We start from the raw sequence: 121,896 nt of genomic DNA, 5'->3' as shown, positions 1-121,896 counted from the left end.
TGGGACATTTCATAGCAAAAGGTACTTTTAAATAGAGATGAAAATGAGCCAATCAATTCTTGGCCTTAGAAACTTAGTTTGAAAAAAGTTCCAGTGCACCATTTGCTTGAAATACTGTGTAACTGCCAGGCTTTTTCCTGTGCAGGGGAAGGAACAGACGAAGATGGGGAAGACAGGGGCAGTTGTTCAGCAGGCAGGGTGCTGCTGCTGCTTTTCCCATGCTGGGCTGACGCTCCAGGTTTATAGGACGCTGTTGATGACGGCTGCATGTCTGAGCAGCTCTCAACATCCAGCTCAAAGAAACAGGCCTTCATGGCAGAGGTCCCAGGGAATCAGACTATCCTCCCTCCACAAAATATTAAGGCAGCACAGAGGAGCTGGCTTACAAATGACAAAACAGAGGCAATAAACAGGCCACTGAAGCCAGGAGCACCTTACTGGCCACACCCTTTCTTCAGGCCCTGAACACTATCTCATTCTCCTTCAGTCCCCCATTCTCCATCGCTAATTGACAAGATAGCCAAGATACAAACTATATTTCCCGGACTACATTCGCTTTCCAAGCCCCCCTGCCGCCCCCGCTCCCCTGCGGCATGCCTCTATTCTCTTTGGCTGTGGTGTAACTAAACTCTAGGAAATATACACCAGTGGCATGTTTTTGTCCAAGGACTCTCTCAGACCCCTGGTTCGAGTCTCTGGAATGCCTCCAGACCTCTCCATTATCTGCAACACAAATCTCAGTTCCTCCCACTGAGCCCAGGATGCCCGGCGGGAGCCTCCGTTTCGTGTAGGGCAGCACGCTCATTCCAGTATTCCTCCAGCTCTGAGTCTTCTTGGCACCTTGGTCAACCCCGCCCTGCTTCCATCCTGTTAATATTCTGAGAGCAAGTACAGTCTAGATCTACCCATGCCAAACAAGACTGCCAGAGAAAGAAGAGAGCCACGGGTGTCAGAAGACAAATCCAGGTTTGGAAAGGAAAGAGGTTTCCAATGCGTTTGAAGCCTGCGGTGTGAATTGGCTGAGAAGCAGGAGAAGGGGGAAGAAGAGAAATCAGAGAAAAACATACACTCTTTCAATTGAAGAAGAGAACTGGGAGCTAGAAAGGAAATAAGCCAGGGATGAGGGGGTGTTGTGTTTCTGGTTTCTTTGGCCCAGAGAAGATTCGCGTAAATTCAGCTATGTCCCCATTTGGCCCTGCAGTCAACTGCCTCCTTGGCAGAAAGAAAAAAAAAAAAATCATGAGACTAATTGAATGATGCCCAGAGACAGCCAGAAACGAACCCCCTTGAACAGCTGCAGTCAGCATTTCCAGGGTGCTTTTCATTTCTGCAAAGGGCATGCAGTTACTCATCTATCTCCAGTGCTGCTGGGTCTATCTCTATGTAATCACAGGACTCTACCTCTGTCTCTTCCAAATGAGACACAATGCGGCCAAGCTTAGGGATCCTACAAGGCCACTGCTCCAGAGAGGGTCAAAGCTAAAGTTAGGGGCTGCCTCCTATAATCACGACTCAGACCACGGAGCTGAGCTGCTTCTAATACCTCTATAAATGCCACGAAGTCCTCATATCATGGCATTTGGGATGTTTGGACCACACCTCCCACATGTGGATAACAGGGTACCCATCTTCCAAGAAGCACTACAATTTTGTTCTTTCATCCCCCCTGAAAAGTGAAAGGAAACCAGACCAGGAGGTCAAAAGAGACACATTAACATAATTTATTAAATTCGCCACACAAAGAATATGCCACAGACAACAATATCAGAATGGGAAGAAACATGGAGATCACCTGCTCTGACCCCCTCAGTTTACAAATGAGGGAACTCCCTGAAGTCCCAGGGCATTGTTATGGGCAAAGCCAGAATGTGAGCCCAGTCTTGGGACACAGAAACACACAGACTTAAGGCTTCTGGTTGTGAGCCACGTAGAGCCTAAACACTTAATCCACATTTGTTTTGAATTTTTCTGATTCCTATAGTAGCATACTCTGATGCCTATCTACTTCTCAAGGCTGTAGGAAGAGCCCTAAAGAAAAACACCATGGGCCGGGCGCAGTGGCTCAAGCCTGTAATCCCAGCACTTTGGGAGGCCGAGGCGGGTGGATCACCTGAGGTCAGGAGTTCAAGACCAGCCTGGCCAACATGGTGAAACCCCACCTCTACTAAAAATACAAAAATCAGCCAGGCGTGGTGGCATGCCTATAGTCCCAGCTACTCGGGAGGCTGAGGCAGGAGAATCGCTTAAATCCGGGAGGCGGAGGTTGCAGTGAGCTGAGATCGTGCCACTGCACTTCAGCCTGGGTGACAGAGTGAGACCCCGTCTCAAAAAAAAAAAAAAAGACAAGAAAAAAAGAAAAACAATAAAAAAAGAAAACCATGATGACCTGCAGGGTCATTCAGAGCCAGAATAAAAGACTAATTATGGAGCAAGGAGTTCGGAAGGGCTAGTGAAGAACTCATCTGGGCCCCAGAAGAGTCCTGATTGCCCTTTTTCTCCAAACAACATATACTCTGACCCCAAAGCCTCAGGGAAAGTATACTCACCTTCCTGAGCTGCAGATCAAGTTTGAAAGAGAAAGGGAGAAGAAACAGGCAGAGGAAAGAGAAAGATTTATAATAGTGTCACTCTGACAGCTTTCCCAGTTTCAAGCAAATCCAAACATTGCAAGAGAAGGCTATAGAACTCTGGTATTATATCAATCATGAGATGTAAGCAAAACCACCAATAACTTAGCAAAATAAATACAAAGAGGATTTTGCTGGGACTGGTGGAACCCAGTGGAAACAGTTTTTAGGCTCTGGGTCAAGAAGACTGAGGTGTGCCTGGTGGTGTGCACCTTAGGGAAAATCCCTAAAGAGACTCTGGGAGTTTTCACAGTAGAGAGAAGTCACACATAACTGTCTGTAGCCCTAGAGATTTTTTCTGCAAAAGGCTACTCCCTGAATGTACATTCCCTACTCCCCAGAAAGACACCACCACCCAAAGCTTAGGTTCACTGGCTCTCACCAGGCCTCGCCAGGTAACTCCACTATCTGTCTGCAGGAGGCCAGGTCAGCGTAGGCTGCAGGTGGAGCAAGTAGAAAAACAAACAGTTTGTTGCTAAGAACTGAGCTGTGTTTGTGGAAGGAACTTCATTCCCCCAGGACACTCTCCAATCACTCTGGACATCTGTGTCTCCAGCTTTTAGGGCTGAGGCAAATCTTGTCAACTCTCCCAATCTGACGAAGGCCTGGCTTATGGGGCAGCCAGAGTCCAGTCTACAACAGAAGGGAGGCTCTCTACAGAGAAAAATAGTCGCTGTAGGAATATAGATACTGCCCTGTCCTGCTCGCAGGACAATGTCTTCCAAAGGGCTGCAGTTGCCTTGAATAGGTGCTCATGCTCTGTCTGCCCAGCATAGAGTGGCCAGGAGCTTGGGAATGGTGAGACACAGGAGCCCTAAGTCCTGGGTGCAGCCAGGGGACAGTCAGAAAGTCAAAGTCAGCGCTAACAGCCAACAGGGGCAGTGGGCTTCTCCGAGGCAGAGGCAGCAGCAATGGCAGCATCCATCTCCAGGCAGCTCAGGTTTCCACCACTCGGATGACAGGCATGGGCTTCGGGCTGGGGGGCTTGGATATCCTAATACTGAAAAGAAGGTTGGAAACACTGAGCTGTGCTGGGAACAGCTGTGTTGTGGCCCACCCTTCACAGAGCCTGTGGAATCTTCACATTTGCCTCTGGAATCTTACACTGCAGTGCCGGCTGATCACTTGGGTTCCAAGTGCTTTAAAATGGTAATTATTCAGTGACATCTAAGAGAAGATTTGGGGCATGATACATGTGTCTTGTAGCAAGGGTGAAGAAAAGAGAGGGGCAGTTAAACAACTGAGAAGTGGATATAGCTGTGATTCTCGATTTTGTCAAGATCACGGGTCCTTTTCTGAATCTATTAGAGGCAAAATACCCTCTCCCTAGAAATATGCAAACATTATAAATAAATTTTGTATACCATTTCAGGTGGTTCATACACCTCTAGAAGCCATTCATGGACCTCCTTGGGCTTGTGGTAACAGGTTCTACCCTAATTGGGTTAGAAAATGGTTCTGGCAAACAATGGGTCAGATAGAGACTGAGGGAGGAAAGTTGGATCTAAAGGGGCCTTGTTCTTGCCCGAGCACTAAATGTTCCACATAGCTCTGTCCCTCCTTCCCCCCTCCTCCCTGGCCCCATTCTATCTACATGCGCTCACTCACCTGCCCGGGTTGTCTGTCTTGGCCCGGGCCTGGGTGCTGAAGTTGCCATGACTGATTTGTTTTTCTATCAGGTGTTCCATCCGGTCGTGCATCTCTAAATTCTGTAACACAATCTTAGGGGTTAGAGTTGGCCTTTTTTCTGGTTTCCCAGGTGTCACATTCACCTAGTGCATTCTGGTCTCTCCGCCTGTGTTTGTGCTGCTGTTGCCTCTACCCCCACCATGTGCGCCACCACCTGGATACCGTCTTGCCTCATCTTCGTGACCATAGATTGCGCTTGTCCTCCAATACCTGCTCCTCTGTAACTCTGTACAACACTGACAGACTGATGGTTTCCTATATATCCTCTACATACAGTTCTTTTTTTTTTTTTAGAGATAGAGTCCCACGCTGTTGCCCAGGCTGGAGTGCAGTGGCGTGATTATAGCTCACTGCAGCCTTGACATCCTGGGTTCAAGTGATCCTCTCCCTTAAATCTCCCAAGTAACTGGGCTACAGATGCATGCCACCACATCTGGCTAATTTAAAAAAATTTGTTTTTCAGAGACAAAGTCTCACTATGTTGGCCTAGGTCTTGAACTCCTGGCCTCGAGCAATCCTCCCGCCTCAACCTCCCTAAGTGCTGGCATTACAGGCATGAGCCACTGCACCTGGCCCCTATATATAATTTTTTGTCCTCAGTTGAGATACTCACTTGCCTTTGTTGATATGCTATTCTATAAAGCATTCTTTGGTCTTTTTAAAAATATATATTTTATCTCTGACTATAGACTGCAAACTCCCTAAAGATAACCCTTTCTCCCATTTATCTCCCTCACTACAAGGGATCTTCACAGAGTGTTTGCAAAGTGATCTTCGGGTAGTCAACAGATAGGTAGGGCCCTGTGGCAAAGTGGAAATTAGACTAGGAAGGCAACTCGTTAGATAATCTAGCCCTGGAAAAGACTCCATCTATATGAATGCCTCCTCCTCCTTCACAGCCCAGCACCACTGCCAGCTCCTTTGCAAAGCCTGGAGGGTCAGAATTAGCCTGCGTGCAGCCATGGCATGTGGCTTGCACCAGGATGACATGTCAATTGAAGGTGGGGTGGAGGGGGTCATCTCATCATTGTTAGCAGCTTCCTGAAGGTTCTCAGAAAATGTTTACTCAACTGAACTGAAAGTCAACCAACCACCCTGGGTATTCACTTCAGAGCAGCAGCGAGACATGACAAAGACCCCTCCATAACCTCTGTCTCCCTTGTGACCACCTTCTCTTCAAGAGCCCCGTTCCCCTGCTGGGCTGCCCAGCACACACACCTCTGCCTCCAGATAGGCGATTTTCTCCTTGAGCTCCTGGATGGTGGCGTCCTTTGACTGGATCACAGCTTTTGAATTCTGGAGCTGCAAAGGTGTGGGAGACACTGGAGCTCATTTTGCAATGACTCATTACACACGCACCAGACTTTTCACCCCAGCTGCTGGGGAAGCCAGCAGAGCCCTGCAACTCCATATGACTTCATTAGCTTTTCTACAAAGGCTTCCTTTCAGTCAATATTAAACTCTTGATTATCCCAGGGGTGGGAGTGAGGAGTGTGTGAGGGGAATACCACCCTGAGAATCCAAAATAATGAATGACTCAAAACCCATTCCATTTGGTTTTGGAAAATACAAATTATTTTTTCATTTGAGACATATTTATTGAGTACTTACTACATGACAGACTCTGTTCTAGATAATGGAAAACAGCAGTAAATAAAACAGACACTAATGAGCTGACATGAAGCACATATGACCTCCCAACCTCCCAGTTACGGGGCGTTAGGCTCCCAAAACAATTCTGCAAATCGACAAATCCTTAGTATGCTACCCTCAAGCTCAGGTGGGGTAAGGCAGAAAAGCAGCCATGAGGCTCAAAGACTGATAATCTGCACAGATAACAGAGTTTATTATGACTCAACTACTCATTTACCCACACTCTTCACAGAGTATATGAGAAATTAACCTTTTCCTTCCTTTCCTATTGGAAAGCAGGGGCCAAATGGCAAACAAACAAAACAGCAGGGGAAAGATAGGAGAAAAGCAAATCCTAATAACCCGAACTCTGGTAATTGGTAGCTATAAATGTTTGACATGGGAAATGTATGAATATAAGTCAAGCTCCCTAGGAAACAAATAAGAGCATAGACTTGGGGTGACCCCCCGAGGGCAGGTTATAAACCAACCCAGCTTACCTGCTCTATCATTTGCCGGACTTTCCGCTGCTGGCTCTTGAGCATGTCATCCAAGTGGTGGATCTTCTCCCGCAACCCAGCCACTTCCTTCTCCAGGGCAGCAGCCCTGGGGATAAAGACCAGAAGGCTGAAGCAAGGGAACAAGATGACTTCTTTACCCAGTCACAGGAAGAGCCTTGAGCTTGGGAGCTTCCCATTAATATGATTCCCTTTGCCTGATTCCCCAGGAGGCTGCCCTGAAAAGTAGGTGGTGGGTACCTTAGAACATCACATTGGAAGCACTGAGGTCAGGAGTTCAAGATCAGCCTGGCCAACATGGTGAAACCCCATCTCTACTAAAAATACTAAAAGCAGCCAAGTGTGGTGGCGTGTGCCTGTAGTCCCAGCTACTCAGGAGGCTGAGGCACGAGAATTGCTTGAACTCAGGAGGCAGAGGTTGCAGTGAGCCAAGATGGTGCCACTGCACTCCAGCCTGGCCACAGAACAAGACTCTGTCCCACAAAAAAAAAGAACATCACATTGGAAGCATCATCAGGGATCACCTACTCCAAGTGAGGAAACTGAGGCTCGGAAAGGTTAGAAGGGATAAGTCATTCTGGAAAACTCTGGAGGGTAAATCTAGAAGCAACAGGTAGATGGTTCCAGGAAGCCATTTTTGTATTAACACAGGAAAGACTTTCTCAGTATTAAAGCTGTCAGAAAGTGGGCAGTCTCATGTGTAATAAACTCTTCATTACTGGAAAGATTCAAGTAGAAGCTAGTCTCTTCCCCACCCCACCTTTCTTTTTTTTTTTTTTTTTTGGAGACAGGGTTTCACTCTGTAGCCCAGGCTGGAGTGCAGTAATGCAAACATGGCTCACTGCCGGGTTGACCTCCTGGGCTCAAGCAATCCTCCTACCTCAGTCTCCCATGTAGCTGGGACTACAGGCACATGCCACCACACCTGGCTAATTAAGAAAATTTTTTTTGGTAGCGACAGAGCTTCACCATGTTGGCCAGGCTGATCTCGAACTTTTTTTTTTTTCTTTTTTTTTGAGACGGAGTCTCGCTGTGTCACCCAGGCTGGAGTGCAGTGGCGTGATCTAGGCTCACTGCAACCTCCACCTACCGGGTTCACGCCATTATCCTGCCTCAGCCTCCTGAGTAGCTGGGACTACAGGCGCCAGCCACCACACCTGGCTAATTTTTTTTGTTTTGTTTTTTGGATTTTTAGTAGAGACAGGGTTTCACTATGTTAGCCAGGATGGTCTTGATCTCCTGACCTTGTGATCCACCCACCTCGGCCTCCCAAAGTGCTGTGATTATAGGTGTGAGCCCGGCCTCGAACTCTTAAACTCAAGCAATCCTCCTGTCCCTGCCTCCCAATGTGCTAGGATTACAGGTATGAGCCACCATGCCCAGTTGGAGCTGGGATTATTATACTCAACACCATCAAGCTGTTGGCAGGGATTTGGAGGAGGGAGACAGGATTGCTCCTTGTTTTTTTGGACGGAGTCTCGCTCTGTCGCCCAGCCTGGAATGCAGTGGCCGGATCTCGGCTCACTGCAAGCTCCGCCTCCCAGGTTTACACCATTCTCCTGCCTCAGCCTCCCGAGTAGCTGGGACTACAGACGCTCGCCACCTCGCCTGGCTATTTTTTTTTGTATTTTTTACTAGAGACGGGGTTTCACCAGGTTAGCCAGGATGGTCTTGATCTCCTGACCTCGTGATCCGCCCGTCTCGGCCTCCCAAAGTGCTGGGATTACAGGCTTGAGCCACCGCGCCCGGCCAGGATTGCTCCTTAAAGCCCCTTTACACAATTTTGTTTCTAGGTCTCCTGATTCCCAAACCACTGTTGCTTCCTTTGCATCTTCTAAGCAGACTGAGCCAAGATCCCCTAAAAGGCAGTGTAAAATAATGAGAAATATATAATGGGTCTCTGTCCCGGTTCCTGCCATACAGTTCCTATGTTTTGTTATAATATTTGGTCACATTCCCTGGTTCCTGAGCCTTGGAATCTCCAAGACTGACGAGTGTCTTTCTGTATGCTAATGATGACTGGTGGCTGGGGTCCCTAGACAGCTTCAGGACAGGGCTAGTCAAAAGACCAAGGCATGATTAAAGGGTTGAAACTTTCAGCCCCATAATTCCCGCTAACGTCTGGGAAAGGGACAGGGATAGGAGCTAGAGACTAGACTAATCACCAGTGGCCAATAATTTAATCAATCATGCCTATGTGATGAACCTCCCCGTAAGAACCCAAAACAAAGGGGTTCAGAGCTTCCAGCTTGGTTAATGCATCCACATGCTGACCTTGCCCTATGTACCTCATCTGTCTGTTCATTTGAATCCTTTATCATAACCCGTAATAATAAGTGAAATGTTGGCCAGGTGCAGTGGCTCACGAATATAATCCCAGCACTCTGGGAAGGTGAGGTGGGAGGACTGCTTGAGCCCAGGAGTTCGAGACCAGCCTAGGCAACATGGCAAGACCCTGTCTCAATGAAAAATTTTTTAAATTAAAAACTAAGTAGGCCAGGCATGGTGGCTCACGCTTGTAATCCCAGGACTTTGGGAAGCCAAGGCGGGCAGACTGCCTGAGGTCAGGAGTTCAACACCAGCCTGGCCAACATGGTGAAACTCCATCTCTACTAAAAATACAAAAAATTATCCAGGCGTGGTGGCACATGCCTGTAGTCCTAGCTACTCAGGAGGCTGAGGCCGGAGAATTGCCTGAACCCGGGAGGCGGAGGTTGCAGTGAGCTGAGATTGCACCACTGCATTCCAGCCTGGGCAACAGAGTGAGACTTGGTCTCAAAAAAATAAATAAATAAATAAGGAAAATGTTTCCCTGAGTTCTATGACAGCAAACCCATTACAGCAAGTTATCAAACCTGAAAAGAGGATATGGGAACCCCTAATTTATAGCCAAGTTGGACAGAAGTGTAGGTACCCTAGACCCCACCACTTGTGACTGGCATCTGAAGTAGGGGCAGTCTTGCGGGACTGGCCCTTAACCTGTGGCTGTGCACTAACTCTGGGTTATCTCAGAATTGAATTAAAGTATAGGGTACCCAGCTGGTATCAACTGAGAGTTGGAGAAGTGCTTGGTATGGAAAACCCATATATTTGGTGTAAGAAGCGTTATGAGTAGAGGAACAGTCTTCTTTTAGTCAGGTTACTTGGGAGAGTATCAGGGTTTGGGCCCCTGAAGAATCCATCACTCCCCAGTTCTGCCTGAGGAAGCTGACAAATGCATGCTGCTTGGGGTACCATGCAACCTGAGCTACCCCTTATCCTTCCTAAACTCCAAGCATTCTAAATTTCCACTTTCAGCTCTCCAATGCCCTACTTCTTAGTCTCCTTTTATGTAGAAATCAGCACGTACTTGACACAACTGTCACTGCCATTCCCAAGCCCTGGCTTCTGATTATCTAGCCCTTTTGTCTCTCTTGCTCTGCCCATGCGCACCTACCCACCGAGGAAGGAGTGCTGATTAATTCTGACATTAATTCTGATACAAAGTCCAGTCAGAAAGGAGGCTACAATATGACGTGTGTATGACATGCCAGGAAGGTCATATCTAGGTTATTCTAAAGGAGAGAAAATGCTTCCAGAAGACTGAGGGGCCCTAAAGGGCAAGAATTGTGTCTGTTCTTCTTGGAATTCCTTAAAAGGCCCTTCAGATAATGTCTTGTTGAACTAAAAAAGGTCCACCTTATACAATGAAGATCAAACCAAATATGCTGATGTTAAATGTGATTTACCATTTGAGGTCTTATCTATTAATTGCCAACAGCATAATTTTCAAATTCCTGAAGATCTAGAAGGCACAATCTTTGCTCTGTAGGTTTCATTGGTTGTCCGGGGCCTCTGATTTCCTCTGATCAGAGAGAATTTGCAAAACCCTCTCACCTTGGAAGTAGAAAGGATCTCAGTGATCACCTATGGGACTCTGCTGACAGGTGGTTCTCAGTTTCTATCTGCATTGCTTCAAGTAACAGGAAGTTCAGTATCTCCTCATGAAGCTGCTCATTCCATTTTTCTTTTTTCTTTTTTTTTTTTTTTTTTTTTTATGGGGGGGTTCCCTCTTTTTCCCCGCTGGAGTGCAGTGGCCGGATCTCAGCTCACTGCAAGCTCCGCCTCCCGGGTTCACGCCATTCTCCTGCCTCAGCCTCCCGAGTAGCTGGGACTACAGGCACCCGCCACCTCGCCCGGCTAGTTTTTTGTATTTTTTAGTAGAGACGGGGTTTCACCGTGTTCGCCAGGATGGTCTCGATCTCCTGACCTTGTGAGCCGCCCGTCTCGGCCTCCTAAAGTGCTGGGATTACAGGCTTGAGCCACCGCGCCCGGCAGCTCATTCCATTTTTCATCAGCATGACTGTTAATCAATTCTACCCTCAAACAGTTTACAGTCAGTTTTTGTTTCAGCGGGGAGGAAACGAAGGCATAACATATCCACCGCACTAATCTGTGGAATGACACACAGCAACAGCAGATGCTCCACCAGCTCTTGCTTGCCCTTGGCTCTAAAACTGTGAAAGCCTTTTCTTTAGGTTATTACCCCATGGAAAATGAACTCCCTGGAGATGGCGGCCTCCCAAATGGTATCTCTTGGGTGGGGCTCCACCCTGAGCAAGCTCATGGTGAGTCAGAGCTGGAAGATCTGACATCAGCACCAGCTTCCTCCCCAGACCAGGCCACCACAGGAGCGACAGGCTGCATGGCCCGCCCTCCCCTCCCTGCAACCCAACTTCACCGTGCACAAGAGCCAAGCCCTTACTTTTCTCGTTCTGCTTGGCAGTCAGCATTGTTGCTCCGAAGTTCCTCTAGGGCCACCTCCCCTTCCCTGACTTTCGCCAGTAAGGCCTGATGCTCCTGGGTGGGCCACAAAAGAAAATCTAGGATGAGAAGATGGCAACAGTCTCTGTGTTTGGGGTGAGATGGGTGCCAGGCTGGGACTTAGCCCCTGCTGGGCCTGGACAGCTGCCAAAGAGCAGCAAGATGAGCTGGTTTGATGGGGCGCCCTCCCTTGACGAGGAGAACCCTTCCCACTCTCACTCAGCCTCACCCAGCTGCCCTGAGGCAGAACCCAGCCCTGCATCATGCAGGCCCACTCGCCAACTATGGTTGCCAGTCCCTGAGAAACCAGGACTTCAAAAGGGGCATCTGTACAGGAAACTAATGTGGAAATAGGATCAACGCTAGTTACGGGGAGGTTAATTCCTTGAAGGCTAAAAGATATTTGAAGGGATCTGCCAAAGGAAGCTGTGAAGTGTGCTTTTCTGGAGACGCTTGGAAAAGAAGGGTCTTGGCAACCGTTTCAATCCACCCACAGGCCCCTTCCAGCCCAGGAGTCCAGGCAATGACAACCAAGATCCCCCAATTACCGTCTCCATCCCTAGTAAGCGCCTCTGCAGCTCTCCAACTTCTGCCTCTTTCTGCTCCAGTCTGTCCTCCTGTCTCTGAAGGGCCACATTACTCTGTTCTGCTTCTCTCTGGTACCGGCTGAGTGTGACCTAAAACACGGGACAGAAATATGTTAAATGGTGTGTAAAAAAGAACAAACATGGAAAAAAACCTTAGAAAAGAACCCAGGAACCTGGGTGGCTCTGGAGCCATGACAGGAGAAAGCTGGTGACACTGATGGGCACACCACCACCTCCCCTTCGCTGTGCAGGACCACCTCAGCACTCCAGCAGTATAAGTCTATTTCCAGGGTTAACTGGCTCACAATTGATTGAGGTCCACTTTAAAGTGACACCTGGAACCCACAAGCACCACTTTTCAGATAGGTGACTCCTTCAACATCCCCATGAACCCTCCACCACCACCCAAGCTTAACCCAATGTTGTGGCTTTCCTACAAATCCAAAAGCAAATAATCCCAGGGAGGATACCTCCAGCTCCTTCCTTCTGTCTCCTCAACACCTCCCAACCTCACTTCCAGCAATAGAGCCCACACACGACAGCCAAAATGGCACCTGGAAGGGCTACTAAGCATCAGGAAGAATTCGTCTTTTTTTTTTTTTTTTTTTTTGAGACAGAGTCTTTGCTCTGTCGCCCAGGCTGGAGTGCAGTGGTGCGATCTAGGCTCACTACAAGCTCCGCCTCCTGGGTTCACGCCATTCTCCTGCCTCAGCCTCCCGAGTAGCTGGGACTACAGGCGCCCGCTACCACGCCCGGCTAATTTTTTTGTATTTTTAGTAGAGACGGGGTTTCACCGTGTTAGCCAGGATGGTCTTGATCTCCTGACCTTGTGATCCGCCCGTCTCGGCCTCCCAAAGTGCTGGGATTACAGGCTTGAGCCACCGCGCCCGGCCGAATTCGTCTTATTTATTTATTTATTTGTTTATTGAGACAGAGTTTCACTCTTGTTGCCCAGGCTGGGGTACAATGGCGCGATCTCGGCTCACTACAACCTCTGCCTCCCGGGTTCAAGTGATTCTCCTGCCTCAGCCTCCCAAGTAGCTGGGATTACAGGCATGCACCACCACACCCAGCTAATTTTGTATTTTTAGTAGAGACGAGGTTTCTCCATGTTGGTCAGGCTGGTCTCGAATTCCTGACCTCAGGTGATCCGCCCGTTTTGGCCTCCCAAAGTGATGGGATTACAGGCGTGAGCCACCGCGACCAGACAAATCTGTCTTTTATCAGAGATGAGAAACCAATTGAGAGAGGACAGAAGCAGAATGTTAGAATGAAAAAGCAAAGAACTTGCCTCCTTTCTTCCACCTTACGTCTTTCCAACTCCTACTCATCTTCCAGGTCTCACTTAGATGACCCTTCTTCCAGAGAGCCTGGGGGAGGAGCCTCTCCTTCGTGTGCCCAGGGAGAGGACACACAAGGAACACACGGCCTTCCCTCTCATAGCAGTGAACAGATTTTGCCCAGTCACTGTGTGCACCCTGAAGTAGACTCTCAGTGTCCTGATGGCACAGACTGAGCACCATTACACTTCTAGAGCCCCCACAGTACCTCGTATGCAGTAACTACTCAATAAAATCATGAGTGGAACTGATGTTCATCTAATCCAACCCTCTCCTTTAACAAGTAAAGGTCAACTGACCTATTCAAGGTTACCCAGCTAGTGAATGACAGCCAGTGCTAGGACCCAGATACTTCACCATCCATTTCAGTGCTTCCCAGGTACCTCACACTGACTGCTCATCATTTATTAAAAAAGAATCCAGGTAACTTCTGGAAAGCCTAGCTTAGCCAGCCCTGGGAAAACAGAACATCAGCAGCCAGTTTGTCCGGCCCTTCCCAAGGTCAGAACTGGGGAGGAGAAAGTACAGCACAGGGTGATGTGTGATGGGATGTGTCTATGCTACACACCAGCCCTGTCCAGAGCAAACTCACTCTCACTGCAAATCCTTCTTGACAGCAAGCAGCCAGTAGAACAGGAAACCCGTGCTTAATGGCAAGTTATTTTCATGGTAATTGATCATCTTGCCCTTCCTACCCCGAGGTTCAGAAAACTAGACCAGGGAGTCCAATTCACTAGGAGAGACTGAGACAAGCCTTCAAATGACCCATATTAACCTGAAACAGGCCATCCCCATAGGCAGGAACTTAAAAGTAAGGCCTTTCATTTCTGTATGTAAATAAACACTGCACCGAGGTTGATGTGAGCTCAAGCACAGTGTTAACAAGGCCATGGTCCGATTCTTGCACCCCACTGTCGGAGCAAAAGGTTAAAAAAAAAATACGGACTCCCCTTCCACATTTGACTCCGTAGCTCCAGCCAACCCTGCCCCCAAGGGAACCTCTTAATTATAAAAAGGTTGCCAACCTAGCCCAACAGTGGGAATGACCGAAGGAGCATCTCCTTTTTCAAAAAAAAATTACTCATGTATTATATTATTTTTTAGACAAGGTCTCAATCTGTTGCCCAGGCGAGAGTGCAGTGGCGTAATCATAGCTCACCACAGCCTCCACCTCCTGGGCTCCAAAGATCCTCCCACCTCAGCCTTCCAAGTAGCTGGAGCCACAGGCTTGCTCCACCACACCGGGCTAATTTTTTTATTTTTGTAGAGATGAGATCTATGTTGGCCAGGCTGGTCTCAAACTCCTGGGCTCAAGGATCCTCCTGCCTCAGCCTCCTGAGGGATTACAGGTGTGAGCCACAGCGCCCAGCAAGAAGCATCTCCTACTGCAGGTGGTGCTGCATACTATGGGGTTAAGAAAAATAAACCCTTCTAAATTCTGGACAGTGGGCTACAGCTGTCAGGGTACTTTTGCTCAGGCTCTGAAATCCAGAGCAGCAGACTCCTCCATGTGTGATTAAAACCAGAAAGTATTTCTGTTAATTTCCACAACTTCATAATACCTCTCAATGCAGAATTTTTTTTTTCCAAAATTCACAACCTGGTCAGTGCTACAGCCTCAACCTTACTTTCCTCCCGTTTTGTTTGGAAAGGGTAGGAAACAGCTGGTCACCAACTGATATATCACCAACTAAATTATACAAATTGTGGAATCTGAAATAGATGCAACATACCCCTTCACCACACAGCTCCTTTGTTCTGAGATGACAAACTAATTTTAATATTACCCTAAGTCCAAGCTATTTACAATAGGAAAATCTCCTTGTTAAACTGATTGCCAAGAAAAATATAGACAATTTTATATTTCTAAAACCCTTCAGAATAATCAAGTGCCCTCACATATATTACCTCACTCGATCTACACAACAAACTTGTAAGGTGTATTTCATTAACCCTTTTTCCAAAAGTTGAAACAGATGCTCAGAGAGGTTAAACTACTTGTTCTAATAAGACTTCGGCTAACACAGTTTATCATCCTTGGTGCCCTTCCTCCTCACCCCCAAGCCTCCTCTCAAAAATTCTCCTCCTCAGTTCCATGAAAATGAAGAGTTCAGGCTGGCGTTTCTCTTTTTACCAGCTCCCAGCATGCCTACGCAGGATATAACCCTATCATAACATATTTATGACACAAAGAATATGTTACTTGTGGAAGAACAAAAGCAGGTAACAAATGGTTAACCTCACACAGAGCAGTTGGAAAACTGCCCATGGGCCAGGTGTGGTGGCTCATGCCTGTAATCCCCACACTTTGGGAGGCCGAGGCACGCAGACTGCTTGAGCCTAGGAGTTTGAGACCAGCCTGGACAACATGACAAGACCCTGTCTCTACAAAAGACACAAAAATTAGACAAGCATGGTGGTGTGCACCTGTTGTCCCAACTACTCAGGAGGCTGAGGTGGGAGATGGCTTGAGTCTGGGAGGTGGAGGTTGCATTGAGCCAAGATTGTGCCACTGCACTCAAGCCTGGCAACAGAGTGGGGCCGGGAAGGGAAGGGAAGGGAAGGGAAGGGAAGGGAAGGGAGGAAGGAAACTGCCCATGTACCTTGTTTTATACTCAAAGAATTTTCTAGAAAACATGGAAGACCTCACATATAGTAGGGGGCTTTACTCTCCATTTATAGACTTCTGTACTATAACAGTAATTAATATACTCATTCCAGGCCGGGCGCGGTGGCTCACGCCTGTAATCCCAGCACTTTGGGAGGCTGAGGCAGGTGGATCACAAGGTCAGGAGATCGAGACCAGCCTGCCCAACATGGTGAAACCCCGTCTCTAATAAAAACACAAAAATTAGCTGGGCATGGTGGCACGTGCCTGTAATCCCAGCTACTTGGGAGGCTGAGGCAGGAGAATCGCTTGAACCTGGGAGGCGAAACTTGCAGTGAGCCAAGATTGTGCCACCGCACTCCAGCTTAGTGGCAGAGTGAAAAAAAGATACTCATTCTAGACCACAAAGCTCTGCAAAGCTGAGTCTAGAGCCCAAATCCTCCAACTCGATGGGTGCAGTTCTTTCTACAACAACACAGATTTAGTCACTCATCCAGTCCACGTTTATGAAGCACCTATCTAATACCAGGTATTGCGCCAGACACTAGGGACGCGGGGGTGACATGCCAACAGCAGTCCTTGCCTGCACAGAGTCTCAAGAGCCCAGGGATTCTTACCACGACACAGACAGAAATGACTTCTGAATCACTGGCTGCCCCAGATGGGCACCACCCTCAAATTCATCAGAACAGAGAATCCCAAGCTGACCTTTGAACTATGGGCCGGCCTTGGACAGTAAACAGTATAAACGTCCAGGAGAGGGAGAAGCAGACAAGCGTTCCAGGCTTCACAGTCTTGTTTTCCAGTTTGTGGCACTCAGCCAGAGAGACAGGAGGTCCAAGCTGAGACATCACTGGCACCTGTGTTCAGTAGCCCATCCCTTAGGGTACCTTCTCCCCAAATCCCAAATCTCACCTCAAAAGCCACACGGTCTGACTGGTGTTGCCGCTCGGCCTCCTGAAGCTTGGCCAGTAAGTCCTGCACAGTCTTCCTCAAGCTCTCAACATCCTCATTTATACAGGTGTCCACCTACAGCCAGAGCAAGGAAGGGAAGAGGAAGCCATCAAGTTTCTGACTCAGTAATAAAAGTCCCCTCCCAGGCACACACTGGTTTGGACCATCTCGTCCAGACCACCCTCACAAAAGAACTGTCGTCACACAAGGGGAGAGTTACCTTAGGCAGCCAGGAATTCTGAGTTATTCAATGTAACATTGTCCTTTCATACCCTAAAGAACCCTGCTAGCCTCAAAACACCCAATTATTTTAGGACATGCTCAGCAGTATTTCACTTATGTATCCACTGATTGATTTCTTGGCGACTATGTGGCTGCTGTCTCTAGGTGTGTGTCCTATTTCCCTCTATCCGCCTACAACTCTCTGAGAGCAGAGACCATGTTCCCCTTCGGACTACAGTTCCCACAGGACAGGGACTATGTCGCACCCATCACAAAGGGAGTGGTCCAAAAGCACATCCTTTACCATTCTCAGCTTTTGGCATGGAGAGCAGCATATAAAGGGTTACTGATGGATGGACAGGTTTATGGCAAAAGCATGCAATGAGTCCAGGAATCTGATTCGATGTGGAAAACGGTGTCTCATCGAGGTAACTGCTCAGTCTCTCCCAGACACACCCAACCGTGGGCTGGTGGTTAGGGATGAGCTAACACGTAGGGTCTCGCCCCCGTCTCTGCTGCACAGGCACCAGACACTTCGATTACGAACTCCCTGTGAGTTTGACAGAAAAATCTCTCCCAATCTTGCACAGTGGGAAGCAGCAACGCCTTCAAACCAGAGCTCAGAGCTCTCGGCTGGGAGGAGGGAGACAGGGTCCCAGTCTCTGCATTATCATCCTGTGGGTGACAATGAAGAAATGAAGTCCTGTGGGCCTTCATTTCTTTATCTGTGAGGCAGTAAGTACACTCCATACCACACCCTGCCTTACAGGCTGCCTCAAAACTAGGTAAGATAACATCCGGTACAGCTTTGAGCTTGTGAGAAGAAAGAGGCCAAACAGATATTACCAGGTGTTATTGTAATTTGTTGCCAACAATGTATTTGCCAAATATGGTGATTCAAAAGAAGGAGAAAGTCCAAGCTTCACATCTAAAGCAAGTGGTTAAGAATCACAGCATTCCAAATCTAGATGTCATAAGTTATCCAGTCAATTTCCCTAAATCCTCACCTGAGCCAATGGGCAGGTGAAAATGTTTTAAAAGGCTCCTGGAACACAACTATTATGCACTTATTTCAAAGAGTGTTCTCATAAGGCTGTTTAATGGCATGGAAAACTTTCATGAAAATATTATTTCATCATGTGATATAATATGAAGCAAAAAAGTAAGTTATAAAACTACATGTAGAGGCAGAAGCAATGAACTAGATTTTAATACAGCAATTTAGATAGATCCTAAAAAACATGGTACCAGGGAAAATAAGAACAAGCTACTGGGTAGGCTGAGGTGGGAGGACTGCTTGAAGAAGATATAGCACAAGTTCATCACGTATATTGAAACTTTTTACAGACATATTTAAAGCCATATATTGAATTCATTAGAGTGAGTGCCTCTTGCAGGAGGTGGAGAGGCAAAAAAACCAAAAAACTAAAACTAAAACCAGTGAGAGGACTTGACAGGACCCACGAGGACGATGTGCCATGAACTAATGGGTGGGTCTGATTCAACCTATACCTGAGGGCCAAAAACACCGAATGCCAAAACATACCCAACTAAAGAAACAAACAAAAAAAACAATTATAAAGACATGCCACATACTGTACAATGTGAATATTATAAATATATATTTGCATTCAGGGAAAGATGAAATTTCACTGTGGTTTTTCTCTGAGTAGATTACAAGTGACATTTTTTTCTTCTTTCACTTTTCTGTGTTTCTGAATTTTCCAAATTTTCTACAGTATGAATGTTTTGTATTATATAATCACAAAAAACCATAATAACACACTTTTTAAAAATACAGTCATGGTGGCCGGGTGCAGTGGTTCATGCCTGTAATCCTAACACTTTGGGAGGCCGAGGTGGGTGGATCACCTGAGGTCAGGAGTTCGAGACCAGCTTGGCCAACATGGTGAAACCCCATCTCTACTAAAAATACAAACATTAGCCAGGCGTGGTGGCTCATGCCTGTAGTCCCAGCTACTCAGGAGGCTGAGGCACGAGAATTGCTTGAACCCAGGAGGCGGAGGTTGCAGTGAGCCAAGATCACACCACTGCACTGCATCCTGGGTGACAGAGTAAGACTCTGTCAGTCAATCAGTCAATCGATCAAGTACAGCCATGGAAGGAAATACTATGTAGTTATTCAAAAGAATGAGGTAGATCTATTATGTACTGACATGGAAAGAAGGTTATAATATACTCTTTAGTTAAAAAAAAAAAAGCAAGCAAAGAAAAATGTATTTACCATCCTATAGTTGAGAAAAGCACATATATATTATATACATATATTTATCATGTATATATGGTATGTATATAACATACACATGATATTTAAATATGGTTGTCTATGTATATAAAAATATTCTAGAATACTGGCACTCAACTTTAGCTAAACATTAGTATCACCTGAAGAGCTCTTAAAAGTCCTGATGCCCAGGCCACCTATTGGAACAATGAAATGACAAGCTCTAGGGATGGGACCCAGGCATCATATCCTTTAAAGCTTGCAAGGCCATTCCAATGAGCAGCTGAGGCTGACAAGCACTGCCCTAGAAAGATCCACCCACTTCAATCTGTTAACAGTGGATACTTGTAAGGAGTGAGATTGGGGAAGGAGAATTTCCACTCTTTATATTTCTCTGTTGTTTGAATTTTTATGTCAACTACTACTCTTGTATTTAATGAGAGAGAGAGAGAGAAAGCAATAAACAAAAGGATGGGGAGGAGGCAATCCTGCCCCTGGCTAAGCAGAGCCACTGATGTGTCCTCTGTTACCCACCTCAGGTGGGCTGCTGTACAGGGCCGTGGGACTCTGACTAAAGCCATTTGGCTTTTCTAGCACCACCTGTTCAAAGAAAAATAAAATTGGGAGTTAAAACAGATGAAAGCAACCAATTTTGAACATTATTCTCCTAACACTCAAATCTTAGAGAAAGGGAGAGAGAGAGGAAGGTGAAAGGGAGGCAGGGAGAGAGAAAAAGACAGGGAGGGAGAAAAAGGAAGGAATTAAGAAAAGAAAAGAGGAAAAGGGAAGGAAGGGAAAGAAAAAAAGATTCCTAGTGTTCCCAGAGAAAACAGAAACAAGAGGGGGTGGAGAAATGTGTGTGGCCTTGAAAGGGAACACCCTAGCCTTGTAGGGAGGATGAAAAAAACCTCAGGCTAAAACCTTTCAGCAGATAGAAAAGTATGTGTAGTCCATTCTTCTTAGCCAGGGAATAAGTGCAGCTGCCTGCCACAAACAAAGAGTTTCCCTTGCCCCCAGGGATCCTGGCAAAGTTTGACAAAGCAAAAATTACAAAGGGAAGCCTTTTTAAATTATTTCTGACCCAAAGCCTGATTATTCATCATATGACAGCTGGTTTGTGCAAACAAGGGGGCTGGACTTTGGGCCAGTCTCTGTGCACATTAGGTTCTTCTGCCACCTGACAAAGGAGCTCCCACCAGCCAGATGTGAGCTCAGGCACTGAAAGGCCTGCCTTCAGCCAAAGCAAAAATTAGGAAATGTTCCACCACACAAGTGCATGTCCAAGACAAAGAACTTTCCTTGCACCAGCTGCTGGGCCGCTGTTCCCCTCAAGGGAAGGAAGGCAGGGGCTGCTGCTGGAGCAAGACACCCTGCCCGAACCAAAATGCAAATCAAAGATACAACTCAGAATCTAAAGGATGAGGGCGAAGTCACAAAGAGACAGCTCTGTTCTCCCGAGGGCATTTCTATCCTTGAGTTTTGGAAAAACTGAAAAGCAGGATCCCAGGATTATCCATCCCAGGAAAGACTTATCCAATCTGTTCAGTCTAACAAACATTTACTGATGCCTTCTACATCCCAGACCTGGGGAGAGAGGGAGGGTGAGGATACAGACACGGGATGGGGGTGGGGTGAACTCCTAACCTTGAGGAGCTTCCCATCCCAGGTTAGACATAACTATATAGAAGATTAATAACAGGCTAGGGCACGGACTTCAATTCACACTACAGGTGCCACCCAAACTAAGCAAGATCAGCTTATGAGAAGTGTGGATTTACAGGTGATTGTCTGCTTTATAAAATTCCATTATTACAGGAAGCTTCATCACAGAATCCTTATAGATAAGAGGCTTTGCTAACAACTGATGATATTTAATTTGTGTAAGTTCAATTTCTGTACAGTGTTTCAGGAGCAGGTGTACTTATGCTTAAGCTGACATGTGTAAATGTAAGGGCTCATCGGCTGGAGAGTCCTAACCAGATTGTGAGTGCTCCAGAGAAGCCAGCATCACCTCTATTTTCTCCATTCCTGGCAGAGATGCTAGACTGAGCACACACTGGGTAATTGGTAAATGAGACTGCCTGGCACAACCCCACCTCCTCGGTGGGGACCCAACCATGGACCGTTTCCTGTTACCTGTATCTCCTGTCGATGGAGAGAATCTCCTAGGTCCCTGTCAAGCTTGCTACTTATATCCTCCCGGAGCTTCTGTAGGCAGTTCCTGGCCTGGGAGGGGAGGGGAAGAAACTTGAGGTTTAGGGTAGAGAAAGAGAGCACGCCAACTCACCCAACTCTGTGCACCATCCCCGGCCTGGACTACGAGTCAGGCACTGTCCTAACTACTGGCCGTAGGATGGAGAGAGGTACCCTGGTCAAGTGGGGCTACAGCTGACATTCTTGCTGGGGAGACACACACAACACAAAAGACAAATAAGTAAAATGTGTAATATGTTATATGGGCATAAGTGCCCATGAGAAACATGAGCCAGGAAGGGAGTGAAGAAATGCTGTGAAAAGTTGGCTGGTAATTTTCGATAGGTGGCTGGGGACAGTGCTAGGCACATAGTACTTAAGTATCCATGGATTAATGGATCACGTATGAAGGGTCAAAAGTTATATATCTGACACACGGGAGGGGATGGCGGCATTTCAGAGGCATAAAGGAAAAAGAAGCGGAAAAACCAGAATCCACAAAAGAAGACAGCCAAAAAAAATGTGAGATTTAGAGAAATGACCTAGGCACTGCGTGAGAGGGAAGGGGTGCCCACCTCCTGGATGTACTGGACCTCACTCTTCAGCTGGTTAATATTCTTCTCATGAATCATCTTGTCTCCAGACCTCCCCTTCAAGTACACCTGAAATAAGAACACTATTTAGTTAAGAAACCTCAAATTAAATTAACTATACAAAAATAGGCAGCTTCATATAGTGCTGGTGGGAGGATAAATTGTTACCGCCAATTTACTGGGTGGAATGTGGTGATTCGGATCAGAAGACCTAAAAATATATTTACCTTTTGGTCTATCAATTCTACTTCTGGAAATTTACCCTCATGCAGTAAATTTAGCTAAATGCTCCATAGCTATATTGGCATAAACACTCACATATACACAGTCATGCATCACTTAATCATAGCAACACATTCTGAGGGATGCATCATTAGGCGATTTCATCCTTGTACAAACATCACAGAGTGTACACACACAAACCTAGACGGCATGGCCTCCTACACCCCTAGGTTGTACGGTGTACCCGATTGCTCCCAGGCTACAGACAAACCTGTACAGCATGTTAGTGTACTGAATACTGTAGGTGATTATCACACAATGGTAATGTATCAAACCTAGAAAAAATACAGTGAAAATGGAGTATAATAATCTTATGGGACCACTGTTGTCTACGCAGTCCATCACAGACCGAAATGTTGTTATGTAGCACATAACTGTACTGTAACTGAGTCAATCATATGGTATGGGATTTATATCTCGAAAAGCTGTCTTATTAAAAAAAAGAGAGAGAGAAATAACAAAAATCATTTTATTTTTAAAAAAATAAGTTCCAGCTGGGCGCGGTGGCTCAAGCCTGTAATCCCAGCACTTTGGGAGGCCGAGACGGGCGGATCACGAGGTCAGGAGATCGAGACCATCCTGGCGAACACGGTGAAACCCCGTCTCTACTAAAAAATACAAAAAAACTAGCCGGGCGAGGTGGCGGGCGCCTGTAGTCCCAGCTACTCCGGAGGCTGAGGCAGGAGAATGGCGGGAACCCGGGAGGCGGAGCTTGCAGTGAGCTGAGATCCGGCCACAGCACTCCAGCCTGGGTGACAGAGCAAGACTCCGTCTCGAAAAGCTGTCTTATTAAAAAAAAGAGAGAGAGAAATAACAAAAATCATTTTATTTTTAAAAAAATAAGTTCCAGCTGGGCGCGGTGGCTCAAGCCTGTAATCCTAGCACTTTGGGAGGCCGAGACGGGTGGATCACGAGGTCAGGAGATCGAGACCATCCTGGCTAACCCGGTGAAACCTCGTCTCTACTAAAAATACAAAAAACTAGCCGGGCGATGTGGCGGGCGCCTATAGTCCCAGCTACTTGGGAGGCTGAGGCAGGAGAATGGCGTAAACCCAGGAGGCGGAGCTTGCAGTGAGCTGAGATCCGGCCACTGCACTCCAGCCCGGGCAACACAGCAAGACTCCGTCTCAAAAAAAAAAAAAAAAAAAGTTCCATCAGCCAGGTGGGGTGGTGCGCACCTATAATACCAGCATTTTGGGAGGCTGAGGCAGGACGATTGCTTGAACCCAGGAGTTGGAGACCAGCTCAGGCAACAAGGTGAGATTGTCTCTACAAAACTAAAAACATATAAATAAATAAATAAGTTCCATCAGGATGAGCCCACTATAGGAAAATAATAAGTTCCATAAACACACCTCCTACCTGTCTCCACAACCTCCAGCAGCAAAACATGGTCAGTGGATAGGCCCCTAGTAAGGTCATCCAGTACGGCCCCTTGCCTGGGGCCAGGCCGCACCAAAGTTGCTAACAGGCAGACTGTAGTCTCCTGGTATTAATTAAGATGTTTCTAGGAGATTGCCAGGAACTAGCAGCTCAGGTCTGGTTCCTTCCATCAAACCACAAGCTCCCTTTGGCAACAACATCAACTGCTCCCTCTCACATACGTGCAGGGAGGAAGAGGACAGGGAGAAAAGTTGGAGGTGAACTAAGCTTACCTTAATGATCTCCTCATGTCCATCATGGGACTCCACCAGTTCTGAAGCCAGAGAATGACCAGTGGAGTGGCCGGACACCATGGCATAGGTCTTCCTTCCCGCCTGGCCGAAGAGAGACAAGACAGAGAGAGAGAGATGGCTCAGAAATCACATGGCAAGCCCAGAACTCCTGCCCCTCAACTAATGCAGAAGACCTGTTTCTCAAAAGACTTGAAGGGTTAGTCTGACTTTCCTCTCCAAAAACTCATTTCAGAACCTCTAACACAAGCCACACAGCAGCAAGAACACCGGCCAGGGAAAATTGGCAGAAATAGCAGCTTAGTGGGGGACTTTTAATTTTAGTGGGGGACTCCTCCTGCCCCAAAGCAGTGCACAAGGCTGAGGCAAGCTGGATGTTGCTGAAAGGAGGGACTCCCACGCTCGCGTCACCAGAGTCAGCTCCAGGCAGTACTAGGGTAAGAGGCCAGCAGCAAGGAAGCACTGGTGTGGGGAGGGGGCCTTGCCCACCAGAATTCTGCAGTACCTTCTGGGCTATGTGTTCAAGTTCATCTCCTGTCAGTTCACCCTGGAGAGTCAGCCTGAGAATGTCCACGCTGCCCTAATAATGACAATGACAGCAACAATAACCCCTCACCTTTACAGTCTACAGGTACAAAGTGCTACCAGTACGCGTGCTTCTGCCAGCCCTGTGGAGCGGGCCTTGTCATCACCACTTCACAGACTAGGAAAACAAGTCCAGGGAGGCAGCATTACCTTGCCCAAAATCAGGTGTTTGGGGCAGTGACTCTGGGACCATCTGACAGTCCTTTCTTTCACAACAAGGACTACATGGCACACTGCTCTGTACGGCCCCAGCAGGGCTACCCTGGTTCTTGGACAACAGGCAACACATTGCATGCACTCTTCTTTCTCTGGTTGTGGAGAGGTCATTCCTGGACTGCTCATCCTCAATCCAGAATTTCTGCTCCTGACAACCAGCCAGCAAGTTATTGATGCACTTTACAAGACTAGCATATTCTTCCTGAACTAAACTGTAAGAAAATACCTGAATTCAAACTCCCATTTCTATGAGCCACACAGAAATTATCCAAGTGAAAGCAGGCAAGATAACAGGTATTCATCTAGAGATCAGCCTAATTTCAAAGAATAAAGCAGGTTTTCTTTCATAAGTCAAATAAGTATATGTGTGTGTGTGTGTGTGTGTGTGTATGTGTGTGACTGCAGCTTCGACCTCCCAGGCTTAAGTGATCCACCCTCCCAAGTAGCTGGGACTATAGGTGCACCAATATGCCCATCTAATTTTTGTATTTTTTGTACAGATGAGGTTTTGCCATGTTGCCCGGGCTTCAAAGAAGGTTTTTTTAAAAAAAGGCTGGGCACGGTGGCTCGTGCCTATAATCCCAGCACTTTGGGAGGCCGAGGCAGGTGGATCACGAGGTCAAGAGATCGAGACCATCCTGGCTAACACAGAGAAATCCGTCTCTTCTAAAAAATACAAAAACAAAATTAGCCGGGCTTGGTGGCGGGCGCCTGTAGTCCCAGCTACTCAGGAGGCTGAGGCAGGAGAGTGGCATGAACCCGGGAGGCAGAGCTTGCAGTGAGCTGAGATTGCGCCACTGCACTCCAGCCTGGGCGACACAGTAAGACTCCGCCTCAAAAACAAAACAAAACAAAAACAAACAAACAAACAAACACAACACTTTGTGGGGAAAATTTAAAACCTGAAAGGAAAAAACGTGGTAGGAGGGAAAACTAGGGGCCTGTAGATTGGGAAGATGATAACGTTGAGAGAAAACTAACAAGGCAGAGTAGATCACCTGTACTATGCATGGAAGTGAATGAGGGGCTTAGCCACTATGGATCTCCGGTTCACACTGGAAAAATAAGGAGTTGGACCAAGTATATCTCAGGCTCCTTCTGGATTCCATTCTGTGACAGCATGAGGATGGAGTATATGCCTCTCCCAGACAATGAAGAGAAATAGGTGCTGGGCTACCCAAGAATGAAAGTGATCTTAAGGTCATTTGGTCATCAAAACATCTTACCGGTAACAGACAGGTTTTAAGGAACCCTCTTAACCTTCCAAATGTCTGGAGAAGATAACCTTCCAACTTGGCGGAGAAGAAATCAGTCTTTGGTGAGATACTTAACTCTTGGTGTTTTGTTTTGTTTTGTTTTTTTTTTTTTTTGAGGCGGAGTCTCGCTCTGTCGCCCAGGCTGGAGTGCAGTGGCGCGATCTCGGCTCACTGCAAGCTCCGCCTCCCGGGTTCCCGCCATTCTCCTGCCTCAGCCTCCCAAGTAGCTGGGACTACAGGCGCCGCCACCACGCCCGGCTAATTTTTTTGTATTTTTAGTAGAGACGGGGTTTCATTGTGTTAGCCAGGATGGTCTCGATCTCCTGACCTCGTGATCCGCCCGTCTCGGCCTCCCAAAGTGCTGGGATTACAGGCTTGAGCCACCGCGCCCGGCCTAGCTCTTGGTGTTTTTATCTGTAAAATGGGTATATTACCATCCAACTGAGGGTTGTTTATTTGTTTGTTTGTTTGAGATGGAGTCTTGCTCTTGTCTCCCAGGCTGGAGTGCAGTGACACGATCTCAGCTCACTGCAGCCTCCGCCTCCTGGGCTCAAGCAATTCTCCTGCCTCAGCCTCCCAAGTAGCTGGGATTACAGGCACACAATACCACACCTGGCTAATTTTTGTATTTTTAGTAGACACGGGGTTTCACCACGTTGGCCAGGCTGGTCTTGACCTCCTGATTTTGTGATCCTCCTGCCTTGGCCTCCCAAAGTGCTGGGATTACAGGCATGAGCCACTGTGCCCGGCCCCCAGCTGAGGGTTTTTTTGTTGAATATTACTTGAAAATGTTGCCAGGTGTGGTGGCTCATGCCTATAATCCCAGCATTTTGGGAGGCTGAGGTGGAAGGATCACCTGAGGTCAGGAGTTCGAGACCAGCCTGGCCAACATGATGAAACCCCATCTCTACTAAAAATACAAAAAAATTAGCCAGGCATGGTGGTGGGCACCTGTAATCCCAGCTGCTCAGGAGGCTGAGGCAGGAGAATACCTTGAACCAGGGAGGGGGAGGCTGCAGTGAACTGAGATCGCACTACTGCACTCCAGCCTGGACAACAGAGCGAGATGCCATCTCAAAAAAAATAATAAAGAAAGAAAGAAAATGAGAAAATGTATGGAGGTTACTCTCTGTCAAACAGGAGGGTAGCACTGAAACATCAACATCCTCCCACTTCTTGAAGTGAATCCAAAAGTAGGAAAGACAGAAGACACTGTCACAATGGCCCTTAAACCTTCCCAACCCTAACAAAGTAGCTGGTTTTATGAAAACACTTAATTCCTATGAGATAAAAGCCACATCCTTAGAGTGGCATGCAAGGCCCTCCACAGTCTGGGTAAACTCACACCTCTTGCTACCATCTCTCAGTGCCCTATCCAATACATTCAATGGTTTCCAACTTCAGTGTCTTTGCTCCCATCATTTCCTGTGCCTTAAATATCCATTCTTCCCATTTTCACCTAGGGCATCTGCAAGTTCCTCAAGTTCATGTTCAAATGCCTCATCTTCCAAGATGCTACCCTGTATCCTGTGGGAAACACGTCTTCCCCTCCTGGAGCTCCCACAGCGTCACAAGGCCTCCCATGGCATCTGCCTCTCAGTTATTTGTGTTCTGTGAAGAATTACCCCTTCTGTTAACTCCTTGAGAGCTGTTGTATGCCACAGCGCTTCGCAAAGGTATTTTCTGAATGCACAGAGAATGCTCTACGACATCTAGGTCAAGAAAATATTATAAAAGAAAGAAGAGGAAATGATTTCAAAATAGCCAGAATGGCTGACAATTCTTTCTTCCCAGGATACACCCGCACTTTTATTAAAACGCTCTTTCAGCCGGGTGGGGTGGTTCATGCCAGTAAACCTAGCACTTTGGGAGGCCAAGGTGGGTGGATCACCTGAGGTCAGGAGTTTGAGACTAGCCTGGCCAACATGGTGAAACCCCATCTCTATTAAAAATATAAAACTCAGCCGGGTGTGGTGGCAGGCACCTGTAATCCCAGCTACTAGGGAGGCTGATGCAGGAGAATCCCTTGAACCTGGGAGGTGGAGGTTCCAGGGAGCCAAGATCACACCACTGCACTCTAGCCTGGGCAACAGAGCAAGACTCCATCTCAAAGAGGGGAAAAAAAAAAAAAAAAAAAGAACACTATCTCCCCATACCTGGAGGCAGGCTGGGAAAAGGCAGGGCATCCTTCAGTCAGAACAAAGGGGTTATTAGCTAACAAAGGTCCAGTCTGGTCTGTTTCGTAAACCCAGGCAATTCCAATTGGAAGAGCATAGACAACTAGGCTGGGTTGGGGCACTGAGAGATGATTCCATCCAGCCATCAGAATTCCAGGTAGAGAGAAGAAAGAGGGTGAGTTAAAAATGTTCTCAAAGAAATAATGACCAAAACCTTTCAAAATTTGGCAAAACACACAAACCTGTAGATTCAAGAAGCCAAGCAAACTTCAAACACAGCAAACATGAAATTCATGCCATGACAGATCATAATTAAATTTCTGATAACTAAAGACAAAGAAAAAATCTTGAAACCAGAGAAAAATAACCTTTGAGGGGAAAACAATGTGAATAATGGCAGATTTCTCATCGGAAATGTCAGAGGGTAGAAGGAAGTGGCATACTATTTTTCAAATGCTGAAAGAAAAGAACTTTCAATTCAGAATCCTATAACAAAGAAAAATATCCTTCAGCAATGAAGGGGAAATCAAGACATTCTCAGATGAAGGAAAACTAGGAGAATTTCCCACCAGCAGACCTACACTAAAAGAATGGCTGAAAAAGTTCTCTAAACAGAAAGAAAATGATTTAAAAAAAAAAAACGGAAACTTGAAATATTGAGAAGAAAGAAACATGAGTAGAAAAAAGATGAGTAAATACAACAAGATTTCCTTCCCCTCTCAGGTTTTCTTTTTCTTTTCTTTTCTTTTTTTTTTAATTTTTTTTGGCTATAAGTTTATTCAATGCAAAATAATCCTCTCCAATTTTACTGAGGTGGCTGACCACGTCCACAACCAAATCCACCTTTAAACTGGAATTCCGTTGCTGACCCAGCCCCAGCCTCAGCCTTCTTGTCGGCACCAGGGGGCACAGCACTCCGCCTGTAGGTATCTCCGTCGGCTTCCCCTCTTGTGAGTTTTGCAGGTCGCTCACCCTCCAGACCTTTAGGCTGAGGACTTCCAGTCTCTGGTGGCTGCAGCGTAGGGTGGCAGGCACCATCTCCGGGGCAGATGAAGGTAATCACAGAGATACTGGATGCCCTCATCGGTAAGGTACCAGTAGAAATGTCTCCAGGTAAACTGTTCCTTCACGTAGCCTCGGGACTTGGGAGACTGCATGGCCTTCAGGACATGAAGGTTGGGCACATCCTTGTCTGCCAGCTCCAGGTGCTTAGGCATGTGGACATCCTTCTTGGCCAGCATGACTCCCTCCTTAAAAAGGAGTTCATAAATGGGAATCCAATTCTTCTTAGGCATCAACATCTTGGTGGCTGTAGGGGCTGGGGCCGGGGCTGGAAAGCCCCTCTTAGGTTTTCTAAGTTACATTTGATGATTAAAGCAAAAAGTATAACAATGTCTGATGTGGTTCTAAATGTATGCAGAGAAAATATTTAAATATGATAATATTATACTATTAAATATCTAGTATCATAAATGGGAGACGGTAAAGGGATATAAAGGAAGGAAAGGTTTCTCTTCTTCACTCAAACTAGTAAAATGCCAACACCAGTAGACTGTGATAACCTATATATACATAATGTATAATACCTAGAGCAACCACTAAAAAGTCTATACAAACATATAACACTCAAAAACATTACAAATGAATAAAAATGGAATCTTAAAAAGTGCTCAATTAATCCACAGGAAGGCAGGAAAAAGAAAACAGATAAATGAAAAACAGAACCAGGCATCATAGCTCACATCTGTAATCTCAGCATTTTGTTTTGTTTTTGAGACGAATTCTCTTTCTGTCGCCCAGGCTGGAGTGCAGTGACGCAATCTCGGCTCACTGCAACCTCTGCCTCCCGGGTTCAAGCAATTCTCCTATCTCAGCCTCCCCAGTAACTGGGATTACAAGCTCCCATCACAACACCTGGCTAATTTCCATACGTTAGTATAGAGGGGGTTTCATCATGTTGGTCAGGCTGGTCTCGAACTCCTGACCTCAAGTAATCCACCTTCCTTTGCCTCCCAAAGTGCTGGGATTACAGGCGTGAATCACTGTGCCCAGCCAGTAATCTCAGCATTTTGGGAGGCCAAGGTGAGAGGATTGCTTGAGGCCAGGAGCTTGAGACTAGACTGGGCAAGAAAGTTGCCCCCTCTCTTCAAAAAAACATGTTTTTTTTTCTTATCTAGGCATGGAGTTGTGTGCCTGTTGTCCCAGAAACTCAGGAGGCTGAGGTGGGAGGATTACTTGAGCTGGCAAGGTTGAGGCTGTAGTAAGCTGTGATCACACCACAGCACTCCAGCCTGGGCTACAGAGTAGGACCATGAGGACAGGAGTCGGGGGGGTGGGAAGGGAGGAGACGGGGAGGGAGAGGGGAAAGGAAGGGAAGGGAACGGAGGGAGGGAAAGGGAAAAGGGAAAGGGAAACGGAAGGGAAGGGGAAAGGTAAAAGGAAAGGGAAAAAGCAGCTTTATTTGTAACAGCCAAAAACTAGAAACGACCCAGATGCCTTCAGTAGAGAAATGGTTAAACAAACTGTGGTACATCCGTTATTGTGGAATAGCACTCAGCAACAAAAAGGATCAAACTACTGACATATGCAACAACACTCTGCAGCGAATTTGTTGAGTGAAAAAAGCCAATCACAAAAGTTTACATGCTGTATAATTTCACTTGTGTAACATTTTTTAAATAACAAAGTTATAGAAATGGGAAAAAGATTGGTGGTTACTAGGAGTTAAGAAGAAAGTAGGGGCAGGAGGGAAGTGGGTGTGGCTCTCAAAGCGCAACATGAGGGGTCCTTATGGTGATGGAAATGTTCCATAGCTTGACTGTATCAATGCCAATATCCTGGTTGTGATAGAGTACCATAGTTTTGCAAGATGTTACCACTGGAAAAAATGGAATAAAGGATACATGGGAATTCTATTATTTCTTATAACTGCATGTGAATCTACAATTATCTTTTTTCTTTTTTTTTTTTTTTTTTTTTTGAGACGGAGTCTCACCCTGTCACCCAGGCTAGAGTGCAATGGCACCATCTCGGCTCACTGCAACCTCTGCCTCCCGGGTTCAAACGATTCTCCTGCCTCAGCTTCCCGAGTAGCGGGGATTACAGGCACCTGCCACCACGCCCGGCTAATTTTTGTATTTTCAGTAGAGACAGGTTTCACCATGTTGGCCAGGCTGGTCTCAAACTCCCAACCTCATGATCTGCCTGCCTTGGCCTCCCAAAGTGCTGGGATTACAGGTGTGAGCCACCATGCCCGACCTATAATTATATTTTTCTTTAAAAAAAATAAAAAATAAAAAGGAATGCATATTCCTTCAAGTATTTTCAGGGACAAAAACAATATAATGAAGAAAATAAGCATTTATAATCCTGCCACCCAGAAACAGCCACTATTAAAATGTTAGTGTATGCCTTATAATTTTTTCTTTTTTGAGAGGGAGTCTCATTCTGTTACCCAGGCTGGAATGCAATGGCACGATCTTGGCTCACCACACCCTCTGACTCCCCAGTTCAAGTGATCCTCCTACCTCAGCCTCCTGAGTAGCTGGGATTACAGGCATGCACCACCATATCTGGCTAAGTTTTTGTATTTTTGATAGAGACGAGACACAGCTTCGCCATGTTGGCCAGGCTGGTCTGGAACTCCTGACCTCATGTGATCCACCCGCCTTGGCCTCCCAAAGTGCTGGGATTACAGGTGTGAGCCACCATGCCCGGCCTTAATATTTAGAACTTTTTTTTTTTTTTTTTTTTTTTTTTTTGAGAGGGAGTCTCGCTCTGTCGCCCAGGCTGGAGTGCAGTGGCCGGATCTCAGCTCACTGCAAGCTCCGCCTCCCGGGTTCCCGCCATTCTCCTGCCTCAGCCTCCCGAGTAGCTGGGACTACAGGCGCCCACAACCGCGCCCGGCTAATTTTTTTGTATTTTTAGTAGAGACGAGGTTTCACCGTGGTCTTGATCTCCTGACCTTGTGATCCGCCCGCCTCGGCCTCCCAAAGTGCTGGGATTACAGGCGTGAGCCACCGCGCCCGGCCAATATTTAGAACTTTTATTCATCAAAATACACTGCTGAGAGGGCTCGTGTGGTGGTTCACACCTGTAATCCCAGCACTTTGGGAGGCCAAGGTGGGTGGATCACCTGAGGTCAGGAGTTTGAGACCAGCCTGGCCAACATGCTGAAATCCCATCTTTACCAAAAATACAAAAATTACCCTGGAGTGGTGGCACACGCCTGTAGTCCCAGCTACTCAGGAGGCTGAGGTAGGAGGATCGCTTGAACTCTGGAGGCAGAGGTTGCAGTGAGCCAAGATCATGTTACTGCACTCCAGTCTGGACAACAGAGTGAGACTCTGTCTCAAAAAAAAAGGGGGGGGCCACGCACAGTGGTTCACAGTCCCAACACTTTGGGAGGCCAAGGTGGGTGGATCACGAGGTCAGGAGTTCGAGACCAGCCTGGCCAACATGGTGAAACCCTGTCTCTACTAAAAATACAAAAATTAGCCGGGCGTGGTGGCACGTGTCTGTAGTCCCAGCTACTCAGGAGGTTGAGACAGGAGAATCGCTTGAACCCGGGAAGCGGAGGTTGCAGTGAGCCAAGATTGTACGACTGCACTTCAGCCTGGACAACAGAGCAAGACTCTGTCTCAATAATAATAATAATAATAATAATAATAATAATAATAATAAAAAGAGTGTATGGCAACCCACAGAGCAGAAGAAATTCACTATATGTATAACTGACAAAAGATGTCCAGAATATATAAAGAATTCTACTAAACAAAATGACTAACATGGGATCCTGGACTGAACCCTGGAACAGAAAAAAGATACTAGTGGGAAAAGTAGTGAAACCCAAATAGTCTACAACTTTGTGAACGGCATTGTACCAACATTAATTTCTTCATATGACAAATGTGCCATGGTGACCGAAGATGTTCACGTTGTGGGAAAACTGGATGAAGGGTATACAAGAGTTCTCTGTACTATCTTTGCAACTTTTCTGTAAATTTAAAAGTATTTCAAAATAAAATGTTTACTTAAAGAAAAAAAGAGAGACAGCCAGCCAGACACGCAGACCAATAGAAAAACAGGCACAAGACGCCAACAGATACATCATCATGAGGATACCCAAATAGTCAACAAACATATGACAAGGGGTTCAACTTAATCAGGCATTATCAAAGAACTGGAAACTAAAACCACAAAACAATGCCACAAAATACCTATCAGAATGACTAACACGAAATGGATAAAAAAAAAAAAAAACAAGTGTTCAGCAGATGTGGAACAACCGACACTGAGACACTGATGCTGGGACTGCACAGTATCACAATCGCTGGAAAATTCAGAAGCATCAACCAAAGATGAACACAAAAGTACTCTAAGGCACAGCAATTCCACCACTAGTTACTCTACCCAACAGAAACACAAATGTAGGATCTCAGAATATGATACCCCAAAATGAAGGCCTTGGAAGAAAAAAGTTTTCTCTCACTTTCTCCTGACCTCTTTTCTGGCCTTTCATTCCTCCCCTCACCGTCCCAAGGCTAGCCATAGAAACTAGAATCTCTCTTCTCAAGGCGGGTCATAGAAACCAGAACCCCTTTTCCCCAAAGCCAACCATAAAACCTAAAATTATTACTCTGACTTTCCACCTCTCTTTCTGTTAAAAACTAGCTATAAATAAATTATCTGGCTGGGCATGGTGGCTCACGCCTGTAATCCCAGCACTTTGGGAGGCATGGGCGGATCATGAGGTCAGGAGTTCGAGACCAGACTGGCCAACATGGTGAAACCTCGTCTCTACTAAAAATGAAAAAATTAGCCAGGCATGGTAGCAGATGCCTGTAGTCCCAGCTACTTGGGAGGCTGAGGCAGGAGAATCGCTTGAACCTGGGAGGTGGAGGTTGCAGTGAGCCAAGATCGTGCCATTGCACTCCAGCCTGGGTGACAAAAGTAAGATTCCATCTAAAATTAAAAAAAACAAAAAAAATTCTCTGACCCACCTTGCTTGATTTTAAGTCACAAGACCCCCATTCCAGAGAGGGTCCTGCCTCATACCCAGAAGGAATGCTTAGAGAGGCCAAGAAGAATCTAGACAAACAGGCCTTGCTGGGTTTCCCACTTAGTCTCTTAGCATTAGATCATACCCTTTTTGTCCAATCATATTTCTACACAGCTGTCTATACTTTTTGAAATCTAAGAATGGCCTGCTTCTGATTCAGTAAGGCTAGCTTCTAAAAATAATAAAAATTGAAAATTAAAAAAGAATGGACGGTTTCCTCTGCACATTTGGGTCTTCATTCTGAAGGTTCCCATGTCACCTAAAAATATGATCAAATAAATGTGTATGCCTTTTTTCCTTTTTTTTTGAGACAGAGCCTCTCTTGCTCTGTCGGCCAGGCTGGAGTGCAGTGGCACGATCTCGGCTCACTGCAACCTCCACCTCCCAGGCTCAAACAATTCTCCTGCCTCAGCCTCCCAAGCAGCTGGGATTACAGGTGTGTGCCACCACGCCCAGCTAATTTTTATATTTTTAGTAGAGACGGGGTTTCACCATGTTGGCCAGGCTGCTCTCGAACTCCTGAGCTCAGGTAATCCACCCGCCTCAGCTTCCCAAAGTGCTGGGATTACAGGTGTGAGCCACTGCGCCCAGCCCTTTTTTCCTATTAATCTATCTTTTGTCAGTGATTTTCAGCAAAACTTCCAAGGGTGAAGAGGAGGCTTTCCCTTTGCCCTGGCACATACATATGTTTCCCATAAAAACATGTATACTAGAAAGTTCACGGTAGCATTTTTCATAATAGCCTCAAACTAGAAATTACCCACATGTTCACCAAGAGTAGAATAAGTTGCAATATATTCATACAATGGAACTTTGTACAACAATGAAAAAGAACGAAGCACTGTACATGCAACATCAGTAAATCTCACAAAGACGTTAAGCAAAAGAATCCAGATGCAAAAGTACACTATATGATTCCACTTATATAAAAAGCACAAAAATAAGCAAAACTAATGTAATATGCACTTTGGAAGTCAGGACAGTGGTTACCCTTGAGGGTGAAGGTAGGTGGTAATTAGAAGGGGACAGGAGGGGGCTTCTGTAGTGCCCGTAATGATTTGTTTCTTGATCTGGGTGCTGCTTACAGGAATGTGTCTAGTTTGTGAAAATTACTTGACTGTACATTTGTGATGTATGTATGTTTCTGTATATATGTTATTATTAAATGTTTTTAAAAACAAAAAATCAAAAACTCCTTATTATGGTATTAGAGTCCCCTTACGATCAGGACTATCACAGTCTATACCACATAAAATATTTTGACTCCCTCCAGTACCCCAATGTACCCTGCACTCTAACTGTCCCCAACTTTTTCCTGATCCAATCGTAGAAGGCATCCAAATCCAAGTCTGTTTCTGCTAACGGGTCTTCCAGTGCAATACGTGCTCCCACCTCCCCAGAGGTGCACATGTTGCTTTCTCCGACCAGGGTATCCTCTCCTCCCTTGCCTCCTTGGAGAATTCCTGCTCAGCCTTCAAGGCATCTCCTCTTTGAGGGTCCTATCTCAGCACTTCTCTCTCAGTCAGAGCACCTACTGCAACCTACATATCTCCCACTTTAACAAGGAGCCCATTCTTTTGTAACTATTTATTCATCTCCCCTAATAAAATCAAGCTCCTTGAAGACATGGATAGCTTATTTAGCACAACGCCTGGTCTAGAATAGGTTCTCAAAAAAATGTGTGTTGCATGAGTTCCAGGTGATACGTTCAGGGATTTTCCCAATTCCCTTTGAGAAACTCCAGCTCTTCAGTTTAGAGAAGCAGTATGGAAAACTGAAAAAAGCAGAAACAGAAAAGTAGCAGAGGAAAGTCAAGGAAAAATTGAGCAAAACTAAGAAGGCAACTCTAAAAAAAAATACAAGTGGCTAATGGAATGGTAAAGATGCTCAACCTCACCAGTATAAGGAAAATGCAAATTAAAATGCTAATGAGCTATTTTGGGAGGATTTCATTACATTTATAGAAATATAAAGATAAGACATGTAGAAGTATGTTCACAGCAGCATTGCATGCAATAACAAAATACCAGAAACCACCCAGATGGCCCATGGACAAGAAAACGAATTTTTAAACTATATATCCTCATTATTTTTGAGACAGGGTCTCACTGTGTCACCCAGGCTGGAGTGCAGTGACATGATCATGCCTCACTGTAGCCTTAACCTCCTAGGCTCAATTGATCCTCTCACCTCAGCTTCCTAAGCAGCTGGACTACAGGCGTGCACCACCATGCCTGGCTAATTAGAAAATGAATGAATAAACCCTGACATATTAGTACAATGAACCACTATTCAGCTGTGAAAACAAATGAACTATGCAACATGCATTGACATGAATAAATCTCAAAATAAATGTTAAATAAAAAAGCAAGCTGGGGCCGGGTGCGGTGGCTCACGCCTGTAATCCCAGCACTTTGGAAGGCCAACGCGGGCAGATCACTTGAGGTCTGGAGTTTGAGACCAACCTGGTCAACATGGTGAAAGCCTGTCTCCACTGAAAATATAAAAATTAGCTGGGCCTGGTGGTGCATGCTTGTAACCCCAGCTACTCAGGAAGCCGAGGCGGGAGAATCGCTTGAACCCAAGGGGCGGAAGCAGTGAGCAAAGATTACACCATTGCACTTCAGCCTGGGCGACAGAGTGAGACTCCATCTCAAAAAAAAAAAAAAAAAAAAAGCTATTTGGGCCAGGCAGTGGCTTACGCCTATAATCCCAGCACTTCGGGAGGCCAAGGCAGGTGGATCACCTGAGGTAAGGAGTTCAAGGCCAGCCTGGCCAACATGGTGAAACCCCATCTCTACTAAAAATATAAAACACTGGTCAGGTGTGGTGGTGGGAGCCTGTAATCCCAGTTGCCTGGGAGGCTGAGGCCGGAGAATCGCTTGAACCTGGGAGGCGCAGGCCCCAGGGAGATAAGGAGAAAGGTGCAGTGAGCCCTGTGACACTTATGTAATAAAACATATAAAGAGAAGGAAAGAAAAAGTACTAAACTTGGCTAGGCATGTTGGCTCAAGTCTGTAATCCCAGCACTTTGGGAGGCCCACGCAGGCAGATCACCTGAGTCCAGGAGTTTGAGACCAGCCTGGGCAACATAAGGAGACCCTGTCTCTACAAAAAGTACAAAAATTAGCCTGGCGTGGTGGTGCACACCTGTACTCCCAGCTACTAGGGAAGCTGAGGGGAGAGGATCAAGTGAGCCTGTAAGGTCAAGGCAGCAGAGAGCCAAGACCATGCCACTGCACTCCAACCCAGGTGACACAGCGAGACTCTGTCTCAAAACAAAGTACTAAACTTGAAGTCAGAGGCGGGATGATGACCATTAATCCTTGAGCAAATGACTCAATCTCTCTGGGTCTCAGTTTTCTGTCTGTAAAATGAGGGTGATAATACCACCACCGACATTTTAGAAAGGTTAGGTAGATGTGAGAGAATGATGTAAAAGTGATTTGCAAACCACAAATCTCTTCACAAGGATGAAGCAGCATTACTTTCCCAAGTAGCTCTGTAAAGTCTGCAAAGGAAGAGCGTGGATGAAGTAAATTGTCTAATGGAGCTGATGAAAAACCCAGTGCTCTCTCTCTCTGGCACCTCATCCTCCACAACCGGAGAATGCATCTTAGTCAACAAGGCCACAGACCTCGGCCTGCACCCCCAACCCAGAGTCAAGGAGCAAATCCTGGGGCTCCTCTCTGCTTGGTGCACTTCGTTGTTTTCTGGAGCAGGCTCGCATTTCCTCAGGATTGTGAGCAGGCTCCAGGGAGCTTTAGGAACACCCCAAAAATATCTGGCGGGGGGGTCTCCACTGGGGACTCTGAAAGGCAAGATGAGAAGTGAGGCCTTCTTCTCTAGGGAAAAAGGAGCAGTGCTAATCATAAGGTAAGCAGCCTCTAACCTCATAAACATTTCTGGGAGAAGCCCAGCTACCTCCAAATTATAGGCAGCCTCACCACTCTGTTCAAACAAATCTCCGGCTGTGACTCACTCCTCAAAGCAGGGAGGGGGTAAACACATAGCTGAGGGGTTAGAGATCAAGACGCCATAGCAGAGATAAGGAGATAAACAGGGAGGCCCCAGAGAGATAAGGAGAGAGGCGCAGAGTTCTCACACCACAGGCTCATGTGAATAGGGAAAAGCCTGCATTGCCCCAGCTCTCACTCCCCAGGTTTTACAGGGGTCACTAGGACTGGGTAGGAGTCAAGTGTTCTTTCTAAGAGGAAGCAAAGGAAGTAGAGATTGTCCCCGAGCTGGAAACCAGCAACCTTAATTCATCTTCACCCTGTATCCCATTTTTTCCTCACTTTGTCCCTCAATCCCATCCACTTTCCCACCCCAAGTGTACATGGCCTTTCAAGTTGCTGGAGGAGCAGTCACCTCGGTTTCCCCACGTTGAAAAATGGAAGGCCAGGCGTGGTGGCTCACGCCTGTAATCCCAGCACTTAGGGAGCCAGGCGGATCACGAGGTTAAGAGATTGAGACCATCCTGGCCAACAGGATGAAATCCCGTCTCTACTAAAAATACAAAAATTAGCTGGGCGTGGTGGCACATGCCTGTAGCTCCAGCTACTCGGGAGGCTGAGGCAGAAGAATCGCTTGAACCTGGGAGGTGGAAGTTGCAGTGAGCTGAGATCGGGCCATGCACTGCAGCCTGGTGACAGAGCGAGACTCCGTGTCAAAAAAAAAAAAACCCAAGAAAAATATGAACAGTTAGCCCCTTGTAACAATGGCACCCAAGTGATCAGGATGAAGGATGCCCCACAAAGTCAAAGAAGAGAGCCGGATGGGATAGGTGGGTGCCTACCCTCTCCTTGAGTGAGGCTCGCACCCGACTCAGCTCATCAGTCTCAGGTACGTGGTCCTGCCTTCTGCAGTGCTGCCTAAGCCAGAGATGGCCCTTTGTGGAATAGGACACAAAGATTCACTCCCTTTCTTCCTCCCCATATTAGCCAACAAAACAGGTGTTTGCTTTTTATGTGGCTGCCTACCCAGAGGCATGGGCTGGACAGGCACTATGTAGAGGGCTGACCAGGGTTACTGTGAGGTGAAATGAGAAAAAGGATTTGAGGTGGCACCCTACATGAGGCAGCCCTTCTCATTACTTGGAGCCTTAACAAAGGAAAACAATGGGGCCGAGCAGTGACTGTGTGTCCATAGAGGGAAGTGAGCTCCTGAACCAGCTCTGAAGGAGACACCCACTTGCTGAGCCAGTCTCTCTCTAGGACACCTACCTAGCGACCAGCAAACCTGGAATGAAAGGGCAAGTTCCTCAGTGCCCCCTCTGCATCAAAGGGAGTGACTCTGCCCTCTCTAGGCTCTGACTACCTGCTTAGTGATTTTTGCTTCTGTGCCCCCAGACCCAAGAAAACTATGTCCCTTTTCTTCCTTCCTTCCTCATCCCCTTCCTTCCCTATATTCTCTCCTCTGCTTCCTGCCTCTGCTGGCCAGGCTTAAATCTGGGCCACAAGCCTTCCTGGCACATACCTATTTCCGCAACTGAACCTTCCCAACCCCTGGAAAACAAAGGTATTTCATAAGACTCTGCACCTTGACCCAAAGAGGCATGCGCCATAATTACTAGCAGGCAAGGAAGCTCATCCCACCTCTCTGAGCACACGTGTGTGGAACCGAAACCATCTGGGTACACACCCCCCTCCACCCTGGAGAACTATGGGCAAATGTTAGCGCCAAATGCCTGATGATGAGGTAACTCTCCTCGCTCAGAGGAGATCCTTCCTTCTCTGGCAAAGCCCAGCATTCCCCAAATTCCTGGCAGGCTTGTTGACATCAGCTGCAATGCTCCTGAAAGTAAGAACCTGGCAATAAATGGGAGAGATGGGATGGTGTGAGGAGAAATTTATGGGCTGAGTGTAGGGCAAGTTTCATGAGTAGAAGGAACAGGCAGCCACCAAACTTGAAAGGCTCCTCTGCCCAGCAGTTTCCCCTACACTCAGATGTCACAGAACCAGCACTTCCATGTTTTAGAATACATTCATTCCTCTGGAGTAAGCAGCAATGGCTCCAGATGAATCCTCTTTTAAAATGCAAATATTCTGACCCAGCAATTCCACTCCTAGGTATTCCTCTCCAAGAGAAATGAAAATATATTTCCACACAAAAACTTGTACACCAAAGTTCGTAGCAGCATTATACAGAATAGCCAAAAAGCAGAAAGAACCCAAATGTCCACCAACATTTATCCATGACGAACACTGTTGTAATACATCTAAATAATGGAATATTATTCAGCCATAAAAAGGAATGAAGTTCTGATTCACATTACAACATGGATGAACCTTGAAAACATCATTCTAATAAAAGAAGCCAGTCACAAAGGATCATATACCAATGATTACATTTATATGAAATATCCAGAACAGGTAAATCCACAGAGAAAAAAAGTAGACTGGTGGCTGCCTAGGGCTGAGGGAGGTTGGGGGGAAATGGGGAGTGACTGCTAATGGATCAGGATTTCTTTATAAGGTAAGGAAAATGTTCTAAAATTGATTTATTGATGATTGCACAACTCTGTGAATATACTAAAAACCAATGAATTATATACTTTAAATGGGGTATATGAATTATATCTCAATAAAGCTGTTCATAAAAAATTATATGAAGCTCATGGTAAGGCTTCAATAAATCACAGTTCTAGTTTAAAAAATAAGAGAGTGAGGCTCTGGAAAGACTTGGTATTAAACTACTTGAGCTTCTGAGGTCCTAAAGGAATGTCACCTATTCCGTGGTAAAGACAAGTCTTCAGATTGCAGCTGATAAAAAAAAATTCTGAGTCCACCCAGGTGTTGAGAGAACCTCTCTGGACAAGATAAATCCAAAAAAAGAAAAAGAAAAAGAGAGAGAGAGGATTAAAAAAAATGCAAATATTCTAAGGAAAGATAAAACTTATATATTACTTAAAGAAACCAGAGCAGCAGGGGACACCAGCTGCCTTGGTCGTGAGGTCTAAAAAAGAAGAGGAAAGATGCCCAGAGAGAGATGCCAAAATATGAACCCTGACCCACTGCCAGTGTAAGATCAGTACTGGCTGAGTCAGGACTAGCAAAGGTTACTCAGGTCTTCACCCTGGCTCTATCTGTAGGCCCTCCTCTCACCCCTGGGACCCTCCACTGGTTGAGGAACCTGGATCATCAAGAAAACGAGAAAGAAACAGATAGGAAAAAACAAAAGTCAGCATAATGAGGAGGAGCAAACCTTGCCCAAACCAGAGACTTCCCAGACTCTTCCTCCATCCCTTGGCTGGTTGCTTAAAGGAGGTTAAAATAGTCTAGTCCAAGCCAGTAGAAATAGAAAATAATAGCTAACATCTGAGTACTTACCACATGCCAGCACTGTGCTTCATATTTTATATGTATTATCTAATTTAATCCTCACAACTACCTTATGAGAAGGGTGCAATTATTATCCCAGTTTTACAAGTGAGAAAACTGAAAACGAAAAAATTAAGTAATTTGCCTAAGTGAGCTTGGGCAAAGCAGACATCAAAGCCTGATAAGAGCCCACCTTAGTCAGATTCCCACAGCCATGCTCTTTTGTGTTTGTTTGTTTGAGTCGGAGTTTCACTCTTACTGCCCAGGCTGGAGTGCAATGGTGTGATCTCGGCTTACTGCAACCTCCACCTCCTGGGTTCAAGCGATTCTCCTGCCTCAGTCTCCCAAGTAGCTGGGATTATAGGCATGCACCACCACACCCCACTAATTTTGTATTTTTAGTAGAGATGGGGTTTTGCCATGTTGGTCAGGCTGGTCTCGAACTCCTGATCTCAGGTGATCCACCTGTCTCAGCCTCCCAAAGTGCTGGGATTACAGATGTAAGCCACCGAGCTCAGCCCAGAGCCATGCTCTTGACCACAATGCTATTAACAGAAACTATAGTTTATTACATTAACAAAAATCGTAATACAATTACACTGGGAGGATGGGAAGAAAGCACGTGAGGGGTGGGAGTCTAGATTTTCCTATAATTCCATCAACAGATGTCTAAAACTGATAAATCAAGAAAAATCACGGTAAGCATATTATTGAGAAACATGGAGGTAAACACAAAACAGCTAAAAGAGTAGAAAGTGGATTACTTCCATGGAGCAGAACTTGGAATAGGGGACTGCTATTTTCTTTTAAAAGCCTTTTGATATTATTAGATCTTTTAAAATCACACGTATATATTCCTTCGATAAAAAGTGATTTAAGAGACCGGGCATGGTGGCTCATGCCTGTAATCCCAGCACTTTGGAAGGCCAAGGCAGGCAGATCATTTGAGGTCAGGACTTTGAGACCAGCCTGGCCAACATGATGAAACCCCATCTCTAGCAAAAATACAAAAATTAGCTGGGCATGGTGGCCCATGCCTGTAATCCCAGCTACTCGGGAGGCTGAGGCAGAAGAATTGCTTGAACCCAGGAGATGGAGGGATGCAGTGAGCCAAGACTGTGCCACTGCACCCCAGCCTGAGTGACAGAGGGAGACTCCATCCCCCCACCCCCCGCAAAGAAAAGGTGATTTAAGGTCAGGCGCAGTGGTGCACACCTGTAATCCCAGCACCTAGGGAGGCCGAGGCAGGAAGATTACTTGAAACCAGGAGTTCAAGACTAGCCTGGGCAACACAGTGAGAACCCATATCACGAAAAATGAAAAATTAGCTAGATATGTTGGGTATGCCTGTGGTCCTAGCTACTTGGGAGGCTGAGGTGGAAGGATCCCTTGAGTCCAGGATTTCAAGGCTGCAGTGAGCAGTGATCACATCACTGCACTCCAGCCTGGGCAACAGAGTGAAACCCTGTCTCAAAAAAAAAAAAAAAAAAAAAAAAAGTGACTTAAAGACAGATGGAAAGAAGAAAGGAAAAGCGGGAAGGAGGGAAATGAAATCAGAGATCATCCATGGTAAAGTCTAATGTCATAGACATCCGTTCTTTGGCCACACAGCTTTCATTCCCCTCCACTGATAACATTTGGGTCTTTGGAGAATCTCCTTCCATCACTATAATCTGGGGGCCCTATCAATTAAGGAACCCTGTCCCGCTCTGGACAACTGGGGGCCAAGGGACAATGGCACTTTCTCCCTCGAATCTTGAGCATAATGGCACAAAGACCTAAAACAGCTGGAACCAATTCACCAATAGTAGTAAGCCTCCGTTGTTCCACTTACCCAGGCCCCAGAACATCCTTGGTTAGGGCTTTTTAAGCTTTCCCTTAAATTCTGTGAACTGCTTCATTTCCTTCTAATAATTTCCTCATCTGCTTAGTTTAGCTGGAGTCATTCTCTGTTGTTTATAACCAAAGGAAGTTAATAGAAATACCTAGCAAAAAGGAGTTTGGTGTTTATTTGTTCTTTTATTTGCCAATATAACTTTTTACTACAGTGGCTTGCAAAACTTTTCAATCTCAAAAACATATTTCACATCAAGACCCAGTAAACAAACATGTACATATATAATACACACACACACACACACACACACATATATACACAACTGAAATAAAAGTTCTACCAAAAATGTCTATCCTCACTAACACTCTAAGAGTGTTAATTCTATTTCTTTTTTCATGCTGGTCTGACCTACTAAGTCGATCTCAGACCCACTAGTGGTTATGGTCTGCAGTTCTGAAAAACACTGGCTCCTCGTACCTGCTGCTTCTGCCTCCAACAATAAAAACATCCCAGAGAGTGTACTGGCCCTGTGTCCATGTCCACATGTGATACACTAAGGCACACAGCCTGGCTAGTGGGGAAATACCAACAGAGTCCCAGGGCCCTCACTCACACTAGGATCTCTAATCAGGTCAACTCTCTACACTCTGACTCCGGAAGAAACATCTGTTCATTTATTTATTTACTCACTTTGCACATGCATTGAGCACCCATTCAGTGGTGTGAACATATGACAGATTCCTGGGGGTTGTCCAGAGCCATAAATTCTGTCTGCAAGTTGGCTCAGAGAAGAGGAATGCAGGACAAGGCCTGTGTCCTGACTGTTCACCATCTCCTCCCCTCCCTTAAGGGCCTAGGAATGTCTCCAAGACCAGATCTGGACAATGATTACTTCATTCCCAGCTTTGGAGTAAAATAAGTCTCAAGTTCAGCCCAGAAAAAAGGAATAAAAGGGAATTTCTTTTTCTCCCTTGCTCTAGAGGTCTCTGGTTAGCTTCAAACTAACCCATGACTGGAGACCATCTGAATTCCTTGTCCACTATTTTCTCTTAATAATTTTTTCTGCCCCACCAAATAGCAAAAACATCAAGAAAGAGTAGAAGGGGCCAGATGTAGTGGCTCACGCCTGTAATCCCAAGCCTTTGGGAGGCCAAGGTGGGCAGACTGCTTGAGCCCAGGAGTTCAAGACTAGCCTGGGCAACATGGTGAAATTCCATCTCTACCAAAAAAAAAAAAAAATTAGGTGTGGTGGCATGCGCCTATAGTCTCAGCTACTTGGGGAGGCTGAGGTAGAAGGATCTATCGAACCCAGGAGGTGGAGGTTGCAGTGAGCTGAGATTGTGCCATAGCACTCCAGCCTGGGGAACAGAGCAAGGCCCTGTCTCAAAAAAAAAAAAAAAAAAAGAAAGAAAGAAAGAAAGAAAAGAGGAAAGAAACGAAAGGAAGAAAGAAAAAAAAATAGTAGAGGTTAATGCTTCATTAACACTGCTAGTACCAACTTGGTCTTAGACATCTTTTCATCTCTTTTCTATATAGCAAGCAAGCAAAAAGCAGCCCAAACATCCCTCTCCTTTATTTATCTCATGCCCTTTTTCCTCATCTATTCCAAAAGAGAGAGCAAGAGCATGGAAGAGAAGCTACAGGTGGTGTGCACCTGAAGTCCCACCTACTCAGGAGGCTGAGGCAGAAGGATTGCTCGAAGCCAGGAGTTCAAGGCTGTGGTGTGCTATGATTGCACCCGTGAAGAGCCACTGTACTGCAGCTCCTGCAACATAGCAGGACCCTCGTCGCTTAAAAACAAAGAGCATGGAGTAGGACTTGTGGCTGACACATAACGGATGGATTTCTTCCATCTCTTCAGAGTCTCATAGCTGGGGATGTGGCAGGCTACAGACGAATGGGGTTTGGGCAACTGGGGTTGGCCAATAGCAACATCTGTATTTTAATGTGGCAAAAACACTCATAGCCTGGACAGAAGCAGAGAGGGGACTGGGAACAAAACTAAATGACCAACTGTATTCTAAACCTGAAATGAATTTGAAGAAGAGCCATAATCTAGCTGCAGTTGGGTTAGCTCTACCTCAAGAGCAGGATGAGGCAGGCAGAGGGTAACAGAATCAGATGTGGGAGGGGGGAATGATACACAAGTTCCCCATCACCTTAGTTTTCATTTCACTCCCACCCACAATAGCTTGGAAACTGATGAAATAGTACACACCTAATCTGGCTTAAGTTCCCCAACAGAGCCTAGAAACAGCCACAAATTACCCTCCTCAGCCTCTGGAGAGGAAAAACCATATGGTCAGCTAGCGTGGGGAGAACAGTGACTGGGAGCCAGAGAAAGAGGAGAGCGGGGTAGACTAGCCTGCACTGGAGAAAACCCCCTTTCTCCGCAACCCTCTCTCCGTCCAGAAGCCCTCGCTTGGGTCACTTCCCTCCCCTTCCTCCACTATCCCTGGGCCTGGCGGCTGGAGACGGAAGCAAAACTAACACACCATCCCAGGAAGTTATCGGGAGGCAGATAGAGGAAGGAAAACAGGAGAACTACAAGGGGGAAGAAGGAGAAATCCAAGACGAGAGGTGACCCCCGGGCGGAAAGCCCTATCCCTCTTAGCGAAAGGTAGAGTCCCTAGCCAATCTCGGAATAGTTTGGGTCCTACCGTCCCCCACTTGCCCCCCACCCTCCAGTGCAAGCCCTGTAATTTACTCTACCCTTTTTCTTGTCACTGATCATCCAAAGCACCATGATGAAATTCTTTGGAGGGCCTCTGAGGTCACCAGGACCCTCGACCCACGGGAAAGCCTAAGCCTCCTCGGCAGGACACAATGTCCAAAGGCTCTCAGGGACCCAGTCCCTTGAGCTCATTCTCTTATGACCCAATCTGGCTGCCCACAAGACGCCTCAGACCCGCGGCCCAAGCACGGGCTCGGCGGCGCCGAGTCCCAGACAGGAGCCGCAGGGTCCTAGCAAAGGGCAGGGACGCCCCGAACCCTCCAGCTTCAAACGAGTCTTCACCCCGCGACTCCCACTGCCCGTCGCAGGCAAAAGAATAAAAAGAGAGAAGCGCCGCGCAGGGCTGACCGCGCAAGCCGGGCACCAGGTGATGTCAGCGAACTCGGCGTGGGGCAAGGAAGGGGCGGACTTAGAAACCGGGAATACAAAACGGGGAAGACGGCGAGGGTGCTTTTTCTTACCGCCGCCTGGTCCTCTGGGTGCACGTCCACCAGGGTACACCAGTTCCGCGTCCCGTTCATCTTCCCTCGGGGTCGCAGCACACACGCCACCTCTTCACCCCGCTGTCCGGCTCCAACTGCGCGGGCGCGCGCGGAACCGCCCCCTTGTATAGGCTCATCAGGGGCAGGGCTGAAGATAGGCCACGCCCCCAGTTCACGGTTTCGCCGAGAACGAGCGACAGGCGAGGAGGTGAGGTGGGCGGGGCCAAGGGGTCTGGGATATGCCCCATCCGTGCTCGCCCGGATTTACACAAAGGTGGGGCTTGGGAGAGACATGGGGCTGCTTTAACTGAACAGCTTTATCTAGAGTATGTGGTTGCACTTCAACATTCTTCATTAATCTTGTCGCCTTCCATCTCCAAGATCAGTGTTGATCAGAGGGAATCACCCTGCCTGCTCCTAGAGGATGAGGAGTTGGAACCTGCAAAAGCTTCCTTCCATACATGCTCCTCTCCCTATACGTAAACCAGCTTGTAGGCTTTGTAGAGTTGAGTAAACCTTTCCTCCACCGCAGAAAGGCAGGCACCAAGGGCCAGCTCACTCAGACTGGCCTAAGCCAGTCTGGCAGGTGCACTTCCTTGGCAAGAGGCCCAGGAGGCCCAGTCAGCTAGGCTCTGGGTGGGGCTTGTTTGCTTGTTTTGCAGAAGCTCTTTTACTGACGCTCCCCTTATATGGTTGGGAGAGGCGGGACACATTGCCTTAAAAGGAATTTGTGTTCGTGAGAAAGGATGAGCCTTGACTTCTCCAGTTGCATTTTCTCCCCAAGCCTAGGCTGGGATCTTGAGGGCCTAGAAGAGAGGGTTGGCCAAGCAGGACCCTGGAGCATCCTCCCCGCCCAGCTGCTCTTGGCAGATGGCTGCTTCACTTGGCTATGGTCCACACAGACAGCAGACAGAATACTTTAGGAGGAGGTCTGACCCACTCCTGAGTGGATAGTACCCCTATACCTGGCAATAGGCTCTAGAGAAGGGCCAGCTCCCTCTTCAAGGCAACACTAGGGCAGGAACAGCAGAAATGTCCCTACCTCCCAGTTAGGGACTGGGTTCTATGCCAGTTAGGAATGAATGGGGATTTTTCTACCTGGGAAGTGAATGCTGGGGTTATCACTATGACTCAAGGGAATAAAACCCAGTTCTGGTCTGTCCTACTCTAACCCTCAAAAAGGCATTTACTGCTGGCCGGGCACAGTGGCTTATGCCTGTAATCCCAGCACTTTGGGAGGCCGAGGTGGGCAGATGACAAGGTCAGGAGTTTGAGACCAGCCTGACCAACACGGAAAAACTCCATCTCTACTAAAAATACAAAAATTAGCTGGGTGTGGAGGCATGTGCCTGTAATCCCAGCTACTCAGGAGGCCGAGGCAGGAGAATTGCTTGAACCTGGGAGACAGCGGTTGCAGTGAGCCAAGATCACGCCATTACACTCCAGCCTGGGCGACAGAGTGACACTTAGTCTCAAAAAAAAAAAAAAAAAAAAAGGCATTTACTGTCCTTGCTCTTCCCAGAATGTTGTTCAGGAGAGAATGGGGCTGCCATAAACATCTCCAGGTTTCCTAGGTCCCACCTGCTCTGTTATAAAGGGCCTCTGAAAAGCAAGGTGAAGAAAACTCTAGCTTTGGCCCCTAAACTGTACAGTTAATATGACTTCAAAAAACCTGGACCTCCAAATAAGCCAAGAAAAAGAATGAGAAGACAAATCAAGGATTTCAATATAAATGTATAATTTTAATATTTAATTTAAGATAAAACCAAGGCTGGACTGGATTGGAAAAGAATGTCCAATTTGCAGAAGAATATAGGATTTTTTTTTAATCACGACATTACAAGTCATTCGTGAAAACAGCCTTCCTCCTCCCACCGGCTCCCTATACAACCTGCTTAGGGAATATGAGACGTGAATCATCCCCTTACCTACTCCCTACCAGGACTTGGTTCTCCCCAAAATCCAAAGGAGAAATAAATGTCTTCCGTTGTCTCTTCCCTTTTTTACAGTCAGCTTCTAACCCCTTGCAAAGCCCTGAATCAGGGCCAAGCACCTCAGAAAATGAGGGTCCCTTGGTTCTTTTATCGAAGTTGGGTACATCTGGTCAGAGAAGCCCCAAGGAAGGCAACAGGGACTGACACCTTTACTTTTGGAACTTCTGCAGACAGTTGTCAGGGCTCCCAGGTGCAACCACCTTATAACCATATCCGCAGTCACAGAGGAGGGAGAGGAGGAAGGATGGAAACCCTGAGCAGGACCAGACCCCTGCCACTTTATCATGACCCTACCAAAGTCCCTCTCCCAGCGGCTCATTGGCAGAGAAACCCCCAATAGCTCTCTCAATCAATCACTGGGGCAGCAGGGAAGGCTGAGGGCCCTGGCTGGGGAAAAGCTGGTCTTTGGAGAGGTATGAATGTGCAGATATAAAAGGCAAGAAGAGCATCCTTATCTCCTTACCCTGGCTAAGGCACTGAGAGGAAAAATGCAAGGTAGGAATGGCGAAGAGGGGAAAGGAAGAAGACAAAAATATAGGAACTGGAAGGATATGGGGACTACCACATGGGCCCCATACTTGTGCAAAGAAATGGGTAGAGCCATGCCTGCATGTCTGTTACCCATAACATTCCCCTCACCCTGCTCTAGAGTGGAAGGAAAATGAGTTGCAGGAATCCAGGGAGCACATTAATATAGGGTATTTCCCTGAGCCTTAGGGTTAAGGGCTAAAAAATAAAGCTTTGTACACATGGCAATTTCTATCCCTTCCTATCCTGTTCAGTCCCCATCAGCCTAATTGCTGACCATCCTTCCACTATGAGAGAGATGAGGGAGGTGTCGGCACTTGAAGAAAGGGCTCAGTTGGCTTGAAATATCCACTTCTACAGTGGAAAGTCCATCTATCAGCTTATTGCTGATGTGTTTTTTTAATCACCATCATTCAGACCCCTCCCTTTCTTAGGTCTGAATAATTGGGTCACCCATAGGAATGTGGAATCCAGGGTGGGCAGAGCAGAGCAGCACTTGCTGGGATAGGCCTTGAGCCTGGTTGCTGGGCCCTTGAGGACCACGAGCTAACAGGAGCTGGTCTGTAGGTTGCTCTCCGTAAGCAGTGATGCAATGGATGAGGGATCGTAGACACTGTCGAATTCCTCATCTGAGCTCAGCCCTTCATGTTTGAGAGCTGACTCAGCAGCTGAGCGGGAAGCTTTGCGCCTGACTCAGAGAGAAGAATAATGGTTAGGGAGGGGAAAAAAGAAATATTGAGACAGCCACCCTTTTTGTGCAAAAGAAATCCCAATTCTTCTAAGGCCTAAAGTTTACTCACAAAATCCCCAACTAATCAGATTTGGGGAGATGAGGTACAGAATAGTCGCTGAGATACTAAGAAATAAATATACTAGCTTCCGACCAGAAACAAGTGACTACACAGTCCCATCTTAGAGATTCTCCTCCTTATCCAGCACAGGCGAGACCATTCCCTCCCTGCTCTAGTGTCCCTATGGAGCAAGGGCAAAAGGGCAGCCCATACCAGGAGTCCTTCTCCAGAGACTTGATCCGGGCCTGGAGCTGTTCATTGACCTCATGCTGCTCCTCCAGCTCACGCTGGGCCTTCTTCCTCAGGCCATCCAGTCGCTCAATTTCCTCTTCTGCTTCATCCACCTGACGCTTCAAAGCCTTCACCCTCAGGCTTAGCTGGGCAGGATACCAAGTCCACACATTGGAATAGCATCTACTACCATGGCCTGGGACCCTCCCCCTTAACAATCTTGACAAGGGATAATTGCCGCTGGAAAAATGTGGCCTTGGGCAAGTTCCTTAACCTCACAGGGTTGTCTTAGGGATTAAATGTATTAACACATGTGTAATACTTACAGAACCTAGCACATCATAAGGACTCAATATATATGCTTACTACGACTTCTCTAGTCTAGTCCTTTCCATCTAATCTCTGTCCTTATACAAGGAAAGTCTATGTTTGGAAGACCTATGGGGGATAAGGGCCTCCCTTGGTTTTCAGGAAAACATATAATATATACTTGCCCCAGGTTGCTTGGCCTCAGGGTGCCATGTCCTCACCTGGTCTTTCTGGTCATTGACATGCTGCCGCTCGTCTTCAATCTGGATGGATAGCTCTTTAACTTTCCGCTCCAGTTTTCGATTGGTAGACTGCAGAACTGTCTTCTCCCTAAGGTGAGATAGAAGAATGTCTATGAGTGACCCCGTTTCTAAGGGAATCCTAACTTGGCCCCCTACTGTCCCCAAGGACTTCTCTCAGTCATGAGCCCCACCGTTAGACTGGGCAGGATCCAGGGCAGATTCAAAGAACAAGGGAGAATGTGGTCATTCACATTTCAGAATTTTTGCAACTCTCTTTGCTCTCTACCAGGGAGAAAGGTTAAGCTAAAAGATCAGGCCAGGCTGACGGGCTGTGATGTAGCTCAAGCCTATAATCCCAGCACTTTGGGAGGCGAGGCGGGTGGATCACAGGTCAGGAGATCAGAGACCATCCTGGCTAGCTGAGTGAAACCCGTCTCTACTAAAATACAAAAAACTAGCCGGTGAGGTGTGAGCGCCTGTAGTGCTTTTCGGGAGCTGAGGCAGGAGAATGGGCGTGTGGCCGAGGCCGGAGCTGCAGTGGTGAGATCCGGCCACTGCACTCCAGCTCCAGCCTGGGTGACAGAGAAAGTCAAAAGATCAGGCCAGGTTGGCCACATCTGAGGTGGAAGATGGAGGGAGCCATAGAAGAGAAAAGCCAAGAAGGAGGGAGGAAGAAAAGGAGGGAGGGAGGGAGGGAGGAAGGATAGGCTTATGTCACCTCTCTTCAGCCTGTAGCCGCTCCTGCAACAACTGATTCTGGGACTCAAGCTGAGAGAGGCTGGCACTGGGCTTCTGGAAGCCTTCTGAGCTGGCCAACCGGGTCTTCAGGTCTTTGTTCTGAGAGAGATAGGAAGCCTCCACAGTTAGCACTCCACTGGCCACTTTACCCACCTCCTGGGGTCCATCCCTAAGAACCTTCCCCTCCCCACTCACCTGTCTCTCCAAGGAGATTTTGTCACACTCCAGGTCCTGCCGAGCAGACCTCTCCTGCAGGAGCTCTGTCCTCAGCTGATCTACCTAGTGGGGATGGGTGAGAGGACGAGACTTGGGGAGGGCTAAGGATGAACCAGCAAGCTGAACCAAGTGAGACTGAGTCATGGGAGGATGGTCTCTGAACCCTGAATCCAAAAATTCCCAGGCAACTAAAAAAATCACAGCATATTCAAATGGGAGGAGCCAGAGAATATAAACAGGGCCTCCTTCGTCCCACTAGGAACTAGTATCCCTTGTAAACTAAAGAAGCCCCAATTCAGGTCAGAGAGTAGCCCAGGCCACCAGGATCCCTTCCTCCACACAAATTATTGGCTTCTTTCCACCCAAGGAAACTGGTCAACCTTTCCCAAAGCAGACGAGACCCTGAAATAGACCCAGCCATGCACAGATTCGGCAGCCAGATGATGAAAGATGGGAGGGTAGAGTTGTTTTTGAGAGAACCAAGAGGTGATGTAGTCAGGGGTAAACAGAGATGAGGGATAAGGAGGGGGTTACCTGGTCCCGGCCACGATTCACCCGGTCTGTTAGCAGCTCCACAGTGTTCTTCTCCTCATCTAACTCTGCTTCCAGCCGTGAGACTTTTTCCTATGACAGAAGAACAAGTTAATTCTGTCCCAAATGCTGGACACCAGAATGCCAAACTCAGACCAGGAGCCTCTCAAACTCCAGCATTAACAGACTTCTCTCTTGCACATCCCCGTAACCTTTTGGTACTTGCCGGGGCCCGGAGCCACCATGGAGCCAGCGCCCTCTGCTGACCAGATGTGGCATCACGGGCAGGTCGGGGCCATGCTCTGGTCACCGCCCTTTGACAGACAGGCAAACCCCAGAATCTACTCTTCATTGGAAAACCCTATTTCTCTAATGGGAAAACAGAGAGAAACCCAAGTACCTGGGCCAAGGCTGAGATGAAGAGACTCAGAAACTGAGGCACTGGAGGCAGTACCATGTAGAGGCTAAGAGTATATACATGGGACCAGACTGTCCAGTCTGAAAATCAGATTTACTGCTTCCTAGACCATGGACAAGTTCATCTCTCTGTGTCTCAGTTTCCCTCACCTGTAAAATGGAGAAAACAAGACTACCTACCCCACAGAGTTATTCTGAGGATTAAGTCTTAACTGCCTATCACACAGCACAATATGTTTGCTGCTGCTGTTATTATTATCAAATATAGCAAACTGAAGAATACAGTTCACTCTAAAGGGGAAACCCACTGCTCAGCTCCAGCCAACTGTTGCCATGCAGACTCAGGACAAGACACTCAGTATTACCATATCTGCCAAATACAAAAGAAACTAGAAATCCAAATTTTTAGGTGACATCTATAAATTTCTAAACATTGGCAATTGATTCAAAGTTGTTTAAAATACTGCAGCCGAACAAAACTCATCAACTGTGGGCTGTCGGTTTTCACCGCTAGTAGAGAAAGAGGCTTGGAAGTCCCACCCCTTTTCCACAGGTCACACCCCAGTGCCCTCACCTCGAGGCCCTTCAGCTGCCGGGCCCTGTCGTCCTGGGAGCGCTTCTTGTTCTCTGCCTCTTGCTCCAGCCCCTGCAGTCGCTGGGCCAGTAGCTCTTTGTCCAGCCGGGCTGTGTCCCGCTCAGCCTGGGATGCCTGCAGGGCCTGCCGCAGCCTCTGGATCTAAGCAGGGGTAAAAATGCCACAGCTCAGTGTAGTAAAAAGGTGAAGGTTGAAGGGCAGGAGCAGTCCAGCCCAGTGGGCAGAAACATTTCATCATTGTCACTCTTTAGAATTACCAGTGGCATGGTGACAATAAAAAGCAGACTGACTTTTCTTTTTTTTTTTTTTTTTTTTGAGACGGAGTCTTGCTCTGTCACCCAGGCTGGAGTGCAGTGGCCAGATCTCGGCTCACTGCAAGCTCCGCCTCCCGGGTTCACGCCATTCTCCTGCCTCAGCCTCCCGAGTAGCTGGGACTACAGGCGCCCGCCACCTCGCCCGGCTAGTTTTTTGTATTTTTTAGTAGAGACGGGGTTTCACCATGTTAGCCAGGATGGTCTCGATCTCCTGACCTCATGATCCACCCATCTCGGCCTCCCAAAGTGCTGGGATTACAGGCTTGAGCCACCGCGCCCGGCCCAGACTGACTTTTCATCCATTTTCTTTTCTTTTTCATTTTTTAGATGGAGTCTCATTCTGTCACCCAGGCTGGAGTACAGTGGCACGATCTCGGCTTACTGCAATCTCCACCTCCCAGGTTCAAGCGATTCTCCTGCCTCAGTCTCCCGAGTAGCTGGGACTACAGGCATGCGCCACCACGCTTGGCTAATGTTTTGTATTTTTAGTAGAGACAGGGTTTTACCGTGTTAGCCAAGATGGTCTTGATCTCCTGACCTTGTGATCCGCCTGCCTCAGCCTCCCAAAGTGCTGGGATTACAGGCGTGAGCCACTGCACCTGCCCTCATTCATTTTCTTTATTGTTTCCGTTTTTGTTTTTTTTTTGAGACATGGAATCTCACTCTGTCGCCCAGGCTGGAGTGCAATGGCACGATCTCGGCTCACTGCAACCTCCACCTCCCAGGTTCAAGCAATTCTCCTGCCTCAGCCTCCTGAGTAGCTGGGATTACAGGCGCTCACCATGCTCGGCTAATTTTTGTATTTTTAGTAGAGATAGGGTTTCACCATGTTGGCCAGGCTGGTCTCAAACACCTGACCTCATGATCTGCCCACCTCAGCCTCCCAAAGTGCTGGGATTACAGGCGTGAGCCACTGTCCCCAGCTTCTTTATTGTTTTTAAAGTCTCTACACAACTTGGAATCACCTGAGGAGTTTTTAAAAATACTGATCCTGGATCCCATCCCCAGAGATGATGACTGAAGTGGTATGGAATATGGAATACAGCTTGGGTGTGGAGATTTTTAAAAATCTCCCCAGGTGGCTCTAAGCCACAGAATTTGAAAATCACTGCTCTAGGCCGGGCGCGGTGGCTCAAGCCTGTAATCCCAGCGCTTTGGGAGGCCGAGACGGGCGGATCACGAGGTCAGAAGATCGAGACCATCCTGGCGAACACGGTGAAACCCCATCTCTTCTAAAAAAACACACAAAAAACTAGCCGGGCGAGGTGGCGGGCGCCTGTAGTCCCAGCTACTCGGGAGGCTGAGGCAGGAGAATGGCGTGAACCCGGGAGACGGAGCTTGCAGTGAGCCGAGATGGCGCCACTGCACTCCAGGCTGGGCGACAGAGCGAGACTCCGTCTCAAAAAAAAAAAAGAAAAAAAGAAAATCACTGCTCTACAGACAATATATTCCTCCATGCTGCAAGTCATTAGACCTAAACCTGGACCCCAGGGACCCTTGGTCACAGGTTCAGTTAAGAGGCAAGGATGGGGCTGGGCACAGTGGCTCACACCTGTAATCCCAGCCCTTTGGGAGGCCAAGGCAGGCAGATCACAAGGTCAGGAGATCGAAACCATCCTGGCTAACTAAAAATACAAAAAAGTAGCCAGGTGTGGTGGTGGGCACCTGTAGTCCCAGCTACTCGGGAGGCTGAGGCAGGAGAATGGTGTGAACCCAGGAGTTGGAGCTTGCAGTGAGCCGAGATCGCGCCACTGCACTCCAGCCTGGGCGACAGAACGAGACTCTGTCTCAAAAAAAAAAAAAAAAGAAGCAAGGACCTTCAAACCCAAGGATATTAGGCTTCTACCTCATCCTGAAGCCGGCTCAGTCCCCCAGAGGTCTTCTCAGCCTCACTCGCCCAATCCTTGGCCTGGCGCTGGGCATCTGCCACCTCCCGCCGGGCCTTTTCCTTATAATCGTCCAGCTGGGCCTGGAGCTGCTGCAGGGCTTGCTTAGAGTCCTCCCCGATCTTCTCCAACTGAAACACAGAGAAAAGGGTCTTCAGCACTGTATATAAATGTCCCTCTCCAGGCCCAGACTCCCAAGACTCTCCCGCAAGGGTCTCCTTCCTGACAAGGTAGCCTTCTCTTGCTCTTTCCTGGACCTAGGTTCCTAGTATAGTTAATAGTTATATACAGATGTCTGGGTTCAAATCCTGGCTCTACCACTTACTAGTGACCATATGTAAGTTACTTATCTCTCTAGGTTTCCATTCCCCAACTGTAAAATGGGATAAGAATAGTAGCTATATCACAAGGTGTTGTGAGAATTACGTTAGTTAATTATGTGAAGTTCTGTACTTACAACAGTGCCTGATACAAAGTAAGCCTTAAATGACCATTTCAGCAAACCCAAGGTGCCAATGATTATAAGACGTACAACTAAGAAAAATCTGCCAATTGAACTATAACATACCATAAGTTATAAGACACAACTCTATTTCAGAAATGATAAAATGTGCATTTTTTATTGACAAATGATAAAATGCGCACTTTAGAATTGATGTAATATATTACTTGTTTGTTCTTGTTTTACAAAAAGATTGGGAGGAGAACCTTAGCAGCAAAAGCAATTTATTTCCTTTTCTTTTTTCTTTCTTTTCTTCTTCCCCTCACCGAAATCTAAAATTCTACCAATGAAGATTTTTTTTGTTTGACAGGCTCTTGCTGTATTGCAGTGGGGCAGTCACAGCTCACTGCAGCCTCAACCTCCTGAGCTGAAGCAATCCTTCTACCTCAGCCTCCCGAGTAGCTGGGAATACAGATGTCTGGGTTCAAATCCTGGCTCTACCACTAATTAGCAACCATAGGCAAGTTACTTATCTTCTCTGGGTCTCAGTTCCTCATCTATAGAGAAACTGAGGCATAAGCCACCACACCTGGCTAATTTTTTTTTTTTTTTTTTAAAGTAGAGACAGAGTCTTACTATGTTGCCCAAGCTGGCCAATGATGATTCTTGTATATAGGTTTTGTAGACTCCTAAGGGTGAATCCCAGGAGATGCTCTCCAAGAATGAAGACCATAAAGGAATGGGATGTGAGGGAAAGAGCAAAAACATGGAGGGGAGGTAGGAAGGATGCCCCTTCCAGAAGATTTGGTCTTGGTCTTCCTAACAATGTACTTGAGGAAAGCAAACATCACACATTCTTTTTTGTTGTTCTTAAGACAGAGTCTTGCTCTGTCACCCAGGCTGGAGTGCAGTGGCATGATCTCAGCTCACTGCAACCTCCGCCTTCCAGGCTGAAGTGATTCTCCTGCATCAGCCTCCTGAGTAGCTGGGACTACAGGCACGAGCCACCACGCCTGGCTAATTTTTTATATTTTTATTAGAGACAGAGTTTTGCTGTGTTGGCCAGGCTGGTCTCAAACTCCTGACCTCAGGTATCTGCCTACCTCAGCCTCTCAAAGAGCTGGAATTACAGGCGTGAGTCACCGCACCTGGCCATAAACATCACACATTCTGACTAACCCCTCTCCCCTAACCCCCTGTCCCCTCAGGCCAGCTTCTGGATGAGCTAGGCCTCTTCCTAAAGGCCCAGAATACCCCATGCCCCACCTCCTTGTTCAGTCGGTCCACAGTCCTATCCAGCAAATGCTTCTGCTCCTCCAGCTCAGCCTTGCCTCGACGGAGCACCTCCCGCTGCTTCCCTTCCTCCTCCAGGGCCCGGTTCAGTGTCTGCTGCTCTTGCCCCAGGCGGGCCAGCCCCCGCTGAGCCTCCTCGAGGCGTGCCTCCAGTGCCCGCTTGGCTGCTGCCAGACTCCCTTCCTCTTCCTGGGACGCATTCAGGGCCTCCTCCAGTTGCTGCTTCTCTGCCTGGGAGGTAGGGAAGCAGGGTTGGACTGAAAAAAGGCAAAACTTGGGTTCAAGTTATTTGGAGGTGGGTAGCTGGACAGGAGAAAGGAGGTATTTATGAAAATGGTGCGCAATGAAAACAGGCTCCTAGCAAAGAAATCAGGATGCATAGAGCAAGCAAAGGGTGAGAGATAAGAGACAAAAATACCAGTGCAAAGACTGGAACACTGGCGCCAAAGTATACTCCAGGAAATAGACCCAAGGTTAACAGAGGGTTTGGGGAGGCGAAACAGATGCACACTAAGAACAAAGTGAAACTGATGGCTGTTTAGCAAAGGAGTATTTCACCAGGGCTGAGCAGAGAGGGCTGGGAGGGCAGAAGCACTGACCTCCAGCCGCTGCAGCTTGTCCCGTAGTCGTGCCTCCACCGCTTCCCCACCATCCACCAGACCTCGAGTCTCCTTCAGCTGCTGCTCCAAACCCAGGATGCGCCGGCGGAATTCATCATTTTCCTCCTGGGTCTCCCGAAGCGTTGTCTCCACCGCGGCCCGCCGCTGCCCCAGCACTGCTGCCTCTGCCTCGGCCACCATCTTAGCCTAAGGACGGTTCAGGGGGTGGCAGCTCAGACCCCAGTGCTTGGGGCCATTGACCAAACCCAGGAAAGCCATCCCAAAGACCGCCCATAAGAATGAGGCTTAAAGAAAGGAGCTGCCACCAGCCAGACGCTTCCCTGAAAATCCCACCCCTACAGAGATACAGGTGTCCTCCCCCTGCCAAATCCTGGCTTCTTTGAACCACACACCTAGGACCCAGGAACTGGTCAGTACATACCCATGACAGGTAACTTTCCACACCCTCTGGCTCCTCAGCCCTCCAGACACCCTCAGCCTCCACCTCCTAAGCCCTGTGCCCACTCCCCTTGCCTTGGAAGCCTCTTCACAGTCCTGTCGCAGTTGCTGGAGGGTCTTTTGTAGCTGGAGGTTCTGTTCTTCCAGCTCCCGACCTCGATCAGCCTCAACCCTCAGGACTGCCAGCTGCTTCTCCAACTCCCGGTCCCGGTGTCGCCCAGCCACCTCCTGGCTCTGCCGTTCTGCCTGCAGTTCCTTAAGCTCCTCCTGTGTCTGGAGCAGCTCCTGGAAGGAAAGGGGAGGTGATGGGGCACCTAGAGCCAGACTAAGATACCTGAATGTGGAGAAGCTGAAACTCTCACACACTGCCAGGGGGAATGAAAAATGCTGTGGCCACTTCAGAAAGTAGTTCGGCAGTTTCTCAAAAAGTTAAACACAGATTTACCACTTATATCACCAGCAATTCCACTCTTAGGTAACCCAAGAAAACTGAAAATGTGTGTTCACACAAAAACTTATACATACGTGAATGTTCATAGTAGCATTATTCATTATAGTCCAAATGTATAAACAACCCAGATGTCCATGAATTGATGACTGGACTAAACATGGTACACCCACAGAGTGGAATATTATTCAGCCATAAAAAGGAATAAAGTACTTGGCCAGGCGCGGTGGCTCACGCCTGTAATCCCAACACTTTGGAAGGCCGAGGCGGGTGGATCACCAGGTCAGGAGACTGAGACCATCCTGGCGAACACAGTGAAACCCCGTCTCTACTGAAAATACAAAAAAATTAGCCAGGCGTGGTGGCGGGCGCCTGTAGTCCCAGCTTCTAGGGAGGCTAAGGCAGGAGAATGGTGTGAACCTGGGAGGCAGCAGAGCTTGCAGTGAGCGGAGATCGCACCACTGCACTCCAGCCTGGGCGACAGAGTGAGACTCCATCTCAAAAAAAAAAAAAAAAAAAAAAGGAATGAAGTACTCATACTTGCTACCACATAGACAAACCTCGAAAACACTATGCTAGGTGAAAGAAGCCAGACACTTAAGGCCATATATTATAGGATTCAATTATATGAAATATCCAGAATAGGTAAATCCAGAGTCAAAAAGTCGATTAGTGGTTGCCATTGGGTGGGGGGATGATGGTTGTACAACTTTGTTAATATAATAAAAACCACTGGGTGCCAGGCACCAGTGGCTCATGCCTGTAATCCCAGCAGTTTGGGAGGCCGAGGCAGGTGGATCACCTCAGGTCAGGAGTTCAAAACCAGCCTGGCCAACATGGCAAAACCCTGTCTCTACTAAAAATACAAAAATTAGGCAGGCGTGGTGGTGTGTGCCTGTAATCCCAGCTGCTTGGGAAGCTGAGGCAGGAGAATGGCTTGAACCCAGAAGGCGGAGGTTGCAGTAAGCCGAGACTGTACCACTGCACTCCAGCCTGGGTGGCACAGTGAGACTCCGTCTCAAAAAAAAAAAAAAAAAAGAAACCATTGGATTGTACAAAGATGACTTTTACAGCATGTAAAATATAACTCCATTTAAAAAAAACAAAAGTGAAGGGAGAGTACATGAAGGTATGACTAGTGCAACTGCTTGTTTAAAAAAATACAGTATGAGGCCGGGGGCAGTGGCTCACGCCTGTAATCCCAGCACTTTGGGAGGCTGAGGTGGGCGTATCACGAGGTCAGGAGATCAAGACCAACCTGGCTAACACAGTGAAACCCCGTCTTTACCAAAAATACAAAACAAAATTAGCCGGGCGTGGTGGTGGGTGCCTGTAGTCCCAGCTACTCGGGAGGCTGAGGCAAGAGAATGGCATGAGCCCGGGAGGCGGAGCTTGCAGTGAGCCGAGATCGCACCACTGCACTCCAGCCTGGGTGACACAGTGAGACTCAATCTCAAAAAATATATATATATATATATATAAAATGTGGCCACGGGATCTCCAACTGCATGCAAGAGCAACCTGGAGAGACTTGGACAGAACAGGTCAGCCTAATACCTGCAGCTGCCACTCGTCTTTCCTATTGTGTGTGTGTGTGTGTGTGTGTGTGTGTGTGTGTGTGTAAAACCAAAATATGTGACACAATAAATACTGGCACAGCTCTGATTTCTTTTAAAAAGAAAATTAAAATATGAGTTCTGGTTCTAATTATTTGCTATTAGCTACTCCTGAAATTCAGAAAGTACCGTAATTAGGCTAAAGGGTTATATAATATGTAGTGAATCTTCAATACAAGACCATATACTCTGCTATTTTTCTTTTACTAATTAGTTTTGTTACATTAGTAACCAGGCCGTGCCAACACAAGCATTCCAGTCAATGTGATGATATTTCTCAATGTAAATTAATAAACTGAAATTCTAATGGTAAACATTTTTTCATAAATGTACTTAGAGACCCCTCCGAAAGACAAAGCAGCTTTTGCCATGCTGACCAAATTAGATTTCTGAGCCTGCAAAAGTCAGCCTGGAGTTTCACAAATCCACCTAAATGCTGCTACCCATGACATCTCTTGGGAGGCAGCCAACAGCTTCTGGCTATGCCCCAACCTGGGTTCTGAGAGCACTTTCTATTAGAAACCTCTATGCTCAATGAGGAGACTGGTGCTGCTGTGTTGGAAAGAGCTCAAGCTGAGCAGGCAGGATGAGGCCTGGAAACCAAGCACACAGGAGACAGCCCCACTAGCGTGGAGGCCCTCATGGAGAGGTCAGGCAGGTGTTCATCACCCCCACCTGCCATTCTGCCCCCCAATTCCCAAATACCTTCTTGAGCATCTCAACCTGGCGAGTATCTCCAGCACTAGCTCGGGCCTGTTCTAATTCCCTCTGCAAGACCTCTATCTTCTCTCCAAGCTCCTCTTCCATCTCCTCCTTCTCCATTCGCAGCTGCAGGAGTCTGAGCCGGACAAGGTGAAATAAAGGGGAAAGGGAACAGAGTAAGGCCACATGCCTGGGGGAGGTTAGCATGACAATAAAAGCCACCTCTCTGGAGGCCAACACACTGGGCACCCACTCTCAAGACGAAGGAAGGTGAACATGGAAAGGAGCAGTTTGAGAAATGGGAGAGTAAGAACATACCATGGATAGAAAGGAAGTGGGCCAGGCATAGTGGTTCATGCCTGTAATCCCAGCATTTTGGAAGGCCAAGGCAGATGGATCACTTGAGCCCAGGAGTTCAGGACCAGCCTAGGCAACATAATGAAACCCTGTCTCTACAAAAAATACAAAAATTAGCTGGGTGTGGTGGTGCATGCCTATAGTCCCACCTATTCAGGAGGCTGAGGTGGGAGGATGGCTTGAACCTGGGAGGTGGAGGTCGCAGTGAGCCCCGACTGTGCCACTGTACTCCAGCCTGGGCAACAGAGCAAGACCCTGTCTCAAAAAAAAGAAGAAAGGGACTGGGTGCAGTGGCTCACACCTGTAATCCCAGAGTTTAGGGAGGCCGAGGTGGGTGGATCACGAAGTCAGGAGTTCAAGACCAGCCTGGCCAACATGGTGAAACCCCGTCTCTACTGAAAATACAAAAACTTCAGGCCTAGTGGCAGGCGCCTATAATCCCAGCAACTCAGGAGGCTGAGGCAGGAGAATCGCTTGAACCCAGGAGGCAGAGGTTGCAGTGAGCCGAGACCGCACCACTGCACTCCAGCCTAGGCAACAGAGTGTGACTCCATCTCAAAAAAGAAAAAAAAAAAAAAAGGCAAAAGGGGGCCAGGCGCAGTGGCTCACACCTGTAATTCCAGCACTTTGGGAGGCCAAGGTGGACAGATCCCCTGAGGTCAGGAGTTCAAGACTGCCCTGGCCATGGTGAAACCCCATCTCTACTAAAAATACAAAAATTAGCCGGGCGTAGTGGCATGAGCCTGTAATCCCAGCTACTTGGGAGGCTGAGGCAGGAGACTCACTTGAACCCAGGAGGCAGAGGTTGCAGTGAGCCAAGATCGTGCCATTGCACTCCAGCCTGGGCAACAAGAGCAAAACTCTGTCCCAAAAAAATAAATTAATTAAAATTAAAATTAAAAATTAAAAAAGAGAAAGGAAGTGGCAATATGAATCATGGGTATTTCTGAGAGGGACAATGTCCTTACTCCTGCTTGGTGGCTCTAAGATCCTCCTTATTCTTCTGGAACATACTCTGCCAATGCCCTGTCTCCTCTGAAGTCTCCTCCAGCTCCCTCTGCAGCCCTCGCACAAGGGCTGACATCTTCTGCCTCTCGGCCTCCAGCACTGCATGGTCCTAGAGAAGGGGAGAGTTGGACACCAGAAGGCTCAGAGGGAAGAGGTCACTTCAAATCAAAGTGTGAGTGTGTACAAAGAAAGGCTTAGACCCAGAGGGCACCATGCCAGCTGTACCCCCTGACACTCTTGTGGTACCTGGTACAATGCTAGCAGAAGTTCTCTCCTCAAGTCACAGTCCACCCCTCTATCATCTACAGGAAACCTCCCCAGTTATTTCCCCTTGGGATTTTTTATTTTTAGGGGGACAGAGTCTCACTCTGTCGCCCAGGCTGAAGTGCAATGGCATGATCTCGGCTCACTGCAACCTCCGCCTCCTGGGTTCAAGCGATTCTCCTGCCTTAGCCTCCCAAGTAGCTAGGACTACAAGTACGCATCACTACACCCAGCTAAGTTTTTGTATTTTTGGTAGAGATGGGCTTTCTCCATGTTGCCCAGGCTGGTCTCTAACTTCCTGAGCTCAAGCAATCCACCCGCCTCGGCCTCCCAAAGTGCTGGGATTACAGGCGTGAGCTACCGCGCCCAGTCCCCCTTGGGACTTTTGTCACACAACCTCATGGTACTTCTGGCCTATACTCCCTCCCTCTGCCCTTACAGTTTTCCTGGCCAAGGTTTTCAGCAGATCTCACATGTGTCCTTTAGAGGGAGAGGGGGAGTTCCCAGTAGCAACTATGAAAAGTCCAAAAGTCTAAGATCCCAAGGCAGCCTTGTCCCCCAGCAGTGCCTTCCTCTCTCAGACCCTGCTCTTGTCACATGCCTGGGTTGCATCTTGCATGCTCCTGCGGAGCTGCTCTGTGTCTCGCTGGTACTGCTGCCGGACATGCTCCACCTCCTGGTCACGGGAGGCTACCTCCTCTTTCAGGGCCCCCTTCAGGGCTGTCAATTCCCGCTCCCGCAGCCTCAGCTGCTCCTCTACCCGCTGTTTCCCCTCCAAGACCTCTTCCAGAAGTTCCCGGGTCTCTAACAGGTCCTGGAGAAAGTAAAGGAAGAAGTACAGGTGTGACCACATTATAATCCATCTACTTATCAATTCACTGAGTCAAAAAATATTTATTGTGTTAGGCACAGTACCAGGTGCTCTAGTACCAGTACTAGAGCCCAGAATGATAGGTTTCCTTTATCCTAACTCTAGTCCCAACCCACCACTGAATCTGCCTGAAAGCACACTGAGTACCTGTAATCAGCCAACCACTCCTCATACTTTGGGGAAACCATGGATGAGCAGACTTGAGGATGCTCCAGCTGAGAAAAAGCAGATGCTGGGGCATATGACCCCAGACCCTACCTTCAGTAACACCTCCTTAGCAGGCTCAGGACCCTGGACCTGTTTCAGCTTATTCTGCAGCTCCATCACCTGGGCCTCCAGCCCATGTCGTAAACCTTCACCCTGGTCCAAGAGGCGCTTCATGTTCTGGAGCCTAATAATAGATAACATTATTGCACACTATGTGTCAGGCAGTTTTCTAAACACATCATATATTTTAATTCATATTTATTAATGCATTTAAACTTCCTGCCTTCAAATCTCGATGAGGCCTCCCCTGATTTTTGCAACCTGCCCCCCTACAACCTGACCCTCCTGATCTGCCTTACCCTGTTGTATCTACTGCCTTCTCATGTGTTACAAATTTACTTGCATAATATGTTTGTTTACTGTCTGTTCCCTCTCAGTAGAAACTAAGCTTCTGGAGAGCGAGCCCTTCATCTATAGGGTTCACTGATGTGCCTTGGGAACCTAGATTAATGCCTGTCACAGCATTCTTGATGAAACATCTGCTGAATGGATGACTGAATCCTTACAGTGATCCTGTGAGGTAGGTACTATTATTAACTCTATTTTATAGTTTAAGAATCTGAGACAAGGCCGGGCGCGGTGGCTCAAGCCTGTAATCCCAGCACTTTGGGAGGCCGAGATGGGCGGATCACGAGGTCAGGAGATCGAGACCATCCTGGCTAACACGGTGAAACCCCGTCTCTACTAAGAAATACAAAAACTAGCCGGGCGAGGTGGCGGGCGCCTGTAGTCCCAGCTACTCGGGAGGCTGAGGCCGGAGAATGGCGTGAACCTGGGAGGCGGAGCTTGCAGTGAGCTGAGATCCGGCCACTGCACTCCAGCCTGGGCTACAGAGCGAGACTCCGTCTCAAAAAAAAAAAAAAAAAAAAAAAGAATCTGAGACAGAGGCAAACCCAGGTAGCTTAACTCAAAATCATGCACTACCACCATTATTGATAAAGAAGGTAGAGAGAAAGGCCCTATCCTGTCCTTAAACCAACACTGCTCCTTTCAGCTTCCGGAGATTTCCTTCTGTCTCCTTCAACCCTAGGGGCAAAGAGGGAGTGGCCTCTAAACCTGGCCTACGACCCCAAGCAGCCCCCCAGCAGCCCAAGGTGCGCCATCAGCTGCACTCACTCCTTGTTGCTCTGCTGGGCCTCCCCCTTCCTTCTCTCCAGCAGCTCCTGCAGTCGGCTGCACTCTTCTGTTTTCTCCTCCAGCTGCCGCTCCAGCCCAACTCGGGATGGCTCTAGCTTCTGCCGCCTCTGAAAAAGGGAATGAGAGTACAGCAGATGGAGGGTAGGGAAAGCCTCTCAGACTCAGAATAATGGGAATGTATGTCTAACACTCATTAGACACTTGCTGTACAATAGACACTGTACTTAGGACCTTATGTGTATTATCCACATTTAATCCTCATAACTAGCCTTGGTACTTATGATGATGTAAAATATGTCCACAAATTATCTGACATTTCTTTCAAAAGATAAAGCCGGCTGGGTGCGGTGGCTCACGACTATAATCCCAACACTTTGGGAGGCCTAGGCTGGTGAATCACCTGAGGTTGGGAGTTTGAGATCAGCCTGACCAACATGGAGAAACCCCGTGTCTACTAAAAATACAAAATTAGCCGGGCGAGGTGGCACATGCCTGTAATCCCAGCTACTCCGGAGGCTGAGGCAGGAGAATTGCTTGAACCTAGGAGGTCAAAGTTGCAGTGAGCCGAGATCACACCATTGCACTCCAGCCTGGGCAACAAGAGTAAAACTCCATCCCAAAACAAACAAAACAAAACAAAACAAGATAAAGCCTAATTCTGTTTGCCTCAAGCATGGGCTTGACTTAGGGGCTTCCTTCTAACAAACGGTAAAAGGAGGACGTGATGAGTAAATTCTGAGGTTAGGTCATAAAAAGGCATTGCAGCTTTTCTCTTGGATCCCTCACTCTGGGAAAAAAGTAGCTGTTATATTATGAGGATACTCAAAAGCAGCTCTAGGAGGAAGGCCAAACAGCCAGGAACTGAGGTCAACAACCAACAGCCATTTGATTAAGCCAGGTTTTTCTGTTTTGTTTTGTTTTTTTTTTTGGTGTTCTGTTTTGTTTTGTTTTGTTTTTGGTGTTCTGTTTTGTTTTGTTTTGTTTTTGGTGTTCTGTTTTGTTTTGTTTTGAGATGGAGTTTCGCTCTTGTTGCCCAGACTGGAGTGCAATGGCGAGATCTTGGCTCACCGCAACCTCCACCTCCTGGGTTCAAGTGATTCTCGTGCCTCAGCCTCCTAAGTAGCTGGGATTACAGACATGCGCCACCTTACCTGGCTAATTTTTGTATTATTAGAGTAGAGACAGGATTTCTCCATGTTGGTCAGGCTGGTCTCAAACTCCTGACCTCAGGTAACCCATCCACCTCGGCCTCCCAAAGTGCTGGCATTACAAGCATGAGTCACAGCGCCCGGCCTGTTTTTTTGTTTGTTTGTTTGTTTTTGAGATGGAGTCTCACTCCATTGCCCAAACTGGAGCGCAGCGGCACAATCTCAGCTCACTGCAACCTCTGCCTCCCAGGTTCAAACAATTCTCCCTGCCTCAGGCTCCCAAGTAGCAGGGATTATAGATGCCTGCCACCACGCCTGACTAATTTTTGTATTTTCAGTAGAGACAGGACTTCACCAGGTTGGCCAGGTTGGTCTTGAACTCCTGACCTCAGGTGATCCACCCACCTCGGCCTCCCAAAGGGCTGGGATTACGGGCGTGAGCCACTGCACCCAGCCAATTAAGCTGGTTTTGTTTGTTTGTTTCATTCATTTATATTTTTTTGAGACAGGGTCTTGCTCTGGCACCCAGGCTGGAGTGCAGCAGTGCAATCCTAGCTTAGTGCAGTGTTAACCTCCTGGGCTCAAGCAATCCTCCCACTTCAGCCTCCCAAGTAGCTGGAACTACAGGTGCATGCCATCACATTTGGTTAATTTTTTTTATTTTTTGTAGAGGCAGGGTCTCACTATGTTGCCCAGGCTGGTCTCAAACTCCTGGGCTCAAGTGGTCCTCCCACCTTGCCCCTCCAAAGTGCTGGGATTATAGGCGTGAGCCAACATGCCTGGCCCTGAGTAAGCCATTTTAGAAGCAGATCCTCCAATTTACTTCTTTTGGCCACAGCCAGAAGCTGGACTGGAACCTTATAACAGACTCAGAGCCACAATTACTCTGTTAAGCTGATCCCAGGTTCTTGGTCCTCAGACACTGGGAAATGCTTTTTTTTTTTTTTTTTTTTTGAGAAGGAGTTTCGCTCTTGTTGCTCAGGCTGGAGTGCAATGGCGCCATCTCGACTCACCACAACCTCTGCCTCCCGGGTTCAAGCAATTCTCCTGCCTCAGCCTCCCAAGTAGCTGGGATTACAGGCATGTGCCACCACGCCGGGCTAATTTTGTATTTTTAGTAGAGACAGGGTTTCTCCATGCTGGTCAGTCTGGTCTCAAATTCCCAATCTCAGGTGAACTGCCTGCCTCGGCCTCCCAGAGGATTACATGTGTAAGCCACCGCGCCCAGCCAGAAAATGTTTGTTTTAAGCTGCTGAGTTTTGGGTAATTTGTTACACAGCAATAGTTAATTAATATAGTACTATCATAATCCCCACTTTACAATTTAGGAAACAGAGGCTTAGAACATTTAAAGAACTTGCCCAAGGTTAGTTACACAACCAAAAAGTAACAGAACCAGGATTTGAACCCAGTTAGTTTGGCTCCACAGCTAACCACTTAATCATTACACTATAGGGCTTTCCAAGAGACAAGGGAAGTTACAATCCAGCATTTATTGAGCACCAACTACACACAAACCAATATTTTGAAAGGCAGAAGACATGTTTTTAAAAAGGGTACACTGGCTTTAGAATAAGACTGACCTGGATTTTTTCATTCCTCTCTGCAACTTACTACCATAGGCAACTTACTTAGCCTCTCTGATCTTCAGTTTTCTCATCAGAAAAGGGTCCAGAATAGGTATTCATAGGGTAACTATAATGATTACGGTACCCAGGACAGTACATACTACCAAAATTATACTCAATTAATGATAGCTACTACCACTGCCATTATGATGATGAAAAAAAAAATTGAGGCACAGAGAATGTAAGTAATTTTCTTAAGTTTTATACAGCTAGTAAGGGGCAGAGCTAGGATGGGAACTACCAAAGGGAGTGGAATGGAAGGTAGGAAGATTCCTGATGTGCTCTGCCTCCCTAACCCCCAGAGAACCCAGAAGTCCTTGCTGGAATTAGTACACACTCCTGTCTCTTGTCTCCTAGGGCACAAACATGCTTGTTCCATTGCTTGGAAGAGTCAGCTCAGCCCATCTCCAGGCCAAGGCTTTTTCCCTGTTTTCCTTCATGTCTCCAGCACCTCTAACCTTTCCTCACCTTCACCTCTTCATCCAGCTTTCGTTGTAGCTCCTCCACTTTTCGGGTAAGCTCGCCCTGCCCTGCCACAGCCTTAGTAGAACCAGAAGAAATCATCTGCCAGAGATATGGAGGGTTGGGGGGAAAGGGAGTGAGTCCAAGTCTGGATCCCCTGAGGCCCTCAAAGCCCTAACCTTGACCCTTGGTCCCATCCAGAGAAGGCCACTCACCACTAGAGGCTGCATCTTCTCCAGCACCAAACTAACCTTCCTCCTCACAGAGGTTTCACTTTCTGAGCTTCTAGAGTATAAAAGGATAGAAGCAAGGGTTAGGGGAGGAAAGAGGTAGCAGAGATCAGGAAAGGGTAAAATCAGGGAAGATGGGGAACAAAGCTAGAAGAAAAAGAAGGAGGGGTATGCCTCTGTTGCTGGGGGGGGCCCCCACTCACCCCTCCCTCAGGATGCCATAGATGGTGGCCTTCATATGGTCCACACTGCCTGGGGGGGCCGCCTCCTGCTGATCTCGAAGGAGGTCTGGAGTTGACTTGAACTGTTAAAAAAAAAAAAGAAAGAAAGAAAGAAATAGGAAGATTAGGCCAGAAGCACGCGTGGGGTTCAGATGGAGGAGAAGTAGCAGTCTCAGGTCAAGCCCCTTCAAGCGTGATGAACAATCCTGAAGTGTGGCAAGGAAGACATGGTGCGGAGGCCTGAGCAACAGGCCAGGGAGGGGCCAACACAGGATGCACCTCTGCACTACTGCTGTAAACCAGATTTTCCTCAACAAACATCTCAACCAGCTGCGAACTGTGCCACAAGTGATTTGTCACTAATGGTAGTTAACACGCTAGAGTTTATAAATAATTTACTCTTAAAATGGACTTAAGTTTCTCTCAGAGTAAAGTCACTCCCTCACTTACTTACATTCCTGAGTAGGAGAGAAAGTTGTGGAATTTTGGCAAGAGCACCAAGGAAACTGCTCTTATCCTCCAAGCCTGCCTTACGTATTCTGCAGACCTAGCAAATGCTGGTGACTGAGGCATAGTTAATGGTTGTGGCAATGACAACTAGGTACAAACTTGTGAATAGTGATTTTATAGCTTGCTCCATTTTCTTTAGAATTTTACCCATGGAAATATCCTGTGCATGCGAATATCACCTATTTTGTGGACAGATACGGTGGAGAACAAAAGGTAGAGAGTTTCTGCCTAGGCTATTTGAACTAGCAAGGAGGCTCACGGCTGGTGGGTAAAAGCTGATGAGAAGGGACAAGGGGCTGACATTTGGAAGCCAGGGAGGGGCTGGGTCTGACCTGCAGCATGGTGGGGTCCTGTGCTCTCCCCCGTGGCTCCTCAAAACTCTGAAGGACCCAGTCCTGAGTCTGACGGGAACGGCTAAAGCCACTGGGAGGACTCGGGCTCTGGCTCTGGGATGGCTGCTTCGAACTGCCCACATGGTTGTCATATTTTGTGCTAGGGGTCCAGTGGTTGGTGGACTGGCGCTCCCGTTCCTCAAGGGTGTCCCGTGGGAGGCGGCTGTCCAGGCTCTTGCTCCGTTTGCGCTGTTCAGGGGGTAGCATTCGTGTTCGGCGGCCGGTCCGGCCCCGGGACTGGCCTCCAAGTTGACTGTCAAACTTGTTGATGAGTGAGTCCACTGAAGACAGGGGAGCAGTGTCAATGGTGCTACCCGGGGAAGCCACTTTCGGGGCTAGCTCCAACATGCTGGTGCTTCTGTTACTAGGATCCATTGGGCCAGGGCCTGCCAGCGAGGCCTGGGACTGGGAACGGAGTAGCTTTCCATTCCAGTAGGCCCCAGGCTCCTCATCAGATGTGCTGCTCTGAGAGGGGGCAGGAAATCCCTTGACTTGAGAGTAGGGGTTCTCAGGGAGTTCAAAATCTGAGCCCAGAGCTCCTGAGGCCTCTTGGTCATTGGCCCCCTTGATTTGGACCCCAAAGGAGTCACCACCTTTCTCCCCACTGTTGAGCACCACAAAGGGCTGCCCAGCGATGCCCTGCACACGCACAGCAACCCCATAGGTACTGGCTCTTGCATCCTTAGCTGGGCGTCGTCCACCGCGACGTAGAGTGCCCATCTCTGCACCACTCACTGGCTCTGTGATGAAGCGAATCTGGACTCCATGGTCTACAGGGCCGCGGGGCTCAGCCATGTTGGGTGCCTGCTCCATAAATAGGAGGAGTCCTAGGTGAAGAAATGAGTTTAGGCTGAGAGACTTAACTAGAAACTATGAAACTTCTACCTGGGGGCTGACTTCCCTGTCAGTTCCTATAGATAAACCACTGATTCTCAGACTAACAGAAGGCCCCTGGAGAGCCTTTTAACCTACAGGTTGCTAGACCTAACCTCCAGAGCTGCTAATTCAGTAGGTCTGGGTGAGGCCTTGAGAATTTGCATTTCTAACCAAGTTCCCCAGGTGACACTGATGCTACTGGTCCAGATACCACACTTTGAGACTCACTAACCTAAAATAATCCATTTCCTCTGATACAGCCCTGGGGAGCCAGGCTTTGTTAAAAGTTTAAAGATTTTGCTTGATGGCCAGGAGCAGTGGCTCATGCCTGTAATCCTGCCACTTTGGAAGGCCAAGGCGGGTGGACTGCTTGAGCTCAGGAGTTCAAGATCAGTCCGGGCAACATGGTGAAACCCCGTCTCTACAAAAAATACAAAAATAAGCTGAGCCTGGTGGCGTACACCTATAATCCCAGCTACTTGGGAGGCTGAGGTGGGAGGATCACTTGAGCTTGGGAGAGGCTGCAGAGAGCAGTGATTATGCCACTGTTCTCCAGCCTGGACAGAGTGAGACCCTGTCTCCAAAAAAAAAAAAAAAAGATTGCTTATCTTCATACATACACATAATACCACCATGTGGCCGGAAGCAGTGGCTCACGCCTGTAATCCCAGCACTTTAGGAGGCTGAGGCAGGTGGATCATCTGAGGTCAGGAGTTCAAGACCACCCTGACCAACATGGTGAAACCCTGTCTCTACTAATAATACAAAAACTTAGCCAGGTGTAGTGGCGCATGCCTGTAATCCCAGCTACTCGGGAGGCTGAAGCAGAAGAATCTCTTGGGCCGGGCGCAGTGGCTCAAGCCTGTAATCCCAGCACTTTGGGAGGCCGAGACGGGCGGATCACGAGGTCAGGAGATTGAGACCATCCTGGCTAACACAGTGAAACCCCGTCTCTACTAAAAAATACAAAAAAACTAGCCGGGCGAGGTGGCGGGTGCCTGTAGTCCCAGCTACTTGGGAGGCTGAGGCAGGAGAATGGCCTAAACCCGGGAGGCGGAGCTTGCAGTGAGCTGAGATCTAGCCACTGCACTCCAGCCTGGGCGAAAGAGCCAGACTCCATCTCAAAACAAAACAAAACAAACAAAAAAAAAGAATTGCTTGAACCCAGGAGGTGGAGGTTGCAGTGAGCCAAGATTGTGCCACTGCACTCCAGCTTGGGTGACAAAAGCAAAACTCTATCTCCAAAATAAAAAAAAAAACCCACCGTGTGCCTTCCTCCCTGCCTCCCTCTGAGGGAAGGCAGAACCCACACCCTGCTCAACAGATACTGACATCTCACTGGAGAAAAAGGGACCTTCTGTCCCAAAGCTCGTTTAAAATATAGAAGACCTCAAAGTATATTATCCCACTTCCGGAAAGAAACTTAGAAACACTGATAGCAGTGATGCCTTTGAGGTGGAGGAACTGAGGACTAGGAACAGGGATGGGACAGTTTCTATTCTCGGGAAGAGCAGAAAGGAGTAGACATTCTACTGTATATCTCTTTGTCCCTTTTGAATTTGGAACCAGGTAGATGTATTATCTATTCAAGAAAAAGTTGTGGTTTTTTTGAGACGGAGTTTTGCTCTTGTTGCCCAGGCTGAAGTGTAATGGCATGATCTTGGCTCACCGCAACCTCTGCCTCCCGGGTTCAAGCGATTCTCCTGCCTCAGTCTCCCAAGTAGCTGGGATTACAGGCACCCACCATCATGCCTGGCTAATTTTTGTATTTTTAGTACAGATGGGGTTTCACCATGTTGGCCAAGCTGGTCTCAAACTCCTGACCTCAGGTGATCCGCCCACCTCAGCCTCCCAAAGTGCTGGGATTATAGGCATGAGCCACTGCACCCAGCCAAAAAGATTTAAATGTGGTTTAAAAACTGTACCACTCGGCCAGGCATGGTGGCTCATGCCTGTAATCCCAGCACTTTTGGAGCCCAAGGTGGGTGGATCACCTGAGGTCAGGAGTTTGAGACCAGCCTGACCAACATGGTGAAATCCTGTCTCTACTAAAAATACAAAATCAGCCGGGCGTGGTGGCGGGTGCCTATAATCCCAGCTGCTCGGGAGGCCCAGGCAGGAGAATCACTTGAACCCGGGAGACGGAGTTTACAGTGACCCAAGATCACGCCATTGCACTCCAGTCTGGGTGACAAGAGTGAAACTCTCTCTCAAAAAGAAAAGTGCCGTTTTAAGGGGCCCCAGGTCAGGTAAACTTGTCTCAGCTGAGAGCCAGAGCCAACACCATCCATAGGCCAGCTTCCCAGGCCCACATCGCTAAAGCTCAGAGTCAGCAAATGGAATGTATTTCAGGTATGCTCTGGCTCCAGGAACTTGGGGGAGAGATTGTCTTCCAAGCAAATAAAAAAATTCAGCTTCCCCACCCCTTCTGCTAGTCTCCACCAGAGCCTAGCACCAAACTGGAGGAGGAGCCTCTAACGTGCCAGACAGAAACACAAACATACCCAACTCAACCTCCCCGTGGAGTTCTGGGCCAAGGAAACTTGGCAAGGCCCCTTTCAGGGACTGTAAAGTGCTAGCAAGCCAGGAAACGAGGGTGAGATGAGAAGGGAGGGGAAGGGATGGGAGAGGCAGAGCTACAGGTGACAAAGGGCTTGGTAGGGAAGGTCTCCTCTCTGAAGAAGGGCATTCTTAGAATTCCCAGCAATTTTTAAGAGAAAGGAACAGGGAGAGAAGAGCCCTTTATTAGGAATGATTCTTCATCTTTTTGGCCCTGGGACTCCATGAGAAAATGATGAAAACAAGGCACCCTTCCCGAGGAGACAGCACACACAAACTTTCATCACCCCATCTTAAAAGGCTTGTGAAGGCAGACAAGTAAAGTAGTTCTCCAAACCACTCATCCAGTAGAAAATGCACCGGACTAGAGTCAGGATCTGGTTTGGAATCCTGTCTCTGCTCTTTACCTGGTGTATGCAACCTCAGGCAAATCACAACTTTTCTGGTATGGTGGTTCACACCTGTAATCCCAGCATTTTGGGAGGCCAAGGTGGGTGGATCACTTGAACTCGGGAGTTTGAGACCAGCCTGAGCAACATGGCAAAACCCCATCTCTACAAAAAATACAAAAAAAAACTAGCTGAGTATGGTGGTACACACCTGTAGTCCCAGCTACTTGGGAGGCTGAGGCAGGTGGGTCACCTGAGCCCAGGAGTTTGAAGCTGCAGTGAGCTGTAATCGTACCACTGCACTCCAGCTTGGGTGATAGAGTGACACTCTGTCTCAAAAACAACATCGACAACAAAAATCCCACAACTTTTCTGTGCCTCAGTTTCCTCATCTGTAAAATGGGTATAATGATAATGCCCCACAAGGTTATTATCTGTAAGAATGATATTTATGCAGCCATATGCATAAATAAATAATTATATGGGCATATACAACAATAAAAAATTACCAAGTTACACACTTAAGATCTTTGTGCTTTATTTAGGCCAGGCGCAGTGGCTCACATCTGTAATCCCAACACTTTGGGAGGCCGAGGCAGGCAGATCACCTGAGGTCAGGAGTTCAACAACAGCCTGGCCAACAAGGTGAAACCCCATGTCTACTAAAAATACAAAAACTAGCCTGGCATGGTGGCGCACACCTGGAATCCGAGCTACTGGGGAGGCCAAGGCAGGAGAATTGCTTAAACCTGAGAGGCAGAGGCTGCAGTGAGCCAAGATCCGCCAGCCTGGGTGACACAGCAAGACTCCATCTCAAACAAAAAAAAAAGATTTTTGTACTTTATTGAACTTGGGTTCTAATTTAATAAAAAGGAGAGAAAAGACAAGATATTAAACATGAAAACATTTAGCATTGTGACTATCACAAAGCTGACAACAAATATCATCCTTCACACATGCTACTTCGTCCAACAGGCACTTCTGGCTTCACCTGGTTCATAGAAAGATGTCACTTCTTCAGAGAAGCCTTCCCTGACCACCACTCCCACAAACAAGGTCAGTTCTCACAAATCAGCCTCCCACAAACCAGGTCAGATCCACGTTATATGCTCTATAGTTGTCCTTCAGCAGGTTTATTCCAGTTTATATTTATACATTTATTGGAGTAATTATTTCTTGTCTGTCTCCTCCCCTACTAGATAATAAGCTCCTGGAGGGCAAAGACCATGGCTATCAGCTAACCACTGTGTCCCCAGGTGTTTGGGCATGTGCTAGATGTCAACAAATATTTGTTAAAGGCTGTATCCTGAACTAAAGCCCACTTGCACAGCAGTGGGGAGATTTGCCCAAGACAAATCTACTTGCCTCAGTAACAGGACCTCTTTCTTAGCAACAGGACCTCCTCCTGGTCCAGCCTTGCTGCCCTATGTAGTCATGATCTTAGAACCAGATGTGCCTAGATTGCCGGCTCTCAGGAAGCCACATGATTTATTCATGATGCTGTCTACCCTGTCAGTACATCTACTGATCTTCCAGATCCAGGTCAAGGAGTTCCCAGCCTAGGCCCAGCGGAGGGCACAGCCCCTTGGGCAACAGCACTAAATTGTTCAGAGGCAGTGCTGAGCACTCCCCCAGGTCCCAGGTTAGGTTAACTCCCTAACCTCAGTCACCTTCAGTCCAAGGACATGTGGATCAGGGGCCAGGAGGGTTGAAGGGATCTTTGAGGTGGGTCAGAAAGCAGGGCTCTAAATGATTCAACATGGAAAATCCGAAACCTACCCGCCTTCTGTTACAGAGGACAGTGGGGCGGGACCAAGGTAGCAGGGCAGCTCTGAGGCCTTGCGTAAGCCCCAGAGGCAGGCAGGTAAACAGTGATCGAGGGCCAGGCAACATGGAGTCCAGGGCCTGCGCCCTCACCAATGCCTGACCCTGCTTTTCTCTCCCTTGTCACATGCCCAGGGCTCTCCTCACTAACTGTACTCCAGGAAGAGACCAGACCACAAGTTAATTCAGCTGCCTCTGTCTGCCTCTGCCTTTCCTGCCTGCAAGCAGTGGGAGAACACTCTACACCTGTACCAGACAGCCACTTCTCCCTGAGTTACTCATTAGCCTGCCCTGCCCCAATTCCATCACCTCTGGCCCAGGCATATGCATCTGGTTTCCAACTAGGAGTGACAGGGTCTCTGGACTTCTGGCAGGAAGTGGGGGTGGGGTGGTTTCGGGTGTGCGGAGGAAGGGCTGATTCACACAGGGCCAGGCAATAGGTTAGATGCTAAATAATCGGCAGATTTAGAAAATGGGAGAACTTGAGGTATAGAGATTAGAACCCCCTCAGAGGTAACAAGGAAAGCAAATGGTCGAAATAGAAAAGGACAGCTCAGTGACCTTGATGATTCGGCACCCTTTTTCTCATAGTTAAGAGATAAGAAGGTTCCCCGTGGATCCAAAAAGAATCCCCCAAGTGGACTCCTGCCTAGGTCCACTGAAAAAGCAGAAACCTGAGAGCCAGGCTAGAGCTGCTTGGCCAGTAGGGAAAAAAACACAATGAGGAACTGGGCCCCTGCAAACTGGCTGGACTGGTTTGAGAGGCAAGGGGAAGGGGGGGGCCAGGGAGAATACACTGGCAGCTTGTAAAGCAGACCAGAGAAATTCCACACCACGGAGGAGGAAGAGGGGCAAGACCACAGGCAGGGGCTCTCTGGCCTTCATGGCAAAGCCAAAGCTCTAAAGGAGAGGACAGAGGGCAGGGAAGGAATAGGCAGGAGGAGCAGATGAACAAGAACCTGGTGACAGGCCAGTATGTGAGAGGGAGACTTTGTCTCCCTCCACCCCTCCCTTTCAGGTTCCCAAAGTTGCATTCCTGATCCCACACTTGCCTTGGCCACCTCCCTGGCCCTCAGTTCGCCCCTCCCTGGCACAGAGAGAAAAGCCCTACACCCTCCTCACCTCCCACAAGGGGAATGGCATGCAGGCCAGCCTGGGAAACACAGGAAGGGTTCTAGGAAGCCAGAATCCTCTTAGAGTCCGGCAAATCTCTGGATTAGCAGTCCCCCAGAGCCAGCCCCCAGACTCCCAAACATCCAGGATGAAAGAAGAGATGCATAGGCATGTGTAGGCAGCCCATCTACAAACATAGCGGTTGCTAATTATTTCCCAATTACAACAACCTTCCTCAGGCAGGGCTTCAAAGGGGCCAAGCTAAGGTTGACTCTAGTTCCCTTACCTGCCTAAGGCAAAGAAATTTGCCTCCAGTCTTGTCTGGGCCCCAAGGTGCACCTTTCATCTGTCCTGGGGATTTGGAGTTGTAATTTCCCTAGTCTCGTGGTCTCCTGGTGAGTCCTGCCTATTTCCTGCACCAATAGTGCCTGCTGCCATTCTGACAGCCACCAAGGTTCAGGAGTCAGGGATGCCTGGAGGGCGTTCAGGGAGTAATGGGGATTCCTCCAGCCATCAAGGAAATTGGTTGGGCTCCCAAACCTCATCCAATGGTCCCCATCTAGAACCACAGAAAAAATACATGTATACTTGGAGAAAGGGTTTGACATCCGCCCCCAGAAAGGGGCCTCCTGAGAAATAAGTATTAATATTTATCAATATTTTGCAGGCCCAGGCAGGGCTCTATGCTTCCTCATATCCCTCTCTTCGGGAGTACTCTCTCTCTCATGAGGAAGAAGGAACGATTCTCCCTGGCACGAAAGCAAAGGACAGAAAGTGAAAGCCTAATGGTTGTACACCTGGCTAAGAGAGGAGGGTGCCCTCTCATCTGCCCCTCAGTGTCTCTGATTCGCAACTGCCTTCGGCCGGAGGTGAAGGGCTGGGGAAAAGATCCCACACCTCAGAGTCATCTCAAAGCCATCAGGGAGGTGACAGCGGCCAGCTGAGACCGGAGGACGCGGGAAAGAACCTCAGGCAAGCAGCACCTGCAGATGCCCTCCCCTGGCGAGTCTGCACCTCAGGCAGCAGCAGTTCCCGACTCAGCTGGGACTAACTCCTTCCCCCCGCCACCGCCGTCTCCAAGAGAAATTCTGCCCCTAGGGCTGGCGTCTGACCTCCAGAGAGATCTGGCGCTGAAACGCTTTCATGCCCTGGGAACAGCATTCGCCCCAGGTGCCCCTCGCCTGGCACCTTCCCAGTCACCTGCATCTGGCACCTCAGGGTAGGGGTCGGCTCTTAATCAGTACCCCACCCCAACCTCCCCTCCTTCCGTCTCCCACTCGGCACCTGTGCCCTAGAGAGGGGCATCTCACTCCGCCTCGATGCCCGCCCCTCAAAGGTACCCCTGAGGGCTCGCTTTCCTCTAGGGTGCCCTGGCCCCCACTCCGGGTCCACTTACCCTGACCGGGCTCGGCGCTCCCAGGCGTGCGCGCGTTCGGGCTCGGGCTCGGGCTCGGGCTCCGGCTAGGTCAGAGCAGCACGCGCAGCTCCGGCCCTCCCCCTCGTCTTCGGCGCTCCCTCCTTTTTCCCCCTCCCACCAACCTGTTACTCCGCTGCGGAGCTCCACCCCCGCGGGCCGTCAGTGCCCGCCCCGCCTTTCCCCGCTCCGGTTGGTCCGCTTCCCGTAGGGGGCGGGGCCTCCGCCGCGGGGACCGGGACCCGGGGTCTCCAGCCGCGAGGGGCGGGCCGGGTCACGTGGACCGGCGGGCTGCGGAGCGCCAGGGCGGGGCGGTGAGGGGCGCGGAGGCCATTTTGGGGGCGTCGCGGATGGCTGTGAGTGACCGCCGGCCAAGACCCCGGGAGCCGTCTGCCAGAGCATCTTCTGGGCTCTGCTAGAAAACAGCCTCCTGCCTCCGGTTTATTCCAAGGGAATCGCCGGCCAGGGCCCTTTCTGTCCTTCACCTACCGCTGCAGGAACCAGAGTGCTCTTTCGTCGCTTTCTGCAGAAGATATCTCCATTGTCCCCCGACTTCAGAGCCTCCTGCACCTCAGTTCGTCTCCCTTTTCCCTGACCCGAACCAGAACCCTGATCTTGGATTCTCTTTTATCTCGTGGCCTCCGCAATCATTTTCCAGCCTGACATCTTTTTCTATGTAATATTTATCACCTTCTAGTTAATAACATAATTTTCAAAATCATTTTCATCATTTTGCCTCCAGTCCTACGATAAGCCTCACCAGAGCAAGGATCTCTTATTCTGTGCCCTGCTGCACCCCAAACGCCTACAACAGGGACTGGTACATACTACATGCTTAATAAATATTTGTTGACTGAATGAATGGAAACCGGAGACGCAAATTTACCAGAATAGGAATGACCTTCGTTCTAAACTGAAAGGGACTCAACCCCAAATTGTAAATCCACCTTAGAGTTAGCCTCTCAAGAATTAGGGATGCTGATCCCAGTTCCCAGAAAAGAGTAAAGACTAGGGGCTCTGCAAACTGCAGGAACCCCGCTCATACCAGCTGCAGTTAAAACATTAAAGCTGGCACCTAGCTGTTAACCATTGAGATATTTAAAAAAGAGATTGACTTAGTTTACGTTGCTGGGCTCAGAATTTTGTTCTCATTTAGTTACAACAAATAGTTACCCTGTACCTATTTGGAGTAGAAGAGGAATCTTCGATGCAGCCCGGATTCCTGTGTGTTCTCGGGAGCTCATTTCCGCCCCTCCCCCAGCCTTCAAAAGCTAGGTGTGGGTCCTATAGGGTAAAGTCCACTTATCAGCTCCTCAACTGGGATGCAAAGTCTCTGCATTCCAGAGGAAGCTGTATATAAGGATTAGGGCCATCAAACCGGCCCGTTCCCTGGGGAGGAACAGCAAAAAAGATGTAGTGGGGGTGGGGACAGAAGAGGGAATGTCCTTCCAGGAGCGCACCTCCTGAACACTGGGTGGCTTTTAAAAGACTTAAAAAAAATTTTTTTTTCTTATTTTTCTTTTATTGGGCAGCCCCCTGAACCAGAATAGGTGCAGAGACACTTGGTTTTTGGTTTGGGTTTAAAAAAAAAAAAAAGACGGAGTCTTGCTCTGTCGCCCAGGCTAAAGTCCAGTGGCGCGATCTCGGCTCACTGCAACCTCCGCCTCGCAGATTCAATTGATTTCCGGCTAATTTTTTGTATTTTTTAATAGAGACAGAGTTTCACCAGGCTAGTCTTGAACTCCTGTCCTTAAGTGATCTGCCCGCCTTGGCATGCCAAAGCGCTGGGATTACAGGCGTGAGCCACCACGCCCGGCCTGTTTTGAGATTTTTTGTTTTTGTTTTTGCTTTAGTTTTGTTTTTTTCATTGAGACGGAGTCTCTGTTACCCAGGCTGGAGTGCAGTGGTGCAATCTCGGCTCACTGCAGCCACAGTCTCCCAAGCTCAAGCGATTCTCCCACCTCAGCCTCCTGAGTGGCTGGAAATTCAAGCCCACACCACCACACCGGGCTAATTTTGGCATTTTTAGTAGAGACGGAGTTTCCATGTTGTCCAGGTTGGTCTTGAACTCCTGAACTCAAGCGATCCGCCTGCCTCCACCTCTCAAAGTACTGGGACTACAGACTTGAGCCACCGCGCCTGCCCGAGTTTTTGTAAGGATAATTTTTTTTTTTTTTTAATGTGGGATATTGACCCAGATATTGGAAAGGCGGAAGCGCCTAAACTTTCCTAGATAACACCTTAGCAATTAGGATACTTAGTATATTTGTAGTAAATACCAACTTGGGTGGTTACCCAGCACCATGAACACAGATTACAAGGTTAAGTGGGAGCCTCTGAGTCACCGCCTTCGTCATCTGTTCTTCAAGGAAGCACTCAGTCTGAGAGGGACATCCAGGCGCAAGTGACAAAGGCAACACCCTGGTCTTTTTCCAGAGTTCAGAAGAGAGGTGATCCCTCTCCTTAAGAAATGCTGCAGAGCCAGGCTTGATGACTCATGCCTCTAATCCCAGCACTTTGGGAGGCCTAAACAGGAGGATAGCTTGAGCCCTGGAGTTGGATCGCTTGAACCCAGGAATTCAAGACCCACCTGGGCAGTGGGTCTTGAGACAGTGAGACCCCATCTGTATAAAAAATAATAAGAAAAATTTTTCAAAAAAGAAATGACAAAATTGGCCAGTTTATAAATACAGCAAAAGCAGAATATTACAGCAAATATAATATCCAGAAAGAAGAAATAAATAACACTGATAGATGTTCAAGAGAGTAGTTTTATTTTGTAAAATGGGATAATAGAGAAAATTTTAGGTAAATCGGAGGTTCCATCAAAGAAGGGGATTTGGAATCAAATACCTCTCCTGCAATTCTTTCCTGAGTTCTCCAAGATTCACTGATACCACTAGCAACTCTACTGAATTATTCTCTCAAAGATCACCTGTTAAGGCCGGACACAGTGGCTCGCGCCTGTAATCCCAGCATTTTGGGAGGCCAAGACAGGCAGATCACATGAGGTCGGGAGTTTGAGATCAGCCTGGCCAACATGGTGAAACCCTGTCTCTACTAAAAATACAAAAATTAGCCGGTGTAGTGGTACATGCTTGTAATCCCAGCTACTCGGGAGGCTGAGGCAGGAGAATCGCTTGAACCCAGGAGGTGGAGGTTGCAATGAGCTGAGATTGTGCCATTTGCACTCCAGCCTGGGCAACAAGAGTGAAACTCCGCTTCAAAATAATAATAATAATAATAATAATAATAATAATGGAAATGAGGTGATGCCACTAGCTGTAATGGAAAGGACAAGAGACAGGAAGGTTTTGGGAGGACCTAGAAGAAGAAGAATATGGTAAATTAACTCTGGCACTTGCTGTCTTAAAGAAGCATGTGGTGCATCCACACACACATACACACAAATGTCTAGCAAACAACTGGAAATGAAGCCTAGATAAGAAGTCAGGGCTGGTCGGGAGATCGAGACCATCCTGGCTAACCCGGTGAAACCCCGTCTCTATTAAAAAATACAAAAATAGCGGGCATGGTGGCGGGCCCTGTAATTGCTTCTTTCGGGAGGCTGAGAGCAGGAGAATGGCGTGAACCGGGCCCGGAGCTTGCAGTGAGCTGAATCCGGCCACTGCACTCCAGCCTGGTGACAGAGCAGACTCCGTCTCAAAAAAAAGAAGTCAGGGCTAGAGACAGAGCTAAGAATCATCCTCATAGATGAAAGTTTGCTAAGGGGACTGGAGAACAGAAACTGTGAAATAAGAGACAGATGAGATGCTGGGATCAGTGTTGGTGTGAGTGTCAGAAGGTAAGTAGGAGTCCATGGAGGTCAGTGTGATGGCTCAAGCCTGTAATCCCAGCACTTTGGGAGGCGGAGGCAGGATCTAGGAATCCAGAGATGGGAGTCATCCTGGCTAACGCTGAAACCGTCTACTAAAAACACAAAATCTAGCCGGCCCGAGGTGGCGAGGCCTGTAGTCCCAGCTACTCAGGAGGCTGGGGAGCGGGGAATGGCCTAAAGCCAGGGAGGGCTTGCAGTGGCTAAGTCCGGCCACTGCACTCCAGCCTGGGCCACAGAGCGAGACTCCGTCTCAAAAAAAAAAAAAAAAGAAAAGAAAAAGAAGTCCATGGAAGAGGAGTGTTCAAGTAGGAGAAGAGACTGGAATCTGGCATTTTGAAGTTATGGTTGATCTTCCAGATGTCAGTTTCAGCTGTGTGGTAGGCTCTCAACTCAGAATGCAATATAAGAAGTGTGTCAATAACAAGGAAGGAGAGAGGGTACCTTGACTTAAAGGAAAACGGTAAAAAAAGGGCAACTTCTGTGTTTGGTTTTGGGGTTTTGTGGGGGGACTGGTGGGGGGGTGTTTGTTTTATTGAAACAGGGTCTCACTGTCACCCAGGCTGGATAACAATCACAGCTCACTGCAGCCTCAACCCCTTGGGCTCAAGTGATCCTCCCACCTCAGCCTCCTGAGTAGTTGGGACTACAGGTGCACATCACCACACCCAACTAATTTTTTGTATTTTTTGTAGAGACACGGTTTTGCCATGTTGTCCAGGCTGGTCTCGAACTCCTGAGCTCAAGTGATCCACCTACCTCAGCCTCCAAAGTGTTGGGATTACAGGCGTATGCCACTGTGCCCAGCTGGTTTTGTTTTTAAGAAGGAGAAACTGGCCGGGTGTGGTGGCTGATGCCTGTAATCCCAGCATTTTGGAAGGCCAAGACAGGCAGATCACATGAGGTCAAGAGTTCAAGATCGGTCTGGCCAACATGGTAAAACCCCGCCTCTACTAAAAAATTAGCTGTGTGTGGTGGAACATACCTGTAATCCCAGCTACTTGGGAGGCTGAGGTAGGAGAATTGCTTGAATCCGGGAGGTGGAGGTTTCAGTGAACCGAGATTGTGCCATTGCACTCCAGCCTGGGCAACAAGAGCGAAACTCCATCTCAAAAAACAAAAACAAAAAAAAAGAAGAACCAGAGACTTGGTTATGTTTTAATGAGAAGCTAGAAAAGGAGACAAGATTCAAGAACTGAGATGATACGGGAGAAAGAGGAAAAGAGAAAAAGAGAACAGCCAAATAGTCAAACCCTGGAACTTAGAGGAGAAAGTGAAGTCTCTATTCTGGAACTTAAATTGTACGAACAGATGTGAAAGAGTGAGGAGTTGAGAAAGTTGAAGCAGGTAGCTAGTTCACCAGATTACTGGACCTGCCAAAGAGAAGTGATTCTCAGGGCTGGAGAATTTGTTAAAAGGTTTTGGAACTGTTGGTATTATCTACAAGCCTAAGGAAGAATATGATAAATGCCAAATCAGTGGCACAAATGAAGTGTTACCGGAAAGCTTATCTTTCAACTAGAATAGAGTGATTTATAATCTGGGCCTTGAAAAAACAGGCAGGGGAAAGGGAGGAGAAAAGAGAACAAGAAAATGTGCAAGGGCCCTAGGGGCAGAAAAGCATCATGTCAGTTTAGTGAACTGGAAGGTTAGCCTGTAGAGCAAAGGGACAAAGAGAATAGTGGTAAATTAGATGACAGGTAAATTCTGGGGTAGATTTTATAAGGCCTTGAATATCAGAATAAGAAATGTGGGATTTCAGCCGGGCTTGGTGGCTCACACCTGTAATTCCAGCACTTTGGGAGGCCGAGGCGGGTAGATCACCTGAAGTCAGGAGTTCAAGACCAGTCTGGCCAACATAGTGAAACTCTCTGTCTATGAAAATACAAAAAAATTAGCCAAGCATTATGGCGGGTGCCTGTAATCTCAGCTACTCAGGAGACTGAAGCAGGAGAATTGCTTCAACCCGAGAGACAGAGGTTGCAGTGGGCAGAGGTTGCAGTGAGCCAACATTGCTCCATTGCACCATTGCACTCCAGCCTGGGTGACAAAGAGAAACTCCGTCAAAAAAGAAAGAAAGAAAGAAAGAGAAAGAGAGAGAGAGAGAAACAGAAGGAAGGAAGGAAGGAAGGAAGGAGAAAGGAAGGGAGAAAGAAAGAAAGAGAAATGTGGGCTTTCACAGTATTCTAGCCTGAGCAACAAGAGCTACACCATGTTTCTTTAAAAAAAAAGAAGTAAAAAGAAATGTGGGCTTTATTAGTAGGTAATGGAGAGCTATTAAAGGTTCTTAAGCAGGAAAGAGGCAGTACTTCAGAAGGTCTCTATGATAAATGCAATGGTAAAGCTTGATTGAAGTAAACCCTAAAAACCACAGTGGTGGCTGGGTGCAGTGGCTCACATTGGTAACCCCAGCCCTTTGGGAGGCTGAGGCAGGCAGATCACCTGAGGTCAGGAGTTCAACAACAGCCTGGCCAACATGGTGAAACCCCGTCTCTACTAAAAATACAAAAAAATAGCTGGGCATGGTGGTGAGCACCTGTAATCCCAGCTACTCGGGAGGCTGAGGCAGGAGAATCGTTTGAATCCAGGAGGCGGAAGTTGCAGTGAGCCAAGATCGCGTCATTGCACTCCAGCCTGGACAACAGGGCAAGACTCCATCTCAAAAAAAAAAAAAAAAAAAGAACAAAAAACAAAACAAAACAAAAAAACAAAAAACACAGTGGTGGCAAAAGGAGGGAAAAGCAAGGACCACTCACCCTGATGCTCTTTTAGCGTATTACTCATCATTTCTCTCTTGAGCTTTGTTTACAAACACTTCGCTCTTCAAGAGCAATAATAATATGTAATTATACTAACACTTGGGGCTTTTCCTGGCTGAATACAATTTCTATTCTGGTTATGGTCAGGGAAGATAATAAGAAATGGTCACTGTATATACTCACTTTATATACATGTACAATCTTTGAGTACAGGACTTCCAAGAGTCCCCAAAAGATATTTCATTCTTTGTGACCCATGTCGTCCAGTCTTTTCTCAGTTTGACTAGGGAGGCAGAGCTGCAGAGATTTCATGAACGGACATCACTGAGGCAGCATACCAAGTCAGGAGTCAAGAGATCTGTATTCTAATTTTACTTCTGGGAAATCTGTACTCCTAGCCAAGTCTTCTAAAATATTTGGGACTCTGTTTTCTCTGAGAATTATGAAGATGATCCTAGATTTCATAATTGTATTGTTTCCTTTGGGTTTCTTGAAGATGGGTTCTGCCTCCCATCTCTTCCTTTTATTATCAGCTAGGAACGTAAGTGTAACCAAATCTAGTACATAAAGGATAATTGTTTGGGACAAAGCGTTCCAAGCAACTTTTTTCAGTTTAATCAGAGTCACTCGCAGACAAGGGAAAGACTCATTTCCAAGTTCCTTGGATCTCCTCACACCCCGGACAATAGACCCTATTGTCCTAGTTGACCACCTCTAACGCTCTGAGCAGCTAAATTCCAGTAAGTTCAAAGTCTCCGGTATATATTCATTTTTTTTGTTTGTTTCTTAAACAGTAGAAATGGGGTTTCCCTATGTTGGCCAGGCTGCTCCTGAACTCCTGGGATCAAGCAATCCACCCACCTCGGCCTCCCAAAATGCTGGAATTACAGGCGTGAGCCGTAGCGCCTGGCCTTTACTATACATTCAAAATAAGAATATCATTTAAAAGGAAAAAAAAAAAAGAGCAAGACAGACCACATATTTCCGATTCCCATGCTGGGCGTGGTGGCTCACGCCTGTAATCCCAGCATTTTGGGAGGCCGAGGCAGGTGGATCACCTGAAGTCAGGAGTTCAAGACCAGCCTGGCCAGCATGGTAAAACCTCATCTCTACTAAAAACACAGAAAAAAAATTAGCTGGACGTGGTGGCATGTGCCTGTGATCCCAGCTACTCGGGAGGCTGAGGCAGGAGAATCACTTGAACCTGGGAGGGGGAGGTTGCTGTGAGCCGAGATCGCACCACTGCACTCCAGCCTGGGCGACACAGCAAGACGCCGTCTGAAAAAAAAACAAACAAAAAAGAAATTAAAAAGAACAGATTCCTCTGCATAATTCTTCTTCTGGGTTGTTAAAACGCCATTCTGAGGAGAGAGCCAGTTTTCCTCCACACACCCAAACAACAGCTGATTCTACCTCCCATCTCACTTTCCTCCTCTCATCAATGAAGGGGACAGAAGCTTGGCAGCTCAAACCTATACACACATCCTGCAAGCCCTGAGACTCCTCCAGTTCTCTCACAGTCCACTGTGGCAAAGAGTTTTAGCAGAATCCCATTAATTGCCTGATTTGCTCAGGTTTTTTATCTGAATCTTTCTCAAAGTATAAGTCTCATAATACAGAGGCAAAATAGCATATGGAAATAGCACTGAACTCCAAGACAAAATACCTGACGTGGCAGCTATGATATCCCTTAGAAAGAATCTGCCATTCAACTGCCAGAAAGCAATTTGCTGTCAGCCCACAGCTGCATCACCTTTGGGATCCATTACCGTGTCAGAACTAAGGCCACACTCTTCCTGAACAGCCCCAAGCCAATTGACTGACAGTGTGGTTACTGGGACCTGGCGGTTTCCGCCCACTGTTAATTTATCTATGTGATAACCTTTACCTGGCGCTTTCCACTGGGTAGACTGCAACTTGGAAGAATCTGCACCATGGCTTGAGGTTTTCCTTGCCCGATTTTGCTTCTGCCTTCATTTACTTTATCAGGATAGGGAAGCCTATCCAAAGGCTTTCTCTGCCCATTCCTGCTTCCTTCTTTATCTTTCACAGGTGTTACCAGCCGGTAAGCCTCTTGCACTCCTAACTTTGTCTCAGCATCTGCTCCCCAGACCACCTGAACTGACTCAGGTGATCACTCCAGAAGTGGTCTGAAAAAGCGAGCAGTAAGATAGGTTTAGGGAACTGCAGTACTACTGCCTGGCTGGCAACAAGAACCCCTCCTGGATGTTGTAGGGTACAGGTAGTCTCTGGAACAAGATGGTATCCAAGTTGCTAAAATTTTCACTGATATGAAATAGGAGAATGTTCCTGTGGTGGAACAGTTCAGGCATATGGGGTAGGCGGAGGGACAGCAGTGAGTACAGGGACAGTGGAATTCACTGGCTGTTATTAAGTTGCATTGGGCCCTGCCAAGAGATAATGAAAAGCTGAGAGTAGTTAACAAACATTGAAAATTAACTGTGAAGGTCAGAGGGCCTTTTTGATGGCTTACAAAGAGGCCCTTATCTATAGCAGTGAGAGAACAAAAAAATCTGAAGACCAAACTCGAGGACTTCAATAGAGCTCCCAGAGGCAGATCTGCAATCAAGGTCAGGACTCTGCTTGGGAAAACCTGGGATCCTAATACATGGAATGGAAATATCTGGGGCGGTCCCCCCAAAGATTCTGACTTTCTGCACTTCTCTGAACCCTCAGAGCCTTAAGAGGGAGCCCACCACTCCCTATTAAGAACTGGAACCCCCTCTGTGTGAGAAGACACTGCAAAGGCCTCTCCCCTCCCAGAATCTCCTGACTGTGAAGATCTTAATCTTAAACTCTCATGGGTTAAGCCAAGAACATACTAGGCCTGATAAGGAAAGAAAGGGACTACAACCCAAAGTATCCTGCAAGAACTGGCCAACATCTAGTGGTAAGAGTAGGGAAGTACCCATGGGACTGGATTTTGATAGTGCTTAATCAAAGGGATGAAATATAAAAGTGGGTTAAGGGCTAGTTTTTTTACTTGGGGACCACTTTCTTGGGATAGAATATAACTTGCTGGCTGGGCACCGTGGCTCACACCTGTAATCCTAGCACTTTGGGAGGCCAAGGTAGGCGGACCACCTGAAGTCGGGAGTTCGAGACCAGCCTGACTAACATGGAGAAACCCCGTCTCTACTAAAAATACAAAATTAGCCGGGTGTGGTGGTGCACGCCTGTAATCCCAGCTACTCAGGAGGCTGAGGCAGGAAAATTGCTTGAACCCACGAAGTGGAGGTTGCAGTAAGCCAAGATCGTGCCATTGCAGTCCAACCTGAGCAACAAGAGCGAAACTCCATCTCAAGAAAAAAAAAAAAAAAAGAATTTAACTTCCTGGTAAGGACCTGCCCCTAGAGGCTCCTAGGAGCATGGAGGAAATGATAATACTTGCTGAGTGAAGGTCAAATGTCTGTATTGCCATAGCAACTGGGGGAAGAAAAGATTAAATGGCTCAGCAAAGCGGGCATGATAGAGTGAATTCCAAGGATGCTCCATAGAAGGCCCGGAGGAATCCCCCTTTTTTTTTTTTGGAGATGGAATCTCGCTCTGTCACCCAGGTTGGAGTGCAGTGGTGCAATCTCAGCTCACTGCAACCTCCGCCTCCTGGTTCAAGCGATTCTCCTGCTCCACCCTCCCCAGTAGCTGGGATTACATATGCCACCACGCCCGGCTAACTTTTGTACTATTATTATTATTATTTTTGAGACAGAGTCTCACTCTGTCACCCAGGCTGTAGTGCAGTGGCGCTATCTTGGCTCACTGCAACCTCCGCCTCCCAGGTTCAAGCCATTCTCCTGTCTCAGCCTCCCGAGTAGCTGGGACTACAGGAGTGTGCCACCATGCCCGGCTAATTTTTTTTATTTTTTTTATTTTTTTATTTTTAGTAGAGACGGGGTTTCTGTGTTAGCCACTGTGTGAGCCAGGATGGTCTCGATCTCCTAACCTCATGATTCACCCGCCTTGGCCTCCCAAAATCACTCCTGGGATTACAGGAGTGAGCCACCACGCCCGGACTAATTTTGTATTTTTAGTAGAGACAGGGTTTCACCATGTTGGCCAGGCTGGACTCAAACTCCTGACCTCAGGTGATCTGCTTTCCTTGGCCTTCAAAGTGCTGGGATTACAGGCATGAGCCACCGCACCAGCAAAAAATCCCATTTACCAAGGCCATCAAAAATGTGCTGGTGGAAAGTGCCAGCATCACACAGAACCTTAGTGGTGGCTTTCTTCTACAAGCCAGTGCTCCAGCGCTAACAGGAGGAGACACTGTCACAAGCTTGGCTCTTTTATAGTAACAAGGATGATGGGGGTACTGAAGTAGTAGAGGCTGGTGGCAGCACTTAATTGCCAGAAGCCGTGGGATGGGGGTTACAAGTATCAGAGAGACTGGCAAGGGGCTTGACATGAAGAGTTGTATCGATGGTTAATAGAACATGGTATCCTTAGGGGGTAAAATGGATGTGCAGTCAAAACAAGGATATTGCTGAAGATGTGTAATCAACAGAGAGCAAGAATGGATGAGCAGGAACCTGAGGATGGAGCTCTCAATTAAAAAGCATGCTCCTTTGTCTGGTTCCAGAACCTAAGTCGGTTTTCAGACCCAAAACTCATTGACTATAGAGGTAAACAGGTCCCCAAAGACTGGCAACACCATGGTAATTATATACTATAATGATTCCCCAGTCCTTCCAAAAGGGGACTTGTAAGTATTTATTGAGGTGACTGTGCACAGAGGACTGTTGGGCACAGGATCTGAACTGACATTGAAACATAGTCCCAAAGTGTCATCTTCACTCCCCTATTGGAGTGGGAGCTTATAAGGGCTGGATAAAAGAGTACTAGCCAAAGTCCAGCTTACAGTGGATCCACCCCATCTAGTCAGAAGCAATCTAGACTGTTCAGACATCCTGCAGAATATCAATTTGATCCATTACATCAATGACATCATGCCCATCAGTCAGGATGAGCAAGAGTAGCTAGCATACTAGAGGCCTTGGTAAGACACATGTCCTCCAGATCATGGAAGATAGCCCTAAGATTCAGAGGACTACCACCTCAGTCAATGTTTTAGGAGTCTGGTATTTAAGGGACATGCCAGGACATCCTTTCTAAAGTAAAAGACAAATTGCTACATATTGCATCCCCTACCACAAAGACGGAATTGAAGTACCTGGCAGGTCTCTTCAGGTTCTGAAGGCAACACTTTCCACACTACAAACACTGCTCAGACTCATATACTAGGTGGCACAAAAGACTGCCTGCTCTGAATGACATCTGGAGCAGAAAAAGTATAGCCCCACTTATCATCGCGCTCAGTGACCCACTGAGGGCCTTTATGATTCCTATTCCTGCAGTTCTGGGCTCTGCATGGTGACACATTCTGATTCCCAAAGGGCCATACTCTTCCAGCAGGCGTCACATTAAGTTACATGGTCTGGCTACCACTTGGGCACGTTGAACTCTTTGTATTCAGGAATCACCAAGTAAGAAGAGAAATTATCATTATCATATTGCCAGTGTAATTGACCCTGATCAGGGAAGAGGTGGGGCTGCTGTTTTACAATTGGGGCAGGGAAGAATATGTGTGGTGACTCACTTGGGCATTTCTTTCTTCTTCTTCTTTTTTTTTTTTAAGATGGAGTTTCGCTTTTGTTGCCCAGGCTGGAGTGCAATGGTGCCATCTTGGCTCACTGCAACCTCCGCCTCCCAGATTCAAATGATTCTCCTGCCTCAGCCTCCCAAGTAGCTGGGATTACAGGCATGCACCACTACACCCGGCTAATTTTTTGCATTTATTAGAGATGGAGTTTCACCATGTTGGTCAGGCTGGTCTCGAACTCCTGACCTCAGGTCATCTGTCCACCTCAGCCTCCCAAAGGGCTGAGATTACAGGCGTGCGCCACTGCGCCTTCGGCATTTCTTGGTATTCCTTTGCTTAGTTGTGATTGTGAATGAATAATTGCAACAACCCTGGCCTGAGAAGGGGGCCTCAGACCCCTGAGGAATTAGGGTTTGGGCCACAGCATCAGTAAGCCACTGAAACTAGTAGAAGTGATAGCAAGAGGGATTTAGAGTAGAGGAAGGAAACAATGAGTACCTGTTGCACCTCCAAGAACAACTGCGGCATTGGGGGCTGTATATTATTCCACTGATCACGCTCATGTAAGTTTTTCACGGGAAGAGAAGCCCTTCCCAATTATGTTTGGAGAAGTGAATCCACATGATACAAAGGGTGGACTGGAGCAACCATGGATGTAGCCCATTTGGATTCCTTTCATGAAAGAACTTTCTGTTTAGCTGTAGGAGTGCATTTATCTCACGGCTTCCAGCTACAGCAACTTCAGGATTCATGATCATGTTCATGTTAAGACCACACTCTTCCCAGGCAGCCTACAGGCAATGATTGAGCGTGGTGTGCATACTAAAGCCTGGCCATTTTGGCCCAGCTTTGCCCCTAGTCTCCCGCAGAGTTGACTAAGACCTTGTCAGATCCACATCATGACTTGAGGCTCTCCCTACCTATCCTGCTTCCTCTCCCTATATCTTTCACAGGCATTACCCCCAATAAACCTCTTCTGCTCCTAACTTTGAGCATCTCCTTTCCAGAGAATCCAAACTAATGCACTGATAAAATAATATTGAACAGAGAAAATGAAAACTGTATATATATGCACATATAAAGTTTATGTAATTTATATATAGTTATATATATGCATATATTTACACACACACAATACAGTTATAAATTTTTTTTTTTTTTTGAGACAGTCTCACCCTGTCATCCAGGCTAGAGTGCAATGGCACCATCTCAGCTCACTGCAACCTCTGCCTCCCAGGTTCAAGCGATTCTCCCGCCTTAGCCGCCCGAGTAGCTGGGACTACAGATGCGTGCCACCACACCCGGCTAATTTTTTAACTTTTAGTAGAGTCGGGGTTTCACTATGTTGGCCAGGCTGGTCTCGAACTCCTAACCTTATGATCCGCCCACATTGGCCTCCCAAAGTGCTGGGATTACAGGCATGAGCCACCGCACCTGGCCATAAATTTTTTTTTTTGAGACGGCGTCTTGCTCTGTCACCCAGGCTGGAGTACAGTGGCACAATCTCAGCTCACTGCAACCTCCGCCTCCTGGGTTCAAGCGATTCTCCTGCCTCAGCCTCCCGAGTAGCTGGGACTACAGGCACCTCACCACGACGCTTGGCTAATTTTTGTGTTTTTAGTAGAGACGGGGTTTCACTATGTTCTTGAACTCCTGACCTCAGGTAATCCACCCTTCTTGGCCTCCCAATGTGCTGGGATTACAGGCATGAGTCACTATGCCAGGGATAAATTATTTTGAGACAGAGTCTTGCTCTGTCACCCAGGCTGGAATGCAATGGCACCATCTTGGCTCACTGCAACCTGTGCCTCCTGGATTCAAGTGATTCTCCTGCCTCAGCCTCCTGAGTAGCTGGGACTATAGGCACCCACCACCACACTCAGCTAATTTTTGTATTTTTAGTAGAGACGGGGTTTCACCGTGTGGCCAGGCTGGTCTTGAACTCCTGACCTCAGGTGATCTGCCCGCCTCGCCTCCCAAAGTGCTGGGATTACAGGCATGAGCCACTGTACCTGGCATAAATATTTTTAATGTGTGTTTGTATAGATGAGACCTCGAAGACATGGAAAAATAAAACTGGTTGATCTATTAAATAGAGTAAAGGATTGTGAATGATTTTTTTTTTTACATGTCATTTATTGTTGACACAATGTCATTAAAAGAGAAAACAAGGATATAGATTCTAAATCTACTTTTTGCTTCTTAAAATATGTGGGATTTGAGCCTGGAGTAGCGGCTCACGCCTGTAATCCCAGCACTTTGGGAGGCCAAGGCAGGTGGATCACCTGAGGTCAGAAGTTCAGGGTCAGCCTGGCCAACATGGCGAAACTCCATCCCTACTGAAAATAACAAAAATTAGCTGGGCATGGTGGCTGGCACCTGTAATCCCAGCTATTTGGGAGGCTGAGGCAGAAGAATCACTTGAACCCAAGAGGCAGAGGTTGCAGTGAGCCAAGATCGCGCCACTGTACTCCAGCCTGGGTGACAAAGCGAGACTCTGTCCACTCCCCCGCCAAAAAAATATATATTTATATTTGCATTATATAAATATATGGGACTGTAAGCAATTGATTTTCCATTTTCTTATCCATAAAGTAAGGGTAATAAGTGTGACAACAAAATGAGATTAAGAATGTGAACACATTTTACTATTGTGAAGTTTTTTTTTATTATTTGAGACGGAGTCTCACTCTATCGCCCAGGCTGAAGTGCAGCGGCATGATCTGGGCTCACTGCAACCTCCTCCTCCTGGGTTCAAGCAATTCTTCTGCCTCAGCCTCCCTAGTAGCTGGGACTACAGGTGCCCGCCACCATGCCCAGCTAATTTTTTGTAATTATAGTAGATACGGGGTTTCGCCATGTTAGCCAGTATGGTCTCCATCTCCTGACCTCATGATCCGCCCGCCTTGGCCTCCCAAAGTGCTGGGATTGCAGGCACGAACCACTGTGCCCGGCGTGAAGTATTATTTTTATTATTGGTTGAAGTACCAGATATAAGTTGGTCAAGTAACAAATGCTTATTGATTATCTACTGTATGTCAGGTATCCTTTGTATTAGTTTCTATGGCTGCTATAACAAAGTACCACAAATTTAGTGGCTTAAAAAACACAAATTTATGCCTGAGTGCAGTGGCTCATGCCTGTAATCCCAGCACTTTGGGAGATCAAGGTGCGGGGATTGCTTGAGGTCAGGAGTTTAAGACCAGCCTGGGCAACGTCGTGAGACCTCACCTCTACAAAAAGTACAAAAAGTAGCCAGGCATGGTGGTGTGTGCCTGTATCCTTTTAGAATAAGGGGGTTGAGAGACTTGATAGACTTGTGTCTCTCAAGTTTTGTAGCACGTCAGGGGGACTAAGAAATAGAACCCTGGAGCCAGCAGGGTGGAAGAACAACTGGCTTCCCTAGGAGAAAGTTGTCTTTCTCTCTACAGGAGTGGGAGGATTTCCTGTAGATTGACGGGGACAGGGAAAGGCTGGTCTTAAGGAGAAAGTCAACCAGATAAACAAAGAATTACAAAAAGCTTACAAAAGAATGCAACATTCTCACTCCAACTAAGCAAAGACTTTTTCCTCATTTCTCCCCTCAGGAGTAGGAGAGGCTAGTTTATCCTGGTGTGTGGCTAGAAATTCTACAATGACACTCTTTGTATCTAGTCTCCCTGGCCTGGCCTTTGCTTTCCCCAAAATGATTATTCCGTTTTTTTTTTTCTAGAAATGACTTTCTCTTTGACTGCAAAGATGAATTAGATAAATTTATGTATGCAAGTTAATAAATTAAATATCCAAACTGTGATGATAAAAAGTTTACATTTAAGATTCTTCCTTTTCATAAACAGCCCTACTGAGGTGTAATTAACAAACAGTAAACTGCACAAATGTAAAGTGTGCAATTTGATAGTTTTGACATATGTATACATCCATGAAATTTTTTTACCACAATCAAGATAATGAGCATATCCATCCACCAGAAACTGGGTGTTGGGGAGTGGGGGTGGATATGTTCTCCCTAGGTTTTGACCTCTTATTACCAGCTCACAAATTTGTACTGAGTAATGAGACAAGATGAGTCATTCATAAAAAATTTTTTCTACAAAAGTGGGCAGAAAAAAAAAAACCTCCTACCCACTTGGCAGGTGATGAGTAGCTCATTAACCTAAATCATGTCACCACACTGTCACTCTTTCTTCATTGTATACAGGCTGGAATGCAAAGGGCTGGGAAAAGCGCCCAGCTGGTGTCCCAGGCCAGCTCTTAGCTGCTTATATGGAAGCAGGAGGGGATTTCTGTCCTCAGTCCCCTAACAGGCCTGCCCTCCAACAGTCTGTCCTCACTGGGTACCATAGCATTCAGCCCAGGGCTAGCAGGCCTGAGTCTCTTCCTTATCTCTAGCTCATAAATCTTCCCTATGGTCTAAGAGAAGAGATACTTATTCCTAATTCTATTTTTTAAAAATGTATTTGCCAGGTGTGGTGGCTCATGCCTGTAATTCCAGCACTTTGGGAGGCTGAGGGAGGTGGATCACTTGAGGTCAAGAGTTCGAGACCAGCCTGGCCAAGATGGCAAAACCCTGTCTACTAAAAATACAAAAATTAGCTGGACATGGTGGTGCACACCTGTAATCCCAGCTACTTAGGAGGCTGAGGTGGGAGAATCACTTGAACCTGGAGGCAGAGGTTGCAGTGAGCCAAGATCATGCCACTGCACTCCAGCCTGGGCAACAGAGTGAGACTCTATTAAAAAAAAAATTATATACATAAAAAATGTTTTTAGTTTTTGTTTGTTTGTTTGTACAGATGGGGGCTCCTTATGTTGCCCAGGCTGATCCTGAACTCCTGGCCTCAAGTGATCTTCCCACCTCAGCCTCCCAAAGTGCTAGGATTACAGGGGTGAGCCACCACACCCAGTGTATCCTTCATTCTACACTAGAAGCCTCTCTTCCTAGTGTCTAGACTTAATTCCTGAGCTCTATTATTCAGCAATATTTATCGAACACCTACCAGGTACCAGGCACTGTTCTAGGCTCTTGGAATATAGCAGAAGTCAACAATAGGCAGCAATCCCTGCCTTCATGAGCTTACTTCCTAGTGAGTAAGGAAACCAAAGGCCAACATCTTAATTCCACCTTCTGAGAGTAATATCTGAGTTACCTTCTGCCTTCAAAAAGGTGTATAGAAGAACCTTATCCTTATCCTAATCCTTTTGCAACTTGTAACTTGTAGCTGCTCTGCCTTTTTTTTTTTGAGACAGAGTCTTGCTCTGTTGCCCAGGCTGGAGTGCAATGGTGCAATCTTGGCCCACCTCCCGGGTTCAGGAGATTCTCCTACCTCAGCCTCCCAAGTAGCTGGGACTACAGGTGTGCGCCACCACACCCAGCTAACTTTTGTATTTTTAGTAGAGTTGATGTTTCACCATGTTGGCCAGGCTGGTCTTGAACTCCTGACCTCAGGAGATCGGCCCACCTCAGCCTCCCAAAGTGCCGGAATTACAGGCGTGAGCCACCACACCCGGCCATATTTCTTTCCTTTCTATTCACCATCTCCAAGCAGTTTTTTTTTTTTTTTTTTTTTTTTTTGAGACGGAGTCTTGCTCTTTCATCCAGCCTAGAGTGCAGTGGTGCTATCTCGGCTCACTGCAAGCTCCGCCTACCAGGTTCATGCCATTCTCCTGCCTCAGCCTCCCGAGTAGCTGGGACTACAGGCACCAGCCACAATGCCCGGCTAATTTCTTGTATTTTTAGTAGAGACGAGGTTTCACCATGTTAGCCAGGATGGTCTCCATCTCCTGACCTCGTGATCCACCCACCTCGGCCTCCCAAAGTGCTGTCATTACAGGCGTGAGCCACCGCGCCTGGCCTAACCATCTCCAAGCAGTTTATATGCAGTAATTCCAAGTTCCCTTGTCCCTCACCTGCAGTTGAGCTTGGAAACTGAAGGCTTTTTCTGAGTCTTCCTTCTACTGGATGTCTCTTGTGCTTCTGCTTCCTACTTTTTCCACACTCTTTTCTCCTTGGATTTCTACACCACTGCTCTATTATTTTCTACAGCTCTAGCCCTCCCCTGTCCCTGTGGGTACTTTTTCCCTCTCTCAGCTATTCCCCATAGCTGTGAAAAAGCTCTTTCCTTTCCTCTGCCCTCTACTCTTCCCCTCAGTGGCTCATTCACTCTCATGCTTTCTCCTGCCACCTCCAAAAGCAGACAACTTTCAAATCTCCACTTTATACACTGACCTCTCATCCATGTACCAAATCAGTATTTAACTTTCTCCAGAACTTCTGCACTTGTGCATCTCATCTTTAGTTAGGACACAGACAGACCAAGCAAATTAACTTCCCCGGTATACCAGTACTCCTTCTCAACTTCCCTGTCTTTACTTTTTGCAGCCCCCAATATTAGAAGGAGCAACTTCTTGCTTAGAGTTGTACTGGAAACCCGGTACTAATAATACCTGCCAGCTACCCTAAATAGGAAAGACATTTAAATAAATTAATAAATACAAAGCAAGTTTATGGCCATAGGTGGGGGTAATCGCAACCTTTGGCAAGGAAGGCTAGAAAGTAGCATCAGACTTCAAAGAAGACTTACCATTGTTAGATTCAGGTCAGAGGGCAAAGAAGGAAAGTGCAGGACACTGGAGGGGATATGGGACAGGGGAGGGTGTCTGAGAACCTCAGAGAAGGAAGACTGAAGCAGGAGGGAGAATGGAGATAGGGATCTTGTGTGTGGGAAAACACACAAATTCAGAGTGTTTGTTCCTGTTATCTCACTCAACAGTAACAATCAACGCAGACAGAAGACTCCTGTGACCAAATATGGAGGATTTCTCCCTACCAGCAAACAAGCAATCAGTTCTGCAGCAGACAGCAGCTGGGTGTCCTCTAATTCGATTCTGACACCATCTACCCAGAGGCCACAGGTTGAGGGCTCAAGCCCCAAAACTGCCCCTGCCCACCCCATTCAGACACCAGTCAAAACCCAAGACTCCAGAATTTCTGACCCAGCAGCTTCAAGTTGGGGCTCCTACAGCCCCCTCTTTGGATTCGATTCATTTGCTAGAGCAGCTCACAGAACTCAGGGAGACACTTCATTTACCAGTTTATTAGAAAGAATATGACAAATAATATGAATGGAGAGATGCATATGGCAAGGTATGGGGGGAGGGGTGCAGAGCTTCCATGTCCTCTCAGGGCAAGCCACCCGCCAGAAGCCTCCACACATTCAGCTATCTGGAAGCTCCCCAACCCTGTCTTCTTGGGCCTTTTATGAAGACTTCATTGCAAAGACGTGATTGAAGCATGAACAACCATGTCATATCATGATTGAACAAAATATATATATATATATAAATACTAACAGACTGATTGGGGAACTACAGCAAGGCGTGTCTGTTTAGATTTTTCTTGGTCTCTCTATGCAGGCTTCCTTCCTCCAGGCTGTGGGGTAGGACCCTCTCTGGAATCAGGGTCTTATGACTCACAATCAGATTAGAGTCCTGCATCTGGCAGGTGCAATGAGAACAGGAAGGCCCGGTGTGGTGGCTCATGCCCATAATTCCCACATTTTGGAAGGCCGAAGCAGGTGGATCGCTTGAGCTCATGAGTTTAAGACCAGCCTGGGAAAGATAGGGAGACTGTCTCTACAAAAAATAAAAAATTAGCCGGACATGGTGGTACACACCTGTAGTCCCAGCTACTCAGGAGCCTGAGGCGAGAGGATTAATTGAGTACAGGAGATCAAGGCTGCAGGGAGCCGTGTTACACCACTGCACTTCAACCTGGGCAACAGAGTATGACCTTGTCTGAAAACATAAATAAATAAGAGCAGGAGAAAGTCAGATAGGGAGAAAATTTGTTTCCTGAGGCCTGCCTCTGAATCCTAAAGTGCCCTAACATTATAACAAAAGACTGTAGGCCGGGCAGGGTGGCTCACGCCTGTAATCCCAGCACTTTGGGAGGCCGAGGCAGGCGGATCACCTGAGGTCGGGAGTTCAAGACCAGCCTGACCAACATGGAGAAACCCCGTCTCTACTAAAAATACAAAATTCGCCTGGCATGGTAATGCATGTCTGTAGTCCCAGCTACTTGGGAGGCTCAGGCAGGAGAATCAGTTGAACCCAGGAGGCAGAGGTTGCAGTGAGCCAAGATTGCGCCATTGCACTCCAGCCTGGGCAACAAGAGCGAAACTCCATCTCAAAAAAAAAAAAAAGAAAGAAAAAGAAAAAAAGACTGTAACAGGGGCACTGAGAGATATGAGCCAGGAGCTGTGGCCACATAGACTTCACATATCTACACTTAACTATTAATATTTGCTGATTCTGTATCCTGTGCATAGTTAGCTCAGATAGAGTTTTGCTCCCATTAGTCAGTGAATTGACGTGGGATGACAATGATAAAAAGCAGAAACAACTGTTACAGCCAAGAAGAGCCTAAGAAGACACTATGAATAAATATAATGTAGTGTATCCTGGATGGGATCCTGGAATAGAAAAAGGATGTGAAATTTAAAACTAAGGAAATCTGATAAAGTATAGTCCTCAGTTAATAATAATGTGTCATTATTGGTTCATTAACTGTGACAAATGTACCACACTAATGTAGGATGTTAATAATAGGAGAAACTGGTCGGGCACAGTGGCTTACACCTGTAATCCCAGCACTTTGGGAGGCTGAGGCGGGTGGATCACCTGAGGTCAGGAGTTCAAGACCAGCCTGCTCAACATGGTGAAACCCCATCTCTACTAAAAATACAAAAATTAGCCTGGCATGGTGGTGGGTGCCTATAATCCCAGCTACTTGGGAAGCTGAGGCAGGAGAATTGCTTGAACCTGGGAGGCGGAGGTTGCATTTAGCTGAGATTGCACCATTGCACTCCAGCCTGGGAAACAAGAGCAAAACCCCGTCTCAAAACAAAAACAAAGTAATAGGAGAAACTGGGTGCTGGGTATATGAGAACCCTCTGGACTATCTGTGCAACTTTTCTGTAAATCTGAAACTATTCTTTTTTTTTTTTTTTTGAGACAGAGTCTCTGTCGCCCAGGCTGGAGTTCAGTGGCGTGATCTTGGCTCACTGCAACCTCCACCTCCTGGGTTCAAGCAATTCTCCTTCCTCAGCCTCCCGAGTAGCTGGATTTACAGACCTGTGACACCACACCTGGCAAATTTTTGCATTTTTAGTAGAGACAGGGTTTCACCATGTTGACCGGGCTGGTCTCAAGACTCCTGACCTCAGGTGATCCACCTGCCTCGGCCTCCCAAAGTGCTGGGATTACAGGCATGAGCCACCTAAAACTTTTTTTTTTTTGAGACGGAGTTTCGCTCTCGTTGCCCAGGCTGGAGTGCAATGGCGCGATCTCGGCTCACTGCAACCTCTGCCTCCCGGGTTCAAGCGATTCTCCTGCCTCAGCCTCCTGAGTAGCTGGGATTCCAGGCGTGCACCACCACGGCCGGCTAATTTTTTGTATTTTTATTAGAGACGGGGTTTCACCATGGCCAAGCTGGTCTTGAACTCCTGACCTCAGGTGATCCTCCTGCCTTGGCCTCCCAGAGTGCTGGGATTACAGGCATGAGCCACCCACCTGGCCCTGAAACTATTCTTAAAGCATTCATTAAAGCCTGCAGGCACGATGGGGCACTCCTATAGTCCTAGCTACTTGGGAAGCTGAGGCAGGGCCATCCCTGGAACACCAGTGTTCCAGGCTGTAGTGAGCTATTAGCATGACTGTGAATAGCCACTGCACTCCACTCTGGGCAACATAGTGAGACCCTGTGTCTAAAAATAAATAAATAAATAAATAAATAAATAAACAAACAAACAAACAGTAAACACTAATGAATTATTGATTCTGAAACTTTGGCTCCCTAAACTCACCAGAAAAGACCTATCACTGGGAGGATCCCTGCTGGAGAAGCCTGGTAAGGACACTACTATTATTCCCTAGAAACCTTGGGGTTCCTTTTGATGACTTCCTCTCCCAGGTCCTCTATATCTAAGTTGTCATTAAGGGCTGTTGATTGAAATTTAAAATATCCTTCATCTAGAGTTTTCAGTTTATAAAACTAAAAGCTTTTTTCATTCTTTTTTTTTTTTTTTTTTTTGAGACGGAGTCTTGCTTTGTCACTCAGGTTGGAGTGCGGTGGCACGATCTCGGCTCACTGTAACGTCTGCCTCCTAGGTTCAAGTGATTATCCTGCCTCAGCCTCCTGAGTAGCTGAGATTACAGGCGCATGCCACCATGCCCAGCTGATTTTTGGTATTTTTAGTAGAGATGGGGTTTTTCCATGTTGGCAAGGCTGGTCTTGAACTCCTGACCTCAAGTGATCTGCCTGCCTCAGTCTCCCAAAGTGCTGGGATTATAGGCATGAGCCACCACACCTGGCCTAAAAGCTTTATTTCTGTATAGGGAAAAATGCTGCAAATAAAATCAAGAGATTCATAAGTCAGGGATATTCTTTATAATTCATAAGCCCTATAAGCATAGGGCTAATTTCATTAATTTATATAAAGAAATATTAGGGCCAGGCATAGTGGCTCACACCTATAATCCCTATGCTCCAAGAGGTCAAGGAGCTCAACACCAGCCTGGGCAACATAGTGAGACCCCATCTCTACAAAAAATGTTTTTTAATAAGTTAGCGTGGTAGTGACCACCTGTAGTTCTAGCTACTTGGAAGACTGAACTGGGAGGATCACTTAAACCCAGAACTTGAGGTTACAGTGAGCTATGATTACATCATTATACTCCAGCCTGAGCAACAGAGCAAGACCCTGTCTCCAAAAACAAAAATGAAAAAAGAAATACTAAAGACAACCTAATAAGGAAATGAACAAAGGATAGAAAGAGGTAGTTCGCAAAAAGAGAACAAGAAAATGATCAAATATAAAGGGAAAATGTTCACACATACTAAATAGATGCAAATTAAATAGATGTAAATTATAGGCCGGGGGCAGTGGCTCACGCCTGTAACCCCAGCACTTTGGGAGGCTGAGGCAGGAGGATCACTTGAGCCCAGGAGTTTAAGACCAGACTGGGCAACATAGCAAGACTCTACAAAAAAATTTTAAAATTAGCCGAGTATGGTGGTGCGTACCTGTAGTCCCAGCTACTTGGGAGGCTGAGGTGGGAGGCTCACTTGAGCCTGGGAGGTCGAGGCTGCAGTGAAACATGATTGTGCCACTGCACACCAGCCTGAGAGACAAACAAAGACCCTATCTCAAAACTGAAAACAAAAAATTAAAACGACAAGATATCATTTTTTGCCTATCAGATTGGCAAATTTTTTAAGGTTTGGAAATTCCTGGAGTTGACAACCTATGAGAAAATAGGCATTCTCAAATATTCTTTATAGGGGCAAAAATCAGTACAAACTTTTTGGAGAGCAACTATGCAGTAACTATTATTTGAAATACAAATATCAGCCAGGTGCGGTGGCTCACGCCTGTAATCCCAGCACTTTGGGATGCTGAAGTGGGCAGATCACGAGGTCAAGAGATCGAGACCATCGTAGCCAACTTGATGAAACCCCGTCTCTACTAAAAATACAAAAATTAGTTTGGTGTGGTGGCGGGCACCTATAATCCCAGCTACTCAGGAGTCTGAGGCAAGAGAATCACTTGAACCTGGGAGGTGGAGGTTGCAGTGAGCTGAGATCATGCCACTGCACTCCAGCCTGGACAACAGAGTGAGACTCCATCTCAAAAACAAACATACAAAACAAAACAAGAAAACAGATATCTTGGTCAGGCTCAGTGGCTCACGCCTGTAATCCTAGGACTTTGGGAGGCCAAAGCAGGTGGATTGCTTGAGCTCAGGAGTTCGAGACCAGCCTGGGCAATGTGGCAAAACGCTGCCTCTACAAAAAAAAATAAAAGTTAGCCAAGTGTGGTGGCATGCACTTGTAGTCCCGACTACTCAGGAGGCTGATGTAGGAGGATCACTTGAGCCTAGAAGGCTGAGGCTGCAGTGAGCAAAGATCACGCCACTATACTCCATCTTGGGTGACAAAGCGAGACCCTGCCAAAAAAAAAAAGAAAGAAAGAAAGAAGGAAGGAAGGAAGGGAGGGAGGGAGGGAGGGAGGAAGGGAGGGAAGGAGGGAAAGAGAGAGAGAGGAAAGAAGGAAGGAAGGAAGGAAGGAAGGAAGGAAGGAAGGAAGGAAGGAAGGAAGGAAGGAAGGAAGGAAAGAAGGAAGGAAGGAAAAAAAAAAGAAAATAATATTCAATGTGCCTTCATGGTCATCCACCGACATGCACAGAGCAGCAAAAGAAATTTTGCTGGGACTACAGGCACGTGCCACAACACCTAGCTAATTTTTGTATTTTTTGTAGAGATAGGATTTTGCCATGCATGTAGCCCAAGCTGGTCTTGAACTCCTGGACTCAAGCAATCCATTTGCTTCGGCCTTCCAAAGTACTGGGATTACAAGTGTGAGCCACTGTGACCAGCCAAAACTTCCCTTTCATCATGTCATTTCCCTCTGAAAAATCTCAGCAATTCTCCCTTGCCTATTACAGCAAATCTAGCTTTCAAAGTCTTAGATAATCAGGTCTCCACCTATGTTTCCCTACTCTCCAATTCCAGTCCTGCTGTCTAGCATTCCTTTTCACTCTCCACCTTATCTGTCCCCAGCCATGCCAGTTGCTGCCTCCATACTTTTGCCTGTTGATCCCCAGATCTGGGTCACACCTCTGTGGCTACTCAAATCCTACCAATTGTTCAGTTTCACCACTTCAGTGAAACCCTTCTTGATTTCTTTTTTTCTATAAGTTTTTCCAATTATAAATTCTATGGTGCTAAACCCCACGATAAGTGTTTCACTTATACGTTATTTATAAATTATAACTGTAAATTTATAATTGTTTTGCATATATTTATTTATTTAAAAGCACTTAAGCACTTACTATTTTAATTACTTTACAAATATTAACTCATTTGATTTTCATAATGACCTTATGAAGTATTATCATTTCCATTTTAAGTGAGGAAATCAAAGTGCAGAGACGTTAAGTAACTTGCCCAAGGTCATACCGTAAGTAGCAGGATTCACACCCTGACAGTCTGACTCTACAATCATGCTCATAATCATGCATGTAATAAGAATATACAATTCTGCCTTTTGATTGCTCAAATGGATTAATTATATGATGAGGTCCTTGGGAGGGGACTCCCATTTCTTCTCTTGAGAGCTTCATATCATGTATTTAAAAGTCTTATCAACTGCCTGGAGTTTTCTAGGTTTCATTTTCATGGGAGGCTGATACTTCTAGCTCTGGGAATGGACTTGTGGTTAGGATGCTGGACATTAAATCAAGCATGGTTCCCTTGAACTTGCTAGCTGTCTCCTTTCTATTTGAATCCCCCATCTTTCTTCCATAGATGGGCCACACCAATCCCTTTGCTGACTTTAGTCCTCCCCTCTGGCTTCCCTCACTGATTTTCAGGAGCTCACAGTGAGTCCTATGGCCACGAGAGGGCGAGATGGACCTTAGCGCCTCCATTGGGAAGATTCGCCGAGTTACACAAGAGCAAAAGGCAGTATTTCATTTACCCATTCCAGCTCTAGTCCCTCCACCCTGCATTTGATCCACATTGAGTCCTTCCCAGGTACAATGGGGAAATGCACAGTTTTAAAAGTCAGATGGCTCTGGGTTCGAACCTTGACACTACCACTTACTATGTCACCACTAAAACAAATTACTAAAGCTTTCTGAGCTCATGGCTAACACTGAACACTTACCATATGGCAAACACAATTCTAAATACTTTACCTACATGAACTTGTCCAACCTTCACAGCTGTAGAGGAGATGCTATATTGTCTTCATTTTACAGATGGGGAAATTGAGGCACAGAAAGGTGAAATAACTTACCTAATGACACATAGCTAGCAAGGTGTAATCTAGCCAACTTTTGTAGCACTGTCATGAAGATAAAAAGAAGTAATATGTATAAAACACCTAACATATGGAGGTACTCTGTTACTATTCCCCTTGTATTAATTAGGATTCAGTTTGGCTTCATAAAACAGAAAATTCGGCGAGGCATGGGGGCTCATGCTTGTAATCCCAGCACTTTGGGAGGCCAAGGCAGGTGAATCACTTGAGGTCAGGAGTTCAAGACCAGCCTGACCAACATAGTGAAACCCCATCTCTACCAAAAAAAAAAAAAAAAAAACTGGGCATGGTGGTGGACATCTGTTGTCCCAGCCACAGGGGAGGCCAAAGCAGAAGGATCCCTTGAGCCAGGAGGTCGAAGCTGTTTGCACCATTGTATTCCAGCTTATATTTCTCACTGTTAGACTATGAGTAAATGAGGCCTGAGAACACTTTCTTTCTTTCTTTTTTTTTTTGAGACAGAGTCTCACCCTGCTGCCCAGGCTGGAGTGCAAGGGTGTGATCTCAGCTCACTGCAATCTCCACCTTCTGGGTTCAAGCAATTCTCATGCCTCAGCCTCCCAAATAGCTGGGATTACAGGTGCACACCACCACACTCAGCTAATTAGTAGAGAAGGAATTTTGCCATGTTGCCCAGGCTGGCCTTGAACTCCTGAGCTCAGACAATCTGCCTGCCTTGGCCTCCCAAAGTGCTAGGATTACAGGCGTGAGCCACTGTGCCCAACCTGAGGACATGTTTTTTTATTGGTGTGTTTCAAGTGTGTTATGTGGTTTCTGGCCAATAATTGATACTCGGTGAATAGTTGTCAGGTAATAACTGAATTGTTTTCAACTTTTGGACTATCAGGAGAGTAGAGACTCTCTTTCTTGTCTATCCCCTGTCTAACAATAAAAGGTTTGAGAAAGACCGGACGCGGTGGCTCACGCCTGTAATCTCAGCACTTTGGGAGGCTGAGACGGGCCCAGACTCCTGGGCTCAAGTGATCCTCCCGCTTCAGTCTCCCAAAGTGTTGGGATTACAGGCATGACCCACTGTGTCCAGACTAGAAATAGCTATTCTTTACCCAACAATTATGATGCTCATGGAAGAAGGGGTGCTTCACCAAACAAAGGGAAATCAAGAAAGCTTTCACAAATGAAGAAACATTAAATGGAGAGCTAAAAGACTAGTGGGAATAAGCCCAGTGAGGACTCACAAGTCCAAGGCAAGGAAGCCTGGCAGTGCATGGAGTGCTAAGGGGGTGGTGAGAAGGTCTGCAAGACTGGGGCACGGGATGCCCATGGCACAGTGAGGAGGCGAGGCCTAGGAGATGGGAAGGGACTAGATCGTGAATCGTCTTACAGGCTTTCTATGACAACAGTTTAAACTCAATCCTGTAAGTGATAAGGAACTATTGAAGAGTAACATGGTGAGAGTCACAGGCTAGATGGAGGTGGAGGATGTGAGGTTAGCAGTAGGGACCCCTGTTATGAGGCTACTTTGATGCTTAAGTAGGAAATGGTAAACTAAGGCATGGTGGGGAGGATACAAGGAAAAGCCAGAATCTGAGAGAAATGAGCACAGTAAATACAGGCAACATTTGTCCTCCTGGCTTTTGCAGCCAAAGCCTTTTGGACTGTAACTAACGCCAACAGCTGGCAATCTTCTCCAGACTTGATGAAAGTAGCATGGATATACGTCCTGCAGCTCAACCTCCCCTTGGGCACTTAGTCCTCTTTTCCATTTCACACATTATCCTGTGCTTGTGAGTGTGCAAGCTAAGCATGCCAGAGACTTCTAGTGTTCACCAACGTCTGTGTTCTCCTCTTTTCCCATTTCATATAGCTAGATCACATTTCCAGTTTCTGCTATAGTTAGATGTGACCATGAGATTGAGTTCTAGTGGAACGAATATGAAGGAATGTAACATATACTAGTGCTTCTCAAACTGTATGTGGTGAAGAACAAGATTTTTTTCCTTGTAATGCATTATGGGCCAAAATTTTTGTAAAATACGCTAAAAATGAGCTAATGGAACTACAAAATAAAGCAAAATCAAATAAAGACATTAGAAAATAAAGCCCAAATTGCTTTTCCGACCTCTATTTTTTTTTTGTTTGTTTCAGACAGGGTCTCGCTTTGTCACCCAGGCTGGAGTGCAGTGGCATGATCTCAACCTACTGCAACCTCTGCCTCCCAGGCTCAAGCCTCCAGAGTAGCTGGGACTGTAGGCATGTGCCACCATGCCTGGCTAATTTTTTTTTTTTTTTTAGACTGTCTCGCTCTGTCACTCAGGTTGGATTGCAATGGTGTGATCTCAGCTCATTGTAACCTCTGCCTCCCAGGTTCAAGCCATTCTCCTGCCTCACCCTCCCAAGTAGCTGAGATTACAGGTGCTTGCCACCATGCCTGGCTAATTTTTGTATTTTTAGTAGACTGGGTTTCACCATGTTGGTCAGGCTGGTCTCTAACTTCCTGAACTCAAGCAATCCACCTGCCTCAGCCTCCCAAAGTGCTGGGATTACAGGCATGAGCCACCGCACCTGGTCAGAGCCACCACACCTGGCCAAAATGTTTATATTTTTTGTAGAGATGGGGTTTTGCCATGTTGTCCAGGCTGGTCTTGAATTCCTGAGCTCAGGTGATCTGTCCTCCTTGGTCTCCCAACATGCTAGGATTACAAGCGTGAGCCACTGCACCCAGCCAATAATTTTTAGTGAAGAATTTCTGAAGGTGAGATTTTGGTAGAAGATAAATCAAGGTAGCAGGGCCCTGTCCCATGGCCGGATGGCTTTGGTGACCAAGAAGACCTAAACTCCTGATAGTTGTCTCCTATCCAGTAGTAACAGGATACTTAGCAGAGTTGGGATTAAACCTTCTTTGCCTTCAAATTTATTCTCTCCAACATTAGCAGGCCCAACTTAGTCTTCAGTGATTTGAAATAGCATCTCTGACATCCTTTTTCAGAAACAGTAATGGGGGAAATATTTTGGACCAAGCTGAGGTACTGTCCATAGGAAAGTAAGAAATTTTTTCAGCCTAAAGCAGGCCTGAATCAACTGCTTTTGTGTGTGTGTGTGTGCCCCGTCCCCCCACCTACCTTTTTTTTTTTTTAAGTCAGGGTCTCACCATGTTTCTCAGGCTGGCCTTGAATTCCTGTGCTCAAGCAATCCTCTTGCCTCTTGCCTCAGCCTCCCAAAGTGTTGAGATTACAGGTGTGAGCCACCATGCCCATCCAATCAAACTGCTTTTAAATAAAATTGTAAAATGATGCTGAATTAGATAGAAACAATGTTGCAAATCCTATAATTTAGAACAGTAAAAAGTGTCTTTTTATTATCTAACTATTTTTTTTTTTGGAGAAAGAGTCTCGTTCTGTTGCCCAGCCTGCAGTGGTGTGATCTTGGCTCACTGCACCCTCTGCCTCCTGGATTCAAAAGATTCTCCTGCTTTAGTCTCCCGAGTAGCTGGGATTACAGGTGCCTGCCACCATGCCCAGCTAATTTTTGCATTTTTAATAGAGACGGGGTTTTCACCATGTTGGCCAGGTTGATCTCAAACTCCTGACCTTAGGTGATCTGCCCGCCTCAGCCTCCCAAAGTGCTGGGATTACAAGCGTCACCCACCACACCCGGCCAAGATTACCTGACTTTTTAAGCTGAATGATGAAGAATCATAAACAGAGAAAAAGAAAGGAAATTTAATTGACTTTTTACATTGCCATAGAAAAAAATTACCCTATGTTTACAGATTTGGTCCTGTGGCCAGACCATATTTAAGGGAAGAGTTATTTATTTATTTGTTTGTTTATTTGAGTCAGAGTCTTGCTCTGTCACCCAGGCTGGAGCACAATGACGCAATCTCAGCTCACTGCAACCTCCGCCTCCCAGGTTCAAGCAATTCTCCTGCCTCAGCCTCCTGAGTAGCTGAGATTACAGGCACCCACCACCACACCTGGCTGATTTTTGTATTTTTAGTAGAGATGGGGTTTCACCATATTGGCCAGGCTGGTCTCTTGGTCAGGCTGGTCTCAAACTCCTGACCTCGTGATCTGCCCACCTTAGCTTCCCAAAGTGCTGGGATTACAGGCATGAGCCACCATGCCCAGCGGGAAGAGTTATTTAATATAATGTTCTCTTAGTCCCTGTTTTTCAAGTTGTACTTAATTTCCAGGCCGCTTCCAAGAAAAAGGTGATGAATTTTGGGTAGGGTGGTTTCCCTCATGTCTTAAAATTGGCAATGCTGTTCTCTATGCTGCTCCTGTCTTTTCCTCTGATTGCACTATTTGTTAACACAGGTTGAAACATTTCATCTATCATCTTTGCCTCACTTCTGGGGGTTCTGAATCAGAGTTTTTTAGTGATGGTTCCTGAGAACTAAAGGTCTTTTAAATTCTTGTTGTCTCTTTAATATTAGAGCATCTATTTCTTTGTCATAGAAACTTTATGACCCTTTACCAATGGTGAGTTCAATTTTTTTCTTATATTCCTACAGTCTAAAGGCAGTGAGTTCAGTTTTTTTTTATACTTTTTAAAAATACAAAATGTTAATTGTGGGAAAAAAAAAAGTTAAGCCTTTTAAAAATATATATATGGAATCTCACTGTGTCACCCAGGCTGGAGTGCAGTGGCGTGATCTCAGCTCACTGCAACCTCCACCTCCCGGGTTCACTGTCTCAGCCTCCTGAGTAGCTGGGATTACAGGTGGCTGCCACCATGCCCAGCTAATTTTTGTAATTTTAGTAGAGATGAGGTTTCACCATGTTGGCCAAGCTGGTCTCGAACTCTTGGCCTCAAGTGATCTGCCTGCCTCGGCTTCCTAAAGTGCTGGGATTACAGGCATGAGCCACCGCACCCAGCTCCAATTTTTAAATTTTAGATTCAACAATTACTCCATCAAAATTGCTATAAAACTTTTTTTTGAGACGAAGTTTCGATCTTGTTGCCCAGGCTGGAGCGCAGTGGTGTGATCTTGGCTCACTGCAACCTGCGTCTCCTGGGTTCAAAGCGATTCTCCTGCCTCAGCCTCCTGAGTACCTGGTACTACAGGCGTACACCACCACATCCAGCTAATTTTTGTATTTTTGGTAGAGATGGGGTTTCATCATGTTGGCCAGGCTGGTCTTTAACTCCTGACCTCCAGTGATCCACGCACCTCAGCCTCCCAAAGTGCTGGGATTACAGGCGTGAGCCACTGCGCCTGGCCCCAGATTGCTATAAAGCTTTCTAAAGGTTTACTTTCCATTTCTATTCTTACATTGTCAAGTACCGGTAACAAACTATTTGCAAACCAACACCAATCTGTGGAGCCCACTTCGAGGGATGTACCCTACTTCTAGGCCCATAAAAATTTCCCACATATGCTCTTCCATGCCTTTTGCATGACAGGCCTTCATATCCTGAATTCCTGAAAAAGCTGCATGGAGGAGAAGTGCCCTGCCACCCAAAGGGCAAGAAATAAATGTCTATTATATCTGAGTCATTATTCTTTTTTCTTTTTTCTCTTTTTTCTGTTTTTTTGAAACAGAGTCTCGCTCTGTCACCTAGACTGGAATGTAGTGGCACGATCTCAGCTCACTGTAACCTCAACCTCCTGGGTTCAAGTGATTCTCCTGCCTCAGCCTCCTGAGTAGCTGGGATTACAGATGCCGGCCACCACCACACCCAGCTAATTTTTTTGGATTTTTAGTAGAGACAGGGGTTTCGCCATGCTGGCCAGGCGGGTCTCAAACTCCTGACCTCAAGTGATCCTCCCACCTTGGCTTCCCAAAGTACTGGGATTACAGGTGTGAGCCACCACACCCGGGCAAGCCACTATTCTTATTTGAGTCTATTTGTTATGGCAATTAGTCTATCCTAACTAACATGCTGCTACTGTTTCTTTCACAAGAGTAATTCTATTCAGAAAGAGCTCAGTAAATCTCTGAAGTGAGAGATTAAGAACAAGTTGTTGGAATGGAATGTGGTAAACAGGCTCTGGATATTCACAGAGCAATGGTCAAAGCTAGGAAAAATGTTTCAGCGTGGGTGATACCTTAATACTAAAGTGTTTCTGTAGTTGGTTTAAGTCTGCAGAGTCTCATTTCAAGATAAGATTCCATTTGGGAAAACGTCGGAAGGCTTCTCTTAGATTAAAATAGTATAGAAGAAGATGTATATGGAGCTGTCTTGTATGCAGTATCTGCTCAACAAATGTTGTTGATTCTGAATCTGAATGCCCAAGCCTTACTGGAGGGAGGCCCTCCCTTGGGCCAGACCTGGGATGGGGGGTCTTTTCTCCACAGAGACGTGTTTTCTAGGCTAAAACCCTCCCTCATTTGTTTTGTATTGGTGTCTACCATGCCTTGGCAGCAAGAAGTCCTTCTTGAATTGTAACTTCCTTTCTTCCTTCTGTAATTTCAGGATGTCTCCTTGCTTTCAGAGGAGGTAGAAGGAGTGCTGGCACCTGGCAGAGTTGTCTATGTCAGAGACAGAAACAGAAAAATGAGTACACAGGGGGTCATAAATCCACCTTCTCAGAACTAAAAGAAAACAGCCCATATGGCTAGATTGACTGTTCTTTCAAGGAAGAGAACTGGTCCTCCAAAGGAACTGTGTTAAGTTAAGGAAACTGCCTGCTTTCAGCACTCCAAAAGTTTATTTAATTAGGTATTTCATTTATTTATTGACCTCCACAGACACTGAATAATTAACTTGCCTCACTGCTCTACTGCCAGCAGGCAGAAATTTGCCTAAGAGAGGAAGGGCTGTGGTGAGAGCCTGGGTTCTTCTGACTTGTTTCAAATCACCACATGACCCTTCCTAAGTGACTACACCATTTTCTCCCTATAAAATGTGAAGGGGATTGTTTTCCTCCTTCTAGGACACTATATGCATTTTTCTAAAGAAGCTCTGCAACCTACAAAAAAAGTTAACTGAAGACCATGCTGAAGTAAAAAGCATCTTAATTTAATCCTGATAAAAGGTCAAGCTTTTTTTTTTTTTTTTTTTGAGACAGAGTCTCACTCTGTCACTCAGGCTGCAGTGCGGGCTGGAGTCGCACTCTGTCACTCAGGCTAGCATGATCTTGGCTCACTGCAACCTCCACCTCCCAGGTTCAAGCAATTCTCCTGCCTCAGCCTCCTCAGTAGCTGGGACTACAGGCGTGCACCACCACACCTGGCTAATTTTTGTATTTTTAGTGGAGATGGCTTTTCACCATGTTGGCCAGTCTGGTCTTGAACTCCTGACCTCAAGTGATCCACCCACCTTGGCCTCGCAAAGTGCTGGAATTATAGGTGTGAGCCACCATGCCTGGCCAAGTTCTTTTTATTATTTTTATTTTTATTTATGTATTTATTTATTTTGAGACAGAGTCTCGCTCTTGTCCCCCAGGCTGGAGTGCAATGGCGTGATCTCGGCTTACTGCAACTGCTGCCTCCTGGGTTCAAGCGATTCTCCTGCCTCAGCCTACTGAGTAGCTGGGACTACAGGCGCCTGCCACCACGCCCAGCTAATTTTTGTATTTTAAGTAGAGATGGGTTTTCAACATGTTGGCCAGGCTGGTCTTGAACTCCTGACCTCAGGTGATCTGCCTGCCTCGGCCTGCCAAAATGCTGGCATTACAGGCGTGAGCCACCGTGACCGGTGCTCTTTTGATTTTTAAATGAAGAATTTGGAACTCAGAAGTAAATAAATAATGAATTTCTAAATCTATTTAAATTCTATATTAAAATAAACTAAAGCAGGGAGAAGAGAAGATGGAAGAAAAGAAAATGGAAAGCAAGTACAAGGGAAGAAAGAAAAAAGAAATTCAGATGATAAGAGACTGATAGGTGATAAGAAGAAGGAGCTGGAGAGGAAAGTAAGGCAGAAAAAAGAGAGTGAAAGGGAGAAGCGAGAAGAACTAAACTCAGTGAGCAGAACCTTTGGGCTGGGTGCTTTATGTACATCATCTCACACTTGTCCAATGTGTTCATCACATATTTAAGGTTTTAAACAGAGGGATGACATGATCTGAAGGGGGTTTTTAAAAGCTCACTTTATCTGCAAATAGGGGCAGAGATAGATGCAGGCAGACAATTTCGGAAGCTGTTGTGCAAGTCTAGGAGACAGATAATCTGGATTAGATTAGAGTCATGGCAGGTAGGATGCAGAGAAGCAGAGAGAATTGTGAGATTTTAGGAGGAAAAACTGGAGGAACTAAGCCCCTTTTATATGCTCTCATTGTGGGATGAGTGTACTTTTCTCATCATAGCCTTTATTACATTTAATTAAAATTATCTAGTCTGGGCCACATGGTGAAAACCCATCTCTATAAGAATTAGTTGGACATGGTGGTGCCCGCCTGTAGTCCCAGCTACTGGGGTGGGGCGTTGGGGAGGTTAGGTGGGAGGATCGCTTGAGCCCAGGAGGTGGAGGCTGCACTGAGCCTGCACTCCAGCCTGGGAGAGTGAGAACTTGTCTTAAAAAAAAAAAAAAAAAAGAAAAGAAAAGAAATTTTCTGTTTACCTGTTTACAAATTACACATCTGTATTTCTCTCTAGACATGGACTGCGCAGTATAGTAACCATTAATCACATGTAGCTTTTGAGTACCTGAAATGTGGCTAGTGCAATGTGAGATTTGCTGTAAGTAAATTCAAGAAACTTAATTCAAAACAAAGAATGTAAAATAATTTGTTAATAATTTCTAGTGGCTCACGCCTGTAATCCCTGCACTTCAGGAGGCCAAGGCAGGTGGATTGCGTGAGCCCAGGAGTTGGAGACCAGTCTGGGCAACATGGGAAATCCTGTCTCTACAAAAAAAATACAAAAAATTAGCTGGTAGCACATGCCTGTGGTCTCAGTTACTCAGGAGGCTGAGGTGGGAGGAGCAGCTGAGCCCAGAAGGTTGAGGCTGCAGTGAACCATAATTGTGTCACTGCACTCCAGCCTGGGTGACAGAGTGAAACTCTGTCTCAAAAAAAAACAAAAACAAAAACAAAAAACAACAATAAAACTATATTGATTATGTATTAGGATAATATTTTAGATATATTTGGTGAAATAAAATATATTAATAACATTAATTTTATCAGTTTTTAAATTTCTTAATGTGGCTACTAGAAAATTTTAAATTATATGTGTGGCTCTCATTACATTCCTATGGAATGGCACTGTTACAGATTATAAGAACTGAGGAATCTCTAAGGCCTTGTACTCAATAAATATGCATTAAGTGAATAAATAAATTGTAATCAGCCAGGGCACATTCAATTTCTGACTACAGATATACATTAATGATATCTTTTCACGTCAATGTTGCTATTTTCATAAAACAGAATGTACTTTCTGTACCAACTAGACTCAAACATTCGCCAAAATCTGGCCAAAAATTTTAGAATACTTCCACAATTTATCTACAAATGTCTCTGCAGGGATATTTGCCTTCTTATAGATGTGGTTCACTTTAGGCTAAGTTACTTGCTCTAGGAATGAAATGGCATAGATATAGCATGATAACTGAGAACCATTTTTTTTTTTTTTTTTTTTTTTTGAGACGGAGTCTCGCTCTGTCGCCCAGGCTGGAGTGCAGTGGCGATCTCGGCTCACTGCAAGCTCCACCTCCCGGGTTCACGCCATTCTCCCGCCTCAGCCTCCGAGTAGCTGGGACTACAGAGCCAGCCACCACGCCGGCTAGTTTTTGTATTTTAGTAGAGCAGGGGTTTCACCATGTTAGCAGGATGGTCTCGATCCTCCTGACCTGTGATCCACCGCTTCGGCCTCCCAAAGTGCTGGGATTACAGGCTTGAGCCGCAGCGCCCGGCCTTTGCTCCCAAGGGGCTGGAGTGCAGTGGCGCCATCTCTGACTTACTGCAAGCTCCGCCTCCCGGGTTCCGCGCCATTCTCCTGTCTCCAGCTCCCCGGTAGCTGCTGGGACTGAAGCCATGCCATGCGCCCGGCTAATTTTTTGCATTTTAGTAGAGAAGGGGTTTCACCGTGTTAGCCAGGATGGTCTTGATCTCCTGACCTCGTGATCCGCCCACCTCGGCCTCCCAAAGTGCTGGGATTACAGGTGTGAGCCACTGCGCCCGGCGAGAACCATCTTAAGGTGTGCATTTTAAAAGCAACAGCTAAAGCGTGAAACAATACCTACACATCAAAATCAGTGGAGCTCTTCCAAAATTGTGACTTCATTTTCACCAAATAGTTCAGCACCTTGTCAACGTCTGTGCTTCTATTGAGCTCAGGGTGGGTAAGCAAAAGGAAATGAGTCCAGTGCCTGGCTGACTCAGTTGTCACGGCCAGTTCTCATCTCAAGACCTGCATGTCTTAGAATGCATCAGCACTGCTCTTGTATTACTTCCCTGCAGCTTTACATATACTGTGCTCAGCTATCACATCATATCAGTAAGCAAGTACACTCTTATGAGTCAGTAGGGGTCTGGCATGTTGTATCTCTCAGAACCCTGTTAATTAATTCTCTGAAGTCTTCAGTCTAAGGAAACAGCTCAGTAAATCTCTTCAACAAGTTTCCACCATTTAGCCATCTGACGGCATTAAAATAAACTAGATCTCCATGTTCTGCTTCAGCCTTTTCCAAGCATACTAAAAACTGAATATGGCCCAGGGCAGACACACAAGAAACCCAGTCTCAATGCCTCCATCAAATCATGTGATTTGCAGAGCTTCCAGCACACATTTTCCTAATGAATGATGTAATGGAAGCTGGGGCCCCCTAATCGCTTTTGACGTGAATAACTTGAATAACATGTAGAAATCTTTCTTCCCGTGATCTGTGTCAAATGAGCTTAGCTTTTCCATACTTAGACAAACTTTTCAAGTTCCATCTTGACAAGAGGTTAGGTCCTACTAGCTAATTAGGCACACTTTTTCCCCTGAAAATTTTAAGTGATCCACAATCCAAGGTCAAGGGAGCCTGCATCTGGTAAAAGGGCTGCAGGAGGGACACTTCCACACAAAGCTTCACTGATGAAATGAAATCACTGCGCTGGAGTCCCCATCCTGGTCTTTTCTCTGTGTATACTACAGTATGGGACGTGGCACCTTCATTCATTCAACTAATATTTCTTAGTGTTCACCATGTGCAAAGCCCTTTGGAAGATATCAAGATAAATAATACTAACAGCTATCATTTAATGAGCCTCTTACATCCTAAATCCTTTTAAATGCACAACACCAAAAGGAGATTAACTCCCTTTCACTGAAGAATAAAACTGGGTCCCTATATTTAAGGAGTTTATATTTACAAAGATTTCTGGTATATAGCACGGTACAGACTATATGTATATGAAATCCTAACTGCCGTTTGTAATGAAATTAACAAGTACATCAGATTGTTTAATTTGTTGTACTCAACAGCATTCTGAGCTAAGCACTTCCCAAATGTTTGTTGACAGGGCCAACTAGGAGACAGCGAGAGGTTGTTTTCTATCTACGCTAAGAACACAGCAAAAAAATACTTAAAATGCAAGTTCAATAAAGCAAAATTTCCAAAATCTTAATAAAGAGAAGCTTGTAAATTACTTTCCACTGACATTTTTAAATAATATGAATTAAACCTGGGCTGAACTAAGTATAATTTTACCCACTTGAAGCAGGGACATGTATTAGAATGAAATAAAACGACTCCAAGTCATCACCTACAGAAATGTTCATCACTCATCAGGGTGATGTCTTGGGGAGTAGGCCTCCATTTGGCAAAATTACTAGCACACCAAAATCTTATTCTGGAGTCAAGTGAGACCAGAAGCCAGAGCCTGGGAGCCTGATCTTGGGCCCTGTTAAAATGTTATTTACATCTAAACTGATTTGAGAGAGAAAAAGGAAGTAGGAAAAACTATATTTTAAACATCACTAAATATTTTTATTATCATTAAATATTATTAAATATATATAAAATAATATCATTAAATATTATCATTAAATATTAACATCATTAAATATTTTTCCCTCCAGGTCACTTCATTTTCTGCACTCCTACTATGGCTCCCTTAACTCCGTCTGAGGCCAAGAGATCATGATGACAAAGAGAAATGGTCAATAAGAAAAGGCGGCTCGTGAAAACCCAAGCCCACTCGAGGATTCAGGAGACCTCGAATCCCACCCTACAGAGCCTCGCCTCTCCCTCCCGGGTTGCCGGCGGCAGCAGAGGAGCGCAGGGCGGACACTGCCCTTTTCTGGTCCGGTGCTCTTCACCCTCGCTTCCCAGTGCCTCCTGCCGCCCCGCGGCCTCCACACCGATGCGCCGCGGGCCCCGGTGCGTTCGCGGCTCCAGCTGTCCCTTCCCGGTATACCCACCCACCCGCACGTCCAACGCCCTTTTTCCTGAAAAGTTTCTAGACGGTAGGGACTATTTTCTTCTAATGTAACCTTCCACCAAACTGGAGGGAAAAGTTACCCAAGGCCAGAGAAGGGCTGGGGACGTGGGAGGGACCCAGGAGAGCCCTGGTTCTAAAAACAGAGGTCTCTTTCCTTGAAAATTAGTAACTGGGCCCCCAAGCCAGAGTTTTGTTTGTTGGATTAATTGGTCAAGGTCCACGTTGAAGCTAAATATCTTAAATGGAGATTTTTAAAAACTGGATATAAAATAGACTCCACTAGACAAATGGTGCTTGTCTTCAGACCTTGCAGTTCTTTCTATTGATTCTCATGTTATCTATCCCTCCCTACCCCGGGCTCCCACGTCATGAGGTGCACGTGTAGGGAAATCCAGGTCACCTGAGAATGACTTCATAAACCCTAGAGGCGGAAGTCAAATCTAGAAACTGCTCTTTGAGGCAGTTTGCTGAATTCTATTCTGTGTTCTGGAAAGGTAAGCTAACCCACAGAAATAGTTAATGATTGGGATAATCCACTAGACCTTCTTTTTCAAATCGTGGGTGGCAAAATCAGTTTGACAAGCAGTATTAGGAAAGAAGGAGAGGACGGAATGAAGGAAGGAAGGACTGGGCACAGTGGCCCAAGCTGTAATCCCTGCACTTTGGGAGGCCGAGGCAGGGGGATCACTTGAGGCCCCAGGTTGGAGACCAGACTGGGCAACATAGGGAGATTCCGTCTCTACAAATAAAAATAAAATTAGCCGGGTGTTGTGGTGCACTTCTGTGGTCCCAGAGCTACTCCAGAGGCTGAGGCAGGAGGATTGCTTGAGGAGTTCGAGGCTGCAGTGAGCCATGTTTTAAGCCACTGCACTCCAGCCTGGGCAGTGGAGCAAGACACTGTCTCAAAAAAAAAAAAAAAAAGGTGTAATAAAATAAAAAGCTATCACATAGTGAGTATCAGTAGTCTTTCATGAAATCCGAATCATGAAAAAGTACTGTGTGTTTGTGTGTAACCAGTCAAGATGTAGAATATACTTTTTACTGTGGGTGGCTGTCAAAAAATGTTTAAAAACCACTGTGCTAGATAGTGGAACTTTTTAAGGCTGCTTAGATTGGAAAGGTTGAAAAGTCATTTAATTTAGTCATCTGTACTTAGTATTTCATTTTAAAAATAGTACAGAGTTTAATTACCTTTCTTACTTATCATCTTCCCATCTCAACATTTCCTACTAATAATTTGTGAATTATTTGTCTCTTTCAAAGCTATTGTTTCAGTTAGGAAAGCTATAACTTAAAATACAAAGGCAATTCTGCCAAGTTCCCCTTGTTTTCTATGGCTCTTGTTCTATCCTGTCCCCTGGGCAGTGGACATATTACAAATGTGCCTGAAAGATCTGTCTCCAGTGCAGTCCCGGAGAAATCTGAGTTGCTGGAATATCATGTCATCAGATACCCCCATGGATCTATTTTACTTTATTTTAAAATTTGAATTTTTATTTATCTTTTTTCCCTTATTATTTATTTCTAAAATTTTATTCTCCCTTACAGGTTATATGAAAGCCTGAAGGCTTTTTTTTTTTTTTTTTTTTTTTTTTTTGAGATGAAGTCTTGCTCTGTCGTCTAGGCTGGAGTGCAGTGGCGCAATATGGGCCCACTGCAACCTCTGCCTCCCGGGTTCAAGCAATTCTCCTGTCTCAGACTCTTTAGTAGCTGGGATTACAGGCGCACGCCACCACACCTGGCTAATTTTTGTATTTTCAGTAGAGACGGGGTTTCACCATATTGGTCAAGCTGGTCTCAAACTCCTGACCTCAGGTGATCCACCCGCCTTGGCCTCCCAAAGTGCTGAGATTACAGGCATGAGCCACCACATCCAGCCAGAAAGCCCAAAGGTCTTGAATTGACTTTGTCCCTTCTCAAGTAGAGGAGCTCTCTGTCGTGCTAACAAGGACTCCAGTTTGTTACTGAAACTTTCTATCTTTACACCCATTCCTTCCCCCCATTACACACACTCCAAGCCGGCCATTTTCATTAGCTTAACATTTGGATTAAAAGGCCCAAATTGGGCTATTTGCGGTGGCTCATGCCGGTAATCCCAGCACTTTGGGAGGCCGAGGCAGGTGGATCACTTGAGGTCAGGAGTTCAAGACCAGCCTGGCCAACATGGTGAAAGGGGTTTAATAGAGATGGGGTCTCTATTAAAAATACAGAAGTTAGCTGGATGTGGTGGCGGGCACTTGTAATCCCAGCTGCTGGGTACTCCGGAGGCTGAGGCAGGAGAATCACTTGAACCCGTGAGGCAGAGGTTGCAGTGAGCCAAGAAGGTGCCACTGCACTCCAGCCTGGGTAACAAGAGCGAAACTCCATCTCAAAAAAAAAAAAAAGAAAGCCTAAGTGTATGTGTGGGTGAGAGTGTTGATGGTTAGGAAACACTCCCCATTGTCAATAGTGACCCACTTGCTCACTAAGGATATTAATAACAACAACAAAAATGATAAAACAATAATAATAATATAACTAAAATAATAATTATTGACAGTTTTTAGTTTTTTGTTTTCTGTTTTTTTGGTTTTTTTTTGAGACGGAGTCTCGCTCTGTAGCCCAGGCTGGAGTGCAGTGGCCGGATCTCAGCTCACTGCAAGCTCCGCCTCCCGGGTTCACGCCATTCTCCGGCCTCAGCCTCCCAAGTAGCTGGGACTACAGGCGCCCGCCATCTCGCCCGGCTATTTTTTGTATTTCTTAGTAGAGACGGGGTTTCACTGTGTTCGCCAGGATGGTCTCGATCTCCTGACCTCGTGATCCGCCCATCTCGGCCTCCCAAAGTGCTGGGATTACAGGCTTGAGCCACCGCGCCCGGCCATTGTTTTCTGTTTTTTTGAGACAGAGTTTTGCTCTTGTTGCCCAGGCTGGAGTGCAATGGCGCGATCTCGGCTAACCACAACCTCCACCTCTGTCTTCAAGCAATTCTCCTGCCTCAGCCTCCCAAGTAGCTGGGATTACAGGCATGCGCCACCACGTCAGGCATGCCTTGTACCCTCCTGTGGTGCGGCACATCAGATAAAAGTGTGAGTGAACTACAGTATGGCAGAAGGGGACCCTGAAGTCCCACTTTCCTGGGGTGCTGTGAGAGAGAGCCACAGTGGCTGAGAAGTTTGCTGAAGGAGGCAGCCTTAGTGGGGCAAGGTGACACTGCAGTGAGGACTGTGGAGTGAACCACCCCAAGTTCAGAACCAAAGGGGCCCCTCAGACAAACTTAGAGGGACCTGTAGAGCCAAAGAGTTGAAAGGAGGTTGAGAGAGAGCCACGAGGCCTGGGCAACCTGAGTGGGGACAGCTCACAAGTTGTATCCACATGGTCTTGAACCACAAATTTCAACCGCGAACACCAGTGGGGCAAGCGGTAGGCAGATGGAGAAGGGGCATTGTCCCAGATGCCAGAAGAGTCAAAGAACATTCCACTTGGGGTCTCTGGATTCTTCTTCTTTGTTTCTTTATTTTTATTTATTTATTTATTTTGAGACGGAATTTCACTCTTTTTTTTTTTTTTTTTTGAGACAGAGTCTGGCTTAGTCGCCCAGGCTGGAGTGCAGTGGCGCGATCTCGGCTCACTGCAAGCTCCGCCTCCCGGGTTCACGCCATTCTCCTGCCTCAGCCTCCCGACTAGCTGGGACTACAGGTGCCCGCCGCCTCGCCCGGCTAATTTTTTGCATTTTTAGTAGAGTTGGGGTTTCACCATGTTAGCCAGGATGGTCTCGATCTCCTGACCTCGTGATCCGCCCGCCTCGGCCTCCCAAAGTGCTGGGATTACAGGCGTGAGCCACCGCGCCCGGCCGGAATTTCACTCTTGTTGCCCATGCTGGACTGCAATAGCGGGATCTGGGCTCACTGCAACCTCCACCTCCCAGGTTCAAGCGATTCTCCTGCCTCAGCCTCCAAATAGCTGGGACTACAGGCACACTCCACCATGCCCAGCTAATTTTGTATTTTTAGTAGAGACGGGATTTCACCATGTTGGACAGGCTGGTCTCGAACTCCTGACCTCATATGATCCAGTGCCTCAACCTCCCAAAGTGCTGGGATTACAGACGTGAGCCACCACACTCGGCCCTCTGGATTCTTCTTTATCATAATGTTGCACAAGCCATGCTTGTCCCCAATACAACTGGACACCAGATTGGAGAAAAGCTGGAGAAAAGGATGAATGTCTGAGGATGTTGAGAAAACCAGGTGTTATTTTCCTAATGAGAATAAGCATTACATAAAGAGATTGTTTAAATTATTTGATGAGACTTAACTCTTTGTTTTTTTGCTAATCTTTAAATTATTTTAAAAATGATTATGAAATATTTAAAACCACAAGAAAAATTAAGAAGTAATATAAAGAATCTATAAACCTACCACTCAGTCTAAAAAATGAAACATGGCCGGGCGCGGTGGCTCACGCCTGTAATCCCAGCACTTTGGGAGGCCGAGACGGGCGGATCACGAGGTCAGGAGATCAAGACCATCCTGGCTAACACGGTGAAACCCCATCTCTACTAGAAAGTACAAAAAACTAGCCAGGCGAGGTGGCGGGCACCTGTAGTCCCAGCTACTCGGGAGGCTGAGGCAGGAGAATGGCCTAAACCCGGGAGGCGGAGCTTGCAGTGAGCTGAGATCCGGCCACTGCACTCCAGCCTGCAGGACAGAGTGAGACTCTCTCAAAAAAAAAAAAAAAAAAAAAAAAAAAAGAACCATTACCAATACAGTTGAAACTTCCAGAGTATCGTTCCGCAAATGCTACTTTTATTAGGTCAAATGATATGAAACTGCTGATATTAGATTGTTTTTGACCCACAAAAAAGCCCAGTAATTTTACATGATTCAACCTAACGTTTTAGGTTTTTTGTTTTTGTTTTTGTTTTTACGGTTTTTTATTTTTTTTTGAGACAGAGTCTCTTTCTGTTGCCCAGGCTGGAGTGCAGTGGTACAATCTCGGCTCACTGCATCCTCTGCCTCCCAGGTTCAAGCAATTCTCCTCCCTCAGCCTCCCGAGTAGCTGGGATAACAGGTGCACGCCACTATGCCCGGATAATTTTTGTATTTTTAGTAGAAACAGGGTTTCACCATGTTGGCCAGGCTGGTCTCTAACTCCTGACCTCATGATCCGCCCACCTCAGCCTCCCAAAGTGCTGGGATTACAGGCATGAGCCACCACGCCTGGCCTCTTTGTGGGTTTTGATAGTAACTTTACCAATCTGCTGTCCACCTGGAATGCCTTTCTTCTTTTCCCCCATTTATCTACATCCTGCCCCTTCTTTAAGACAAAGTTTGAGTCCACTCCTTTCAAGAATTTTTCACCGAAGACTTCTGAGCCTGCACAGATCTTTCCTATCTCTTCCCTGAAGGTACTGTCTGTCTCGTACACTTAACATCATTTTATATGTCATATTCTTTAATTGCCTGGGCCACACAAATTAACACGTGGCAATATTACATTACCTATTATGATATTTTGTTAATTAACATGTGGAAGAAATAGTAAGGTTTTACTAAATGCTTGACTGATTAAGAACAATAACTACGTATTTCTTGGAAGTTATTACTTCGAGCAATTTTTTAAAAGATGCTCGAGCCCAAGACCCAAAGTATTTAGAAGAGATACCTTAAGGTAAGAAATCTCGGGAAGAATCAGAATAGGGAGCCTGTCATCCATGACTATAGTCAAATTTTATCATGTCCCATAGAATATTTATATCTTAAGAATTATTAGTAGGCCGGGCGCGGTGGCTCAAGCCTGTAATCCCAGCACTTTGGGAGGCCGAGACGGGCGGATCACGAGGTCAGGAGATCGAGACCATCCTGGCTAACACGGTGAAACCCC

At 46.8% G+C, this 121,896-nt stretch overlaps 2 protein-coding genes, 1 non-coding gene and 1 pseudogene across 11 annotated transcripts; 1 reads left to right on the top strand and 3 right to left on the bottom strand.

Moving 5' to 3' along the window:
- Nucleotides 1-1,697: 1,697 nt before the first annotated feature.
- On the bottom strand, nucleotides 1,698-47,901 carry TUFT1 (tuftelin 1). Of its 7 annotated transcripts, none has more exons than XM_009181085.4 (13): nucleotides 24,777-25,196; nucleotides 24,472-24,546; nucleotides 23,949-24,050; nucleotides 21,994-22,080; nucleotides 21,362-21,451; nucleotides 19,760-19,825; nucleotides 16,720-16,833; nucleotides 11,818-11,946; nucleotides 11,211-11,305; nucleotides 6,449-6,554; nucleotides 5,535-5,618; nucleotides 4,236-4,336; nucleotides 1,698-3,627 (listed from the first exon to the last, which is right to left on the bottom strand). In XM_009181085.4, exons 1-13 carry the CDS (start codon nucleotides 24,891-24,893, stop codon nucleotides 3,564-3,566), a joined length of 1,230 nt encoding a protein of 409 aa, XP_009179349.2. In that variant the 5' UTR covers nucleotides 24,894-25,196; the 3' UTR covers nucleotides 1,698-3,563.
- LOC108581447 lies at nucleotides 28,114-29,935 on the bottom strand (annotated as a pseudogene).
- Nucleotides 47,902-48,357: 456 nt separating the features above from the next.
- On the bottom strand, nucleotides 48,358-96,541 carry CGN (cingulin). Of its 3 annotated transcripts, none has more exons than XM_009181056.4 (21): nucleotides 96,453-96,541; nucleotides 69,423-70,309; nucleotides 68,563-68,663; nucleotides 68,345-68,414; nucleotides 68,136-68,231; nucleotides 64,871-64,998; nucleotides 63,746-63,878; nucleotides 63,218-63,430; nucleotides 62,313-62,461; nucleotides 60,991-61,123; nucleotides 58,297-58,506; nucleotides 57,763-57,969; nucleotides 57,137-57,394; nucleotides 55,389-55,559; nucleotides 53,208-53,369; nucleotides 52,220-52,309; nucleotides 51,665-51,748; nucleotides 51,450-51,568; nucleotides 50,711-50,819; nucleotides 50,163-50,326; nucleotides 48,358-49,846 (listed from the first exon to the last, which is right to left on the bottom strand). In XM_009181056.4, the coding sequence occupies exons 2-21, from the start codon at nucleotides 70,293-70,295 to the stop codon at nucleotides 49,705-49,707; spliced, it is 3,612 nt and encodes a 1,203-aa protein (XP_009179320.3). In that variant the 5' UTR covers nucleotides 70,296-70,309; nucleotides 96,453-96,541; the 3' UTR covers nucleotides 48,358-49,704.
- Nucleotides 60,149-60,256, top strand: LOC116272231. Its single transcript, XR_004180956.1, has one exon. It is a non-coding gene; the product is annotated as a small nucleolar RNA SNORA44 (small nucleolar RNA).
- Nucleotides 96,542-121,896: the final 25,355 nt, after the last annotated feature.

The sequence above is a fragment of the Papio anubis genome, chromosome 1 (genome assembly GCF_008728515.1).
Source record: "Papio anubis isolate 15944 chromosome 1, Panubis1.0, whole genome shotgun sequence".
Taxonomy (NCBI): Eukaryota; Metazoa; Chordata; class Mammalia; order Primates; family Cercopithecidae; genus Papio; species Papio anubis.
The sequence above is the reverse complement of the archived record's forward strand: the minus strand, read 5'-3'. Positions and strand labels throughout refer to the sequence as shown.

Bases quoted from the DNA above. Each gene is read 5' to 3' on its own strand.
- CGN (XM_009181056.4), bottom strand. From the start codon at position 70,295: ATGGAGCAGGCACCCAACATGGCTGAGCCCCGCGGCCCTGTAGACCAT. The intron at 63,431-63,745 runs GTAGGGTCTGGG...TACTTTCTCCAG, and splicing joins CTAAGGAGGTGTTACTGAAG to GACCTGTTAGAGACCCGGGA. The intron at 57,970-58,296 runs GCAAGGGGAGTG...AACCGTCCTTAG, and splicing joins ACTGTGAAGAGGCTTCCAAG to GCTAAGATGGTGGCCGAGGC.
- TUFT1 (XM_009181085.4), bottom strand. From the start codon at position 24,893: ATGAGCAGTCCAGGAATGACCTCTCCACAACCAGAGAAAGAAGAGTGC. The intron at 11,947-16,719 runs GTGAGATTTGGG...CCCGTGTTTTAG, and splicing joins CAGACCGTGTGGCTTTTGAG to GTCACACTCAGCCGGTACCA. The intron at 11,306-11,817 runs GTAATTGGGGGA...TGGCCCACCCAG, and splicing joins GCTTACTAGGGATGGAGACG to GAGCATCAGGCCTTACTGGC.